The sequence below is a fragment of the Festucalex cinctus genome, chromosome 2 (genome assembly GCF_051991245.1).
Source record: "Festucalex cinctus isolate MCC-2025b chromosome 2, RoL_Fcin_1.0, whole genome shotgun sequence".
NCBI classification, from domain to species: Eukaryota; Metazoa; Chordata; class Actinopteri; order Syngnathiformes; family Syngnathidae; genus Festucalex; species Festucalex cinctus.
Window position 1 is genome coordinate 33,329,654 of NC_135412.1, and position 133,863 is coordinate 33,463,516.

At 39.6% G+C, this 133,863-nt stretch overlaps 7 protein-coding genes across 34 annotated transcripts in view; 1 reads left to right on the plus strand and 6 right to left on the minus strand.

Moving 5' to 3' along the window:
- kif1b (kinesin family member 1B) overlaps positions 1–8,827 on the minus strand; it is a 70,552-nt gene extending 61,725 nt beyond the window's left edge. For 9 of the 21 annotated variants that reach the window (XM_077514720.1, XM_077514718.1, XM_077514732.1 and 6 more), the window contains exons 1-2: positions 8,510–8,818; positions 6,900–7,056 (exon numbers count right to left, since the gene is read on the minus strand). In XM_077514720.1, the coding sequence (XP_077370846.1) occupies positions 6,900–7,005 (106 nt within the window). In that variant the 5' untranslated portion in view covers positions 7,006–7,056; positions 8,510–8,818. Of the gene's footprint in view, positions 1–6,899; positions 7,057–8,509 lie in introns of all 21 variants that reach the window. The other 12 variants (XM_077514713.1, XM_077514719.1, XM_077514715.1 and 9 more) reach the window with 3 other exon arrangements.
- Positions 8,828–12,842: 4,015 nt separating this feature from the next.
- On the minus strand, positions 12,843–32,943 carry ube4b (ubiquitination factor E4B, UFD2 homolog (S. cerevisiae)). Of its 2 annotated transcripts, XM_077514735.1 has the most exons (29): positions 32,510–32,943; positions 31,390–31,609; positions 31,104–31,239; positions 30,942–31,029; positions 30,054–30,198; positions 29,740–29,965; positions 29,038–29,571; positions 27,781–27,885; positions 26,861–27,002; positions 26,590–26,690; positions 25,647–25,761; positions 25,345–25,428; positions 24,978–25,034; positions 24,080–24,196; positions 23,800–23,898; positions 23,612–23,725; positions 22,600–22,798; positions 22,271–22,403; positions 22,089–22,188; positions 21,782–21,909; positions 21,579–21,677; positions 21,103–21,338; positions 20,847–20,973; positions 20,606–20,750; positions 19,046–19,180; positions 18,696–18,887; positions 18,202–18,376; positions 15,874–16,020; positions 12,843–15,314 (listed from the first exon to the last, which is right to left on the minus strand). In XM_077514735.1, exons 1-29 carry the CDS (start codon positions 32,531–32,533, stop codon positions 15,250–15,252), a joined length of 4,188 nt encoding a protein of 1,395 aa, XP_077370861.1. In that variant the 5' UTR covers positions 32,534–32,943; the 3' UTR covers positions 12,843–15,249. The 2 variants fall into 2 exon arrangements, with proteins under 2 accessions (XP_077370861.1, XP_077370860.1); XM_077514734.1 differs by lacking the exons at positions 27,781–27,885; positions 29,038–29,571 and having other exon boundaries at positions 32,510–32,935.
- Positions 32,944–36,364: 3,421 nt separating this feature from the next.
- On the minus strand, positions 36,365–42,470 carry nmnat1 (nicotinamide nucleotide adenylyltransferase 1). Of its 3 annotated transcripts, XM_077514737.1 has the most exons (6): positions 41,635–42,465; positions 40,487–40,639; positions 40,165–40,348; positions 39,404–39,528; positions 38,923–39,193; positions 36,365–36,433 (listed from the first exon to the last, which is right to left on the minus strand). In XM_077514737.1, exons 2-6 carry the CDS (start codon positions 40,599–40,601, stop codon positions 36,379–36,381), a joined length of 750 nt encoding a protein of 249 aa, XP_077370863.1. In that variant the 5' UTR covers positions 40,602–40,639; positions 41,635–42,465; the 3' UTR covers positions 36,365–36,378. The 3 variants fall into 3 exon arrangements, with proteins under 3 accessions (XP_077370863.1, XP_077370862.1, XP_077370864.1); XM_077514736.1 differs by lacking the exon at positions 36,365–36,433 and having other exon boundaries at positions 37,582–39,193; positions 41,635–42,461; XM_077514738.1 differs by lacking the exons at positions 36,365–36,433; positions 38,923–39,193 and adding an exon at positions 39,756–39,901 and having other exon boundaries at positions 41,635–42,470.
- On the plus strand, positions 41,724–44,271 carry lzic (leucine zipper and CTNNBIP1 domain containing). The gene is made up of 7 exons (XM_077514739.1): positions 41,724–41,960; positions 42,148–42,271; positions 42,636–42,771; positions 42,849–42,947; positions 43,067–43,162; positions 43,251–43,326; positions 43,408–44,271. The coding sequence occupies exons 2-7, from the start codon at positions 42,171–42,173 to the stop codon at positions 43,461–43,463; spliced, it is 564 nt and encodes a 187-aa protein (XP_077370865.1). The 5' UTR covers positions 41,724–41,960; positions 42,148–42,170; the 3' UTR covers positions 43,464–44,271.
- Positions 44,272–44,746: 475 nt separating this feature from the next.
- On the minus strand, positions 44,747–75,864 carry clstn1 (calsyntenin 1). 4 transcript variants are annotated; one of them, XM_077514741.1, is made up of 19 exons: positions 75,586–75,864; positions 61,098–61,220; positions 58,767–58,796; positions 57,284–57,479; positions 56,910–57,118; positions 56,332–56,481; positions 55,956–56,141; positions 55,626–55,874; positions 54,764–54,885; positions 54,511–54,673; positions 54,231–54,281; positions 53,340–53,497; positions 53,077–53,225; positions 52,361–52,605; positions 50,702–50,872; positions 50,483–50,628; positions 50,266–50,401; positions 49,519–49,703; positions 44,747–47,728 (listed from the first exon to the last, which is right to left on the minus strand). In XM_077514741.1, exons 1-19 carry the CDS (start codon positions 75,665–75,667, stop codon positions 47,534–47,536), a joined length of 2,946 nt encoding a protein of 981 aa, XP_077370867.1. In that variant the 5' UTR covers positions 75,668–75,864; the 3' UTR covers positions 44,747–47,533. The 4 variants fall into 4 exon arrangements, with proteins under 4 accessions (XP_077370867.1, XP_077370869.1, XP_077370868.1 ...); XM_077514743.1 differs by lacking the exon at positions 54,231–54,281; XM_077514742.1 differs by lacking the exon at positions 58,767–58,796 and having other exon boundaries at positions 75,586–75,863.
- A 16,835-nt stretch (positions 75,865–92,699) lies between these two features.
- ctnnbip1 (catenin, beta interacting protein 1) lies at positions 92,700–111,331 on the minus strand. 2 transcript variants are annotated; one of them, XM_077514751.1, is made up of 4 exons: positions 111,126–111,331; positions 101,078–101,192; positions 100,596–100,686; positions 92,700–94,798 (listed from the first exon to the last, which is right to left on the minus strand). In XM_077514751.1, exons 2-4 carry the CDS (start codon positions 101,171–101,173, stop codon positions 94,740–94,742), a joined length of 246 nt encoding a protein of 81 aa, XP_077370877.1. In that variant the 5' UTR covers positions 101,174–101,192; positions 111,126–111,331; the 3' UTR covers positions 92,700–94,739. The 2 variants fall into 2 exon arrangements, with proteins under 2 accessions (XP_077370877.1, XP_077370878.1); XM_077514752.1 differs by lacking the exon at positions 111,126–111,331 and adding an exon at positions 108,950–109,043.
- A 486-nt stretch (positions 111,332–111,817) lies between these two features.
- pik3cd (phosphatidylinositol-4,5-bisphosphate 3-kinase, catalytic subunit delta) lies at positions 111,818–130,492 on the minus strand. Its single transcript, XM_077514745.1, has 23 exons — positions 130,276–130,492; positions 128,926–129,109; positions 127,557–127,785; positions 126,405–126,628; positions 126,033–126,209; positions 124,079–124,234; positions 122,539–122,628; positions 120,738–120,959; positions 119,690–119,786; positions 117,697–117,827; positions 117,568–117,618; positions 117,271–117,438; positions 116,194–116,315; positions 115,970–116,113; positions 115,784–115,883; positions 115,306–115,466; positions 115,007–115,116; positions 114,848–114,926; positions 114,598–114,765; positions 113,697–113,820; positions 113,082–113,227; positions 112,881–113,013; positions 111,818–112,801 (listed from the first exon to the last, which is right to left on the minus strand). The coding sequence occupies exons 2-23, from the start codon at positions 129,064–129,066 to the stop codon at positions 112,664–112,666; spliced, it is 3,111 nt and encodes a 1,036-aa protein (XP_077370871.1). The 5' UTR covers positions 129,067–129,109; positions 130,276–130,492; the 3' UTR covers positions 111,818–112,663.
- Between the last annotated feature and the right edge of the window lie 3,371 nt (positions 130,493–133,863).

Sequence of the window (133,863 nt, forward strand, 5' to 3'; positions counted from 1 at the left end):
AGCTAACAGTGGTGTGTTCAGCTTAGCATGTAGGCTAACACCCAGTAGCTAATTCGCTACTTGAACTACTCGGGGAGGGAATCACACACATTTTCACTTAAGTAAATAATGTTTGTTAGAAAGGTTCCAAATATTAACAGTTGTCATTATTATATTGTCTAGTTCCATGTTAAGAGTAGAGTAATGTCATTATATTTACCTCTCGTGACGCACACATTGCATTCTGTGGTCACGTCCACTACTTGTTGCATAGCGGTTATTATGCAGTGAGATGCCACAGTGACACTAAATAGCGTTTAGTTACTTTATATTGTGTTTATTTGTCGCACTGGTTTGCCATTGTGTGCCTTAAGCTTCGACGTCGATTTGATTGACAGCTCGTTGTGCACCTCGTTAAAGTCCGCTCCGTAACTAATTAAGTGTCTCAAACACCGTTTAACTACACGAACGTGTTCTCTTCCGTATGTTTGGCATTAGTAGAGAAGTGCACTAAAGTATAGTGTAAGCATTTGCTTGTTTTGTCTCTCTTTTCACGTCATGTCTGCTGTGAGTTGGGACATTATGCTCTCAATGGATGCCACTAATATGTAACATCTACGGCCGTAGTCGGCTGCAATTAATGTTCAGTGATGTAATTTCGTTACGTGCCTCATACTTTGAATAATGAGCTCATGTTTGGTGTGTTGTATAACTTTCTCGTGTGTTAGTAACTATTCATGTGGACAGCTAAGATAGTGCTTGTTAATGTGAATTAGCAATGTTGCAGCCCAGTTATTATTTAGACAAGTACATCTGTGCCATTAAGTGATACAGTACAGTACAGTAGTGAGAGAATAGTGGGCCCATATACACACACGTGTCTATAAGTGTAAAACACATTAAACAGCAGAAAGTGGCAGCGGTCCACCGCAACAATGTCTGTTTAACCAAGTTATTCTTACTATTATTATAACCAAGTTATTTTACTCTACCTTTTTCTGCGTTGATTGGGACATCCTAAGTGGCACTAAACTACATGATGAAGTGTCTTTTGACAGTTCTCTTGTAGAGAGGAGTAGCATGATATTGCTGTTCTCGATTTAAGATCCTCAGCTTATCAAAACTGTCTATATGGTAACAATAACAATAATTATAATAAGGTCTACAAGAACTGTATGGTGTTCAGGGATGAATAGTTTTTCTCATGGAATTTTTTTTTTTTTGCTGTAGTAATAAGTAATGCCACAGCTGATGCACATTTTGAATGACAGGGTTCCTCCTATTACTTCAAAATATAAAAATATAACATTTATAGAATAAAACTACAAGTATCCCAAATGCTATAAAAGGTAATGTCACATTGGCCCCCACATTTAACTCCCCCCGCCACCAACGTCTTATTGCAGATAGAAGGATGTAAAATGAAAAGTGCAGTGTGAGAATCCATTGTAAAGAAGGGTTAGGGTTTGCATTATTCAAAAATTTGGTGCCAACATTTTAACTTTTACTGCAAATGAATATCGGCTTCAAATATCGGTTATCTGCCTCCTTGACTACCGATAATCGGAATCGGTATCGGCCCTGAAAAAAGCATATCGGTCTATCTCTAGTACAAATATGCATTTGCGTCAGTTTTAACTTAGGCAAGCAACGAGACGGCCTGTGAGGCCGCGTCACGCTACCCTACATGTGAATAAAGCTTGTGCACGACTTTCACCGCCTCTGCTAATGTGGCTGCTTCTCTAGCTCCCCTCCCCCCACTCACAAGTCAGCTCCGACTCAGTATCCATTCAGCGACATCACAGGCTCAAAACGACAGTGAGCACAACACCAAAAAGGGGGAGCAAAATGTGGCATGGCTCAACTGTTTCACCCAACATATGGGGAAAACTACTTGAACTACTGAGAAAAAAAAATGAACATTACTCATAATATGGTTCAGTTTCCACTCTTCAACAATGTCAATAGGTTTTATTTTGATTAGCAACTAAACCCTGTATCCCACTGACACGTCAAACTTTTATTTTAATGGTTATTGTCACAAAGAAATTTTGAACAATAACTGCTTAACTAAAAAAATAAATAAATAAATGTAATTTCAGAATGATGCAGGTCTATTTATTGACCATTGACTATGGCTACTTTTATCTAACGGCAGACCAGTACTGGTGGGTGGGGATCCCTGCTCTAAATTGTACATAGGTGTGAATGGTTATTTGTCATTATGTGCACAATCTATTTAGTCATACAAGTATTTTATGTATCTCGCTACTGAATAAAATAAATGACCTATTGAGAAGCAGTCAGCAAAATGCAATTATGCTTGTGCCTCAAGAGTCTTATGACACACATAGCGTGCACTGATAACAGACACAGACATCTGCCTGCAGTACCCCCCCACCCCACCCACTCCCTCATTAGGAGGTCAGTCTGAAATGTCAAGCCGCTCTCCAAGTGGTGCATGTGGGCACATGTGTGTTGGTCCAAGTCAATCCCAGCATGAGGCGATGAGGAATGTGACACCCTGGAGTGTCAGCGCACACCGACAAGGGTCACCGGGATTACGGCGGTAGGGCGTGGCATCCTGAGGCAAGGCTGTGGATTACTGCTTCTAATGGGGTCAATCAGGCCTGTCTGCAGGAGGTTCAGCAGCATCATGATATGCCATAGTTGTGACGGTATCCAAAAGAGGGATCCTGATTCCTGACCAAGCGGCGCCATGTTCAGGTGAAGTAATCACGGTTATATTTGGTTATGTCACCATCCAGTGTAGTGCACTCAGAGAGGACCCTCATCTGGATTGTAGTTTATAGGTGATATTTTAATTGGAGCTTTGACATTCAGTTTGTCAATTACTGTCTGCTCATTTGAAGAGGTGGTATTACATAACATGCATTGCAAAGACAGAAAGTTGGGTGTCTTTTCGTAAAGCATTTGTGGTACCATTACAAGCAAATCACGTGTGACCCCAACAAACACTACAATCAGGCCTTCACTGAGTGTGTGATATGTTGACCATCCATCCATACATGCATGCATGCAATGCTGCAGCCCAGGAACATAACACGAGTTACATAACATAGCGGCTGATGAGAAAACATCAGGCCCTTAATGAAGGTAGGCTGTGGATGCCATTTGAAACACAAGCAAAACGTTTAAGCGTCATCCTATTCTCATGATATTAGTTCTGCTTTGTAAGAGAATGTGTCTCCACTCCAAAGAGGCCTTTACTTGTTTGCAGCCTGCCTGCCTGCCTGCAAAGGCCTTGGACACATTCCCTGAACAGTGAATAATCAATTTGCTAGCATTCGATCCTTGACAACCCTCCATGCATGAGGAGCAAGCGAGTAAGGCAGAGTGAGGGAGGCAGCATATCCTTCCTGCCTGCCTTTGCCTCCAAGATGCAAAGTCTATTTTTCAGTGTTATTGACACAAACAGACCCACAATACGCCCTTAGAGCCAGACAATAATAAGGGGAGTGTCACAATCTCGACTACACATCTGTCTAACACTTACACAATGACCAACAAACTCGATTAAACAGGCCATGTCTGTCCAGCTGTCGAGGCTTGACCAATCAATGTTACTTTCATGTCACGCAGCCTTGGCTCTCGGGAGCTCGATTCAATCATTTTAACCTTTGCATCTGATGGCATTCTGAGTTGGAATGGCTGCAATAACTGGAAGTTTAGTTAGCTGATTAGTTGCGTGAAAGCAACTGAGGGGCAAAATGAAGGGCACTCCTGGTTTGTAACCTACAGAGGCACTGTTCATTCCACAATGCTGATTAAGCAACTTCTCCAGAAACCTTTATCAGGCTCAGTAAACCTTTCAGAGTCATTCTCACGTTCCTTGAAAAATAATGTTTAAAAAGATCCAATTTAATCTATTCATTAGACCATCAAGGAAATTTAGTTGAACACTTAACTACAATTGTGAGGTTGTTCTTTTTAGGCAAAAAATAAAAAATAAAATACCAAAAAAAAATACATATACTTGTGTTAAATATCAAATAAATATATTCCATTAGTATTGGTACAATTGTGCAGCTACTGCACTAAAGTAACATCAGAACTTTAGATATGAATAGTGTGCTTTGTTTTTGAGAAAATAGTACAGTACACAGTGTAATACAGTGTTCCCTCGCTATCACGCGGTTCACTTTTCGCGGTCTCGCAGATTTGTTTTTTTGTGTGTGCAATTTTGCATGCATTTTCACTGTAATGTACCTATTTGATAACATTTTTGAAGGTTTGAACATTGAGAATGTTTAGAGAGAGAAATGTGAGAAGTTGTAAATGTCTCGTTGAGAAAAGTGCATAAACTGTGTGGTGAGGCGTTTTAGAGCCTTAAAACATTTCTAATAAATGTAAAACATAACGTTAAATACTTTGCGGATTTCATTTATTGCAGGTATTTTTTGGAACCTAATCCAGGGGAAAACGAGAGAACACCATTTCCAAAAGTATAAATACTAACGGTTACACATTACAAAATGTGCCACAAATATTGCTACTTTACAAATCTTCCTAATACCAACAAAAATCAGCCTGATCAATACTGGGTAAAATGCTTCCTACTGACAACTTTGTTGAAATTTATGTGGCTTCAGCAAACAGCTGGCGTCGGGCCAACCCCTCATAAATCACAATTTAAATTATGAAGCCTTGCTTACTGTATGGATGTACTAGTTCATCAGATGCCAAACCATTATTTGTCTTGCTGGCAGCGCCAGTGACCTAATTAATAATTATCTTTTTTTTTTTAAATGTGAAGGAGTTCATACAACTGTGTGTACAGGCTAAGTTGGGCTTAATGAGATAATCCAAGTACATCAATTGCACTGTATTCACCCTACAAGTTTTGACAGCATGCATCAAGACGTGTGCGTGTGTGTTTGTGTGTTACTAGCTATGTTCATTCAGCCTTTCAGCATCCTAATAAGTTAGCATTCTCTGCATACCATCTGCAATGAAGTCCCAATGAAGTGAGAGTGTGGCCACCTGCCAGCACCCCTTTCTGCTCTGCAATCTGCCTGTGCGCTAGGACGATGAGCAAAGGACTATGCAAGGACTACGCTAGCCACCAAAACGCTGCACATTGCACTGCAGTTCTGCCACGGACCCTCAACAGGATGTAGGCAGAACAAAATCCAAGGACATAGAGAACAGGCACTCTAGATTTCACACAAAGCTTTCTTTGTCAGGGGGATGAAGCAAGTCAGCCATAACTGTTTTGAGAAACTTGGGTAGATTTATGTAGGCTTAGTCCAATGAGTCTGATATGATTGACAGAACAAATTCACAGTTGGGAGATTAGCTTGGTTTTACTGGGTCAATGAATGTTCATATGAGATAGACTTGAGCTCATACTGTATCTCAGATGGAAGAGGAAGTATGACTTCAGTGCAATCTGGCATCATCGCGATCGTTATGACTCACAGTCACGGAAAAACACACATGTTCAATCACAAGACCATGAAACACATTCTGGTCCTACATTTTTAAGCATTTAGTCTGTCTTTCTAAAGAGGATGCTGCTTTACCAAAAAAAGATTAAGTCTTCCTTCTCTTGTGTTAATTTCTCAGATAAAGCCATGATTAACTTAAGATAACATTTTTACACATGAGTAGGAGGCAGTGGCAGTTTATGTTTACAACTTAAAATAAACATAGCTATTAAAAATATTGTGATAGTTTATTTCTATTTCCATCAGCTAAAATAGGAAAATGCGCTTTTAATCAAACAAATTGGACCTTCCTAGTAGGGGTGCACCGATCGATCGGCTGTCCGATTTATCGGCCCCAATTTTCTTAATTTTGGAAGATCGGTAATCGGCCGATCTCTTAAAAATAAGCCGATCTTTTCCACCAATCTCATCTCCATCCTCAGAGGTCTGAAAAAGTCAGCCACTGTCCTCTTCTGCTGAGATGATTAAAAGGATTTTCATTTTTATTTGAGAGAACCACTTCACGTGCAGTTAAAACGACCCATTTCTTTTATTTCGCCGATATTTTTCAATGTTTTCCTATAAAACAAGATTGGAACACTGAAGGTATATGCTGCTTGTAATGAAAAAAATCGGTATCGGCAATAATCGGGATCGGCAGGTCAGACTTTTTAAAAGATCGGGGATCGTGATCGGCCGGAAAATTGTGATCGGTGCACCCCTATTTCCTGGAATGGATTATATTCAACCTCATAAGTTTCCTCTTAAGTGGAATCCATGAACACTTTGCTTAGCTTCGCTTTGTTGTGAAATTTACAGGCAAATAAAAGTGTTCATCTGGTAAACTTGTTAAGTCCTGGACTTATGCACATTGGCCAATCATTCAGCTCTACCTATAAACACCTATAAAAAAAAAAAAAAAAAGGATATGACACTAATCATAACAATCCATAAAAAACACAAAGCCACTCACGTATCCATTGAACAAACAGAAAGTGTGGATTGAAAGCTGTGATGAATCGGGGGTGTAGTCAGGCTGCAATGTGGCCCCTGGGTGTCCTGCTACAAACCAACTCAGCATTTCTCACACACAACTCCTCAGGCATGCAGGCCGCTTCAGAGGAGGAGGAGGAGGAGGAGGAGGAGGAGGAGGAGGAATGTCACCCTGTAAGCCTTTTTATTCTCTTCAGGCCTGTTTGTCCCCAACTGTTTCACTATTCGCTGCTAAAAGGCCCAAAGGACGGTAACATAGTAGTGCAGAGGTGCGGAAACTATGGCTCGTGGGTTATATGTGGCCGCTGAGAGCATTGGCTCCAGCCCCCCTTGCAATCCTAAACCCACAAATGCTCATAATAAATTAAAGTTAACGTTTTGCACAAAAGAGGATTTGATTGCGTGCATGTGTGCAATGTTTGCATGTAAACTTAAGAGCAGACATACATGCACGTGTGCACATGTTGAGAGACTTACTCGTTGTGTTTCCTTGCATTTGAATGATACATTTCGAATCCTTGCTCGTCTCCCTGGAGTTGAAGGGTCGTACTCGAACAGCGACTTTTACAGACGCCCCGGACATGTTTGCGGTGTGGGACGGTCTCCTAGTAAATTGTGTCGTGTGCCCTCCCTCCTAGAGGATGAAGAAAATGGTCACATTAAATACCTGAAGGCATGACAGGACAAATACAACATTCAACAAAAATGGCTGACCAAAGTTTAAGAAGAATACAAATGTCTGTCTTACATTTACAGTATACACTTGTCATTTTGCAGCAAAATCAGGCCGATACATTTCTCAAGAGGATGCAGAGAAAGACCCTGATCGCTTTTGGCAATAGTGGAAGTGCTGAACAAAAGACAAAGAATTATTTCTGATACAGTGAACCTCCAACTATTCGCTATTATTCGTGATTCAAGCATTCACTCATGTTTTCACGCTCTTTCTATAACACTCAAAGATGCCACAAGGTGGCCTCAAGCACTGGAAAAGAGGAAATTAGTAATTGGTGCAAAGGAAGTATGTTCAAGTGAAACATCTCAACGGAGAGACTAAGCCATTAATTAAGGAAACACACAAGCACACACGTCTCGTTGGCGGCTATGGGTTAAACTATTAATATAGGCTATTCTAAAGATTTTTGCAATGTCATTATTAGCATTTTTTTTTTTTTGCTATATTGTTTGTGTGCGCGCGTCTGCATCTGACTACAGTGAATAGTGAAACAAAAAACAACAAAACAAAACAATCAAAAAAAAAAAAAACTTTACAAGAGTCGTTACCAAAAGCTAATTCCAAATACAGCCAGCATAAGCCATCAGAATTCAACTTTATCAAGTGATGGCGTTACACATCCAACCAAAACAAACCTTTACTTTCCAGAAGCTTGCAAGTCAGCCATACTTGTTGAAGCATACGCCCATGAAATTCAATCCAGCCTCTTTGCTTGGCGCTAACGGCAGGACAGAGGGCCAGGCCTGGCTCTGCATCCAGCACCTTTTAAACGTTATACGGGAAAGGTTTCGGACCTTGTTTCCAATTAAAAACAAGATGCGTGCAAGCAAGCAAGCAAGCTAATCCTCCGTTGCTTGTTCAATGGTGCGACAGGATGCAGCCGGGTGTTTTTTTTTTTTTATAGCAGCACAGCACGAACGCATTGTCCCCGATGAACCCAACACAAGCGAGGGAGTAAAGTAAATGGCAATGAATGTAAATGTCATGACATCCTTATTTATTATCCTAGGTTGCCTTCTTTCTAACTGGTACTTTTAAGCAGCGCATAGTTAACGTCTGAGGATTTAGCATGTGTGCCACTCGCATCCGGTGGTGGAAATATCTAGAAAGTCGACCACTTTCAATGTATTTTTAAGCAAATAAAAGCAGAATGTTTAAGTTTTAATAGGGGGGAGGTGGTCTAACGGTACGGAGACACCACCACTCACCCGCCCGTCTGGGACAAGCTAATGCAAGCTAATGATCACCAGCCAAGCCACCTATAAAATGCCTGGTCAATCCTGAGTAATAACCACCTCGTTTATTGGTGACATTCGGGCTTTAAATGACGCACTTTACTGTATTTACTCACCTTCGAAGACTGTCACTCCAGCAGCGCACACACCATAGGGCAGCGGCGACTACTAACGATTAAGCTAGCGGACGTCAAACGTGTTGTTTTTCTATCAGAATGCGCAAGCGGCGAAACTGTCGCAAAGTCCACTCTCGAGAAAAATACTCATTCTAGAGGTGTCCTCCGCCGGGTGGAGCTCCAATCGTGACTAAGGAGCTCTTGTAGAGCTTTCTTTTCTCGTAAAGATGAAAAGGCGGACGTCTATCTGCAGGCAGGCGGGGAGAATTGATAAAGTGTCTTGATTTACCCAGATTACGTCAACTCCTTCACGAGCGCAATGAATGACAGTTCGTTCGACCAGTGAGAGAATAGATTCGGTTGACTAATGGCGAAACAAGCCAATGGGCAGCTTCAAACACGAAAAGGGCGTGGGTAACTTTTTTTTTTTTTTTGTCATACAGTGACGCTACACTGCAGGATTTCTCTCCCTTCGCTCCCCGCACGGCTGGCTCCGCGAAACCACAAAGATCGCCGTCTAGCGAGCAATTGGGTTCAAGTTTTACAGAATGTGTTTCAGTTTATTTAGTAGGGACCATGCACGAATAACGAGGACGAAAATGTGCTTCACAACACTTTAACTCTGAGAGCTACTTTCCAGTAAAGTCAAAAATCAAGTCCCGCCTTATCATTTTGTGTTCCACAAAAGCGAATTGTTTGTCTCTTTCTTGCTAAAATACAAAAATTGCTAATTGTCACTTTTAACAAGTTAAGATATCCCATCCATCCATCCATCCATCCATTTTCTTGACCGCTTACTCCTCACAAGGGTCGCGGTGGGTGCTGGAGCCTATCTCAGCAGGTTTAGGGCGGCAGTAGGCGGGGGACACCCTGGACCGGTTGCCAGCCAATCGCAGAGTTAAGATATTACAAGCATATATATATTTTTTTTAACAATCCCCCTTTTAATTAAAAAATAATAATACAAATTAACTTTTGACTGGGCTCTGATTTCAAAACTAATAGCCCATTTATCAAATTGTTGTGTACTGTATATGTAATATACATTTATTTGGGTTCACAGTCATAACAGCCTCTCGAAGGAAACCAAACCACAGCAAAAATGAGTTTGGCACCCCTGCTAGGCTCAAACAATCATCATTTTAGTTATGTAACACGTATTTGCAAAGTCATTTGACAGAACAAGAAGCATACATACAAAATAGGACACAATCGCAAGCCGAAATATCAAAGAGGCAATGCAAGAAGCCAACAAGGGCTGATGCTGGATAAACTACATTTAAAAATAATAATAACTAGAGCTGCGAGCAGCTATAAAGGGCCCTCGCAACCCGGGCCACGTTGGGGTACTTGCACGTCGGGGTACTGGCACGTTGGGGTACTGTCAAATAGGACAAGGACCATCTAAAATGTTTTTGACAAGCCTTGTATGTGCAAAGTTTAATCAAAACGCAAAATATGGTGTGCAATTCCCAAAATAAATTCAAAATGGCGGACTTCCTTTTAGGTTCAGCATACGGCTACAGAATACTTTTTGTAGGTCTTAAGCTAATAGGTATGCCTCCCAGTTTTCACAAATCTAGGTCAAGTCATCTTTAGTTGTGTATCGCTTGAATCATACAATTGGAAATGCTCCATAAAAATGCATAGAGGGCGCTATTGAGCACAACGTTGGGTTACTTGCACGTCAGGGTACTGGCACGTTGGGGTACTGTTACATGGAACAAGGACCATTTAAAATGTTAGTTTTTTCCATGCCTTGTCTGTGCAAAGTTTAATGAAAGAGGCCAAAAATGATGTATAATTCCCAAAATAAAATCAAAATAGCGGACTTCCTCTTTGGTTTGGCAAATGGCTACATAATACTTTTTTGTAGGTATTAGGCTGATAGGGGTCTGTCCTAATTTTCACAAATCTAGCAGAATCATACAATCGGAAATACTTCATAAAAATGTCTAGAGGGCGCTATTTATTGCAAATTGCACAATAAATCTCTAAAAATTCATGTTCATGACAAGTCTGATGTGTTTGCAAAGTTTCATAAGTTTTCACACATGTATAGATAAAAAAACAAAGCAGCACTTCACTTGGCAAACTGCATCGCTATAGCAGCAGCGTGCGACAAAATAAAAAACTTTTGATAACTTTGCATCTTAAACATCTTAAGATGAAACACACCAAGTTTGAAGACGGTCGGATGAACTTTGTACGAGGAGTTCGTTAAAATATGACAACTGAAAAAGCCCACAAAAAATGGCAACAAATCCCATCGTAAATCAAAATGGCAGACTTCCTGTTTGGTTTATCACATGGTTCCAAGAGACTTTTTTGTACATCGTGGGCTCTTATGTATGCCTGCAAATTATCATCGCGCTAGGTGAAACGTACAACCGGGAATGCTTCGTTAAAGAGGAGTTTTCTAGCTCAAAATGTGATGCCCGGCCCCTGGGGGACTTCCTGTTGGGTTTAGCACATGGCACCAAGAGACTTTTTTGTACACTGTGGGCTGTTACATATGTCTACAATTTTTTGTAGCTCTAGCTACTTCGTACAACTGGGAATGCTTCATTAAGAGGGATTTTTTTCCTTTGCAAAAAGTGCATGCCACGACAACAGCGTGCGACGAAATAAAGAGCTTTCAATAACTTTTCATCCTCAACATCTTAAGATGAGTCACACCAAGTTTGAAGATGATCGGATAAACTCTGTAGGAGGAGTTCGTTAAAATATGACCCCTATGAAATGGCCCAAAAAATGGCAACACATTCCAAAGTAAATAAAAATGGCGGACATCCTGTTAGGTTTAGCATATGGTTCAAAAAGAGTTTTTTGTACCTCGAGGGCTGTTATATACCTCTACAAATTTTGGTAACTCTAGGTGAAACGTACAGCCGGGTATGCTTTGTTAAAGAGGAGTTTTTTAGCTTAAAATGTGATGCCCGGCCCCTGGGGGACTTCCTGTTGGGTTTAGCACAGGGCACCAAGAGACTTTTTTGTACATCTTGGGCTGTTACATATGTCTACAAATTTTCGTAGCTCTAGCTGCTTCGTACAACTGGCAATGCTTCTTTAAGGATATTTTTTTTCCTTTGCAAACAGTGCATGCCATGACAACAGCGTGCGACGAAATACAAAGCTTTCAATAACTTTTCATCTTCAACATCTTAAGATGAATCACACCAAGTTTGAAGATGATCGGATAAACACTGTAGGAGGAGTTCGTTAAAATAAGGCCCCAATGAAATGGCCAAAAAAATGGCAACACGTTCCAAAATAAATCAAAATGGTGGACTTCCTGTTAGGTTTAGCATATGGTTCAAAAAGAGTTTTTTGTAGGTCATAGCCTGTTACATATGTGTACAAATTTTCGTAGCTCTAGATTAAACGTACAACCGGCAATGCTTCATGAAGTAAGAATTTTTAAACTCTAAATTTGATGCGTCGCCGACGTCATATAGTATATCAAAAACTTTAGATTTTTTACAATGATGTTGTCCCAGGTGTTGAGATGGTCCATCCCAAGTTTGAAGTTAATCGGGTTAACCGTGTAGGAGAAGCGGGCAAAAGTATGACCCCTGTAAATGTGCAAAACTGGGCCAAAATTGGACAGTCAGATGATCATACCTCACTTTCTGTCTATTTTAGGGTACACACATCAAAGAGGTTTTTGTTCATCTGGATGTGCTACGGGTGCCACACAATTTTCGTCGCCATAGGACAATCGTAGCGGGACAGGGATCCGTTTAACCTATGTAGGTGGCGCTATGGAGCCATTTTTCTGTTATCATGTATGGCGACTTTAAAATATCAAATTTTTCGCCAGGCCTGATGTGCGTGTAAAGTTTGGTGAGTTTTCGTTCACGTTTAGCGTCTCAAAAATGCGATTGTTTGCGGAGAAGAATAATAATAAGAATAATAATAATAAGAATAATAATAAGAAGAATTCCTACAAAAACAATAGGGCCTCGCAGCGGCACCGCCGCCGCCGCTGCTCGGGCCCTAATAATAATAATAATAATAATAATAATAATAATACAGACAAGGGAAGGCGACAACATTACACAAAATCAAGACTGTAAGTGAATTTTAAACAAGTGATTAAAAGCTTACGGTCTTGGCTTGTTCCTCTTTTGGGTCCAGCACACTGCCCTTTGGATGTTGACCTGATTAAGCAGCCAGAATCATTTATTTTGAAAATTGGACACGTTTGTATATGCTGTATATAGCAATATTAATAGTTTTATTTGAATCAAGTAAGTCATAATACTACAACACTTATGCCTTTGTTGCTACAGGCCAAGGTGAGGGGTAAAACAATCACACAGTTTTGGAGTACAGTAATGTGCATTATCATTTATTTTCAGTTCAAAATCCTAGCTTCCAAAACAGTTGTGTGTAGTTAAGAGATCATTTACTGTACAGTTAAGGTCAGCAAGGTCACGTTAGGTACAGAGCGAGAAAGATCTCTAGACATGACATCAAGGTGTTCCGATGTTGCTAGAGCTCATGCTACATTCCATCATGTATAGACCAAGCCTGTTTATGAGAGTTATTTGTTCTTGAAGGGTTGAGGGGTTCTGGAATAGCAGCCATGCGCCCAAAAGAAGCCAATTTCTTTCAAAGTCAGCAGGGGAAATGTGACTGTAAAAGAATCTTTAACAAAGTATATTTTGGTACATCAATGCTTGTAACATCTGACTGCACTCAAAAGGACATTTTAGATTGTTTAAGCTACCTCCTTAATTCTGCCTACAAGAAGCACAGGTGGTGCATCTGTGGGACTCCAGCACGTCATACACTCTGAAAAAAGAATTGTTGAACCAAATTAAGATTACAAATTGAATTGTTGACAGTTATATAAAAATAATACCAAAAAAAAATGCATCAATTGGTAACACATAATTCTGTTAATCCAAAGTGAATATATTTTAAGTTTAATTATGAGTTCATTAAATTTTATATAGTGCCTTTGGATTACTTTAATTGCATGTTCTGCATTGCAGAGCATGTTCTGATCAGAATTTCCCCAAACTACAGTGGTACCTGAAATTGAGTTCAATCCATTTTGAGGCCAAGCTCGTAAACATTTACATTGCCTTTTCATTAAACTTAAAATATTAGCTTGAATTAAATTAATCCGTTAATCCAAAGAGAATATATTAAGTTTAATGAACTCATAATTCAACTTAGTATATTTACTTTGGATTAATTAAATTCAATCGCCTGTTACCAATTGAAGTCATTTTTTAAAAGTTGGTCAACAATTCAATTAATCTTAAATTGGTTCAACAATTCTCTTTTTAGAGTATTCCAACTCCAGTTAGTTATTGTCATTCTTTCTTATCCAACTTCCAATTACGCGTCACAGCCTGTCACCCTAAAAGCATCACAAGTCTGTAATCACACCCACATACACGTTGTTACAAAACACAAGAACCGTAAAGGAAATATTCAATTAAGTCACTGTATGCAGCTTTCATGGTAAACCTGTGTGCGATGAAGACTGTTGAGCAGCCTTAGAAACAACCTAATTGTTAAATATATGTATCTACAGTACTCAGCATATATGAGTACATCCCCTTTGAAAAATTGAAAGATTTTATTCAGTATATCAATGAGTAATATGTAATATATATATATATATATATATTATACACACACACATACACCCACACACAGGACTGTCTCAGAAAATTAGAATACTGTGATAAAGTCCTTTATTTTCTGTAATGCAATTAAATAAGCAAAAATGCCATACATTCTGGATTCATTACAAATCAACTGAAATATTGCAAGCCTTTTATTTTAATATTGCTGATTATGGCTTACAGCTTAAGAAAACGCAAACATCCTATCTCAAAATATTTGAATATTTCCTCAGACCAAGTAAAAAAAAAGAAAAGGCCATAATCAGCAAAATTAAAACAATAAAGCCTTACAATATTTGTTGATTTGTAATGAATCCAGAATGTATGGTATTTTTGCTTATTTAATTGCATTACAGAAAATAATGGACTTTATCACAATATTCCAATTTTCTGAGACAGTCCTGTATATAAAGAACAATTTCTAAAATTTTGACAAAATGTTTTCTGTAGAATATGCGCTTAACTCAACATGAACGTAAGGTTGATAATAGAATGCGAAGATTACAATATCGTCAGTTTAATCAAATTAACTACTGCAAAAAAAATTAATGCAAATCACAACAAAAATGACTGAATCTAGTATTTTCTATGACCTCCATAACTGTTATGGATAGCAACATGTCTGCTTGGCCTGGAATTCACAATTAGTCTTTTTCTCAGGGTCTACTTATTTGTGCAAAATGTTAAATAAATGTAATTAAAAACTACTTTTTGTGTGTACTAATTAACAAATCTTGTTTGCAATCAATGGCCCATATTTGTGGGAGTATTTTGTAGTCCAGTATCCCAAAGAAAATCATGAATTCTGAAAGGAAAAAACTAAAAGGTGTTCTGACAAACCTGTTGGGGTGTACTCATTTATGCTGAGCACTGTATTTGGATATACATATTCAGTATACACAATTTCTCAACACAAATAAAAATAAAAGTCATTCTTAACTTTATTATGATGTGTTATTATTGTAATGGCCTCGGTAGGGCAAAAATAAAAATCAATGTTGGTTATTGTTGGTATCAGTGACACTGAATTCAGGTGATTTGGGCCAGATGCCGTCATTGTGGAGAGCAGGGCAAGGCGTTGACATCAAGTCTTTACATAGGTCGTCCTCCCTGTTTCTCTCTCATCCATGCGAGGATCCTCTCCTTCAGTTCTGGAACTATGGAATCAATAAGCACATCATGAGAACTGGAGGAGCATATCCTGATCAGAATTTCACTAAACTTAGAGTGGTACCTTACTTACAGTGGATTTATGAGTTTAAGCCATTCTGAGGGCAAGCTCGTAACCATTTGCATTGAGTTTTACTCAATATCAGATCAATTTTCCCCATAAAAATAAACTGAAGTGCTATTAAAAGGTGGGGAAAAAAAACATTTTTTTTCCCCAACATTTTTAAGACTGTGAAAAAAGAACTGGTTTTATAAGGTATAATTATTATATGTTGGGACAAGTCACATCAACAAGTACAGGGTGGTTCATATGTGGGCTTGTAAGGGGCGTGGCCTAATGGGTGATGTCAGAAAATCGGCCAGTTTTAATTCGAATGTGAGCATATAGGTGGGAGTTTTCACCTACCGTAGCTCCTCTCCCGTATTTTCATTTTTTTATTTGTATAATTAAAACATAAAAAAAATAAAAAAAAATAAAAAAGTCAAGGTACCACTGTATAGTCTGAGTCTTCCACCTTTAAGTGTAATTAAAATAAATGTAGTTACTTGACTCCAACATGCTCTCCGTGAGAGGTTGCCGGTTGAAGGGGTCAGTGGGGGAGTTGAGCAAGTGGCGAAGGATGATGGATCGGTCCATGATGTTCCCCGAAGGCAGCATCACAGGGTCGGTCATCAGCGTGTCCATCAAAGGGTCTGGAAGAACAGTTTGCAACATTTTAATGCAATGAATAAACCGAGGGGGAAAAAAAAAAAAAAAAAAAAAAAAAGCTTTGCACACATCAAACACCAGCAAATAATAGAGGGAACAAATGGTCATTAACAGCAACTAACCTATTTTCCCACACTTGATATGTCACAAGTGGGACTTATAAGTTTTAAATAATAATAATCATAAAAAAATAAAAAATAAAAAGCATGGGAGATTTTGGTCACACAGAAACCTGAGTCGACTGTGCGTCATGTGTGAAACACTCCTGTTGACAGTTGGCAGTCTTGTCGGAAAATCAAAGGAGGTATGTAGGCCACGTTCTTATTCTAGATTATAATAAGGCTGTGGTTATTGGATAGCCTCTGTCCAAATTGTCTATGATTTTTATGGGGTGACAAATCCCCTGCAAATGTCTGCTATTCAACAGTTGGAGTCAAGCACAGTCGAAGCGTATAGCTCATTACAAGGCAATGGGATATCTTATAATGTATGGAGAGCAGCACCTACAAATAGAATACATTTTCTACCAGCAATAAACGGTTTCTAATTCTTTTTTTTTTTTTTTATTGCTTAGGAGGGGTCATTAAAAACAAAAACAAAAACAAAAAACAAAAAAAAAACAAGAGAAATATATTTTATTACATTACAGCAAAACAAACATCCCCATTAAAATGCCCCACAGATGACAGTCGTTTTCTTTGGGCTAATAATGTATGTTATCATTGTGGTACCCCTCTTGGCAAATGAATTTACCCTTTAAAAATTAGCATTTGATTTGAATCAGTCGACATGGTGGAATATTATATTGATTTTGTATGTGTATTCTGGCTTCTTGCCACACTCCAAAGACATGCATGTTTGGTTAATTTAAGACTTCAAACTGTCCATAGGTGTGAATATGATTATATAGTAAATGGTTGTGTGTCGATATGCAATTAGCCATCATGCAGTCCAAGTTCAGCTGGGCTCCAGCTCACCTTGCCCCTACAGAGGACAAGTGCTACAGAAAATTGATGGATAAATGGATATGAACTATACAGTTGAGATTTTTTTTTTACCCCTTTACAATTTTAGTTTTTTAAACATAGCCTATAAATCATATTGCAACTTTTCTTCCCTTCACCATGTGCACGTACGTTATTTAGTTACAATCACTGGCAGTGCCATTGACAGCTAAAGTAGTCAAAGATCAGTGAATGAGTTCATTCATTGATTTACTCATACTAGTTTTGACCTTGTGAGTGCGGATTTATAAATTCACTCTTTTACTGCCACTTTAATATATAAATTATATATATATATAATAAAAAATAAAAAAAATAAAAAAAAACAGTGGCAGCCGATTTTGAGCATTTTAACTAATCTTTCAAGGCAAACAGAATATTGTGTTCTTTTACTACAAATACAACATGGGTACCACATGAAAGATTGCATTCCATTCTTTCATTAGAAAAGAAAAAGTATGGTTCTACCTTATTTCTTTCTTTAGTAAACACCATTTGAAAAGAGGTCATTTGAGTGACAGAGCCAAAATTTAAAAGATAAGGAGAAAACAAGATTTTTGTGAAAAGATACATTTTCTCCACAACAGTGACTTTGACACTAATATTTTTTGTTTAGTGACACTCTATGAATTAGATTTAACGTGACAAAGGCTTTGATTATTCACGTCATTCTTGAAAACGTTATATTTCATCAGATTCCGTCACGTTTGATTGTAATTCCATACACCGGCAGCCCATCGAAAAGAAATACAATGCAGCCATCTGCTGGCCATAATTGTGGGTGTTTTTGATTCCACAACCCATTGACCTGGCAACGCTGCACTTAGACATTGTACTGGCCATTAATTAAAAAAACGAAAAAACAAACAAACAAACAAACAAACAAACAAAAACAAAAAAAAGTAGTTGACGTTATATAACGTTTATGGCGGCATACATCGTGATTTTACTAATCGTTATTAAACGTTTTTGGCGGTTAAAGAGTTAATCCCCCAAAATGTCATGGCATGACGATGATAGAGACAGAGCTCTAATAATGTGACCTACACAACCTAAGAAATAAGAATTACCTAGGTATATAGGGTCTAATAACAAAAGCATGTTACATGAAACCAGACGGTCTCAAAACCAAAAGCACATATGAGCAGCACACGTACAGACCTTTGAACTCATCAGGTGCGTCACTGTAGTCCATTTCCGACTGGCAGTTCTTGGCCACTATTTCTTCCACCTTCTCAGATAGCAGCTTGAATTTTTCAATGGCGATTGAAGACTTGATACCAGCCTTCCTCATCTTTGAGATTACCTCCTCAAAGAGCTCTCGGCTGTACGACCGCTAAACGCACACACACATACAAACACCACAAGTACCAAAATAACAGAATGTTATAAGAGTGTCGCTTGCACTCTCACAATACACTTTTTTTTTTTTCAAAGTCTGTCAACATGACATTATTCCCACAAATTGAACATAAATATACAGCAAACTAAAACCAGCTGCTATTTTTTTCAAAGTCTGTCAAAATGACAAATTACCTGGGACGTAGTTTTGTGGAAAGTGAAAGCTTTCCCTGACTTCTGTTCATTTTTACAGAAAATATAAAGAGTTCATCTAAAAACTGTCACTACAGTTAAATGAAATCAGTGTCTCCAACCTGGTCATCAGCTATCGCTTTAGCAAAGCGGGCACAGTCCAGTTGCAGGTAGATGTCAGTCAGCTGGTCTAAGAGCGTCTTGGGTTCAAAGCCATACTTCTCAGGATTCTCCACCTTTAGGTCCCGGCACTTGGGCCCACAGAGTTGCTGGAGGTTAAAGTTCAGCATGGCAGCTAAACGCGGGCCCAGCTCCTGCAAGAAGATGATGCCGCCCCTGTTAAGAATAGCTTGTCCTATTCTGGATGTCCATTGAAGGAAGATACTCTCTGTGCCTATGTATGACGTGAAATACGGATGACACCTTTCCCGTCCCGACTAACCAGAATAATTGAGGCGCCACAGATACTCACAGGCCTGAGGAAAGGTTTCTGGACCTGCTTGGTGAGGATGTGAAACATTTCGACTGTCTCTGTGGCCAGGGCCAAATAGGAGCGAGATACCCGCTCATCCTGAGTCAGCTGGGACTGGCGGCTCTGCTGCTGGTCCTAAATAAGAATAATATACACACAGATATTGTCGGTGAAGTGAACTGGTCATCAAGGTTACATTTCAGCACCAGTGTGTGGTGGAATTTAGAGTGCTTCATTTTTGTTTTATAATTTTTTAACTAATTTAAGATTAATATTATTCTACATACAATACACACCAAATCATGAGTGAACAAAAGATATACGTGTGAACATTTGAATTTTTGTTTTTATAGGAAAAATATTGCACGCAGGATATCCATCAATAACTACAGATGGGATATGTTGATATGAAACTGAAAGAGGTGAAAGGCCTAAGTACGGATCTTTTAGAAAGGAGTATCGCTCAAAAATTGAAGGTAAAATTATTCCATGCATGTACAAGGGTCTATCTAATCTCAAACAATATTCAACATCTGATTTTAAAATGAAGTGAGAAAATGTATCAGGGGAAGAATGGACAACAACATTGAGGTAACAATAGAAATGCACCAGCTCACAAAGCTGGACAGAGTTTGACTGGAAAATCTTCATAACAAAATTTATCATACCAATTTGGTAATCCCACTATGGTAACAATACTATTATTTGTTGGAGAAACGCCATTAAACATAATGTAAACCACTATCATGTTTTTCGGGGGGAATGCCCCATTATCAAATATTACTCAAAGACAAACAACTGGTCAGCATTCTGGTGGTGACAAGTAAAAAGACCCTCAGCACAAAATGGTTAACAAGAAAGTTCAACACTGAAAGAGTGGCTGAACATTACAAAATTGAGAATGAAATGGCATGTGTCAGTCATAGAAGTGGACAATTTGTTCGGTGTAACTTTGTTACACCCCTATGATTGGAGTTCATTTTGATAATGACTGAATATGGCAATTAAAAAAATATCTTACTTATATGTATATACTGTAGTTCTATAGACACGAGTTAAGTGAGAATAAGTATATACATGTAGGACATTTTGTGCATTGGATGAATTCATATCTGTACGTATGTGTTTGCAACCGGCTTTGAATCATTTGTTTAATTTAAAGGGAACATTTATCTGTATTTGTACACCTGTGAACTGAAAGACTGCAAGTGTTGCATATGTAGAATATGGTCTAAATTATTTGATTGTTGTTTTTTTAACAAAACCAATTAAAAGTTATTTACAGAAAAATTAATATTGCACATTTAAATATAAATCGGCATCTAATCTGAAAAAATCAAATAAACTCATGGCTTGACGTAACTGATAACATTAGTTGTTTTTTGTTTTTTTTTTTTAAATGAAAAAATTAAATCCGATATATTTTCAGTGTGTAACTTCAAGCAGAACAGCTTGGGGAAAAAATACCCAATCATCATATTAAACAGGAAATTTCAAAGCATGCTGGTGAAATAAACCCCAACCTCCTTGGCTGAGGAAAATATGAAGCCAAGTACAAACCCTGGGAAGCTGATCCCACTGATCCTTATTCTTCATCTCCTCTTGAATCTCATGAATACGCTTTAGAGACTCAAGGCTCTCATCTAACAGGAAGGTGGTGTCATTGATCAGCATGTTGATATAGCGAACAAACTGTTTGCCGGAGCTAAAGAAAAATTAGCATGAAAACAATTTATTTGGGTTATATGAAGTCACTTGCTGTTTTACAAAATTACACATTGTTCCTTGCAATTAAACTCACTTGAACTCTTCCATGAATGTGCCATGGTGGGCAATGTTTTGCCACAGACTCTTAAAGATGGTGCTGATATGGTACCTTATTGTGAACTTATCATAGAATTCGCTGGTGGCACCAGTATGCTCAACATCTAGCAACATGACACAATGAAAGAGGAGTTAGCGGCAGGGATATACAAGACAAATATGTAAATAAACTATATGAATACTTATATGTAGTGTTTGGAAAGCAAAGTGTCATTTTTAGGAATCAGACTCACCGGTGTAAAACTTCATAAGGGCGGGGACCAGCTGTTTGATGGACAAGGGGTGGTTCTCCATCATTTCAGAAAAGCGCTGAGTGCGAGGCTGCACAGCAGGGTTTGTGACAAACAGAACTTCTACCAATTTGGCAATAAGGTATGGATTCCTGATATAGTTCTGACTGCAGATGAACACCACCAAAAAGGTGACTATATCTTGAACACAAGGCTCATATAAAACTTGGGGAGAATATCTGAAAGAAAGTGCAATGAAAGGATTATTTTTAATGTGCATGACACTGTATTTAATTGTATGTCCACATCCATCTACATAAGGTATTTCCTAACAGTTCAATGACTATTTCCAAAGGTGGACTAAGTTTAGTTTGTGTAAAAAGAGACTACTAGACATGTGTATGTACCTGCAGTTGCCTAATGGATTTTTATTCATTTATTTACATTTTTATTTGTAAAAGACTGAACTGTGAACTTACTGCACAACAAAAAGCAAAAACTCAGCCACATCTTCAACATAGAACTCCGGAAGCGCAGCAAAGCTTTTGGGAATCTCAGGGTTCAACGGCAGGGTGATGCTGCGAAGAAAGGACAGATATGAACTTATGTAGTCAACCGAATAACTTCAATTTCAGCTTGTGTGACAGCATGACGCCACATCAGTTACAGTCAGGAGACTCACTTTGGGTAAGCAGGGTCAACCATACGGAGAATAAGCTGAATGACAGTGCTGTAGAACTGCAGACATCTGCGGAGCATGTTCTCATCCAGAAGACCCACGTCAGCGCAAGCTTTTGCTCGAACTAATTTCTGAGAAGTCATAAAGATCACTTTAGTGTGATTGTACAAGATAATGCAGTACTGTTTCAGCAATTAAGAACAACTGTTATTATTTACTATTCAGACATTAGATGTTCAGATGTGCTACCTAGTACAGAAATAACACAGTCAAGGAATACAGGAGCGATTGTGCATGTAAAAATATAAACCTTGAGTTGGGTTTTGCAGCGCTTGAGCATTTCTCTGTGGCGACTGGCCAGGGGAGAGTCCTTCCATTGAGCTTCACTGTTTTTGAGCTCCTCTACAGTTCTAATGAATAAAATACTGTGAAAAGAACTCCTAAACACCACGACAACTATAGTTACACCCACATGCATTCGCATTTGTTTACCTGTTGAGCTCACGAATTGCCCGCAATCTGCGGATGTAACGCCTGCAGCCAGGCAGGATAGACAAATGGTGAGTATGCAGGGTCAAGAAGAAACACTCTGTGGGGAACTTTGGCTCAGAGAATTTGGTGTGATCTTCATCCGTATATATAGAAACCATACACACATACAAAAAGTTAAATTAGTCTAGCAGTGGAGTCTTAACTGCAACAACATGCAACTAAGACTTGATAAATGCCTACGCAACAAATGGAGTGCATGTATCATTTACTGGACATACAGTTTACCGGATCTTATTTGAATCTAATCCTTTTGAGCAAAGCCAACTCACGCAGCTCAGACAGCCAGCTCTTGAGCTCCTCCATCGTAGCCTTCAGGCGTGTCTCTTCTGGGCTGACGACAAGGCGACAACGGGGGTGGAAAATGTAGAAGGGATCCACAGTCTCCAACTTGATTTTCATGCTGAGTTGTTGCAGCACTGACAGGAAGTTGAGCATGAAACCGTCTGTCGACACCAGCTTGTCATCGGTCTGGGAAAGGAAGGGGAACAAATTCACATTAAATTGCCTAGTCATCTGTCAGAGGTCTTCATTTAACACTTTTTATTATAAGGGATGTAGTTTGCAGTGGTTTGAAGATGTACATTATCCTGGAGGGACCTAAATACTCAGAGCCATTTGGACCACCTCTCTGCATATAGGTTTTCCTTACCTGTATGTATTTATTAAAAAAATAAAAAACTATAGTGAGTCGCATTTATGAACTCAATGAACTGCTACAGAAAACAGTAATTTGTTCCTGCATGTAAAAAAAACATTTTTGAACTGTGAAAAAAGACATTTGGGTTTAGCTTTCAAATAAAATAGTCAATGCCTATATGAATCTACTTCGTATTTGTGACATCAAAGCAAAAAATAAATAAAATAAATTAAAAAAAATAAAATAATTTTTTTTTTTTAAAAAGTACCGAAAATAAAACATTTTAATTAAATATTTATTATTTATTTAAAGTCACAGGGAGCCTAAGCAGAGGGATGAAAGAGCGTACAGAAGGGTGTAACAACACAATCAGTGTGCTGCAGTGTTGATTTACACCCCAGACAATTACAAAAACTATATATATATATATATATATATATATATATATATATATATATATATAAGAATAAGTTAACCTCAAATTTTTTAATCAATTATGCATTATTATCTTACAAAAGCCAGAAAATAACATACAGACTTTGTATTGAGTGTCATCGATTGTGCAAGTATTTGTAATGACGTTTCTGCTGAGTGTTAACACTAATAGGAAGAATGTGAAGGAGAACCAATACAATGAAACATACCTGCATCTGAGCTTTCTTCACATTGCAGTTGACTAAAGCTGCCATGTAATTTAGGGCCAAATCTCGCGTCTCTCCATTTAGCAAGATGTTGTGAAGAACTTTAAACAGGTCACCCTGAAAATAAATCATTTATAACAGGGACATTAAAACAAGCAATCTCTTGACAGCAATTTCAAGCAGAATCTCACCCTTGCCAACTCCAGATAGTGCTGCAAGGATTGGCTGACAACTCTCGTGTTCTCCATGGTGATAGCTGGACCAGAGAAATACTTGTCTCCTACTTTGGTCTAAAGGAAATGGAAAACATCAAGATATGTTAAATATCTGTAAAATAAAGGTGCATTTTGCATTTTAATTGTAGTGTTAGGGTCATTTACATGAATGTGTGGCAGGCACTAGTACAAGATATGCATCATTAATAACAGTTGGAAATGAAAATGGATATAAAAGGACGAGCATAGTACTTACGTCATCCTCAGAAAAAACAGACAGGCTGAAGAAAGCACCAAGGTAGGAGAGCCTTTGGATCTCTCTGCCACATCCTGGGCTCATAGGTTTGGGACACCACAGAGGAAGTGAAGTTACCTATGGAAAGGCATCCTTTTATTACCGTATTTTTCGCACTATAAGGCGCATCTAAAAGCCTTCAATTTTTTGAAAAGCTGACCATGCGCCTTATAATCCAGTGCACCTTATATATGGATCAATATTGAGCCGCAACAGGTCTCGCTGTCAAGGCGCTATTGGTGACCCTGCACGATCGGTGACGTGCATGCGCAGAAGATCCCGCCATCTTGGATCGCTAGCTAATACTAATACTTTACCTCAGAGAAAATAATAAAACAGCTGTTTATTCATTTTGGGAGTGAATGGAGTTGTCAGAAATCTGGTTTGTAATCTATTAATGAAGTTTGACTGACCTATCTGACTGTTTTGCTGACATTCCCTTTAGCGCAGCACCATCTAATGGATGCATAACGTAACCCCAGGCTCTACTTTAGCGACTTTATATGGAAAAAGTTTTAAAATATGTCATTCATTGAAGGTGCACCTTATAATGCGGTGTGCCTTATATATGGAAAAAGTTTTAAAATATGTCATTCATTGAAGGTGTGCCTTATAGTGCGGAAAATACGGTACACAAAATGAGAAGAAGTGCGAAAAGAAGTCCATAGAAGGATTATGTTGTTATGAGTAATGAATCGGACAAAAATTAAGAACAGCAGGAAAAGCAAAAAGATGTATGAGCTTGATCTTACCACTCATGTCAAGGAAATTGATGGGAATTCATTGACCTTACAAATACATTAATAGAACAGTCTGAGCCAAACGGACATAATGATTGCTCACTGAACTGTGCACTTACCAAACTGCACACAGGGTGAGTCTTTCCAAACTTGATTTCACAAAGCTCAGCTAATGCCTACAAAAACATAAGAAACATAACTAAAATAAACACACACTTTACCTCACTTGTTTTAATTACAAGTTTTTTAACAGTGTTTTTTTCCGTGACATGCAGCAGTACCATGAATTTCAGGTCAAAGAAAGAATAAGCAGTCCAAGGGGAACATTATTATTTTGTATATTTTAACAAGTCCATTGAGCAGGTGGTGTCCATGTCAATCTGCCAGTGACACGTTGCTCAACATCTAGGCTCCTTGGACATGGTAATCATGCCAATTTGGACCTTTACGTATACTATAGCAAGACACAAGGCACCAACTTCTTACCATGAGGGGGAATTTAAAGTTGTCACTGTCAAAGGAACATTCTTTCACCGCGAGAGCCAGCCCATGGAGGATAGGAATGAAGATCTGAGAATGATGGGAGTAAACATGCTGTCATGATTGTTAACTTCCAGAATTTAACCCATAGACAGCAGCAGTAAGTCTGAAATCATGCAATATAGTCACTGAAAATATTAGCCAGAGAACGAGGTATACATGTAATGAGCTCGATCTAAATTTGTGCTTTACTGCTGCAGACTGTTAAATATAATTGCAGATAGCGAATTGCCAAATGTGTGCCGCACCTGTCTGAATACTTCTTCTTCCTGGTGGGTAATGCGCACCAATTCCTGGATAAAACCATATGGGAGGTTCCGGCACAGCATATAAGGAACCAGCAGAGAATGCTGGAGAGGGCTCCTGCACGTAGCAAACACACAAACAGACAAAGCATTGTTACACAAATATATAAATCTATCAGAGAAAATGGAAACAGGAGTTGCTATGGAGACAGTAAAAGTGGGGTGTAAAAAGGGACAAAATGTCCTCTTATTGAGAGAGAGAGAGAGCGAGAGAGAGAGCGAGAGAGAGAGCGAGAGAGAGAGAGAGATAAAAGGAACATTACAGTATTTCTGTTTGTGTACCTCAGCCTCGCCGTCCTAGTTTTGAATCATAGCCCATAAATAAAAAAAATGAATGAACGATTGTGTTTTGCTTGGTCAAAACATCCTTAGAACTTGCTAATAGGGACAAATTTAAAAGAATGACCCAGAAGGCATTTGTTGGGACAATAACACTAAATCGACAGTATTACTTAACTCATTCACTCCCAGTGACAAGTATACTTGTCAATTATAATTTTTCAGAGTGGGGATAAATGGGAAGAATCTGATTATGCTCCACTGTAAATGTCAAACTTGGAAACAACTTTATTGATGCCCAACCACCGATAGATGACATCATTGCCCCATTTTATACGAAATAAACATAGTTTCAGAGACCATGCGAGAAATGGCTGTATTTTGGCAAACCTACATTTTTCTACTGTCAATTATAAAAGAACGGGATGGGGCAAAAAGTATTCTCTTCTATTCTGTCATTTGGTAGATTCGGTTTATATATAATTAGTGAACGTAATATCGCGTGAGTATTGAAAATTTTGAAATGTTCTAAAATGGCTCGTAGTGAAGGGGTTAAAGAAGGTAAATGCTGCAGCACAAAGACATAAAACGATCCAGAAAAACTTACCGAGGCTGGGTCAGGCAGCCTTGCAAGACCAGGGCAATGTGAGAGATACACTGAGAGCGAATGTTGCTAAGCAGCTGGCTGACATTTGGTTGGTTACACATCTGAGGGAACGCAAAGATAGAATCGTTGAAATTGCATGTGTACAAATAGATGCCTCGAGTAGTACATACACAGGCTTTCTTTAATACTTGGGGGGGGTAAGAGGAAGAAAACCAGCAAGGTTTGTAAAAGGCCGTATGTCTAATTTGTGTACTTTAAAAAATATAAATACCTTGGGAGCTTTCCTCTCCTCCATGCCAACACTGTCAAAGCGCTCAATGAGGTAGTTCAGCATCTCTGTCTCCTTGCATGCTTCAATGGTGAAGCGGTCGCCAGCCAAATCACAAGACACTGACCCTCCACATGCGCCGCGACTAAACAAACAAACAAACAAACAGGAGGAATCAAATATATGCAACAATGAATGAAAAAATATCCACGCTGCTTGAGATGTGCCGTTAGCTTCAAACAAGCGCCAGCTCTCTAACACAGGTCCTGAAAGAAACACACTTGAGGCATGAGTGACTGAATCACAGCACATGGCTCTTGAAATGGAAACAGATAAAACAGCTGTTATTGTTCAGTTGGTATGAGGATTGTCATTGCTAATGCAAACGCCATTAGTGGTCAGCTGCAACAGCGCAACCTGTATATGTGAGCTTCTTCAAAGCACAGAAAGTACCCTCAGAAGGAAGAACCAAAGCTTTAGATATTTAAGGAACACAGGCAAATGCACTGTGACACAACAGATTCAAACATGACAAAACACATAAGCTGTTAAATCATGTAATGTTAAGGCCATTTGGTTCAGTTGCCCTAAATAATGAATCCAGCACCAGCAAATGTTGCCATCCAATTTTACTTAGCAGCAGCAACCATAGTCACTTTCCCACAATACTGCATAGGTGTAATTAATCCATAAAGAACATTTTAAAACCTAAATTTATCCAAAAACAAATACTACAACCTAAAAGATAACCTAAAAACACATAAATCACTCTTAAAGGGAGCCGAGCCGAGCCTGCATTTGTTAATCTTCCACCACTCTGCCACAGCGTGTTTGTGCTCCGTTAGTGGCAAGGCCCACTGGTGCATGCAGCAGGCCTTTGCTGAGCAAGCAGGCACACGCACACACACCGTGCAGCAGTGTACCTGGACCCAAACTGAACCCGTTCAAAATCCTCCTCCTCCTCCTCAGACTCCTCATCACTGCTGTCCTGAGATATGTCAGAGAGGGCAAACAGGAGGGACAAGGGGCTAATACGACAAAGAAAAGAACAGGAGTGAGGAGCAAGCCAGGAAAGAATATGATGAAAATTGAACAAATTTGGCATGGTAAAGGAACATAATGCGGGGGAAGCACTACTATTGCAAATTAATTTGTTGCATTCCCATTTGAGGGCTAATTCACTGCCACCCATTTTAGAAATTTCTAAATTTTCAATACCCACGCGATATACTTCAATAATTATATATAAACCGAATCTACCAAATGACAGAATAGACTCCCTACTTTTTGCCTCGTCCCGTTCTTTTATAATTGACAGTAGAAAAATTTAGGCTTGCCAAAATGCAGCCATTTCTCCCATGGACACTGAAACTGTGTTTATTTCGTATAAAATGGGGGAATGATGTCATCTACCGGTGGTTGGGCATCAGTAAAGTGGTTTCCAAGCCTGACATTTACAGTGGAGCATAATCAGATTCTCCTCCCATCTATCCCCGCTCTAAAAAAATACAATTGATAAGTATACTTGTCAAAGGCAGTGAATGAGCTAAGGCATATTTGGTTGCAGTGTAGACAAATTGTTGGAACATTCATTCTCAAGCAGCTAGTTCAGAACTGGAAAAAACAAGCTACTTTTTACATGCTTCAAAAATCTAAACCATTGTTGCCCCTAGAAAGAGCTAGCAAACCTCGAGTTATTTGCGGAGCAATTAGTTTCTCTTAACCAATATAAAAGCAAAGTCATCATTTGTCGTCAAAGCACAGTGTTGTAAATATAAAAAAATAGTTACAAGTGGTTTAAAATCCTCTGGCTAGCAGTATACATTGGGGGTGTATATGTGACTATATTTCCTCGATCGGCTTTTATCATTTTTATTTTATTTTAATATCATTTCAATTTTTCAAACAATCTCTCTCATAGGAAAGATGACTTGATTTTCAACAGCAAACTTTTGTTGGTTACATTCAAAGGGTTTTCCTCACTTGCTTCAAGACGCAACAAATAAGTAATTCAACTACAAAAGCAACAAAAGTGTAAATCAATCGAATTTAAAAAAAAAAAATGTCCATCCCTACTTTAGCTATTATCAAATTTCATATGAGGGAGTTCACAGATTAACTAACTATCAAATTAAATGTATTAAAACTTCATTTGTACAGTATTTGGATCCATTTCCAGCCTGATGCTTGGTGAGTCAGAATAGGTTAATATTTTAGTTGGCTGGCTTGCGTGTGCAGCACACACAGACATGCAAATGGAATACCTAGAAGGTGGGATCCTTGACGCAAAGGCAGCATGTCGGGCATTTGTTCTGGGAGAAGGCGGAACCATAGGGAGCGAACTTAAGGAGAGGGACAGGTTGCTAGGTGTTGGCAGAGGAATTGGGGTGTTGGGGGGCACAGTGGGGCCTGCTGGGCTAGGAGAATATGCAAAAAAGCTAAAAGCTCTTTGTCCTGGGCTGGATGGGGACGGTGCTCCCCAGGGAGATGAGACAGAGTAAGGGCGATAACGCTGGGAGATTGGCATGGGGGCAGATGGACGGTTGAGGGATTGTCTGAGGGGAGCAGCGAGAGAAGGTGGGCTGGGAGGAACAACAAACTGTGGCATGGATGGTGTAGAAGGTAAAGAGGAAGTGGTGGGGGAGGTGACATTTGGTGAGGTCCTCTTGGCAGCGTCCACAGTCATTGGGTAAGGGTTACTACACCCATAAAGGCTGTGAACAATATTGATCACATGATGATTGCCATGACAATGTTTATATAATAATAAAACTGGAATACTTAACCAATTCCAAGTCATTCACAAAATAATTAGGAGAAAAGCAGCTCTGATAAGATCGGTGGCTTTGAACACTGCAGGAAAAATAAGCATCATCACTTGCCTTGACAGAGAGCTGGCTCCAAAGGACCCTGCACCGGGGCCCATGGGGCTACCACCTTGGCTGGAGGGTTGTACCAATGTCAGGTGGCGGTCCGGAGATTTGGCTGTGGCAATTGGCTGCGAGGTGGCAGTCAAGCTGGCGAAGGGGTTGTAGACAGGCGACTGAGTGGAGATCATGAGGACCTCCATCAGGATCTGGCCAATCAGGTCTTTAAAATCAGAGTACACTGTAGGAGACAGAATGAGAAAATAAGAATTCAGAGCCCCACTTAAAACAGCGTTTTTTGGGGGAGAAAAAGACAACATCAAACATACCATCTTTCGGGTTCCGCTGGAATTCAGCAGCCAATGAAGGGAGGAAGATGACATCTCGATGCTGCTCCTTCCATGAAACGCGCAAGATCTTACAAATGAGCTGTAGGGCTTGGTCTTCTGTGACATCTGAGTTTGCAGAGGTTTCCTATGGGTGCACAGGTTCAATCAGGCAGACATTTTAAGATGACTTTTTTAACATGTACTGTAACACTGGACATTATAACCTCCCCCAGGGACAAAAGTTGGAGAAAGGATGTTATGTACAATACAAGTACACTCTTTTCAAAAATCAATACTTTCTATGGCATACTATACTACTCCCACAAATGTGAGCCATTGGTCAATTCATCAACATGCACACAAACAGGTCAGTTATCTAACAAATTCTTTCATCCATCCCTCCATTTTCTATACCGCTTACCCTCATTGCTGAGCTGGAGCCTATCCCAGCTGACCTTGAATGAGATACGAGGTACACCGTGATCTGATTGCCAGCCAAGCACAGGGCACATATGGACAACCAACCATTAACACTCACATTCAGACTCACAGAAAATTTCACAAATAAGAAACATGATTTTGGAATGTGGGAGCAAGCCAGAGTACTGGAGAAAACCCATGCAAGTACAGGTAAAATATGCATAGCTGTAAACTAAACTCAGCAAGGCCTGAGTCCGGATTCAAACCACCAACTTCAGAATTGTTCAGCAGATGTGCTGAGTGCAAATTCATTTAATGGTGCAAAAATGAGCTCACACTTCACACCCAAGATTAAAGTATATATTAAAAACGTAAGAATGTTTGATTTATGCTAACCACAGTATTTGGCTGTGTTGATATGCGAGCACTGATGTAAAGTCAAATTCCTTGTCAGAAAAAGTTAATTACTTTTTCGGACAAGTTCCTCTTCTCCCTGCGGTCGCTGTCTTCAACCTCCATGTTCTCTATCCCGGAGTCCACATCCACTTGGGACATGCTGAAACAATACACAAGCATATTTTCTTTGAGTTGTTTGTAACAGGTAAATATATAAAGCACAGGTAATGTTACCTCTTTTCACATGAGGCCGTGTCAATGTCCATGCTCTGTGAACGGGACAAACTCTGGGACTGAGTCTCAAGGCTGTTGGAGGGGGAGCTGGAAAGGGAGCTCACACCTTCACTACTTTGACTGCCATAAGCCACACCTTTCAAAAGGCAAAACAGGCGTGAGCACACTAAAGACACAAGGAGGAAATATTCCCGACAAGATGCGACAAACCATTAAAACCCAGAATCCTCTATATAAGAAGAGAAAAAAAAAAAACCTCATGTATTCTCAGTCAAGTTCTTCTTACCAGTGGTGCCAATGGGGGATGTGGCAGGGGTACCGCTGTGAGCATTGAGCCCTAATGATTGAGAGGCAGCTGGTGGCAGGGGCTGAGAAATTACACCTGAGGGTCCAGGGAGGGGTCCCGGTGGAGTTTCTCTCTGTGGGGATGTCAAGGGGGTGCTGAGAGGGGTGTTAGGCTGTGAGGTCTGTCCCCCTGCCAGCCGTGCCAATCTCCTTCTGCGAATCTTGAATTAACAGTAAAAACAATAAAAAGATGTTAAATCTAAATACACACATTGTCATTAGTGCTGTTCACAGTTGCAGTAATGCCTATTTAAAATCATGCTTGAAAAGCTTACAGTATTGCTGAAATACATTATCACAACACAATGACAATTGTGTAATCAATGTATTCATTATACATCTCTACAATTAGCCTCATAAATAGTAAATGGCTTCGCATGTCATGATGAACAATCACTTTGAATTGTGAGAACACTGGAATCCATTTAACATTAAAAATTAGTCGCATGACAATGAACATAATACCATAGCATATTGTTTAACCAGATGTGTTGGTCTCACAGGTAAAGATCACAGTCTCAGGTGTTTATTCTGTTAGCAAAATCAGCTCAGCGATGTCATCTATCCATCCATGTATCCAAAAATCGACCGCGAAAGCAAATATAAAATGCTAACAGCATTAGCATGCATGACAAACAGAACACTATTGCCACTGAACAACGCAATTGTGTTCATTTTTACATCAGTCACGTTAATCGGTGACCGGGTTTTGTCTGCAATGAGTTATCTACTTCGCGACCGTACGCTGCTCACGCAAACTAATACACACAGCGATGACAAGACGCTGTTTGGCGACTAAAGTTTCGCCTTTTCTTTTACACGCGACGTGTTGGCCCGCTGGCTGACAGCCTCTCGTTTGTTACTGTTGAGCTTGATGTGTGGTTTTGTCGCCGGTGTCTTTATCCAATTGTTCTGTGATAGCCTCTTAGCTATGAGTAGCACGAAGCTAGCTGCTAACCCCATTTGAGGAAATTAAGCCATGTGTAAAGCTATTATCCGGAAACGATGAGCGGATGCAAGTTGAATCATACAAGAGGCAGTCATTGATAGGTTTTCCTTACCTCATCTGCGCTCAATTCCTCCATCGCAGCTGAAAGTTTAACCAGCTATCTCAATTTCTACTATTGCACTATGTGCCAGCCAGAGCCTGCTAGCTAGCCTCAATCTGAACTAGATATGCATAGTCCAACTCGTTCAACTAATTGTGTCAGTCTTGATTGTCTCGAAGATAAAAACGAGGACTACTGCACGAGGACTGGCGACATAGAGCGAGTCCAAAAAGTCTCTCGGTGGCCTGGCTTTTCTGACAAGTCAAGAGTGAAACAAAAAGAAAAGTAGCTAGTTATTACACGTCAAAATACAACGGCGGCCATTTTGGTTCTACTCGCTGTCACGTGACTCTCGCGTCATAGTGGGCGGAGCAACACGGGAAAGGCACAGGTGAGTCATTTGTAGACGAGGTAAGAAAGAAAAGTTCCAAAAGTGTCATATATCCATCAATTTTCTCGACCGCTTATTCCTCACAATGGTCGCTGCAGCCTATCTCAGCTGGCTTTGGGCAGTAGGCGGGGTACACCCTGGACTGGTTGCCAGCCAATCGCAGGGCACACAGAGACGGACAACCATCCACACTCACAAGCACACCTCGTGACAATTCGGAGCGCTTAACCTGCCATGCATGTCTTTGGAATGTGGGAGGAGACCAGAGTACCCGGAGAAGACCCACGCAGACACGGGGAGAACATGCAAACTCCACCCAGGAAGGCTGGCATCTGGACTCGAACCCGAGTCCTCAGAACTGGGAGGCGGACTGAGGAATGAGCGGTTTGGAAAATAGATGGATGGATTTCTTCTAAATTATAATGTAATGAATGAAACACCTATTTAAGAAAAAGTCAAAGTTGTAGATAAAATAGATCATTTTACTTTTAAAAAAAAAAATATTTAATATGACTGTGATTGGCTGACGACCAGTCCTGTGTGAAATTATTATTATTATTTACAATAAATCAATTATCACAATAATTATACATATTGATACATACAAATACATACAAATAAATACATTTGTACAAAAAATGGAAACAATGCAATTTACAGTTTAATTACAATACTTGCACTCTTGAGTAAGTAAATATTTGTTCGGTGGGCCAGATTAAAACATTGCGTGGTCTGTTTGTGGTCTGACGGCCATACTTTACCCAATCTTGGATTTAAGAATAAATTCATTTACCAGCAGAGATTTCAGGTGACACAAATGCTAATGCATCATATTTATGGGAAATAAATAAACAGAAGCTGTTGTTCCTTTATCCACAGCCTTGGCGCTGTGGTAAACAGTCATCCATTTTAACTACTAACTACTGTACATACAGTAGACTCACGTTGATGTGCTGCTCTCTAGTGGCGTAAAGTATTCACTCACAGTCACTGCTCATAGGAGAACTCATTTCTTTCTTATAATGTCCATTTTGTGACAACTGTCCTCTTCAGTCATTGACCTTCTTGAAAACCTGCTTGCAAATTTCCCCTTCACAATACAGATCCTGAATATATGAAAAGAAGATGAGCGTTAGTGTTAGTAATACATTGTTTTCTATGGGCTTGTAAAAAAAAAAAAAAATATATATATATATATATATATATATATATTATCTGTACCTAATAATTAGGATTGGTTGCCAGCCAATCATGGGGCACATATAAACACTCAATCCTGCTACCCTATTTAATCCACAAATATATATATTTTTAGAGGGCGGGGGCAATATGACGAGAAAAAAAAGTGGCAAATTTGCCACTTTATAAACTGGCAACTATGATATTGTTAATCTCTGCTATTAGCAATTAGTATCTCCTTGTTTGAAAACCCGACCGAAAAGTACATTTTAAGGAGTTCTTCCACCGTAGACATTTAGCAAACTGTGACTTGTGTAGCGTGTGACACATGCGTTTCCTTTCTGCCGGCACAACACTTGACACAAACATCCGCGCGCCGAAAAAAAAAAGTGGCAAATTTGCCACTTTTTTTCTCGTCATATTGCCCCCGCCCTCTAAAAAAATATAGATTTCTACGTGGCTCTAATACGCCATCGTATATTTTAGATCAACAAAAGGACCAATTAATTGAGTAGCAGAATTAATCCATTCATTTTATATTCTGCTTCTCATCATTCGAGTAATGGTTGCGCTGGAGTCGAACCCAGCTGACATTGGGTGAGATGCAGGGTACACCCTGGATTGGTTGCCAGCCAATCATAGGGCACATATAAACAGATAATCCTGCTCCCCCCTATTTAATTCACCCCCATGCAAGTCTTTCAACCCTAACATGCATTTTTTTGGAATGTGAGAGGGTGAGATTTGAACCACGATCCTCAGAAATGTTAAGCAGATGTGCTAATCATGTTTTCCGCTGTGCTGCCCCACCAATGACATAATGTACCAAAAGTATTACTGCATTAATACACCTGCACCTAACAATTATTTTAATACCTATATTAATATTTACGAAAACAGATTGGCATAAAGGGGTGATGATTGGTGCAATAAAGAAATCATTAGGCTACACAATCCAGGTCAAAGTGTCAAAATTACTTTCATTGTTGTTGACATTCCAAATTTCTTTCCATTTTTCTCAGCAACTAATGCGTACGTTCATCTACTTGAAAGATGTGTACTGTAGGTGAGGTCAAGAAGAAAGAATACTGTAGTGTATAATATAATATGTATTGCAATAGTTGTTGTTTTGTGTGATGCCAATGTCGTTCGTACCAAGTGAAGTTTGTCCTCTTCAATCCAGTGACACCACCCCCTGTTATTCTTCTCACCAGTCTGTTCGCACACCATCTTGTTCCCCTCCCACCTCACCAGCGACTGTGTAGTACATGATAAAACGACAGCTCGTCAAAATTCAACGCGCGGCTCTCAATCGTTCGTTCAGCTGCTTGTATTCACCTTCATGTGCCTGTTGTCTAACCCCACCGTGAACTCCTCAAACTCTTGACCCACTCGGAATGACAGGGTGTAGTTCCTGAAGGTGCTGCACGTTTTGATGACGTAGTGGTCACCCTGCTGTTCTATCTGCTTCCTTATCTTCAGCCTCAGCGCAATCTTCCTAATGCAAGGGCTGATATCTGGGGAAAGTGAGCACGTGAACAGATAAGGTGGACTTAAGTACTGGGACACACCTCTTCTAGGGCTTATTCAAGCAGGTCTTTGTGTTTGTGCCATTTCGTTCTACATTGCATGAATAACTTTCAAGAGGAGCTTTCACATTGATTATAGTGGATATAAAAAGTCCACACACCCCTCTCCAAATGGCTGTTTTTTTGTAATAAAAAAAAAAAAAAAAGAGACTTTTTTTCTACCATAAATGTGATCTATAACCTGTCCAACGCAATTGGAAAAAAAAAAAGTATTAACCAGTTATTTACCAATTCATATTAAATGGAGTGAGCACACATGCGCCACCACCTCTGATTAACCCTGAACATATTTCTGATGTTTAAGTACGTATACATTTTTTTTTTCTAGCAGAAATATGAAGGTTTTGTACAACTGCAAACACTGGTATTTGGAACTTTTCATAAAGAACTCCCTCGAGTCATTGTGTTATTCAGTTTGGTGTCAGCAGCCATTAGAAGGAACCTAATAAATTGTCCTTAAAGGCATACAGTACTTAGATGAGTCTGTGGAGAAAACTACAAAAGAGACACAAACACACTAACATTTTGCTAAGTTTTCTTAGAGTAATTATCGTTTCACTTTCTGTATGTGCATTACTATTACATAAGTATTGTACAGGGCAGACTAAACAAAATTAAAAACAGCTGAGGCAACAAACACACCAGTTCCAGACAAAAATAATGAGCCCAGAGAAGAACTTGAAAGTATCTTACCCAATGCAATCATGTAGCCCTCAAAGTTCTCATTGCTGATGATGTCCCATGTGCCACAGAAGCTTGCAGGCATTCTTGGTGAGCCTTCGAAATAATGACCACAAACAGGAGCGGGTTTAAGGCTACTTAAGCAAAGACTTCACCCAAAAAGCAGAAAAAAATGTGTTTAGTAGCTGGCGCTATTAGAGTAGGTGTGCCCTTGCGTCAGATCACTGTAGAAGGGAGACGGTCTCATGGGTGGCAAGTTAGACTGGTCCAATTATGTACTTCCATTAGCCAAATGGTTTTGTGGCATTTTTTTTACAAGCACTCACAGCATGTCATATGCTCACAAGTTACATCTTTTTATATAATAATGACGGATTATATATATTTTTTAAACTAGACATAAGCCCTCATTACTTGTTATCTGTCAGAAGCTATGCAGTTGTTTTAGCTGGCTGCAGGCCCAAAATGCTGTAACGCGTACTTGTTTCCTTGTCTATGGCACAGGTGAAAGAGACACACCTGCCTATCGAGGACAAAAAAACAAACAAACATTGACTGTCAGTGGCATTAACTGGAGCATTCAGCTTTAGAGTATGAATAAACACCCCTGTGTTTTTTTCTTCTCTCAAGCTATGCAGGATGAAGGGTTTGCACACAGTCAGTGTCAGTGACAGATGTCATAGGCTCGAATAATCAGCTACTTAAGATGACAGCTCATTATAGCCTCCATAGAATTGTTACTGTATTACAACAATGGCACACAATTGGGTTGAGTTCTTTTGCTTTTATTTTTATTTTTGGAGTGCAAGTGTAATGAGTAACCCCCCCCCACACACACACACACAAAACAAACATCACAGCTGACTCCGGACAAAGATGCAGAATACACTCTGGACTGGTCACCAGCCAATCACAGCTGGTCACACGTACACAAATGACCATTCACGCTAACACTCACGCTTATGAACAATTTAGTCTTCAGTGCACCCAATAAGCATATTTTTGGAAGGTGAAAAGAAGCCGTGTACTGGGAGAAAACCCACATAAGCATGCGGAGAACAAACAGTACATAGGCTACTCCACCCTTTATGGAGCCGAGATTCAAATCCTGAAACTCAGAAATGTCAAGCAGAAGTTCTAACGATGTCACCCTGTTGGCCCCCAACCAAACAACAATTTCATTAATTTAAAATAGAAATGCGGAAACATGAAGTTTTGATGTGCTTGCAATAACAATAACACACTTCTGAGTTGATAAACAAAGGCAGCATTTTTATTCATTTTAGTCCAGTCCATCTACATACATGAATGGTTAAACTTTTCTTTATGAATTATTAATTATTGTTTGCGCAATGACTACAAGTTTTATGATTGATGACAGTTTGGACTCTAGAACAAATTACACCAAGTAAAATTGACCTCAATGTGGAATTTTGCTTAGATGACCCAATCAAAGGCACTAATCTATACTGGCTGTGTTCAAATTCGCAGGCTGCAGCCTCCAAAGGCCGAATTTGACGGCCAAATGACGTTGCTTCTAAAGCGCCTCAAATTCATGCAGTCTTCAAATCTGGCCTCTGTTTCCATGGAGATGTGCCCTGAGTGAAGGCTGCTTCTTCCCCAAAGTTCTAAATCCTTCCAACTACGTATACAGTGTTCACTTGTTTTCTGCTGGGGTTAGGTTCCAAAAAATACCCGCAATAAAAGAAATCTGGGAAGTAGCTTTATATTTTACATTTATTGTAAATATTTTAAGGCTCTAAAACCCATCACCACACAGTTTATACACTTTTCTCATCGAGGCATTTGCATTTCCTCACATTTCTCTTGTTTAAACAGTCTCGATGTTCAAACCTTCATAAATTTTATAAAATAGATACATTACTTAAACAAAATAAAATAAAAAAAAATGCATGCAAAATTGCACTAAGAAAATCCGCGATCCAGTGAGGCCGCGTAAAGTGAACCGCGTTATAGCGAGGGAAGACTGTATTTAATTTGTGTTATTCTAAGCTTCATTTAAAAAATAAAGTTGTTAAAAAAAAAAATTGTTTATCTTCTGTTTTTCCTCTATGTTCCGTTACAGTGTACTAAATAAAATAAAAATAAATTAAAATGCAAACACAGACAAGTTTGTGCTTGTATAACGTATTGTGGAAGTGATGTCAAGAGACAAGCAGTATTTGGCTAACTACTGCCGCCTAGCATGCTTGTAAATGATCTTAAAAACTCACTTATGCAATTTAGTGTGGACATAACGGCTGAGCTCAAATGAACTGGAGGCCTGTCCAAATTCGCCACAGTTTATGCGGTTCACGGAGGCTACATGAGGAGGAGCCTTCGACGGACCCAGCCTACAAACTTGAACACACCTTACTTACTCTACTGTTGAGTAGGCACGAGTCATCATTTCATTTCAATAAATAGTGTCAGTTCAAAGTAAAAGCACTAGTTTTTAACTGGAGGGGTCAGCTGTATATCTCTGCAGGGGTGCAAGAACCAGACCAGCGTTGTTCTGCTCGCTCTCGGCGCTGTAGAGGTGGTTGTCATGTATGTAGCGAAGCACGTCGTCCGGCAGCAGGTACCTGACGCTCTGACCGCGACGCAAGGCCCGGCGCACGTACGTTGCCGAGATGTCGTTGGCCACCCACTCGGGGACCACATGGATGTTCTTGCGCTGCTTCCACAGCATGTCCGATCGCTGGATGAACTTGTGGGGGTCGCTGCCACAACGCGTGATGCACACCAAGCCGAAGCGGCCCACTATCTCGGCTATGTCCTCTTCCTTCCATAAGTTGGGGATCCCGAAGGACTCCAGGACATCGGCGCCGCAGAGCAGCATCAGTTGAGTTGCTTCTGTAATTTGAGTAGACAGTTTAACTCCTTTCCATTACTTTGGTAGAGGTTAATCTTGCTCTCGTCAGTCCATAAAACCTTCTTCCTAAACTTTTGTGGCTTGTCTCTGTATTTCTTTGCAAAATCCAATCTGGATGATGAAATATATTGACTCCAATATCACTAGTATCAAATGGAACCAGCAACACTAGCACAGTCTATATAACTTACCTCTTTTTTTGTGATATGATGCACTCTCAACACAATTCTCTTCAATGCGTCTCTTTTTCACATACTTGACAGTGTCCACATCATCACCATCTTGTTTGGTAGTTGTTAGTTCTGAGTAGTGATGCCTGATGAAATGCAAAGCAAAAATAATTAATTCTTTGAAAAATTGACTTATGATTCATTTGTATAAAAATAGTTGGGTAAGTATTCGTGTTTGGTGATATGTCAGCTCCATGCACCTTATACACAGATCCACATACTAATTGACAATTCTAATTTGGCAGCTTGATGAGGAAGTACTGCCTTACTAGGGAAAATACAAAGGAAATATGGAATTATTAATTATTCGGACCTTGCTTTTTTCTTTACACTCTGGAATTTGTTACTCCATCCTCAGTCATCGTGGTAACAAAAGCCATATGCAGCATTGATGCAGCCATACAGGTGGGCGGGGTGAGCAGTGACTCATTTGCATGAGGAAAAACACTGCCAAAAAAACTGAGCAATTTCAACCAGAGTATTACTATTAGATGTTAAGCGTACTGGAATTGTTTATCGTTTACGTACAGTATTTTGACCAAAGAATGTCAGAGAACTGGAAAAAGTTTCAATATATGAATAGACCTTTAATCAAGTTCAAAGAATCAATCACTTTTTAACGATTAAATATTATGCCCATTCTAAATGCCGATAACATGTTCTATCAGATAAACTTTGGACAGTGAGGGTTGTCTTCAAGTCAAAGTTGTTAAATCACTAACCGAATCACTTTGGCTGTCTCCACCCACTCAGTCTGCGAGCTCTCCCACGTATCCACTGTGATCCACTCGGAGTTCTCTGTTGCCAGTCTGGCCATTTTCACACGATGGGAAGCCTCAATCAGACCCTTCTTCTTGTACCCATCCCCAACCGCAGACACAATGCCTTTCACCACTTTGTAGCGACCTTTCAAAATGTAATTTGAGTACTTTCTGTCAGAATCATCGACCCTCCCACCAAGAAATTAAAAATAATAATAATAATAATAATAATAATAATAATAATAATAAACACGAAGTTTGAAAAGACCAGAAGTTACTCAACCTGTGTCCTCCAGATAGTCCCGAGCCAGTTCAAACATTCTCAGGTGCATGTTGGTGATGGGGTTAAAGGATCCACACGCCAGAAGGACCACTCTTGTTCTCCTCTCGTGCTCCATGCTTCATTCTGAAGCAGGGTTCGCCTTCACGCTCCACTCTGAAGGGAAAATACAAGCTTATAAGTGCAGTCGAAGTGAAAAAGTCAGGGATCTTTGTATTCATCTGGGTATTGGTGCAGCATGCAGATGTCAAAATATATTTTACATTAACAATTTAAACTCCACAATGCACTTTTACCTTTTTAAAATCCATTATAAAAGTAACAATTAAGTTGAAAAAAAACAAACAAAAAAAACAGTGAAATTACAAATTCTCACAATATGCCTATTTCTGGAAAGATGAGATGAGCCTCATTACTGTACATTTTTGTAAAATAAATAAATACATAAATAAAAATATAATAATTTATATTGCAATAACATTACAACCAAAAATGTTGTCTTTTTAACCCCCCAGGAAACCGCTGGCCCGGTCCTAAAAATCCTAAAAATATTAAAGACTAAAAGTCCTAAAAATATGACTAAATAAGGCTGTTTTTATTTTATTTTTTTAAATGTATGATTTACCTTTTGATTTTGATGTTGTCTCCTAATATTGCAGTAATCAAATATGTGTTATGCTGCAACAAAATTTGTTTTGTTTCTGGAAAATTTCCATAGGTGTGAATGTGTATAGCTCAGAAAGTTTTCCAACCTGGCGTCACTCGACAATGGCAACCCCATCGAGACCGTGAATAGCAAAGGCAAAATTTAAATTTACACGATTATAAACATATAACTCTATTGCTTCATTTGTTATAACATTAATTATTCGAAATAAATAATTTCTCGGAACACAACATGATTTGGACTGCCTGCATTACAACAAACTTTCCCACTTTCCTTGAATGCAGCAACGTACCCGTGATTGTAAACACTGTTAACGTTAGCATGTTAGCTTCCTTCCTACCACCTAAAAAACAACTATAGACCTGCATCACTTGGTAGGTGGCATATAAAAATAAATAAACCTAGCGCAAATATGAAGAAATCGTAGATATGACTCCTAAAAGAAGAATGTTGGAGAAAAATTGTAAATAGGAACTGTTTTTACCAGAGAAATTCAGTGAAGTCAAGCGACGGCGTTCGATCGGCCGACCAACTTCCGGGGATGACGTATATGGACAATTTTGCCATTGTGAATGCTGATTGGCTGAGCCGACCAGGAAGAAGTCGCGAACCGCTCCCGCATTTTTGAGCTACGTTCACAATGTCAACCAAACACAAAGGAATCACACAAGAACAAACACTTCGGGGAATAGTTTGAACTGCGTCGAGAAGTCCATGTCGGGTTTCGGTCGGAAAGCCTTATGAACTGCGAATGAATATTTATTTCCGTTAATTGCGCTACGGATCCAACTGTTTACACATCTGGTCCTGGTGAGCTGTTATCTCATTTTTAGCAAGCTATCTAATTGTTCAGCTACGTAAATTCAGAACACCACTCAGTTAAATCCTTGAATTCGATTTGTCGCGCTCTTTAACATGTACTCCACGGTAACGAGTAGTCCCTGTTGTACGTTAATTTGACGCGTAATAAACAAATTCTTATCACGTGTTACAATAGATTCGGGGAGGAACTGGTAGAGAATGGCTTCCCGTGGCAAATCAGAAACTGGCAAACTGAGAAAGAATATGGAGGAGCAACTTGACAGACTGATGCAGCAGCTGCAGGATCTGGAAGAATGCAGGTGGTGTATGGAGACAGAGTACACTAAACGTTTGATTTACTGGCATAGTATATTAGAGCAGGTGCAAGTTAGTTCGTCTGCCTGTTAGCTAATAGGTTATGGGTTCGAATGTCTGATCCGGCCTTCCTGTGTAGAATTTGCATGTACTCCAGCTTCATTCCACATGCCCAAAACATGCATGTTAGGTTCATTGAAGACTACTGTCCGTGAGTGTGAACGGTTGTTTGTCTATGTGTGCCCGGTGCCTAGCAACCATCCCAAGGTGTACCCCGCTTAAAAGTTTGGATGAATACAAGCGTTGTATGAATGTATGCTATAAGAAAAAGACAAAGAGTCATGTTTTGTGAAAATGTCTTTATTGCAGGGAAGAGCTCGATGAAGAAGAATATGAGGAGACAAAGAAGGAGACATTGGAGCAGCTGAGTGAGTTCAACGACTCCCTGAAGAAGATCATGACAGGAGACATGACTCTTGTGGATGAACTCAGCGGCATGCAGTTGGTATGCGCAGCGAACACACTCAACAACTTTTGTCTTGTCTTGTGACTTAAAGCTATTTTTATTTACTTTTTATTCAGGCCATCCAGGCTGCCATCAGTCAAGCGTTCAAAACTCCAGAGGTGATCCGACTTTTCGCTAAGAAGCAGCCAGGACAGCTCAGAACCAGACTGGCAGAGGTTTGAATGTCATTTTTTTAATTTATTTTTTATTATTTATGTATGTATTTATTTATTTTTATTCTGTTGCCTTGCGCAGTTTCCATCTGACCTAGTTTGAGTGATATTATTGTCCACAGATGGACCGTGACGTCATGGTGGGGAAGCTGTCTCGGGATGAGTACACGCAGCAGAAGATGGAGGTGCTCACAGCACTGAGGAAGCTGGGAGAGAAGGTGACTGAAATGAGCATTAGTGTCGGCTTTGCCTCATCACGATAACTACTGCTGACCTTCAGTGTAAAATATCTTCCTTTGTTGATAGCTCACAACAGAGGACGAATCTTTCCTGGCTGAAAATGCCACAGCTAATTTGAGACACTTTGAAAAAGTCACAACAGGTGAGTAAATGACATTTCTAATAGCTAAAACTGAAATGAAACTACACTTGTTTATTTTTTTTCGCCATTCTTCTTTTCTAGGGTCTGAAGATAAAATATTGGCTTTAGCGAGTTCTGGTGTAAAAACCAAAGCGTAGCCTCCATCATTTTCAAAAAATAGATTTTAACATGTGTTTTGAGAGAAAAAAACAAAACAAAGTGACGGTTGCACTTGTAAATAATGAATGCACTTGTGGTTGTTTCCTAGATGCTTTTAAACAGTATTCTTTTATAGCCCTTAGTGTATTAAATGTGTATGCTTTTCTAGGTACTACAATTTGAGTTTGAGTGTTAAAAAAAGTTGCACTAAAAATGTGTAAAAACAATTTTGTTTTGTTATCATCTTAGACAAAAACATGAATGTACAAGATGTTTACTGTCAATGTGTGTGTGTTGCGTGATGTTTATCAAGTGGCCTTCTTATTGGAAGTATCATGTGACGTGTACGGTCCATGCGAGTATTTGGACCGCGGAAAGAGCATTTACCATCTAAAAAAATAGCAATCTTACAAAAAACAAAACAATAACAAATGAATGCCTTTTTACATACTTTGGTCAGATCAGACTTTTCTATTATTCCGTCTTCGGTCTTAATAATTAGTTATCATAAAAATATGACTTTCTCATAAAGCACGACATTTATATTACTACTTAAGCTTATGACTGTTTCAAATTCCATCTTCTTGTATTGTGACTATTGTAAAATTGTGACTTTATTGTGGTTGTATAACTATTTCAAAAATATTTTTATAGAAGCCCTGATACTCTGTATTGTACAAGACGTTTAATGTGTTGTTTGCATACAGTATGAAGAATCTTTAGGTGTAAATGGACATCACCTTGGATTCTGACTGAGCATATTTCTCTGTTTTATCCCAAATTATTAAATTTCATTTTATCTGCTTATTGTGCCTCCATTTTTTTGCAGCTATATAATTATATAATAGCTGTTATATTTATATAACATGATAAAAACATAAATCATTTAAATAAAAATCGGTCATACCAGAGATGGTCATTATTAAAGGTCCCAAGCTGTAAAAAAAGTCTATTTAAATTAGACAATTTTAGAAAATCCATTCTGAATTTTTTTTAAATTGTCTAATTTGTGCAGATTTATGATCATGAAAAAGTTTCTTATACATATATCTGTATATCTTTACTTGAAGCAGTGCAGAAAAAAAATGCTCTGAAATGAAAGGAATAGACTGCTGGGAATAATAATAATGATAATAATAATACAATTCCAGAGAACAAATATTAGAATTTAGGTTGTAGTTCAGAGAAGGCCTTGCTACCTGTTAGCTCACCACCGCTATTTATTTTACTAAAAAGAAATCAGGCAGCTGACAAAGGAAAAAAAAAAAATCAAACTGCGAAATTCCATATCATTCTCCTTTATTTTGTCCACGAGCAAGCATCAACTTGACTACAGTTTGCCTGTCTATTGGTAGTAGAAAAGTGAGAGCAGCTCCAACAAGCACAAAGGAACCTTCCACCACCAACTCGCAAAACATTTCCACATTTTGAGCAACTGTCAAAGAAAACAAAAACAAACAAAAAATGGTATCGTGGATGTGTGAAAGAGAAGAAAAAGTGGATCACGTCTCCTGCACTCCAGTCTCACGCGTCTCAGTCTTCATCCAACGTTAAAACCCTCTTGGCGTTATTATGTTTCTTTGTAATCAACTGAGACATTCAATTTTGCGGCGTGTGATGGGTTGCTCATTGGGGCTCATCGCATATCTGATTTGTTTCTGTGCACACGCACACACAAACGTGATTTTTCCTTAACAAAAAAAAAAACAAAAAATAAAAAAATAAAGGCGACAAACACACACGCGCGCACATATTGGACACTGACGTATGCTGCCAAAGCTTTGTCATTACATCCTGTACATCTGGTTAAAGGTGGATTTAATACAATATAGATACACAATGGCTCTACATTAAGCTACACATCAACATGGACACATCGACGGTGTGTAAAATCAAAACTAGCCGCGCTCTGCATATTTAGACGGACTCTATAACTTTAGTAAGAAACCGAGCAGTTTACAGTTACAAATTAACAACAACAACTGAAAACGCCATTAACACAAGCGGGGCTTTGTTACATCTGCTCATTGCACTGTGACCAGCAAATGGCACTCCCATCATCAGGCCTGCAGGGGGTGCCACGGAGGGGACTTCGCACAAAAATAATTCAAAGCGTATTTGCATGCAAAATGACATTCTTCTAATCATTATTAGCCTCTTTATCTCGAAAGATATTGCATCAGAGCCATAACAGACGATCGGGCATTTAACCCGCTTTGCCTTTTACACAAAATCCAATGAAGCAGAATAGTGCCGCAAAGGTGACATTCAGCAATCAGACACAAACTTTGAAGGTGTAAAATTGTCAGGTCGAATTCATGCCTCCCATTCCAGAGATACCGACCCTCCTGATTTCCCAAAGGCGGGAATCACCACAGCTCTCAACATTTAATTTTTCCCAAAATAATTCATGTAAAAAAAAAATATATATATATATATATTTTTTTTTTTTTACATCATTCTCATAAAATTGGTACTTTTTCCCCCGGTAACAGCTGTGAATTACCGGTAACGCCACATAAAAATAAGTAACGAAACAGGATTGAGGATTGTGACTTGTTCTGAAAATGATTTCCTAGTATGTAATGTATCATCTATCTCTGCCATCGACAATAGTGACAGTCCGAACAAAGGCTAGCTCTTCCAATAGGTGGTAAAAGGTCCAATTACCTTATAACCTGTTGCCATTCATACAACAGAATAGCTTTGTGCTCAGCTAAACTGGCACACATTTCCCATTGCGATAATTTGTGAGTACACTGAGACAAGGGCATTTATTTCAGTATTTAGTGGCATTTTGATTGATCAATCGTGCTGCAAAATTTTTCAATTTAAAAAGTTTCAAAACACAGTATTACACGTCTGTAATGTCCGGGGATCGACCTCTGAGTGCCACCTGGGCCTTCCGGGAAATGGGGAGGGTTGGCATCATTCATCTGTCTGCCAGTGCCGTTTATACAGAAGCGAATGGCAGTTTGAACAAGCAGTGTACAGTAAAAGGGCCCAAATCTGCTCCTTTGCTCATGTGAGTGAAAGGTACATTTGGAGAACAGCATATACATTTACTAAATGTAAACAAGCTATGCAGTCTTATTGTCCAATATTCAGTCCAACAACACCCAACTGTTACTACTTGGAGATAAATGCTTTAATGTCAGTTCACAAAACAGCTGTGCACCGTGGATAATTTGCTTTACAGGTGACAAGACGCTTTACTTGGAGCTGGCCAGCTCCTTTGTGAGTTATGCTGAGGATGGTTGCCTTTCCGAGCTGCTCACGGTCCGCCCGTCTTAGCAACCGCCATCCATCTGCACGCTTTACAACAGTGAGGTCAAGCAGGAATGAAAGGGATGCGTGTGCAAGCAAAACGAAGCGAGTGTCCTCTGTGCACAGAGGAGAACACAAACGGCTAAAAAAAGAAAACTTCTTTAGAACACGGGTCATGAAAGCTGACACTTTTGTACACATTTTTAGCGACATGCTACAACCTGCGTGACACAAATAGTAAGCATTTGTAGATATTGGACCCTGTGGCGGAGGCCTTCACAAGCACATTGACTAATTACATGGTTTCTTAATATTTACATCTTTAAAAAGCAATGGATCTCTCTACACGTATGACTTTTTCATGCACTAAAAACGTTAAAAAGCAAAGTAAAGAAAAACAAGCGAACGCTGGTCTAGTTGCTAAAAGCGTTAATTCAAGTCACTGGCCTACAAGAGGGGGTTTTCAGCTGCAGAAACAAATCTAGAAAAAATGATTCCGAAGCCTTGTGTGGGAGGGAAAAAAAAAAAAAGTGCACGGTTGGCTTCCTCACACACTGGAAAAGAAATTTTGGCCAAGATTTCCTGTGAATGCAAATAGAATAAATTAAGTAAAAGAAGCCGCTGATGACTACACAACACCGAGTACGGCCACTAAAATGACAAAAGGGAAACCTTGACCAGTTTTTTTTTTTTTTTTAAACTTCATCATGGATCCTTGCATTCATCTTGTGAGAATGAACATCTGAGTGAGTGCAAATTAGTGATGTGTATGTGTGTTGTGTGCATTTGTGCGTGTGTTGTTCTAGTAAGTGAGGGTGGAGTCATCCCATTCCAGCTGCTGCTGTCTGCTGGCCCCCTGCTGGTCCTCCTGTTCGCCACCCTCGTCATCCTCGCTGCTCTCCGACTCGGCGCTCGTGATGTCGTCTTCCTCCTCTCCGTCCTCGCTCTCCTCCTCTTCTTCCTCCTCCTCCTCACTGCTGTGCTGGTCTTCGTACGTCTGCATACATCAACAGGCATCTGTGAAACCTTCGGAGGCTGCGCTTGTGCTTTACATCCAAGTAATTTAAAGGAGCTTACGTTCAAAAATTCACCTATAAGTAGACTAAGCCAATTCTTGTATTTTTGCAGGGTGATGGCAAAATTAAATATGACAGATTCTGGTGGGCAGACCTCCACCAAATTCAAAAATCAACATTGGATCTGCACCAAATTGTATATACAGTAATATCTACCTCTTTCTGAAATACCTTAAACTGCCACAAGATGGCACAAAAATCCTGTCTAAGCATGTCTTGCTCAATTTGGGTGGCAAGAAACGACTTTGAAATGACGGGATAATGGGATGATGGAGGAGGAGCGTCAGTAAATCAAGCCAAAACCTTGTCTAATACACAAGCACTCAGTTGAACAGATGTATTATTGTTGCATCATTTGCGGATATTAAAGATATAAATGCAAGCAAACGTTAGCTTAGCTTGCTCCAAAAGAAAGAAAAAAGTGAACCTTTAATACTAATTACATTGAAATTTTGGAAAAACATATTCGCTGTAGACCTTTGCAAGCTATTAGGTTTTGATTAGGTTTTCATTGAACTTTAAATAAAGTAAAAATTTTACTTAACAATAACATGTTCTTTGTAGTCTCCACAAGTCTAAACACGTTTTTTTTTCTGATTATCATTGTGTTTATGAAATATGAATTAACTCATTCACTGCCAAACATTTTAGAAAATTTTAAAATTTTCAATACTCACGTGATATTACATTAAATAATTATATATAAACCGAATCTACCAAATGACAGAATAGACTCCCTACTTTTTGTCCCATCCCGTTCTTTTATAATTGACAGTAGAAAAATGTAGGTTTGCCAAAATACAGCCATTTCTCCCATGGACTCTGAAACTGTGTTTATTTCGTAAAAAATGGGACAATGATGTCATCTACCGGTGGTTGGGCATCAGTAAAGTTGTTTCCAAGTTTGATATTTACAGTGGAGCATGCTCAGATTCGCCCCCATTTAGCACCGCTCTAAAAAATACAATTGACAAGTATACTTGTCAAAGGCAGTGAATGAGGCATCAAAATCCACCCATTTTTATCCATCTCAGGTGGTGGCCATTTTGCCACTTGCTGTCGACTGAAAATGACATCACAGTTGCTCAGGTATCAACCAATCACAATTTAGTGTGAACATCACATGGCCGTGACTGGTCATTAATCTCATTCATGAGCAACTGTGATGACCATTTTCAGTCAACAAGTGACGAAATGGCCGCTGTGTGAAATGGCTAAAAATGATTGTCATAGATTCTTAATTTATATTCATATATGACGATGGGAGTTCCCTTCACCTCATGTATGTCTAAATTAAAATAAAAACCTGTAATTTTCAATTTATTTTAACAAACATGCTTAATGGCATTTCAACAAAGTACAAAACCGTTTTTTTTTGTTTTTTTTTTGTTTTTGTTTGATATGAATATTTTTCCCTTTTACTGCAAATGAATATCAGCTCCAAATATTGGTTGTCGGGCTCCTTGACTACTAATTATCAGTAAACATATCATTAAATAGGTCAGGAAAGCATGTGAGCTCTCTGACTGGCTGTGTGTGCGAGTCTTTTATGCAAATCAGCAAGGTATCGTTCCATAAATAACCCCGCTCCCCTTCCCTAGCAGCCTGTCAATCATGGCAGCTCAGTGAAAAAGTAGGCCGCCTGCAACACCATCAAGCAGAGAGCATTAGCAGGTAGACAGCTGTCTTCCTACCGACATTTTTTTCTTACCTCCATGGGGTTGACGGTGATGGTGAGGGCCGAGTCGTCCCAGTCCATCTCGTTCTCCTTGCCGTTCTCCTGGTCCCTCATGGTGCGCTGGTGTGCGGCCCGGATCCGGAACACGCCCAGAATGATCATGAAAACCAGGAAACTGACGCAGACGACGATGACGATGGTGGCCGCACTGGGAACCACTGCAGACACAAACACGTATGCAATGATGCCTGTTTTATGCCAACTCCAGGTAAGACAAAGCCCTGGTTAGCCCCATATTAGCATTATCGAGGCCGTCTCGTGCATTGGCAGGCTTAGCTAGCCCGACAGCCTGGAAGATTATTGGAAGCGGGAAATAAATGGCGGTGCACAGATGTTGCAGGCTGCACTCAAGTGTAATCCCTAAACATATGCCATTAAAAATAAAAAATAAAAAGGGGAGGTGGGGACAAACAAACACTGACTCCTATATGTCCTACTTGTAGCTAACAGACTGTAATCCAGCTCCAAGATGGAACACCAGAAACCACGTGTGTCTCACTAAACACTAAAAATGAGATTTTTAGACTGCATCCTTTCCTTTCTTATACTCTGAACCCAACTGAATTCCAGATGGGTCGCCCATTTCAATAAAATGGCTGCTTTATTTTTCCTCTCGGGAAAAAGAGAGGTGCCACTAGGGGTCAGTGAATATCTTTGCTACTATGTCGGTAAGAAGACTTAATGAGGTTTTAACGAGTGAAGCTGGGCATGTTGCGATACCTGACGCCTGGTGAGCGTTGACAAGGTTGTGACCAGACAAGTCCACAGAGGCCTGATGCACAGGGTTGATGAAGTTGGGCTGCACCATAGCACTGTTGAAATGCTCCATGGCGCTGGCTGTGTGGATTACATTCACCTGGAGAGGATATGCACAACCAACACATGTAAACTCTTTGAAGGCATCATAGTTAGTAGATAAAACAAAGTTCAGTCCTACCTCGACCTTGAAGTCATTGCTGATGTAGCGCCCGTTGAGCTCTGAGCACACCAGTTTGAATTTCCTGTCAAAGAGCGCCTCCGTGTGCCAGTTCTTGTAACGGATGAGATGCAGGACTTGCTCGTAGTTGGCCATGGTGTTGACGCCTGGAGCACAGTGAGTTACATGTCTTAAAAATGCAAACGGCAGCTGGCTGAAGAAAAGGGCTACTGTCCATACCTGTGATGACGAGGCCAAGGTGGGAGGCGCTCATCTCAAGGCCGCGTTGCTGCAGCTGCTCCATGTCCACCTCCAGGCCCTCGTGCTCTGAGTCCAGTTCATCTCCCACCACGGTCACTTCGCACGTGTCCAGGTTGTGCATGATCTCCTCGGACACAACTGTCTCTTGGACTAAATGGACAACGTTGAGGATTTTTAGTTTAGTTAAAGACATAAAAGTCAAATAGTTCCCTTCAGAGTGCTTCATTTCAAACAGCAGAAATGATAGCACTGTTTAAACTAAATGTGATTCGACTTTTTGTAGCAGACATCATGGCGCGTGTTGCACGGTGCTCAGGAGTACCCTTTGTAACAAGTAGATTAAAGTTTGCATCAAGGCATCTTTCTGGAGCATTTTTTGATTTTGCACAACTTTTCCTCCAAGTAATACTAGGTCATCAAAGTTAGGAAAGGAATGTGAAGTTCCTTAAAAAAAAAAAAAAAAAAAAAAAACTGAATCCAGAGAGGCTTGAGGGAGTGGTGAGTGAATAATTTGATATATGACCCAAATTGAGAAAATGTAGCCATTTTCAAACAAAACTAACTCCTTTTTCTGAATATCAAACACTGCAAGCATTAAAAACAATTAACCATATATGCAGTTCCCAAGAGCTTTCTGCTAGTACTAGCCAAAAGTTCAGAAACACCTTCTCTGCACACGAGAAAGTGTCCACACATATATTACTGAATATGGTGTGTAATGTGTATAATATTCCAGTAGATTGGACAGATTTGTCACTGCTGAGGCTAGAACCAGTAGCTCATACTAGTTATGGAAACATGTCAGCTGCCTTTTATACAGAAAAGCATCATCTCATGTTTTAGAACAGTTGCAGCTTATGAGTTGTTCAATGCACAGCTTTAGTACAGTCATCAGTGTGTGTTTATTTTTTGAAAACTCCAGGTATCTGTGTCACAGTAGTACAAGTGTGTACATTTTAAATGTAAAATGATATGTTAATGTAAATCCATCCATCCATTTTCTTGACCGCTTATTCCTCACAAGGGTCGCGGGGGCTGCTGGCGCCTATCTCAGCTGGCTCTGGGCAGTAGGCAGGGGACACCCTGGACTGGTTGCCAGCCAATCGCAGATGTTAATGTTAATGTAAATAAAACACATTATTATTTAATTCCTGAACTGTTGCAGCATATAACCATATTTATAGTTTCAAATATTTCAAATGTGTATGGGTGATACAATTAAATGAAGTCATGGATACGTGTTCTATGCTTAATTAGTAGCACATGAAACTTTTTCCAGTTTCTGTTTCAACCACTGTGTAAATGTATTGTCTCCTGATCTCAGCTTATGTACAGTACAAAGCTAACAGATGGTGAGCCTCCATTGGCCCCTCCAATCAAGGAGTAAACAACTTAGCTGTCACTCACTCTGTCCAATCCCTTTGGCTACATGGCATAATCCTCCCACCACGCCGTGATTGAACCCATCTATTAGCAGTGTATTTACCCGTTATCACTGTTTTGTATCGCTTTCAGGGATCACATGAGTCCCTCAATGAGTGTGATGCAATTTTGGAGAGAAATAAAAACCCAATGCCAAAAAGGAGAGTACGGGAATATAAAAAGCTAATGATGAATTCCAGTGTGCATTTCTCCCACCTGTGGGGTCATCGTCCGCTCCCTCTGTGGCTTCGGGCTCCGTGTCAGCCTCCACCTCACGGGTGATGGTGCTCACGATGCGCAGCTCGGGGAAAAGCGCCACACCTTCTTGGCTCTCAAATTCGGCAGCACTGCGGGCAAAGTGGTCGATGCCGCTCAGGCTGATCTTGGGCTCCTCGGGCTGCAGCACCATCACGTAACCTTCGGCATCCGGCATGGTCACGCAGGAATCCTCGTTGAAGCATCTACATAGATACAGTAAGTGCTTTTTAGTGTCCCTGTGAGTGAATTTCAGTTAGAGGCAAGACAAAATCAGTGCTACCTGGAATGTCTTCACAACAAGGGAATAGCCTATACTTTATGTTTTGGTTTGTACATTTCTATAGTGAGTGCAAATTGTTTTTGATCTGCCAAAAAACTAACAATAAATAATAGAAATTTGGCATACATCATTTAGAATGATGGTAAATACAAAAAGTGACAGAATTTCTCATGTAGTGTGTCCATACATGAAAGCCTGTTTAATGCAGCACTAAATCAGCAGTGCCGTTGTTCTCTAACCGCACAACAATTTGTCAATTCTCTTTGTTGTGGTTAGACTTGTCCTCAGTTTCACCTCAACAATCCTCCCTCTAACTTAAAACCAGAAAATCATTTCTGTAACAATGACAGAGAGGAATCTAGCAATGGCCGCAGTGTTTGTAGCTGCTGCTCACTTGACAGTGGTGGAGATGCGAAGGTGTCTGATGCCGGGTGTCGGGAACTGGCGGGAGTTCAAGTAGGAGATGTGCTGCATGACCTTGTCAAAAGCATCGATATCGTCTCCCTCAACAGTCAGAGAGGACTGGTTGGGGTTAAACTCCACCTGGAAGAGTAAACAAGATGACATTTGAGCTACTACAGACATGTCAAGACAAATGCACAAGATTAGTTGCGATGAGCCAAGTTAGGATTGTGTGGTTTGCTCTGCCCTGCTCACCTTGACCGTGGAAGCTACCTCCTCAGGCAGCTGCACATCCAGGCCCTCCTTGCATGTGTACAAGCAGTCAATCACCTTCTTGTTCTCCAACTTGCCTGAGCGAATCATCAGCCCTGCAAGGTTTCCATGGAAAAACTGGGCCATGCGTGCGTTTCCACCTGTGCACGTCACCACAGTGATAAAGAGGATAAAACAAAGAGACACAGACAGTGAGGACTTAAGAGTCAGTTTTTCGGCCAGAATATTGGTACATGCCGTGTCAAGGTACAAATGCAGTCTGAAGTTCATGCAAGTTAGTGCGCGTGCCCACATGAGGCTTGTTCAGACACCAAAATAATGGGTGATCTTAACCATACACACATGCAATGTCCTGTTAACTGTACTGCTGGTTTACTGCATAACATAACAAACTTAAAGATGAAATTATCAAAACATTAAACAATGCATCCTGAGGGACTGGGATTTACCAGACAGGTGTGTGTATCCATCCTCATGAGATGAAGTAGTCAAGTGTATCAATCTAGTGCCTCTGTGTAAGTATGAATCACTGTTACCTGACTTGGATTGACATCCATTTCCGCTGTCAAGGTCATGCTATGAAAGACGAGGCTGCACTGAGCTGTGCGTTTTGTGCTTATCCCATGTTGACTTCAGTTAATCTTGTGCATAAGGTTTAGTTAATGAGGATGATGTAAAAATGATACTCAGACAGCAATAAGTCATGGCCCTGTCCACATGGCAACATGCTTGAAAACAAAATGTGAAAATAAATGTCTCAGCGACTAGAATGTTTAGAAAGCATTCTGGTCGAAGCGGCATGAGGATGCAGTAAACGTGGTGGGACATGGTGGACACATGGAAGTATCTGAGAAGGGAAAGATTTTGGGCAACCTGAGGAAGACTCAGAGACTGTCTCAGTGTCATTGTCATGTCCCGAGTTTTCTGTAGAGGACAGGAAAAAGAGACGGGAGAGACATGGAGGAAGGTTGAGGATCTGCTAGAGGGATTCGCTCTACACTGGAGGTTACGCTGCATCATGAGTAAGTAATAATTTGCAAACATTGCATTATTCAATATGAATAACAGATTCCACAGATTAATTTCAATATTTGTATTGCAATCAAGTTGATGTTCGTTCGTGTTATTGCATGACAATGTTTACACTTCCTACCTTGCCAGCAAGCACCAATGGTGAGCTGAGTCTCAATCCTGGAGGCATGCAGTGGGTAGTCCTCTGTGACCAGGAAGGGTTCAAAGGTCGCCCCATCCACAAACAGTGACACCGTGGGGAACTCCACATTCATCACATAGTGATGCCACTCTTTGTCACACACCTGCAGAGAACACAATGCGTATAAAACCGTTAATATCATGTTGGGGGAAGAAAACAAGCAGCTTAAGTTAATCTAGCAGCAGTAGCCCACCTGGTCGAGTTTCCAATGGAACTCAGCTGGTTTGTAGTTCTCCGCCTCTGATGGATCTTGACGGAGGAGAAGGATCAGCCTGCAGTTGTGCACGTAGAGCGAATAGTGGTGCCTGTTCATGTCTGCAGGGGGGTATGAGCAGACATTACAATAAGAATTTAGAACATATATGGAAGAAATCTCAACACTTGTTAATTTTTATGGCAACATTTGACAGAAACTGATACAGACTGCAGCAAAATAAGCTATGTTCATTTAAAGGCACACAATGGTCGTTAATAAAACTGTATGTTCACATCAACAAATATCCAATTTAACAAAAATGACATCTACTTTGGTTGCACCTCATTAAAATTATGACCCCATATGATGGTGGAAAGGTCATAATGGTGGCATGATCACAGGCAGTACAGATGCTTTCTGTTCAGTGCACAACTGTACTGATGTAATCCGTGTTATATAAGCTGGGGGACGGAGGTTGATGAACCATCAACACATTTCTCTGAGACTTTACAGTCAATAAGATCCAGCGTGAGCTTCAAATTAACAACCAGAGAATAAAATGGAAAAGTAAGCAAGAATTGGCAGGGGTGAGAAAGAAAAGATAAAAGGCAGCCATCTGAGTGCAAAAAAAACATGGATTAGAGAGCCTGGAAGGACGGCATTTTCTGAGACCATAATGGAAGAAATGGTGAAAACACATACGGCCTCTCCTCAAATGGTGTCTAGGCTAGTTTATTTACTCAACTCAACTACAAAGACGACCTTGTGCCTATTGGGGATGATGTTTCATTTGTACAAACATTTACATGTATAATATGAAGCTGCTTCCAAATGCCATCAAACCTTTATGCACACTTACCTGTCTTGTCAGAGTTGCAGAGGATGGTCTCCTTCTCGTGGGCCCCGGGGCCATGTCTCATCCACACAGATATGGTGAAGGGCTCCTTCAGGCTGGTGCTCACCAAGCCGTCAGGGACCTTGATGGCCTGGGTGCCATTGAACTCAAACACCTGGTCACTGTCATGCCCATTATCGGTGGGAAGTCCTACTGTCCAGTTGGCGGAGCTGCTGGGTGCTGGCAGCAGCTCCGTTGCACCGGAGCTGGCCCCTAATTTGTATTTTTTTTTCCCAATTAGTCACCAGAATTATTTACAGTGGACTCCCACTACTTATAAATGAAGTTCCTTACCGCACAGCTTGTGCAGGGACTTCTCAGAGTAGGTGTCGCGGTCACAGCCCTTTCCAATATGGTTGGTTTCCAGTTCAATTGTGGCTCTGATGGACGTAATTGGCTCGTCACAGGTCTCCAGGTGCATGCTGGGGAAAAGAGCCAGGCTGCCTGTGCCAGGCTCATATTCAATCCTCTTATTGAAGCCTGCGGGCAAGAAAGCGGGGGAGTATGACAAAGATGTCCTTCAACGCAGCGATGATAAGGCGTGGAAGTCGATACTAGCTTGTCAATACAAATTATGTAAATGAAACAATTCCTATCAAGGCCAACAAAGATTAAGCCTTCTGACAATAGCTGTCGACAAACGGCAACAAGTAGATGAGCGTGTTGTTACCTTGCCAGCTGGGTTTGCAAGTTGGCTTGACGTTGATTTTGACGAGCACATCCTCAGAGGCGCGGTTCTTTCCACAGTCATAAGCAGTCACAGTCAGCTTGTACATGTGCTCTCTGCCGTAGTTGAGTTTCTCCGTGTTCTTGATGAAGCCTGATTGAAACAAGAAACATTGCTTGGGTGTCAGTTACTGTTTGTTTAATGCCAAAGCTGCGGTGAGATAAAATTACTGAAAATACTGAGTCATTTCTGTAACCTGTATGCTGATAAGCAGTAGTTAGTTACAGCACCATAAATAGCAAATACACATGGAAGGATAATGTAACATTTCACTTCATCCATGAGCTGTATTAGTTCATAGACACCTAAAACTTGAATAAAAATAAAATAAAAACTAAATGATATTCATTGGCAAAACTATGGTCCAGCTTGGATGACATTTCCTTGCCTTTGTCTCACACAGAAACAAATGACCCGTCCAGCGGGCCCAATTGATTGCAAAAATCAATGTGCCGAGCGCAGTGCAAATTATGGCTCTTAGCCTCGCAGGGGTTGTGAAGTTAAGTGACCGGAGTCCTTACCATCTTTGTCAATGGTGAAGGGCACGTCTGGGGTAACAATTTCATAGTTGCAGATTTGACTGAACTGGAAAGAGCAGTCTGCGTCCACCGCCTGCACCTTCAAGATGCTGTCGTATTTCTTTCCCTCGATGACGGTGGCTTTGTAGGATTTCTCTTTGAACACGGGCGAGTACTCGTTGAGGTCATTCACCTGTATGTGAACAGTGGCCCTGACAAAGACAAACTCCAGTTAATAGCTTCAGATGCAAAACTTTGCAAGATCCAGATGACTAAATGGGAGGTAATGCAAAGAGGCATATGAAAGGAAAGTGGAAGTGTTCAGTCTTCATGATGGTGGACCAACTCAAGACTAAATGCAAACTACTCAAACTGACTTGTGTGATTTCTTCATGTTGGCACCGTCAGGTCCTTCTCCACAATCGTAAGCTTGGATGGTGAAGGTGTGTTCCTTCTGCAGTTCGCAGTCTAACTTGTCCTTTGCACGGATGATTCCCTCGCCACTGGACTTGTCCAGGACCACAGCTTCAAAGGGGACATTCTGCCCGTGGATCCTGAAGCCGCAAATCTCACCTGACCAAAAAAAAACAAACAAACAAAAAAAAGCAAAGGAGATTGCTTTAAAAAGTTGTGAAATGTCTTCTGTTGAAAGAAAATAATTATTCACAGCAAAATTAAGAAATTAAGGCAAAAAAAATAAATAAATGATCAGCCACAAGTTTTAGGAGCCGGGGAGTTGAAGTTTTGGGTGGGTGGTGTCTGTGGAGGAAGCCCAAAAGCACTTTTATAGTTGGGTGAGCATTTTTGAGTGGGGAGGGGGTGAGGGACATTCAATAATATACAGAAGAAGGTATGTCTTTTCCAAGCCATTTAAAAACTGTCAGCATTCAATCATGCAGGCAGAAACCAAAAAGATGTGGACAAGCATTTCACAGAAGTCTACTCATAGATGATAAACCCAACCCCAAAATAAGAACATTAGAGAGCAGTGTAAGTGGTGACCAATTTGTCTCTGTAATGAATAAAGGTTACAAGGTATTTGTGAGGAAAATGTGCAGAACACAAGTCAAAGAAAAAGAAAAGGGGGGCCTTCACAGTATTAAAATTCAGCCATAACTCCATGGAGGAATAAGTGTCACCACACTGCTCTGTCTTTTTAAACATTAAATCAAAGTCTTCTTTGCAAAACTACTGTGTGCAATTGTGTGTGCAATTCACAATTAAATGCACAGTGACGATATCTAAATGTAAAATACGTGTACTGGATAAGAACTGGGGTTAGAAATATCAACTTGCTTGACATCCATATCAAATGACAACTGCAGCCATGCTAATGGGATATATTAGTGGTGGAGAATAAAAAAAATCCACTGGGGCGAAGATGCAATAATAGCAAAGAGTTTGCATTGGTTAACAATCTCAGCAGCTTTCATTTGAAGAGTTTGGAATTAGATAGTTCACATGGAGGCGCTACAAAAACACTTTGTGCCTCATAATGTTCATAATCATAGATTAAAAAAAATTGAAAAAAATCAATTGAGTGAAGAACTGCTCTTTTGAAGCAGCCTAATGTTTCCTGGTGATAGCTGAAAAACTGTTAGGGTCTGCAAACTGCGATGGATGCCTCATGCACAGATATTTCTAATTTAGTAAGCCCCACATCACACTGTTCATCCAGCTAGCAAAACTCATAATTATTCTAGAGTGAAGGGAGGATTAAAAACAAAAACAAAAAGTTAAAACCAAATGGGTAGATACGGAGCATGGCGGGCATTTCTGTGTGAATGTGCAGATGCCATTTTGTGTTAGTGGGTTAATAGTAACGATAAGCACAAAGCAGAAGAAAGAGCCTAAGATCACCTTCTTCAGTCAGGGTCACCTCAAAACTCTCTACAGGGAGGGGAGAGAAGATAAACCGGGGTCAGTTAAAGAAGAGTTACAAGCTCAGAGAAAACAGAAGACAGGAGGGAACTTACTGCACGCTGATTAATTTCATGTTTAAAAGATCAGATATTTTTAGATAAGGAAATAATCAAATCAATTTAAAATAGTCAGGTGACAGAGTGACAGAACATCTTGACAAACAGTGTTTCCTCAAATACAGTCTCACGAATTGGCAGCGATTACTTTTGCTATGACATCTGGCAGCATTCCCATGTGTAAACGTGAGAAAAGTCAGAGGAATTGAACAGAAAGATTTTCATGTGGGTTATTACTAATACAGTAATTTAATGAAAGAATGTATCATAGTACAATACTGCAGCAACAACAGAAAGATAAGAGACACCCAAAGTGTCAATCTTGACTATAAAAATGCTATAAAGCACAATTAATGGTTTTAAGCTACATTAGGGCCTCCACTGGCCTTGTCATTTCTGTTTTGCTTGACTATAACAATCCGGAGTGGGCGTCACATTAGCTGCTGACCAGGAGCAGTCATGCGGTCTGAGTTGTGGGCCTCAGTGTTCACCGCAGCTCTAATGAGCAGCACACAAAGACTTCATGAATTCCTCAGCATCACAGCCTGGATCAGCCGTCACAAAAGACTGCTACCTCTCTCGTAATGCATAATGTAATGCTGCACAGAATACCTGCTAAATGTGCTGCAGGAACTGTTTTCTAATTTAATTTCAAATGTCATCCTACAAAACAAAAAATAATCAGACAAAAAAAAAACAAAAACAAAAAAACATTTCCTCTTGCTGTTGTAAGATAGTCACCCTTGAACACAAAACTGATTTTCCAGCCTGCACAAAAGCCGGGGTTTAAACTATTCGTGCTCCATTAGCCTCAAATGAAGTCATTATACAGATATGGATAGACACACTGAAAGGGAGACTTGTTTTAGGGCTAGCGCTGAGTAATAAGTGAGATGAGATCTCCCATGGGGCTTTCTTTAAACTTTCTGATTTGAGAGCCAGTGATTGGGCTTTACTGGCCTTTACAGTGAACTGTATTTTTTGGCACAGATGGAGCAACTAGAAGGCGGCTGGCACGACAGAGCCAGTCATCCCTGCTGCCACGTGAAGCCAGGCTTGCCAGCTTTGTCCACAGCGAGGTACTTCACATGGACATGCACATCAGATAGGGAGGCTCAACTGGCAAGAGTGTAGGCATCAAATTCTATTCAGTTCATTGATGTCAAAGATGTGCTATTGATAATAAGTATAGTAGATGAAGTATAAACAACAAACACACACACAAATCAACACACAAATAACATGTTTTGGGGATGCAAAACACCCCTCCAAGTCCAATATAAAACATTTCAGATATTCTCCATGTTTTATATTTTGGGTAACTTTGAAACAGTGTGTAATTTTGTTAAACTACCAAGTTTCAACAACAGACGCAAAGCATGATTCTGCCACTCATACATGAGATGTGTCAGAAACATTCCAGGACCTGTTGTCACAAAAGATACATTTCAAACCCAAACTATAAACGTCAGTGTGGACCAGAAGATCAACCAACACGTCTACAAAGAGGCGAGATATGCGGCAGGGCTGCTGTTTCACCATGACAACGCGCCTGCTCACAATGCACCGAGCATCCAACATTTACTCTGTGAAGGTTCTGATATAATTGCTCTGAATTTTACCATCTCCTGGGATTGTAACAAGGGTGTTTGGACTTCATATTCACAGCAACTGTCAAATGGTTGCAAACATTTGTAATTACATTTGCTCCTGGAAATATCTGCATTTGGAATCATTACAATTAGAAGTCACATCAGGAAGCTCTGACGGGCACGTGGTTGGAAGTACCTCACTTGCTAAATCACACAAGGTAATCTGAGATAAAAATGGGTCGGATCAAGTGGTGCGAGTGCACTGAGTGGGAAGGGAATCGCAGACAAAAGAGCCCAACACTGTCTTGTGATGTGAAACGGTGGGAAATCACTCTCAGGGCTGTGGTGCTTTGAACCCCCAGCCAGAGTCAACTCCAATGTGATTAACTCTCCCCATATACCCTTTCATTAAACATGAAAGGGTATTTTGATCTGAATATCAAATAGGTTCAGATTTGGCGGAAATGGTCGCCAGCCATATAACTGCCATCAGGGTTACACGCTTTCAAACCAGATGGAAATACCATGACTAATTTTGCTATTTATTCAACATAACCATTCCTTACAAATTGGAAATCCAGTTTTAAAAATAGTATCAGCATTAAGCCCTTCTTCCTCACCTGCGTAACGTAGAGGTGCATCCTTGTCCAGTGCAATTAAAGGGGGGTCCAGCAGCACTTTGTCATCGTTTTCTGTCACAATACCGTGGTAAGTCGTCTCGATCCATGGCTTGTGCTTATTGACTGTGACAAACAGAAAAAGCACAACATTAGGGTCAAGTAAAACTCATATAAACATCTTCAGTGCTAAGGTGAAAAAAAACTCCATTTAAATTTCTACTATGCACTAGTAACAGGTTTGGCGTGAGTAACTCCCACTGGGCCAGGCTGCAATATAAGCGATGATATAAAGGATTTTGTCCTCATTATTTTTGGTACCTCTATGAAATGCAAAACAAGTCATCCTTTCCCTATGACCCATCACATTCCAGTTTAGACTGGAATGATAGCTGCTCTCTGTGAAGTTCTGGTGTAAAACAGTGGTTGGACCATTAATAGTGTGCGGCATGTAAAAGGCTGTTGTAGCTGGCAGATGCAGAAAAAGCTGCAGTGAGTGGCACATTTGGGTTGGCGAAAAGAACACTGATGGAGGACAGCTCTCTCACATCCAATGTGGAGAGGCACGAGGTGATGCTGCCGCTATACCACTGATCTAGCAATATGATGCTAACCGTGCCTGACAGCGCATAAGGACAGATTCTGAGTGAGAGGGAAGACATTTTTTTTGTACACAAGGATGTCGAAGGATTTATCAACTGTCTTTGGTTGAGGAGGTAGTACGCTATTTTGGTGCGTAAATACTACAACCATTACATAATCTCTTTGTGGAATGCAAAACCCATTTATAAAACTTACAAGCTCTTGTCTTGTGTTAAATAACTGTTTATTTTTTATTTATTTTTTATTTTCGTTTATTTTCCTGATTTAAGAGGTATGGTTAACAGTCAATATACTGTAAGCCACCTGATTTCAAGTCGGTAGATCCAACAACAATGACAACGACGCATAACGGCCGTGGTCCTCATGTACTGTGGAAAACTGTTCTGGTTATGTAATTATCCAATGAGTTAAATGTTATCAATATACATTACATAAAAGAGAAAATTGGCAATGTTCAAATTTTAACTATGTGTTCGACATCAGGGAAACATTTCTCTCCTAAAGCAAAAGATGCTCTGTTAGTTATAATATTGCATAAGAAAGCATAACAAATGGTCATTTATTACAGATACAGAACAACAAAAAATTCCCGTAAATACAATTAAACATTCAAATTATCCAGACAAACAAACAAACAAGACAAACAAGGTATACTACTACACTGGTATATCACATTAAATGTCAATTGAATGGCGAATCTGATTTCCAGGAAATGATAATTGGTTGCAAGTACACCATACTGCATTTGTTATTACATAATTTCTGGTCATTTCCCAATCATTGAAAACTAATTTGGTGCTACTAGCAGAATGACGCAGACACCTCAACTAATTGGAATCACCCACTGAAAATGCCAAGACAATATTAATATGCTGTGTTAACCTAAGATGAAAAAAACAAAAACAAAAACGTGAGGGTTGAAAGAAAAAAACAACAACAACAACAACAACAACAACAAAAGAATTATCACACACTCTGAACTTGTGAGTGTTTAACAGAGTAAACATTATCTTGCATGTGCAGCACTGGGCAGGAGCACGTTGCTGTGTTAACCAGTGATTTGAGCTTGATTGAAGGCCAAAACAATTGATTAATCTGGAGCATAATGTGTCTTGAAGGGAAGTGGATGTCTTTAGACAGATTGTGGGGACAGACTACAATATTAATCTTCTTTAGCCTTATAGAGTCTCAGTTACAATTAGCAAGGTCACATTTGGACCTCACATTGTCTGCTATTTGTCAACAGTATTGAGAATTTAACTAGATCTAGCACTGAATTTTACAAGACACAGTAGTCCTAATGCAAAAATGTTATCCTGTTTATGCCAGTTTATCCAGTTATGGCTTTCTTGTTTTTGTTTTGAATTTAAGATACATCATGTCAGACAAGAAATCCTTAATTATCTTAAAAAGTACAACAATGTACTTGAGAGCCACCTGAATAGCTGCTTTTGCAACAAAGTGCTGAGCAGGACAGTACTTATAAGGTCATGCAACAGTCAATCAAACGTGCTCTGGAGTAAAGGCAAGCCATTTTACAGATCACATTAATTCCTCAAGGACAAGAATGAGACGAAGCACAACTCAAGGCTAGATGACTGAAGGAAATCTGGAATGAAACATCTTCACACAGCAGAAAATGAAACAAGCAACAAAATCAACTTCAACTCCTACACAGTAATGCACGATCGGAGGTTGAAGGCAGTCTCCAAATGCCCACTTTACAGCAGCCACCTTCATATCATCCACAAGATGAGATGTCTTGCTGTTCCTTATACACAGGGTGCACATACACAATACATTGTGGTGTGATTTTCAAATGAGCACCAGAGGTTGATGTTCGGTGCTCATTTTTTCACGACCACCTCAAGAATGACCTTCAAGACTTATGGCACATCTGACAGGGCGGCGTGATTTGTTGATTAATCAATGGAATAACCGACAGGCGACTCCATTTTTAAAAAAAAGTCCTTAGTGACAGCACTAAAATGTAGACTTCATACAAAGGAAGATTTACTGCAATCTGTCTGAAATGAGTAAATTGTAAATGGTTACTCTTTAGAGGGGAGGCTTTGGGAATTAAGGTGAATCTGATTAGTACAGGGGCTTTGAGATGTACAGAATCCTGCTTATGTATTATGTTGCTAATAATCTGAGAAGACAATAATTTTACTAATTTTACTTGATTTGGAAACCAATTCCTATGCCTGCAATATACTTTGATTAAACATGCGACAGATGAGACTTCAGGTTTTCATGATTATCATGTAAGTAACACGAAATGTCTACTGAATCCTGGAGGAGTAGATAAAAAAAAACAAAAACAAAAAACATTTATTTATGTCAATACATGTTGACATTACGCATCATCAAATGGAAACAGTGAGTTTTAAAAGACAAAGACAACAAACGGTGAAGAGAGATGTAGAAATGGTGAGACAATGGAAACATTTAGAAACCAGCAATACATAAGCAGCTATGCAATCCTGTTACATAGCAAATACAGGCATTTAATCCGATAATGAGATGTGTCCATTTCTTCACTGACAAGGCCAAGCAACTTGCAAGTCAATCTAATCAAGGCATTGAAGGTGGCCGCTGTCATATTTGAGCATATAATAACTCCTAGATAGCAAACACTCCCCGCCTGGTGAATAATGGCTTTTGGACCATAACATCCGGTGCAATATGTGAGATCAAGTCCATTTTGTAGAAGGGCGGACAAATGACCATGCAAACTTTGCTGTGTCACTGCGGTGTCACTGCAGGGCTGCTGTCCTCCACAGGCACACTCTCTCTCTCTCTCTCTCATCATACACACTCAACAGTGACAAAGCACAACTGGAGAAAAATTATGCGACACACATACAGTAGGCTATGTCAAAAGTTAACCTCCAACATCCATAAAGTTGTCAAGAATAAACAGCGCAAAACATTATTTTTGTGGTGAAGCTTCAAGGCAGCTTGTCAACGGTCAGGCAGCAGCAGAAAGGAGAAGTGAATATTTTTCTCAGTATTATTCATTCATTCTCCAAACCACGTATCCTCACTAGTAGGGGTATGAATTGCCTAGTACCTGACGATTCGATCCGTATCACGATTCATAGGTCACGATTCGATTTGCTACCGATTAATCCCAATATGAATTTACAAGTCGATTGTTACGATTTTTTTTTTAATTTAAATTTAGAAAATACCATTCAGTAAACTTACACATGTACACTGTAAGATTTGTATGAAAATGTATTATTTATTGATCTGGAACTTCAGTTTTTATAACTGTGAGCCACTGTATTTAACAAACAGGTTGTAACATTTTTCATGTTAGAACAGCATTGAAATAAAATATTAAGGCTTAATGTTCCATTAATATAACATTCTTCCATGCTTAAGGTGTGAAAGTTAGACCTTTTGTTGAATATTTTTCCATCAAAAATGTGTGTTAAAAAAATCGATTCGGCGGCCTATTGAATCAATTCAAGAATTGCGTGCTGTAGTATCGCGATATATTGCCGAATTGATTTTTTTTTTTTTAACACCCCTACTCACTAGGGTGTTAAGTTATTTCTGCAGAACTTCAAAATAACTATTTGTAGTGAAGTGATACTTATATTAAACTGCCGATGTGGGTAATATCACTATGCAATGCCTTTGGTGTGTTCAACCAAATCCCTCAATTATGAAAATGTAGCAGAAAAATGAAACTCTGAGGCCAAACATCTTGAACATTTCCCTGAAACTGTTGGCCACCCTTACATTACGGGATAGCAGCCCCTTTAAGAAATCCTCAGATGTCTTCAGTGGCATTACTATACTACTACTAGCAGCACCATATTAACTTACGTAAACACTGTGCCATGTGACTTCATTTTTGTGTGTGTGAGACACTGTAAGTCAATTGTTAAAGGGTGAGCAGTTTTGGTTTTATATATTGTTGTCACACAGTAGTTAGTTAACCTGTTAAATATGAGAATAGTTACATTGCCTGCACAGTTACTGCAGTTTAGGGTTTTCTTAAGGCATCAGTTCCACCTGCAAGACTCCACTGTATTTCCCAAAGAGCTAATTTTCACTGCAACATCTGTTCTAATCAACCATAAAGATAATTTGTGTGATAGCCTGTCTAACATAAAAAGACAAATAGGACAAAGCATTAAGCAACAACAACAACAAAGCCCAATCTTTACAAGCAACAAATCATTAGGGGTGTGCCAAAAAATCGATTCATAAAAGAATCGAGATTCTCATGTATTAATCGAATCGAATCGATATTAATTCATTCACTCCCAGCCATTTTCACAGAAGCAATCCCGTTCGCTCCTGGCTGTTTTACTGAATTTTGACAGATTTTGCAAGGCCCACAGAATATTGTGTTCAATTGCTATAAAAGCATGGAACCTATAAAAAGAAAGATTAAAGTCCCTTCTTTCATCAGGAAAAAAAAAGTATGTTTCTATCTGTTTCCGTTTTGCAACAATTAGCATTAGAAGAGAGCTAAGTTTAATCAGTTTTCACAAATCTATTTCAAATTCTAAGTAATTTAAGTTTTTTTCTACATGGCTCTGGTTGATCTCCTTTGCTCTGCTGCCACCTGCTGGCCGTTTGTGTAATAACTACCATTTCCACAACCGTTCTTTGCAGTTGAGAGGCTGCATCAAAGCCTTCTGTATGCTCTAGCATAAAAAACAAACAAACCAAAAAAAAAAAAACGTATTTACACGTTATTGGGAGCAAATGAGTTAATATCCAAAAATCGATTTTATTTAAATTAGAAATGAAGAAAAAGGGGAAAAGGCAGTTGTAGCCCACATGCTGTTTTTGTGGAAAAAGGCACTTACAATAGAAAATTAATAAATGTTTAAACAAAAACAAAAAAAAAGACACTTTAATGTCTCTATTTGTCATTTTGTCTTGCAATGCAGACTGGAGTAGATCCTGACAATGTTGTGCATATCTGTAAATTGTAGCAGAAATCATTTATCAATCAAATAATTTTAAATAGAAAATCGTTTGAATCGAGAATCGAAAATCGATTCTGAATCGAATCATAGACCCAAAAATCGTAATCGAATCGAATCGTGAGACAGTCAAAGAGTCCCAGCCCTAGTATTAACACTGTTAATCAAGTAACATCCATCCATCCATTTTCTTGACCGCTTATTCCTCACAAGGGTCGCGGGGGCTGCTGGCGCCTATCTCAGCTGGCTCTGGGCAGTAGGCGGGGGACACCCTGGACTGGTTGCCAACCAATCGCAGTAATCAAGTAACAGAGATTGCAAATGCTGACAAATCAAGCAACTGTATATTGTCTTGTAGCAGTTCTGGGAAGCTAAATGAGAAAAATAGGTTATTTGATTCTATATTATTCTGGTAATTCTATAAAATGTCATGTCAAAAGAGTTTCAAAACAGATGGTAGCCATTACCCAGTGTCTTGTGCCTGCATTGCCCCGACTAACTTTACTTGGCCTCCCAGCTCTGTTTTTACAAGCTGTGATTTTTTTTTAAGGGTTTCCCATTGAAAGATGAAGGAAAAAGATGATTTTTTTTTTTTTTTAAAGATGAACGAAAAAGAGGGTACATACCGTCCACTTGTTATACATAGTGCCCATGCCCTATTTTAAAAGCACGTATGTCTATGTCTAATCTGCTGTATTTGTTTTAAAAGGCAGAAACTTTTTTTTTTTTTACATTTTCAGTTATTTATTGTTGTTAAAAATATTCATTTTCAAAGAATAATGATGTGATTTTTTTTAAATGTATAAGAATAACCATAACCATATGGGGGGCGGCTTGTTTGGGGGGGGGGGGGGGGGGGGTGGAGGTATGGGTGGGTTGGGGGTTGGGTGTTGGGGGTCGGGGTGTGTTCTGGTGTTTGGGGGCCTGGGTCGTGGCGGGTGGCGGGTTTGGGTGGGGTGCGGGGGGGTCGTGCGGGGATGGGGGCTGGGCCTCGTTCTGCGGCCTTGGGCTCGGGGATGTGGGCCGGGGCTGGGGCGGGGGTGTTCCGGGCGTCTGGGTCGGCTCGCCGACCGGTGTCCGCTCGGGTGGCTTGGGGGTGGCCTTGGTGCTGCCGCGGCCTGGGGATTTCGGGGGGGGGCGGTGCTCGCTTTGCTGGACCGCGGTTGACGGCTTCTTTCTTTGGTGGTGGTCCTTATGCATGCCAGATCCGTCGCACCAGCATCTACTGAAACTCAACAGAAGTAGCCTCTCCCTCCCACAGCCCCTTGAATCAGTGGGTGCTGGGTCTGTGGATCTCACTTTGCTTTATCTATCCTTCCCTCCTTCCTCTCTTTAGTTTTTCCTCTGGTCACTTGAGATCTCAATTTATTGGAAGTTTGAGGTTTCTGGGGTTGGCATAAGACTCTGGTTTTGTAACCACGCAGGAGGGGTTTTGTTGGTGCTGGATTTCACTTTGATGGATTGGATGTACTGGCTTCTATGGATCTCACTCTGCCTTATCGATCCTTCCCTCCTTCCTCTCTTTAGTTTTTCCTCTGGTCTCTTGAGATCTCGCTAAATTTGCTGGAATTTAGAGGCTTCCGGGGTTGGCGTAAGACTTTGATTTTGTAATCATGGGGAAGGCAGGAAGTGTTTGGTCGGTGCTGGATTTCACTTTGATTCATCTTTCTTTTCTCCTTATTTTTTTCTGACCTTTTCTCTGGTCTCCTGACCATTTAAACTTCACGACTCTGGCAAGATTCTGAAGTACCTGGTTAAGGCGAAGGGTAATGGGAAATTTATAAGGCTTTAGGTGAATTAATGAGTATAAATTTATACGTATTTGCACGCACACACACGCACGCACGCACGCACGCAAACAAACGCACACGCACAAAAAATAAAAAATAAAAAAATAAATAAATAAAAAAGAGCAATGATGATAAGACGTTGAATCGGTAAGACTACCGAATGAACAATTCTGAGCTCTACGGAGAAAAAAAAAAAAAAAAAAAAAATCGTTTGAATCGAGAATCGATTCTGACTCGACTCGTAGACCCAAAAATCGTAATCGAATTGAACCGTGAGACAGTCAAAGATTCCCAGCCCTACAAATCATATCATTTGACACTCCCCAACACACAACAGGAATCTTAGAATGCCTCTTAAGTGTTGTTCCGATACCGATACTGGTATCGGTAGAGGTGCCGATACTGCATTAAAACAGTGGTATCGGTATCGGTGACTACTCACAAGTAACATGCCGATACCATTAATTGCAACGCTAATATAGGATTTTGGATGCAGCATCTTGTGTCTTGGCTGGTGCACGACATTCACTGGTATGTGACATGTTCACTGCATGCTGATCTAAGATATCCCATTGGCCCTTGAATGCTCTGAACCAATGGCAGGACATGTTGAGGAAAAAGAACCTTAAGTATGGTATCGGTATCATCCGATACTGCAAAGCTGGGTATCGGTATCGGGAGTCAAAAAAAAAAAAAACGGTATCGGAACAACACTACTCTTAAGGGTTGTTTAAGTCTTTTTAAAGGAGGACTAACTGAAAAAGTTTGACCCAGTAATCATGATGAAAGACTTGCTGAAAGACCATTAAAGCCACAATAGGTTGTGGCAAGCCTGATGCTCAAAAGACTCCAGTCTCTTTCAAACACTTAACGAGCACCGCACGTGTCCTGCTACTTGTATTACACTCACTACTGCCACAGACCAAACCAAATATACCGCTGCCAGACAGTTCTCATGCTCCTGGTAACCCAGAGGTAGCCTGAGACATACTCGAGCATCTGTCCGTGTTGCAGCATCATGACAGCAGCAGATGATCAGGCAGTCATTATCAGACAATGCCTGGCACCCTCTGAGAGGAAGTTGTGTAATGTGCAGGCATGAGTCATGTATGTGTAGCATGGCAGTGAAAAGCTATGCTTCATTCATGGAGCTCAACCACCTCTACCACTGCTGTAAAGACCCTGTGCTATTGAGCACAGTTGTTCAAAACATTATTACTTACATGGCAGGCATGCTACAAGAACAGGGATGGGCAACTGACAGCCTGTGCCCACACTTAGCGAGGATTGAATAATTTTTAAAAAAACAAAAAAATGTTCGCAGTTGCTGAGCTGTTGAAAGATGTAATACCAGTTAGTTTTAACCACAAGGCAGAAATCGCTCATCAGTGCCTCCAACTCAGAGGCGTATCGGAGAAGAAGAGTGTGCCATGGATACCACAACACTGGTCTTAAACTTAAACAAACAGTAATGTTATGACATTTTGTTTGAAGTGCGTGAAGACTAGGGATGCACAATAATATCGGTGGCCGATAATTATCGGCAATTATCGACCAATTTGGCGACAGATGAACCAGATAATAGAGTAATCTGCTGATAATGATCGGCAATTTGACTTCATACAGATAAAACATATAATAAAGAAATCCAGCAATAATTATAGACATGCCAAGTTGATCCATCTGTTGTGGTTGTGGCTCCTATCAATAAAATTCAGCTTCATGGTGCTTTACATACATTGAAGCATTGTGCAAAGTTTATACAATGTTTAAATGTATTTGTTAGACTTATAGTAGAACTTGAAAGCATATTTGTATTCAAGTTAATTTTGCAAACAATTATCGGCTTACTTATCGGTTATCGACATCGGCACCTCTAAATTATTGGTTTATCGGTATCGGTTGTAAATAGCATTATCGTGCATCCCTAGTGAAGACAAGAGTTAATAAGTTTGTCTATTTTTTTTAAGTGTAGCATCGATTAATAGCAGTAGACAGTTTTCAAGACTTCAAGGCAACCACAAGTGGGCCTCCTGTGGCAGCTGCAGGTTGTGCTGAGGTCATCCAAATGAACAAAAGCAGTAGGTGAAGATGTGATGCATATGTAACTTTGCATGACTAAATGGAGTCAACTCAAGTGACTCTCTTAAATCTACAGCGTAAGAAGGAATAATTAAAGAACAATCTGCTCACGGTCTGAACACACTTCTCTATTTGTCCATCTAGCCTTACAGCCTCCTGAGCTTGTTGATACGAGCCGCCTCCAAAACAGAGCGGGAACTGTTCAAGGCGGATTTAAACAGCCTGGAACCTCAAGACCTCAGGGACCTCCAATCTCTACATAGGGGCACCTCTCAGTTCGCCTGCCAGGCAACAGCATTTGTTTGTCCTCCATGCAATTACAAGCGCCCGACATAGGGTACACCCACTGCGGCCGTAGAGTTCCTCTGAGGAGGGGGGAAGGCTTTGGAGGGCGTCTGGGAGATGCAGAACCTTGAATGCAACTCAATTGCGTCTCTGTGCAAATGGCACAAAAGGGCCACTGAGAGTGAGAGTAAAGAAGTGAGACGTCTCCAGCAGACGGCTGTAACCGACCTGCCCGAGCAGGTAACATGGTCTCTTGCCGGTTACTCCATAATAGCTCAATGTGAACATGCCACAATATGAAAGCATTTTGCTTTTCACTGAACATCATAATTCTAAGATACTGTCAGAGACAAGTTACGATATTCCAATTCAATACTCATCTGTGTCATGATTCATGAACATTTCATACATTTACAAAAAAGCAAAATATGTAAGTTAGCCTCTGTCCTGCATTCTCACATCCAAATATTACCACATTTAATTCAATAAAGGGTCTCACGTGAATGTAAATGCTTCCGCAGGGACCAGCACAACTACCGAGTCATCTGGTGTAGACTTAAATGTTCACAATTCAATAACCCATTCTTGACAGTTCACTAACTCCATTGAGCCTGAGAATGCACCAATGAGAGCCAAGTCACCACTCCTCTTATGACCAATCTCTTCAGGAACTCTTGGGCAATTTGCCAAAAACGAAGGGTTTCAAAAGTTTGACTCTTTCTGGAGATTATCTCATGTATACATTCTTGAAGGACTTGAGTCGTGGTCCTTTGAACAGAGGGTACATTGTGATTAGGAGTGCAACGGTTTCATATTTTGGTTTACGATTATAATCTGAGAAAAAAAAACAGTTTTATGGTTATTCTTATACATTTAAAAAAAATCACATCATTATTCTTTGAAAATGAATATTTTTAACAACAATAAATAACTGAAAATGTAAAAAAAAAAAAGTTTCTGCCTTTTAAAACAAATACAGCAGATTAGACATAGACATACGTGCTTTTAAAATAGGGCATGGGCACTATGTATAACAAGTGGACGGTATGTACCCTCTTTTTCGTTCATCTTTAAAAAAAAAAATCATCTTTTTCCTTCATCTTTCAATGGGAAACCCTTAAAAAAAAATCACAGCTTGTAAAAACAGAGCTGGGAGGCCAAGTAAAGTTAGTCGGGGCAATGCAGGCACAAGACACTGGGTAATGGCTACCATCTGTTTTGAAACTCTTTTGACATGACATTTTATAGAATTACCAGAATAATATAGAATCAAATAACCTATTTTTCTCATTTAGCTTCCCAGAACTGCTACAAGACAATATACAGTTGCTTGATTTGTCAGCATTTGCAATCTCTGTTACTTGATTAACAGTGTTACTGTTAATACTAGGGCTGGGACTCTTTGACTGTCTCACGATTCGATTCGATTACGATTTTTGGGTCTATGATTCGATTCAGAATCGATTTTCGATTCTCGATTCAAACGATTTTCAATTCAAAATTATTTGATTGACAAATGATTTCTGCTTCAATTTACAGATTTGCACAACATTGTCATGATCTACTCCAGTCTGCTTTGCAAGACAAATTGACAAATAGAGATATTAAAGTGTCCTTTTTTTTTTTTGTTTGTTTAAACATTTATTAATTTTGTATTGTAAGTGCCATTTTCCACAAAAACAGCATGTGGGCAACAAATGCCTTTTCCCCTTCTTCTTCATTTCAAATTTAAATAAAATAGATTTTTGGATATTAATATCGATTCGATTCGATTAATAAATGAGAATCTCGATTCTTTTATGAATCGATTTTTTTGGCACACCCCTAGTTAATACTCTAATATGGAATGAATCATAGATGCTCAAACTGATCCCATTAATCTAAGGTGATCTGCTTAACATGGCTAACATTTTCATTTTTTTACTTGCTACTATGCCAAAGATGGCAACACTTCAACATCAAACACGAGAATCTATAGTTCGCCTATCAATCACATTACAATGTACAGAGTTACTTGTCTACTCACACATATACGGGTTATTCCAAATCTGTCCAAAACCAGAATTTTGACACTTAACCCAAATATTGACTGCATGTAAACATAGTCAGTGTTAAATTAGATGCGATGATATGCTGTGAACAAAGGCAAAATAGCCAGATGACCATACAATTAATGTGGTGACCTCGCACATCGCTGTAAAAGTGACTGATGGGCACTCTTCAATGGATCAATGGAGTACTCTTCCAGTTAAAGTGGCAGTGGAGAGTGCTTTACGTGCTGTGTGGTAGCTGCTTCATGTCAACCATGAAAAGACTAGTAAAGGGTGGAATCTTTTCCACACAACATTATTTGAATACATAGAATAGATCTAGACACCACAGTAGGTAAACTCTGAAGTTAACCTCCTAATTTAAAATGTTTAAAGTATGGGATGGTGCCTCAAAATTAAAACATTTTGAGCTAGGACAGTTTTTAGCACATGATCAACTTTTAATACGCACACAGGTTTTGGGGGGAAAGTTGTTGTTGTTTTTTTGTTTTTTTTAATGTATCATAATACATGTGTAGACAATTGTGAATGGCTTCATACATGTCAATAATCAATTATATAACGTAAGGCTGGAGAAAGGAAAAAAAGTGAAATTGGGACGTGTGGAAGTGCAGCCAGACAGGCAGTAGTGCGAGCAAGTTATGTGAAATGTGATGAATTTCTTTGATGCTGAATCGTTCTATGGAGAACCACAAGCACAAATTTTTCATACACTACAGAAACATAAGTAAAATATTTTTTTGCAAGATCATATACATGAGGAAATACATTGTGATATTGTGCAGTAATTTAATTAATTACTTTGTAAATTCCTACCACTACTCTTGATAAAACTTGTGGTTTCTCACAGGAATCGACAAGATGAATCGACAAAAAATGCCATATCATCTACGACAAAAAGTTCAGGCAGGTAAATAAGCACCACATCATTACTCTCCAAGACCTGAATATGACAGAGGTCAACCTGAGTGTGCTTCTGGGGTGGTAACATAGTAACTGGAGCAAGAGATTCAGATGCAACAGCATGCTGATAAAACACAAAGCTGGGCTGATACAACATAAGCCTTCACCCAGATGGTGACTTCACACTTCACTTTGGCTGCTAAATGCTGGGAAACCAGCAGATGCAGCTCACAAAAACTGCCCTGGATTGGAGGTAAACAGCCACTGATGAAATGCTTTTAAAATTAAAACTGATAATCGATCTTTCTGGTTGTTTGTCTTGTTGACATTATTGTGGCATTCTGGACCCTGCAAGCATACCGTTCACGTTTCTGTAGATGACATTGTTACAATTCTCATTGTAAATTTTTGCATGCTTATCCGGCATGTGTGAAAAACAAGTTATATGACTGCAACTTTGCCGCAACGTTGTCTTTGAGACTTTTCATCAAATCTACATATTATCATATTATCTGCATGCGTACACCACACTGCCACCTTGGAGGCTAAGGCATGCACAACAGAAGCAGCACATACTTCCAAATTCCATCTCTGAATACTACCGAAAGAACTGAGCATCCCATTCTGTGCCACAGTGTTTATATAGGGGGAAGGGGGTTGGGGGGGTCAACCTGTAATAATCTACATTAATGGAAACAGAGGCAACACAACTCAACATCACCCAACGCCCAGCACCACAAAACTGCAACCACTCATCTCTATATCCACACTTGACTTTTTTAGCTTCCTTGCTCTGTTTGATTATGTACGTTTGTCTTTTCATTCTGTCTGCTGACTTTTAAACTGTAAAGCGTCTTTATAAATAAAATGTATATTATTATTATTATTATTATTATTACTACAAAACAGCATGAACAATTCGGTCTTCTCTTGCTGTCTGACATTCTCTTCTGCGCCTCAAGATCACAACCTCCATAACAGGCTGATGTGCAGACAAGTCCAAAACTCGCAGGGTGGGTTGACGGTTTCACACAAACAGGGTGATCGTGTTTGAGCCGTGGGACAGCGGGTGGGAGGCGCACCGCCTCCAGCATAACATCCAGACCTGGAAGCCCCTTCCACCATCAATGATTACGGAATTCTCACGCCACTATACGACCGCAACCAATTGTTTTTGTCCTTAATAATCCCACTCGTGGTCATAATCCACAGGATGGATCTGCAATGCGTAGCCAGCACGAGGCCTGCTAATAACAAACCTAAATATGTTTATTGTATTCAGTTCACTTCAAACCTCAAAACGAGCAACTAAATCCACGTTAGTCCTTGTCGTGTAAAATCGGCAAACAAATATGAGGTTTTAAAGGGGGAAGCAAGCTCATTATTTATTTAAAGCAGCTAAAAGACGGCGCGGTGCAGTCGAACGCTAAAAATAGACGAATAGCACAAGACAGAAAAGGGTCGTTGACTCGTTTCGTTGCCTTAATTAATATTAAAAATAACAAAAGCGTTTGAAAGCGCAATGAGGGACAGAAGTAGTGTCTTTAGTGGGGAAGACGGGCCGTGAATGAGTGCGTTGGATCCAGCATCGCTTTTTTTGCACTTGCTGCGACTCGGGCAGCTGACCAGCCCTGAACAGGTTCCTCCTCTGCACGCATCCCTCCTTGCTGTAACCTTCACCCGCTTAGCAACGAGCCTGGCGACTCCCGAGAGCCGTCGGTTATTACCACCGTCTTGAACCAAAAAATAATAATAATAAAAAAACTGTCCGACATGCCTACAAAGAGCGAACATTGCATAGAAATCCCATCTTAGTTACCTTTAGCCGCATCCAGCGCGCACACCAGCGCCAGGACCAGTACCACGGCGGATGCAAAGAGTTTATTCCTTCGGAAGCGCATCCCGACTTGGAGTTCAGCCGTGACAAACTTGAACACACGCCCTTCTTCTTCTTCTTGTCGTTGTACTTCTCTCGTCAGTCAGGCGGAGGTCTTATCTAACGAGAAAAAAGAAAAAAAGCAGCAGATGAATCCGCGGTGTTGACGGTAGCCCTAAAATGGCCGTCTGCAATCCCTTCAATCGCCGCTTCTCTCGCAGGTTTGCATTTTGGTGCGTTCAAAGACGGTTGGAATCTATTGGGATGTTAGCTTTTGACTATTTTGGTAGGGAAAAAAATAACTTGGAACAACTCTCCTTGCATGTATACAGCAATAACGTACTTGCCAATACATATCACATTACCCCCGCCCCGCCCTTGGAAATCCGTACCTTTTAGTTTGTGTACTGAATTAAAACAGCAGCAATAATAATCATCCAGAATCAGAAAAAGTACTCAAGTCAAAAGAAGTACAAATAGGCTACTTACCTCATACACCAAATTAATTCTTATTGCTGGCGCATAATCACAACATACCAGGTGGACATTCACTGATAACTATTGAACAAATAATAAATTCAAATAACATGATACTGTATTTTGCAAAAATAATATAAGCTGAGCCGCGTTTCTGTCTGTTACTGTACTTAATGTATGTTGAAGCTATTTTTTGCACCACAACTTGTGAATTAGTGTAATGAATAGTGCATTTCTAGTCCATTTTTGAGGGGGCCAAAGTACCCCTAAAATTTGTGAGATTAAAAAAAGGGTTAAATCTATGTCCTTGTTATACCGCCGAGAAAAGTGTAAACCCATACAGTACTAGGTCCATCCATCCATCCATCTTCTTGACCGCTTATTCCTCACAAGGGTCGCGGGTGCTGGAGCCTATCCAAGCTGGCTCTGGGCAGTAGGCGGGGTACACCCTGAACTGGTTGCCAGCCAATCGCAGGGCACGGTACTAGGTTGACGTGCAATATTTTAACAACAATAATACAGCAATATTGCCTTACAAATGATTTGCTTTTTCCAGTCCCTCCCATATGGTGTAACTAGCTAATTTAAACCAGTGTATTACAAATATATATACATTTTTCAATTCACAGTTATATACAAAAGATAGCGTTTTGATAGCTTGGAACGAAAACAAAAAAACTTAACTGTGCAGAAAATGGTTTCATTCTGAATCCAGGCGGTGAGTATCCATTGATCTCTTACGTTATTTTATTCTAGGAATCAAAAACAATGAATTTATAAATAGACTTTATGAATTGAAAACCGACAGTTTATTAGATATATTAGCGGTGGTGAAGCCACACACTTCTCAAGTTTCCAGCAAACTTTGCAGTATCCCTTGTAAATATTTTTTTGTTCTTTATTTGGTTTCTTTTGAGTGTATGTGATGTTTTTGAGGATGACACAGAAGCTCACAAGTGAAATGGCAGGATGATCATCAAAAGCTTGAATGTTGGAAGTGAGGCAGTCAGTGTATGTGAACATTTCCATTGAACCATTCTATATGCAGATGCCAAGGCATTTATCGATCCTAAAGTTGTCCCAGGTTCTTAAAACTTGTTTATGTTGCGCTTAACGAACCAAATTCAAACTCTACCTCCTTCTGTGGCTTAAGCTTCAACTTGCAAGCAGGCAGTGAAATATCTGAGGTAAAACGGAGTGCCTGAAGGCAACACGAGTCAGTAGCTGTCCACTGACGTGACTACTGTTATTGTGAGAGCGCATGCGGCTGGTTTAGCTGAGACGCTAAACTGACCAACGAGGGCGGAGATCAACAAATACCTTCTGGTGTCAACCAGGGGCCGGGAGACTAATTAGACACGCGACCGGTGATTATGCTAATGTGAAGAGCGAGACCGCCTTAACTGAATACAGCTTATAGGAAAAGGCAAAAATAAATAAATAAATAAAATGTTTAAAAAAACAAAACGAAAAAAAAATACAGGATGCTGATGCTGAATCGCTCATTAACCTATCTTTGAAGGAAACTGCATCTTTTGAAAACAGAAAGTATTCTGTATAAGTATGTTTATATTTATGTGATGAAATCAGTCTGGCATCATGGTGGTAAAAAAATGGTTCAAAGGTCTTCCTCACAGTTCTGAGGTTTCAATGTTTGAATGATGAATCAAAAAAAATGTCCACAGCTTTAAATGTAAGTGTGAATTCTTGTTTGCTGTGACTATCTGACACTCTGGCCAGGGTGTACCCTGCCTTTTGCCCAAATTGCACCGCCAATATACAGTTCCGCTCAACTGCCACCTTTATAGGGGCAAGTGGTATAGAAAATGGATGGATGAAACGATGTCCCCTATACAGTACAAGTAAAGACACTACAAATAAATATAATGTGAGAATATCGAATTATATACAGCAATGGGAGCTGCTCTCTAATCAACACCATCAGATGCTGTGGCACCCCCCAAGGTGAAAAAGATGCAAAACAATCAGACCGGTTTCATTTATTATTAATCATGCTCTTGCATATTACATATGAACCTGATATGACTTCTATTGAAAGGTTGCATCCTTTACATACCAAGGAGGTTCACAATTAAAGTATAACATATCAATGTGTACATAATAATACACTGCAGAAATAGTCCCTAAATAAAGGTCAGTCATTTGACCTCAATTTGAATGGTTACAATCACAGAGAAATAATCGAGAATGGATGCATTTGTGTGCTGCCACAATTAAGTGAGGAGTGCATAGCAACAGTCTGTGGCCATCAGGGTAGAGCTGAGAAGACAATTGTGTGTTTGTTTCCACTTTGGCAAGACATGAAGTGGCCGGGACAAAGTGAAACCGTACCCCCTCCCCCCCCTTCACAGATGCAGAGTAGGGGAGGGAATGGACAGAGTTCCCATTATCATTCCTATGCGGGTACAATGGATCTTGGCAACAGGAGGGCTCCAAGGTGTGAGTCATCACAGAAGGATCATAAAGGTGTTACTTCCTTCAAGATACCTCACACCAGTATGTGAAGGTTTCGGAATGTTTTCATTATTCTTGTTGAGTCCCCAAAAAGCCTGCCATGCAATCCTAAAATGATAAGACCCACAAATGCTCATAAGTCATAATATAGATAAATAAACATTGACTTACATGTCAATGACTACAATGATTACATTGACTATCTATCTATCTATCTATCTATCTATCTATCTATCTATCTATCTATCTATCTATCTATCTATCTATCTATCTATCTATCTATCTATCTATCTATCTATCTATCTATCTATCTATCTATCTATCTATCTATCTATCTATCTATCTATCTATCTATCTATCTATCTATCTATCTATCTATCTATCTATCTATATGGTCCTCAAAAAATGCCGATGGCCCTTGATAAGAAAAAAAGTTTCCCATACCTGGTATAGATGCAAGAAGTTGAAGACAACTCTGTTTTTAAATTCTTACAAAAAAAAGAAGAAGGAAAAAAAAGAAAAGGGAATTCAGTTTTTATGCCTTTTAATAAAATGAAAATTATTGTCACATAGAGTAGACATTAAAAAAAAAAAAAAAAGGTTGGTAAGGTACCATAAGGTGTAGGCCAGAATGTTTGCGCTCACTTATATACGAATGTGTCGAGCGTGGATGAGATCCTAGGGGACAGGCCTGTGCCCTCGACCAACATCGACAAAACATTATTTTCAAGGATCAGAATTTATCTTGACAAATCACTATTACTATTATTGTCATCGATCAAGGTCTAAGGGAAGGTGTTGAAGGCAGTGCAGACAGGCCTTGAAGTTGTATCAGCCAAACTTCAAACCCTCTTTGACTTTGAGCATGATTCAGAATCCATGGATTAGTGCTAGCCTAATGATTTCCAACAAATACAACACATACTGTATCTATAGTAATGCCACATGCACAAATCAAGTATTAAAAGACAGTATTAATATGTGAATATCCTTGGCATTCATGTTTAAGTGTGGACACGCATTCCGTGATGTCTGGAAAGAATTAAAATGGATCTCTTTTGGAAGTCTTAATTTTATTTTGTTTTTTTGTTTTTTTCATGATGACTAGATAGCAAGACCGATAGCTTGAACATATTTCCACAAGCGTTGTAGAGTCACCTTAGCAGGAGCTGATATCAGCACTGTGTTGCCTAACTGGCAGTAGACAGAGCGTACAAATGACTTTGCAATCATGCAAATCAAACTGCCTGTGACCATGAAACAGCACTTCTTTGTGTAATTCTCTCTTTCCTGTCTTGTGTCTAGACTGCATGTGTCATTAACAAGTTATTTGTTATAATTATTTGTTCCACTTGTTCCGTTTCTATTAGCGGAGTAACTGTCATTATTCAGGTGGTTTTGGATGAATGAAAGTCAGATTCAGTGATTTGCTGATAATTGTTTCCTTTTTCAGTATTTAATTAAATCCCATAGAGAAAGACCTACTGCGACTGGCTGGCAACCAGTCCAGGGTGTCCCCCGCCTACTGCCCAGGGCCAGCTGAGATAGGTTCCAGCACCCCCCGCGACCCTCGTGAGGAATAAGCGGTCAAGAAAATGGATGGGTGGTTAGAAAGACCTTTTTTTTTGGGCTCTCGGTGCTTGACTTTCATCACTCCAGGCACACTCTTCAACATCCGGGCAAAGATGGCAACACACTCCCTAAAAAAGATAGAACAAAGCACTTTTAAATGCATGTTTTATAATGGGGGAGGCAGGAGGGGGACCCCACAACAAATAATTACTCTTAAAAAAAGAGTTATCACAGAAAGTTATTTCATTATTTCAACCGAACCCTTCATATTGTCTTTTTTTTTAGCTACACATTACTCTTGATAGAGGAAATGCTCGCATTTATATGGAAGCATGGAACTGCCAATTTGGGGTAAACATTTTTGACTGGCAAATACGCATTCAAACGTATTTGGGTATGTGTATGTACAAGTCAATGCCCCGCGGCATTTTATGGAAAAAATAAATAAAAAATGCTGGATGGAAATCATTCACTGCAGACATGATAATGATAATACAAAATCATAAAACCTAGTTTAATCAACGTTTACTGATTTAATTGTCAAACATATTGGTCGAATGTTAATTCAAATGGTAAAACAAACAAACAAACAAAAAAGTTTAAAAACATTTATATGTCTTGAACAGAGGTGGGTAATCCAGGTCCAGAAAGTAAAAACCCTGCCACAGTTTGGCTTTAGTCACAGGTGGTTCTACTTGACCGATTGGTAAGTAAATTGTTTACCTGCTGGTTGATTAGATGCACCTGTGGCTAAAGCCAAACTGTGGCAGGGTTTTTACTTTCTGGACCTGGATTACCCACCTCTGGTCTTGAACATACTTTCAAACACATTTATAACTACTTGCAAATACGTTTGTACATATTTGCCCATCAAAAATGTTTACTCCACTTTGGCACTTTCACGTTTCTGCATTTAACCTTTAATTCTGTTATGTGCAAATGAAATCACACTTGAGATATAGTATGTTAAGTATTGCTCATGAATCTTCTTTGAAATAAAATGGCTCTTCAGAGCAAGCAGATGTTACAGGAAGTTTTTCAGAAAAAAAGCTCAAGGCCAGAGTGTGTCAGTGCCCGTGGCAACAAATCACACAGCAAGTGAAAAGTCTTGCACCTTTAAGCTGTCTTTGCGGTCTAAATCAAACACCACATGGGGGAACTTTTTAAACTCTTCTGTGATTGATTTGCCTCCACTTGAGTCGCTCTCATCTATCTCACATCCTTGGCGTTCACTGCTCGTCATGTATTAACCTCTAGGCATCTTACGTGCACCACTGTCTTTAAACTTTTCTTTTGACTGAACTCTCCTGTGTTTGGGGTCATTTTTCCCCCTATAGTTGCTCACAAAATAGTACACTCAACGGCCATAATATTAAGTACAGCTGAAGGATTTGATGATTATTTCAATACCAGAGCTGAATAATTAAAAAAAAAAAAAAAGAACAACATTAGTAGGTATTGATATAGGCCTGCGTTTAATATTTCATGTGTCATATTGCGCTTGTAGCTAAAAAGTGTAATCAAAGTATTAAAAAAATAAATAAAATAAAAATCAATATGTAGTGTATGACAGGGACCTTACAGTTTTTTTTTCAATTGCTAAAATACAATTTTGCAAACTCGGCTCGTTTTATCAAAATGATAACACAATTGACAAAACAACACACCCAAATTGCAAAACCCCTCTCATATCCTCCAAAATGAAGCACTGCAACCAAAACTACATATAGCTTTGCCAAAATCAAACTTTTCTACCAAGTAGACACACATTTATTCATGTCACCAGATTTATGTCTCATCAACTACCCACTGTTGGGCATAATGCACAACACTGTCACCTTTAGTATGCTATGCCATAATACTAAAATAGTTCTAATTGTAGAACATTCTTCAGATTGTTCACAAGCACAGACATATTTGAATATACACATATGCTGTTCAAACTTTTTAACAATTTAAATTTATTTTTTTTATTTTTCACAAGGCACTGCAACATATGCACGGCAGATATGTTTACATTGAAGTGAACAAATATATATTCGCAAAACAGTAAACAGAAAGAAAATTGCAGGAAAATATATATCTACGGTATATCTCTTGAACGCACCAATCATGAACATCTTTCATGTTTGAGGTGGAGGTTGTCAGAGAAACAGTTTTATCAGAACAGGACATATTTTTAACAAAATTGGGAGCTTTTCGTTGCCTGGGATAATGACACATTAGCTTCCTCTTTCTTCTTCTTTTGGTATTTTGCCATCCATCCATCCATCCATCCATCCATCCATCCATCCATCCATCCATCCATCCATCCATCCATCCATCCATCCATCCATCCAAAACCAAAAATTAGGCAGCCTCTCGCATCGCATTGTCAGCCCATGGTTGATGACATGATCAACTCAGGTTGCTTTGATTTCATTTGAAAGTTACTGTCTTGGCCATAAAATCCTCCACCAGCTATACCCCCCCCATTCCCCCCCCCCAAATCAATTCTCAGCCTCTCTTCCTCTCTCTCTGTCACGTCTTCCATTGTTGTAAAATACAAAATAAAATAAAAACATAAAAAATAAAAAATAAAAATGTTAATCTATGGTCTTTTTATAGTGCATTGCTTATACTTCCTGGTTGAGGTGCTAACAATATACCATTGCAGTATTTGGCCAGGTGGCACATACCTGTATATTGGCCAATTACCTGATGTGTTGTCATTTTGAATGGCAGTGTTTTGATACTCAAACATGTGACCTTAAGTCAGATTGTTGTGTCTTATGCAGGTGAATCGTGTTCAGTGCATTTAAAAAAGTGCCATTTTGAATTGGAAAATGTGTGTAAAGCAGAAAATGTGTTAAGAGGTTTGGAAACTTGAGAAGGGGTCTTACGCTCTGTGCGCCAGTTTAAATGATTGTGCTATGCAAGTCATTTTTGTGTTTTAGCAATTGGAAAAAAACTGTAAAAAGTGCCATTTTGGATTGGAAATATGTGTAAAGCAGAAAATGTGTTTAGAGGTTTTGGAGACTTGAGAAGAGGTCTTACTCTCTGTGTGCCAGTTTAAATAATTGTGCTATGCAAGTTATTTTTGTGCTTTAGCAATTGGAAAAAACTGTAATATGCCTTAACAAATATTGCAACCAGGAGTGTGGTTAGCCTATTAGCTTAGCTGGCTAAGCTTGCTGCTAACTAGGCCCTTATGTTAGTAGAATTAACATTATCGTTGCTAACAACAGCATTAAATACCATCATTTTAAGTGCAGTGTTTGAAAAGTGAGAGACACAATTGAATAATTTACCGATATACATTTTTCCTTTTTATTACTGTGTTGGACGTCACATCTGCTCGATGCTGCACTGTGAATCAGAGTGTGGCTTAACAAAAGGGAGCAAAACGTTCCATGGAAAATCATAGAATTTTAGTTTCTTAATGTTCCCAAGCTTTCACCTAAATTAAATCCAACACTGAGAGCAGTCAACTGTGTCAGCTGTCTCTCAGGCCCTATTGTTAGTGACACAAGGCCAAGCTATGAGTGGGAATCTGACAGATGGATGTTTCATCAGCTCGCAAACGACTTGGGCCCACCGCACAGTGCTCAAGGAGTCTTCACACTGAGCTCCAAGGCCGCACCTTCAGCACAACCGCATCCATATTCATGATGTTGAAGCTTAATCGCCAGCTGTTTGCATTCATCGCAAAGAGTCAACAGTCTGATGAAAACGTCACAATATGTCAGATATGTGTGGCACATTCCTCCAGATGGGCATCAAGTTGCTCTGAGTAGTGCGGGCGCCGTGAATAAAACCTGACCTCCTCTCTGACACAATACAAGAGTTCACAGCGAGGGTCAAGCTGGTGTCAAACTCTCACCTCTTGGGCTCAACCTCAAAGAGCTTTGGGAAGGAAGGAGTGGCATGTCACAGTGATTCCAATAATTCATCTGTGATAGGCATGGGCCTTTTGGCTCTCTGGAGACTCTTGTCAAAAGTGAAATTTAAGGCCTTAAGAAAGCCGACTGATGAATATACAACATGGTGGATATTTGCTACTTTGTAAGTCACCAGTGATTCCTTCCCCCTCATTTTCTGTCAATAAACGTAGCGCCTCCATTCAACCACACACCGGAAGACGATAACTCAGACATACTGTAGACCTAAGGCTCATTGCAGCCTCCGTTGAGCCACGTCTGTGATTAAGATCTGCATCTCTGTATTTGTGTGTGGGAAAATCTGTTGTCCAGACAGAGGAAGTGAGTAGTCTGCCCCCCACACCCCGCTTTTTACCCTTGAAGGAGGCTCATATGGTGAGTGGGTGATATCAGAGTAGGAGGTTAAAAGTGGCAGTATCAATATCTGTTTCCCTCTGAGAAATCTGCCCAGTTAAAGCAATGTGCAGCACAAGAAAATAAAATCCATTCAGGACGTCTATTTTAAATAACGTAGTCAGTACCAATTGGGTTGACATTACTACATCACTATTTAACGCTGGAAGTCAACTAATTGCTAAACACGCATTTTTGGGGATCTTGTTCTCCTATTGAGTAACCCGTCTGTTGCCTTTGGCAGACTATAATGTCCTGTGAAGCAGTGAAATATGTGGCCAACAAGTCAACACAGACGTCATATGTCTGTGCTGGTCTGAGAGTACGAAATAAGGTGATGGTGGACAGTAGGTGTTAGCCAAAATAGCTTTGGCTATGCTGATAGCTAGTCTTAAAGATTCTGGTAGCAAGGAACAAGGGCAGTCATGCGAAGAAGACAAGCACTGCATGTTAACATAAACTTTATTCATCATAGTTGTTTGAGGAAACACACAATAGCATCGTGACAGTGGGGGGAAAAAAAACATTACAGCAAGACTATAAATGTTAAATTTCTGGAGCCTGCCTACATTAACAAACTCCCACTAATTACAACAACTACAGGTCGCATAATGGTGAGTTGAATTTTAAATAATTAGATTTTATCTGGATGTCAGTCTGATGAAATACTGTATGTCTTAAGTGAAAACGGTCCAAGGTTGGATTGGGCGATAATAGATTTGAATTTCAACACATTATATTTGACTGGGGAAAAAATCATAGCCATTCAACAAATCGCCCAGCAGCATCTGGAGTGTGGAAGAGATACTAGTAGACATTGCAAATCAAGTATCTCTATGACATCAAATATTGTTGCATCCACAACTGCCACATCAGACTACAAACTGTCCAGGCTGTTGTAGGGAGTGCATACATGCACTCATAGAACGACATACTGTAAACACTCTTGAAAACTGGAAAATAGTTCAAGCTGAGATCTCATTTTCCCTCTGATTTTGAGTATGACTGAATCCAGTGACTTATCGACTCACTTATCCATCGATCTCTGATCTTTCGTCATTTTATTCTAAAAAATTACGATATACAAAGTGTAAAAAGGCCACATTAATTTAATATAGACAGACAGACAGACAGACAGACAGACAGACAGACAGACAGACAGACAGACAGACAGACAGAATGCACACACAACCGCCATTCACCACATCACAGTGTCTAGAATTTTGTCGGGAGCACATACAGGCATAGTTGTTTATTGTTTTAAGTATACACTTCAGTTGATAGAAAAACATGAGGAGGGAGGCAGGGAGGCCCTCGGTTGGTTCTATTGAGGCTGAGGGACCCATTACTAGTAGTGCTGTTTCTATCCTGCTATTAACAGGCTGAGGCCAGGTCATTGCCGCAGAGACAGACCATTTGAAACAAATCATGATCTCCCCACTGACCATATCGGAACGGCTCGGAAATAATTTTAACCTCTGACAAAAAAACAACAACAACATGGAACTCGATCTGTGCCATGACTGACTCGGTTATTTTCGGTGGGCTTTTAAAATGCCACATGAGCAAGTGTTTTAACTGGAAATAATCCTGCATTTGTGCTAAATCATCATTTTCTTAGTCTCAGTCAGTCTTGGGATCCAAGTATGTCACATTTGAAGCAGTGATGGCTGTTGATCCAAAGTAGAACACGTGAGATATACAGGATGCTACCCTGTTCACAGTGAGAAATTTTGGGATTCTCAAGGTCGAATGGTTCGGCACTATTTGGGTAAGTTTGGGAGTGATATGGCACAAACACATAAAAAATGGAAGAATATTGTAAAACACTGACAAAGATGTGAACTGTATGAGGTACGATTTCATATAATTATGTAATATAACCATTTCAAACATTTTAAATGCGACCTTGAAGTATGAAAAAGCAGGAGGCCAAGAGTTGCAAGTTATAAAGGATTATGAAACATTATTATGGTACTCCTCTCCTCTTCCCTCTGTGTCTCTCCATGACCTTTGAATTATTGATTTTGCAGCTCTCTGTCAGCTTCTTCTTTCAACTCATCTTTCCATTTCCTCCTCTCACAGGGAAACACTGTATTTTTAACATTCAACTTCTTGCTGATTTTCATCCATTTCAACACCTAGCATGCATTTCACAGACGCAATGCTTGTTTCCATATAAAGATGTTGTTGCAGTGTCAGTTGGAGGTTGGATGGGGAAGGTAATTGATACAGTGGTGGTCTCTAGCACACCTCTTTACAGAGGAGAAACCCCCCTTTCCTCCTGTTGGCTAATATCATGTTTCATTTAAAACAACATTCTTTGTACAGTGATGAATGAAAGGACTCTTGTAGGCATGAATGAAAAACATCACTTGATCTTGACAAAGATAAGGTATCATGAGCAGGAAGTGTCTTGATCGGAAAGGATTGTTTGTTTTTTAAATTACTCAGGTGCACTTGGGGTTTACTTTGCATAGGGTAGCCGCCTTGCCCTGTGGGACAGTACTGTAAATAGGCCGCAACAGCTCACAAGACGCCTGGGAAACACAAACACGCACACTCTCCAAGTGATACAAAGACAAAAATAAACATGAATTCACATGATTGTACATGCTGTAAATCCAGTTGAGGCCCAAACCATTAATGCACCGGAAAATCTGGAGTCAATTTAAGTTTAAAATAGTCAAATATGGGCTATGTATAGACTATGGGGATTTATAATTTATTATTATTATTATTATTATTATTATTATTATTATTATTATTATTATTATTATTATTATTATTATTATTGTTATTATTATTATTATTATTATTATTATTATTATTTTAATCAGATGATATTTTTCAAAAGGGTATGGAAATATTTCCTGGAATGTCTCACTCCAGCTGACTTTGGCAGGAGAGGCAGGATACAGTTTTGGGCAGGTCGTCAGCCAATCACAGGGCACATAGAGACAAACGACCTTCCACGATTATATTAACACTGTCACCAAGTAGGAACTGAAACCAAGCTATCTGCCTGGAAGTCAGACCAGCATATCACTATACTTTATGCCCTCATGCGACCCCTTCGCCACATTTTTGTGGCCCCTGAACTTTTATTCCTTGTGCTTGTGTCTGCCTATGGATACCAACACTTGTCTCCAATGCTAACGGCACAAAAAAGCCTGTCCGGAAAGTACATCATTGTTAGGGGAAAATATGTTCATCTTTGATAAGCTTTTCAGATAATGGATGGGTGGCAATCTACTATCGGAAGTTGTGAGCTCTGCTTTCCTTCTGTGTTCTTGGTATACTGTATAATCATTCGTAAAGGTATACATTTGATTATTGTTATTATTTGTCCTATTTTGGGGTTCACTTACAAAGCTGCATTTAGCTATTCTTTCACTCTTCGAAAACCACTTATGTTGACTAGTCATGATTATCTATTACTAGCTATTTGACTAGTTAGCTGCTAACGGTAACCTTAATAGTAAGCTATTTGATTAGCCTATAGCAGTAAATGTTAACATTAGCTTAAGGTTAACAATGACGATTACATTAGCCTTAGGCTAGGGACCACACAGGTTATGTGTTCTATATAATATTAAAGCTTCAGACATGAATAGAAGACTAGATCCGACAGCATGCCGCAGTAGCTTGGCTATACAACATGCCTACATGGCGTCCATGTTGGTGAGGGAAACGTTCCCAAGGCAATGAATGTACAGTTGTGCTTGAATGTTTACATACCCCCAAGGGTCTGTAGACTTATGAGTACAACTATAACTGTACGGAAGCTTAAATTTGCTTCATGAAATAAAAATGTTATGAATCGTTAGCAAAACTCGCACGCATATCTCTACGCAACTGAAAATATCAAAACAATTATTTTCAAAGGTTGAAGTTGACATGAGGGTAAAGAAACAGAAAGCACTCAATCCCCCCCTATAGGACTGCTGGCAGGAGAATGTGACGGTTCAAAATAAGAATCGATGTCCAGCCACCCCTCAAATGGTCTCCCTGGCGGTGTGTCACTCTCAGGGTAAATTTGTCGCAGGTATTCTAAGAATCTGTCTCAGGAAAAGATAACCCGGCCATGGACAGCTGCACGCTCTGTAATTTTTAGCGGTGGGCCAGAGCAGAGCCGTATTTACAGAGTTTGGCCAACTGAAAACACAGATGCCATGTTGCTACCCTCGGCCACAGGACGGGGCGTGCGCTCAAGCGTGTAACTCATAAGCATGCCTGTCGTTTTGCACGCAAAAAAATAGATTATTATTATTAATTTTTTTTACAAACTAGGCGTATAGTTTCTTGTTCCCCTTGTTCTATTTTTTAGCCTTTGAGGTATTTAACAAACCGATAATATAAGGAACACTGCATGTATGATACTGTACATACATGGATTTTGATTTTTGATTTGATTTGAACGTTATGAATGCTAGAAATGTATCAGTGTGTTCATACATAACATAATATGATCAAATAAGAGACCTGATTACATGTATTTGTTTTATCTCCTGTCTTTGGCTTCTTAAAATCCCTAATTGTCATGTCTGGGATCACGCCAGGGTTAAGTTTGAGTTCATGACCTGTTAAGTTGGGTTCACGACCGTGAGGTAAAGCATCTGTTTTGTACTGATACAACAAGTGTCTGTTTTGAACTGATGTAACCATCATATAACCATCTTCTAGTTTCAACTAGTTTTAGGCTATGTGATGTCAATCTTTAATCATTTAGGTGATGTCTAGAACTTTGTGATGTCGTTCATTAGTCCTTTACTTGCTACAACCAATCAGATCGATTCACTGTCTCTCGGTGCAGTCTGAGAATTGTGTGTGTTTTGCCGCATTATTGCTTTCTGTCCCTCTGTGCAACTCTCTTTGTTTCTCGTCTAGTCAAGTTTGTTCTATGCCTCTCGATGTGAATAAATAGTTAAAACCTTATTTGTGTCTGAGCTTTGGGATTCAACCTTCAGCACATGACACTAATAATTTTATTTTAAATCCATTCACTTTGCACAGGCTTATAATTGAAATCAATTATATTTTTATTTTCAATTATAACTCTTGATAAAAGCTCGAAGGCTGCATCGTGCAGTGCACCTAATTCAAATTGTGTTAAGGCACGATTGGAACATGAAAGTGCAACACCCATCGCAAAACATAACGAAATTGTAGTAGCAGGGTAGCAACCTGGCGTCCACATGTCATGTGACTAGCAGTTGACCAAACAGCATAGTAGCTCTGAAATCGAGTTGGCCAAACTCAATCTGCGGCTCCGGACCGAAGGATATGGGGCGCGTTGCTCTGCGTGAGCTGAGACGCGAACAAAATCAAACCAAATTCAATGCGATGCTGTGTTTTCGAGAGCCGTGGGAGGTGCAGGGCCTGCTCTCACGGCACAGACTCAACCTGGCGTCGCCTCAGCATTCACTCGGGATATTTTATCCTCTGTTGCTATGGCAACCACACTTGCAGGTACGTGAAAGCGCACACGGAGGTGAGAGCGGTCCCGGTACCACAAGCGGCATGAATGAAGCACTAAATGAGAATTTCAGAGGTTTAATGTCAACAATAAGATGACATTTTGTGAGTTTGTTGTTGTGAGAGCGCGTTTAGTGGCGTCATTACAGAGCATCATCATTGTCGGACTCCTGCAACACCTCCAACACAAGAAAAAAATGTGTTGTGATTTGCCTGTGGAAATGTTTTAGCTTGAAGCAAGACCACTGTGACCTGTTACACATCCCCAATGACCAAACAGAGTTTAGGCAAGGACAAAAAAGAAAGAAAAAAAAACAAGTGCACTAAAATAACACTGACCATCAGGCGTATGACGGCACATTAGAGGAAATTATGTAAGTGAATGAAAAGTCAATGCAACGTGCTGACCTTCGTGATAGTACGAATGGTTGCGTAATTTGACTTTGCCAACCTGGCAATACTATTTAATCATGCAATTAATATTTCTAAAAGACCCCTGGCAATTCTCTCTCTTTCGCTCTCTCTCTCTCTCGCCTTTATTTCCCCTTTATGTTATTGTGCGGTTGTTGTGTATGACATATAATTTTATTGTGCTGCTTATGTTTGCCATGTGTTGGCTATTGATTTCAATTTGCTAAATAAAGGATTGTTAAAAAAAAAAAAAAAAAAAAAACTAATGCAAGCTTTATGTTTGTTGTCTATTAAATACTGAGTTTTAAGTAAAAGAATACAAAGTCATGTTTTAGTAAAATTCATTTCTTAAATTATGTGCAATTTGTTGGCTAACATTAAAAAAATACATCCAAACATACAATACATATGTTTTTAACACCACTAAGGATTTTCACTTATTTCACACGTTTAGCTATTGAAGCAACAATACATTTACACTTATATTATTCTTACGTAGATTTGTTTATTTTTTTACCAGTTTTTTTTGTGGGAAAAATATCTTTACTATAGTTAAAAAGTAAAAAAGTTAGGTTTGCAGTTCAGAAATTTTTAAATATATATATATATATATATATATATATATATATATATATATATATATATATATATATATATATATATATATATATATATATATATATATATATATATATATATATATTTTTTTTTTTTTTATCATGTCAGGCTCACTGAAGACCAACTACTCATAAGTTTGAATGATTATTTGTGTGATACTGTTTAAATGTCTTATTACTGCCAGTTGTTCCACTTCTACTGGACTAATCTCAGTAACAAATACTAGCTAACTCAATGCTCTTTTGATACTATGAGCTGTATGATGTGCTTTAAATGATGACATTGACATTTACTGTTTGGCAGAAATTGCACTGGCGGCAGTATTAAAACGGACAATGATTAAAATGTTTCATTGACCGTAAATTTGAGAGTGTCTGTCGTTAATGGGTCCCCTGATACAAAGTTTCAGTGGTCCAAATTCCAATGATGACATCTCCGTGTGTGTGTGTGTGAGAGCAGATACACGGGAGTGGGAATCCTGGAGGAGGGCATGATGTGTCTACTTTACTATACAATATTGCATTGCACTGATACAAAGAGAAAGAGCAGATGGCCGGTAAAAGGTTTGAGAAACTATGCCTCAAAAGTGCTTATGGATGACCCATGCACATTTTTTGGTCGATGTGAAAAAATTAACACAATTGTATCAGCTTTAGATGAACAACTTTATGAATTTGAAACATCAGAAGTGCAGCCTAAGACACACCTGTGCAATATATGCATATATTCATCAACACCTTTTTCAACAAAACCATCACCAGCCTGGCCAAATGTTTCGTTCAAGTGAATTGGAATTAAATGGGTGTCGTTTAACGATATCACAAAAACACTTTTGGCATGTTGCTCGTGAAGAGAAGCTTGAGCCGTGGTGAGAATCCGAGAGGCCATCTCATCTCTTAGTCATGAGCTGAAGGGTGGGCCGTAATGTGCGTGTAAGCGTGTCTGCATGCACACAGCTTTGTGTTGGCCCTTGACGCTGCATGACTGCCCGCGTGCCTCTCCCTCCTCCACACTGGATTCCTCCTGGCTTTGCCTCACCCAGTGGGAGGCACTCACTCAATAGCAGCACACAATAACAAAACATATGTACAGTGGTGATAGAAAGTCTACACACCCCTGTTCAAATGCTATATACGTTGTTGTGATATATAAAAAAAAAAAAAAAAAAAAAAAAAAAAAAAAAAAAAAAAAAAAAGAGAGAGACAAAGAGAAATATTGTCCATGCATGTCAAGATATGTGTATTATATAGCCAGCATTTATCAGAAATTCCTGTAGTACCTTCCACTTTTCTTCTGGTCTTTCACCATTGTGCCTCATTTTTTTCACTTGATTGCATACTGTAGTGCAGGCCATTTCATGGCTTGGAAATTTCTTCGTACCCTTTTGAACGATGAGATCCTTCTGATGCTGTGGATGCTCCCTGCATTTATGCACCGTCGCTTGTCCTTATAAGATGTGACTCCAAAAAGGTCAGATTGTTGTAAAGGTTATTTATAGGTGTCAAAAGTTTTTTAAATGATTTACATTGGTCTTATTTTATTTTTTTATATCAAGTCACGAGAGTACGAGTGGCAACTGATGAATTTACATGAAAAATAAATACCATGCAGTAATACAGTATTTAAGTAATGATATACAGCAACTGTAGAAATGAACATCAAGATTAGTCAATTTTTTTTCTCAGTGGTGTTCGAAGAAGTGAGTGAGAGCAGTTACTGTTTGAAATGCCTTTAATGTTTCAGTTGGTATAGGTTTGGAAGCTTTAGGTCAAGACATTGTCAGCAGCCAAAACAAAACAAATCAATGTTGATTGAATTTAAAATAATATACAAAGTCCCACTTTCTAAAAAAACAAAAACAAAATTATCACAGTAAAAATACAACAGCAGCCTTGCTCTCTGTCACACACTGACACGCTCGGACACACGCAGACGGTCACGCAGCAACAAAGTTGCAGAACATTGATAAGCAAAATGTACAATAAGACAGCTTCAGAAGAAAAACAAAAGATGCATAGACAAAAAATAGAAACGTAAACAAAGATACTTCTTTGTCATCCCATCTGTTGGCTGTCTGTATTGATCGCTGAGGACAATGAGGACAAAAAAGGGAATAAAAAGCGCACAAAACGGCTAATGTGAGACGAGGTGAAGCTCCTCGGCAGACATGCTTGACTTTCAAATGTTACAATGACATCATTAAGTTATACAAAGTGTACTCAAAACATTAAATACTGAGCATGTGACTAGAAAAGCACCCTGCTTGGTAAAGATCAATAGGTTGAGTCGATTAAAATACTTTTACCCCCAAGTCTGAACAGAATCTGTGAGTATCAAAATGTATTTCTTTATTTAATTTTTTTCCAATATCCCATTTTGATAGTGCAAGAGAGACAGTACGATTACAAACAGCACACACACTACTGCTGTTTTGGTTCCTTGTAGTTAAAAAAATGACCACTGCAATGATGCGTTTGAGGAGAAGGAATTGGTTCAGTAAACAATAAATTACATCTCTCTTTTTTTTTTTTTTTTTAAACAAATGTCTTAATGTGCTAATTAAAAAAAAAAAAAAACCCAAACAAAACAGAGCACACAATTAGTTTCCCCACATAACTGTACAATAATCATTTTTTTCCATGTCACAATAACCCCAAAATAACTACTGGTAGCATGTTTTCGGGAGAATGCACACCTGTGTCTTCTAGTGTCATTCCTCTTTTTTCTTCTTCACACTTGTTCAAAAATAAAGCAGCACAAGCACTAAGTGGGCCTTCGTTTCAATTGAGAAAAAAATTAAAATCCCCCTTCACGCAATGTTTTACACATACATCACACTGATCCTGTCACCCCCCCATAATTGGCAGCTGGTGATGGATAGTGGGCCTGCTGTTGACACGCGCACACACACATCAGCTAGCTGCTCGTGAGACAAAGGTCATGCTTGTACATGGCTATTTTTAAAAACACTGTTTGAAATATGTGTCTTGACCATGTTTCCAAGTGTGTTGCGTAGGAGAACATGTCATTTTAAAACGCATGACCATTTAAGAATATTCATTCATGTTTCTCGTGCCAATTTGAAACCATGCACGTCGAGGAATAGAAGGTTGCGGTTGGCCAAAATGTTTACGCGTACGGGATTTGTTTCCCCACTCAAAACTCTTTAGTGTGGGCAGGGCACAGCTCTTTTTGACCTTGGCGGTAGGAATTAACATGGCCTTCAACAAAACCTGATTCACCTTCGTAGTGTTGATGAGCTTTGTGCTAAAATTGATCTCAGAAACAACAAATCTATACCTGGGTGAAGAAAAACAACAACGAATAGTCGGCGTTTGCCGCTGAGCGACGAGACGATCGGTACAGACGAGTGAACGCTCCAGTGACTTGATGTCGCGACTTTCTTAAAGGAGCAGCTGGTGTTTCTAAAAGGAGGCCCCACAGATCAATCACGACAAGTCGCCACACGGCGCTGCTTCTCACTAGATCCAACACGTGACTGACAAAAATAAACAAAACCACATTCGATGTTCATCCACACAATTTGAAGGTTTCATCCGTCATCCCCTTTGACGGATGACCAAGGATTCGACCCATGGAAACCCGCTTTGAGTGGAACCTCCTTGAAATTGGAAGGGAAACAAACTGAACAGGTCTGCCTGTCCCTTCCAGGTCGATCCTCTACTCGTGAGCTCATCTGTGTTGCGTACATATGGAGACTGGGCCGGGGTCGGGTCGGGGGAGGGCTCATGGTCACTGTCGTCGATCCTCCGTCTCTGACCGCGAGAACGCCATCACTACGTCCTCCGCACCTGTCAGACAGCAAATGTTTTCGAAGATGAGTTTGGAATCTGTCGCCGTAATCCTGCGAGACGTCAGTTCACCTCCAGCCGACCTGGGCTGTCTATTCTATTGCTGCTCAGACCCGAGTTATCCTCAAGATAGCACCGGGTTCATTGGGAGCATCAAAGCGGCAGACGTTTTGCTGTACCCTTCCCCAGATAATTCCTCCGACTTCACGCTTGGTTTGTGCTCTGACATGCACTGTCAACTGTGGGACCTGATACAGACAGGTGTGGGCCTTTCCGAATCATGTCCAATTATCATATTAAGCTGTAGAAACAGCAAGGATGATCAGCGGAAACAGGATCCAGGTACGTTTGATACATGCCTTAAACACCTCCACGAGGTTTGGGGCTTGATCAAACATCTCGTGTGTAATGAAATTCCTGTCCCGAAAAACATTCAAACACATAACCCCAATAACTAAGCTCCTGATGATCTGATATCTTGTGAACTTCCTCCCTCCTTGGAGTCCAACAATTCCCATGCAGATGTGAGTTTTATTTTTCCATTAGTGTTTTCCTTTTAAACGCAACTACCCAGTACCAACCAACCACTTATAAGAAGAAACTGGGATGAGTCAAGTCCCAAGTTCTGGACGCCTACACATAAGGAGGCTGTGTGCTGTTAAACAAACAAAGGATCAGTCATTCATCATGTTGTCATAGCTGCACACACCTGCGGAAAAACCTTGGAACAACATTGCCAACTAAAAGTAATTAACCCCCCCACGTTCTTTATAAATGGTCTTGACGTTATTTTTCAAATATATTAAACATCCGCGTTGAGAGGAGCCAGCTGAGGTGGCTCGGGCATCTGGTTCGGATGCCTCCTGGACGCCTCCCTGGGGAGGTGTTCCGGGCATGTCCCACCGGCGGGAGGCCCCGGGGACGACCCAGGACACGCTGGAAGGACTATGCCTCTTGGCTGGCCTGGGAACGTCTTGGGATCCCGCCGGCGGAGCTGGTTGAAGTGGCTGGGGAGAGGGAGGTCTGGGTTTCCCTCCTAAAGCTGCTGCCCCCGCGACCCGACCTCAGATAAGCGGTAGTAAATGGATGGATGAAACATTTGTAGGGAATCATAATATTAGGCACTCTATTACAAGCTGAATTGAATTACAGCTCATGTAGAACATTTTACAAATGATCATATCTGTTTAATTAATTAAACTTCACTTTACAAGCTGTCCATAGAAACTGGATATAAATTGAAAAAGATCCACTTCTTTTTAATGGAAGTAAATGAACATACAACAACATATATGCACAAAGATTTACTGAGTTTTGAACAAATTCCAAATGAGAAGAAAGAAAAAATTTCTTGTTCAGCTCCTGTTCTGTTGCCTGTGTTGATGAACTGAATGTTGACATAAATACCGTCAACACCTTTCCAGACAGCCACGAAGGAAACAGCAGCTAGTGATTTTCTTAGGGGAAAAAAAAAGCTGCTATCTCCACAGCCCTCAAGTGCCTGTTAGATTTAATTACTGTGCAGCTATCAAAGTAGGCCAGAGACCTTGAGCTTTCTCTCTTATTTGGCACAAAGGGTGCACCCTCCTCAACAGACTGAGACAATTATCATGTTTCAACACTGCATCTAGCTTGCTAAGATGTTTTTTTTTGGAAGGGGGTGGGATCTTTTAATGTGAACTTTGAAACTTGTCTCGTGGGAGCTCACTGGCCTACCAAACAAGGTTATGGTAATGAAGCCGCCAAATAGGCATGAGGAAACAGAACTCGAAGTGTTGATATTTGCTGTTAAAGAAGGCAGGTGCGCTTGGGGAGAATGAACAATTACGCAACACCTCACAATGGCAATCCGTCTGAATGGTGTAGCAACCTCTATAATAAAACATTTAACACTGCTTAGTTTGAGCCGAATGTCTAAAGGGACAATAGTAACGGGGAGACGACTGTCAGGCTGCATCTGTTTCATTTTATGAGTCATGTTCGGACCTCGCTCGAGCCACAAACAAACATACACACACACCCTTCAATACACAACAATGAAGCGCTACACAAAGAAGCGGTGGCTTACGCACTGGAAAGGCCGGGCCTCTTAAAGCCGTTGCCAGGCGACAGATAATGGCCAGAATGCTGCAGGCAAAACGCTTTTAGCTCATTTCGGCACAGCTCGATGTCCAGCAATAGTCGGGAGCTGTTCCCGCCACGGCTCTTCTAGCATGATATAGTTCTGGCTTGTAGATTACATCCACAAACACAACAAGAACAACAACTACGGTAGGCATGTTGGCACTTTGCTGAGCTAGTTTTCAAATCAATCACACAAATCACCAGTAAGTGCAAGATTTTAGAACATTTGTGCTACAAAAACAAAATATATAATTTTTTTTTACACTTTAATTTATTAGGGAATAAAAGTGAGTTAGTCTTTACATGAGGATGCATTAGAAAATTGATGAGTTTCATTCTCTGAAAAAGCAGCACAACATAATGTGTATAATAATGTGGAAGCTGCAGCCATTGAATGTTTATAGTTAGTAGTTGGCCAAGTAGAGTTCTAGGTCACAATCTGTGCCCCCCACCCCCAACCCACCGTATGAGTGGTCAAGCTTAACATGTTGACAACAACAAGCAGACAAGCTGCACATTTAGATGATGAATCACAGCTCACTTGATTGATCAGTGTAATGTTTAAGGATGGCTTGGGTTTACCCAAAGTGATATTTGAAAGCTTAGATTCACATCAAAACTATTTTGCCCTCTAAATGGGAAGATGATTTGGATGACGTCTTTGGGCCACACTAATTAGGGCGCCTGAGATCGTGATTAAGCACATCTATGTTAGATAGAGCTCCTGCATATCGACACTGAAACATCTTTGAGATGGCGATGAAAGCATGTCGTTGCTGTCCTGTGATAAACACTTATGTCCATGTTTGTCTTTTTTAAATTTAATGATATTATTATTTTTTTTTTTACATTTTTAAGTTTATGTAATGAAACTGAATGCAGACATCCCAAAATCGTAAATTATTTTTTTTTCTTTTACATTTTTACGTTTATGCGATCAAAGAAAAAAAAAAAAAAGATAAGTGTTTTTCACAGGACAGCGACAATGTTGAAGGCTAAAATGAAGCCAATATACTGTATTTGCAGGGATTCATATTTAATAAGAAATTCAGCTAAAAGGTCTACATTTTTTGACATTTCAAGGCAAAAATAAGACATTCTACTAGCTTCAAGGTCATTAAGTGAGAGCATACTCGTGCATGAGGAGATGCAACTGACAGGAGAATTAAAATATCACACTCAGGCTGTGTTATTAGCACGCCAGCTCTCCTCTTATTCCAATCTACCGCTGCAGCGTGTCGCAACAACACCGAAAGCCCACAGGGAAGCTAATATTTCCTGGGACAAGTGAGGTTGCTATGGCAACTCCTTTACTATTCTCCGCCTTTTTTTGAGGTGTCCTTCTGGAAGGAAGAACTTTCCTTTGTTAAATAAGAGACGCTAACGAGCCCATTGGTCTGGCTTACTGTTATGCTTACTAAAATGTTCTGTTTTACAAATACTGTATTTGAATTAAAACAATAATGGAGTAAGATCTAAGTTACCCTTATTTTAATTTAGATAGTAATACAACTGTATACTGTGTATTGTTTTTTTTCGAATTTCCAGGATCTGGAAGGAATCTGCTCAAGTCCCAATTTTTCTAATATCAACAGCAGATGAAAAAAGTAAGTACCCATTTTCAAAGCTGATGACAGAAAAGCTGTCCTCTGCCTGATTAAAATTGCAAAATATTCTTTCTGTGTATGCGTATATGGTAATGAGCCAATTAAAAGTAGGACCAATGCAAATGGAGCGACCGCGAGACTTCCATAGATATCTGTATAACACCCGCATTGATTCTTCAAGTTTCTTAGGAGGGGGAAACCACAGCTTGTATTAGAGCAGGAAGACAATACTGGACAGATTACATTAGTGCAACACTTTTTTTCCCCCTCCCAAATGATAATATGCTTAGCCGACTCATACTGTAATGTGTGCAGCACGACTTAACATCTCGTAATGTTTGCTGTGCCCCTGCCACCATCCAAGCATGCTGCCACCTAATCGGTGATGCCGTGTGTGACACACGACTCTACCGCCCCATGATGAGAACCCAAAGATGTTGCAATCAAAGGGAACCATGTGACCTCTGCGGTTTTCTGATGGCTTTAATCCATTTGCATTAACTGTGTAATGTTGAAGGGATGAAATTTAGCTTTTTAGACAAGGAAGCCAATAATGGACACTTGACATGCTGAGGGGGAGGAGTCATCCACCCAAGATTATTTCAAAATGCCAACCACAGAAGTAAATATAGACCGTTTACTTTTTAATCACAGCTGTTTTCATGCCAATATGACATGTACTATGACTCGTGTTATGTAATGTAACAACAAAACAAAATGAGGGCCCATTAGAGAAAAATCACACCAGCACGCGGAAGGAGGAAGCGTAAAAATGGCTGCTATCATGTTACGCATTCTGCCGCAGTTTTTGTTAGATTGAGAAAATGTCTATTTTTGTTATTCTGAGGTAAGATCACACCACCAAGGCATGCCTTCCAGTACTCTAGAAACAACTATATAATTACAATGAAAGGCAATCAACTTTCATTTCCTTTCATTATCCCCCTCAAAAATGTATTCTGAATTCTTACCATTTCAAAGTTACCATTTCAATTTATCAGAGCGCAATAACAATTTTAGATGAGTCATTTTTGGATTTAAGTAAATGGCTGATTAAAAACAATCGTGTATGCGTTGCATGAATACTACTGGGACATGTAAATGAGATCAAATCGTTTTTCATATCACTGAACCTTTTCAAAACATCTTTATGGTTGTAAAGGGTGTCCTTGAACACTGGACTGAACATTTCCAAGAGATTAACTATGGTTAGTTCCACGAGGCTTAATCACAGCACTTTGCAAAAGATGAACACCACTAATTATTTATTAGCGCACAGGGGGAGGGGGCCGGCAGTCTGCCAACAGACACTAAATGTGTCTCATTCTGTGATGTATAATGCATACTCGGCACACCTTTAGCCAGCTGTGCTGGTTAATAAGCACTAAGGGTCTTCCTACTTGCACTGATATATCACTGGTATTCCAAAAGGACAAAAATAGCAAGCATACAAATTGATTAAAAATAAAAAAAAAAAAAAAAATCTACTTACATTTTGTGTGTGCTTTCGAATATGTGTAACACATGTAATATGATACAGAATACCATTAAATAATGCAGGCTATTGAAGGTCTGTGCAAAGTCATGCAGTCTCTCCATGTAACGTCATGACAGCGCCATCTTGTGGAAGTCTAATGAGGAAAGAGTGGTTGAAGGACAAATGTGGTCAAGGGCGCCATCTGATGGCAAACATCCATCATGGCAACTATATCTGGAATGATTCACAGCATCCTCCCAATGTTTTATCATACTGACGGAGGTCAGACTTGTGCCGTTTCCAGCTCTGCCCGGACATGTGTGAAAAGCAGTCGTTAAGAAAACATGCACATGCAGCGCACAGGATAATTCATTCTCTTGCAGTCAGTTCACTTGTGTGAGTAATGCTACAGTGCTATGGAACACTGAGTGGGCTTCTGTGAGGTCTGCTGGAGTACACACACCAGAAAAATGTGTGGAGGGATTACTTCCACTGTCACAAAGGTGCTCCTGTAACGTGTGAATACACTCAACGGGATGCTCTACTGTATATGCATGCGTGCGTGTGTGGGTGGGTGCATCAGCCTTACCCTGATCAATGCTGTGCTGTGGCAGCTGGCTCATCTGAGTGTGGACCACACCTGCATAATTCCGGAGAAAAGCCTCTTCACTTGGCGTAAGCTGTAAGTAAGGTATCAAAAATATATCTTTATATGTTTTTATCAAGACAGTATATTTATTATTAAAGTTGTACTTGGTATTACACATTTCCCACATCATGTAGCTGAATAGGGTGACCAAAATATTAGAAACCACACTCAGAATGAGGCAGTACTGTTCCAAACCACTGCAAACTCCAAATCATTATATCACACTACTTCTGTGACACTTTTCTGTTCGCAAATGCAGAATGCAGCTCATTAGATGGTGTACATAACATACAGGTCATTAAGCTCATGTTGTGGCTAGTGTGTTGATATGATAACAACTGAGGTAAATTTAAAGCAATTGCAGATGCAAGCTGATATGGACATCAAATCAGCTGGACAGGATCATTGGGTGTTCTACGTACATTTGATCCCATTTTTTTAAGCATTAGCAGGACGCGCACTTTCTGCTGGATGTACATGTCTTCAGGAGACTTTCCCGGGGCCTCCTCGCGGTTCATCCCCCCTGCTCCTGTGGCTCTGTGCACACACAAACAAGTAAGAAAACACAGCCACATTACACACACAAAAAGACAGCTCCACATTTAAAGACTGAAATGCACACGGGAACACACCATCATCTTTTGAAAACAACCTCACTCGTTTGAGTATAAATGCTTTTTTTTTTCTCTCTCTGCCATGTTTTATGGTTGACCTTCATTCTACTGTATTTGTTAACATTATTTTTGTTGCCTTGTGTCTGTCTAGGGACTAGGGGTGATTGATTGATTAATTGAATAACTAAAAAAACCCCAGCTTAATTAAAAAAATTGAATTGCTTTATAGTGATATTTTTTCCCACAAGCACTAATGTTCATGTTATAAGTAATATTACATATTAAAAGAGAATGAAAGTTTTGGATTATTTCCCTCCCACTTACAAAAGAAGACAACGTACAAAAAGTGTAATGCAGAGCAAAATTAACTCCACCCCTTTTGACAGTGGGCACAGTGGGAGGAAGCCAGTGCAAATTCCAAGTATTTCTATGCCAATTACTTCATAACAGACATTGCATCGACTCCTTCAACTTATCAAGTTTGCATTCAATCTGACAGGAGTGCATCGCTGCATGACAGTCGAGACTAGGGCTGCACGATATTGGAAAATCATGCGATAATAGTTGCCGAATATAGCGATATCGATATTATTGCGATATCTAACATGTACCTAAAGAAATGACATTTTATTATCTAATGAAAGAATTACATTTTTTTCATGCAAACTCAAACTAAAGCAAACTAATTACTGGCTGGGAATCTTTGACTGTCTCACGATTCAATTCGATTACGATTTTTGGGTCTACGATTCGATTCAGAATCGATTTTTGATTCTCGATTCAAACGATTTTCGATTCAAAATTATTTGATTGACAAATGATTTCTGCTTCAATTTACAGATCTGCACAACATTGTCATTATCTACTCCAGTATGCTTTGTAAGACAAAATGACAAATAGAGACATTAAAGTGTCTTTTTTGTTTTTTTGTTTAAACATTTATTAATTTTGTATTGTAAGTGCCTTTTTCCACAAAAACAGCATGTGGGCTGCAACTGCATTTTCCCCTTCTTCTTCATTTCAAATTTAAATAAAATAGATTTTTGGATATTAATATCGATTCAATTCGATTAATAAATGAGAATCTCGATTCTTTTATGAATCGATTTTTTGGCACAACCCTAGTAATTACCTCTCGATAATGTTCAACTATTGGATGGCAGTGCACATTTTAGTTAGCAGCTGACTGGTCAAAATCAAATAAAAGCATACAATTCCATATGAAACTTATTGCATGTCTTTGGAATATGCATATTGCATGGACCAATATCACGACATCAATATATATATATTTTTTAATATCTTGTGCAGCCCTAGTCGAGACAATTTTTTGACCGTCATCGCCTCATCTAAGAAATTCTCTTTAGAGACTGGCTAGCTATGCAAACAGAGATGGCAAAAATAATAATAAATGCAGGTGCAGTGTTGCAGTAAGTCTCATATTAAAAATGATGCTCTCAAACCAGAACCCCTCCCCACCTCAGGCAGGAATACATAGTTAGAAGCTGGTCAGCAATCTTAGCTACACAGTTGGCAAGGCCTCATTAATATTTAATGCACGTTTTCTCACAGATCTCATCCCTGCCTGTTCTTTCCATCTCTTCTTCTCAGTCTAACTAATGACCTATTTTCACTGTCTGTCTGCAGAGATGCAAAATATAGGCAAAAGGGGAGGAAGTGTGGAGGAGGATTGTCAGAAGATGATAAAAGAAGCTGGCAAAGCACACAACACATTAAGGTCAGCTGGTGTCGCATAAGATCCCACCTATCATGCACCAAGAACGTGGTACAGCTTGATATCCAACCAGCCTTTACTAATTGAATAAGTGAAAGCAATGCTTTACACAAAAGAGTCATGAATCTAAATGAAACGTCGAAGAACAAGCCTTGGAGAGGAGAATATCAGTATGCAAGAAAGGATTTGTTCCTTCCATAAGAATTTCTCTTAGAGAGCCACAGTGACTCAGATTGGTCTGGTAATTAAGTTCAGCCGCTTATTGGGCCACTAATACACGTTGACAGGCCCTCTGATGCAAGGCTATAGTTAATTGAGGATCTGTCTCAAATAGGGATGCGGGTACATGGATAGAGCTGCTGTTTTGGTTGCCAATGCGAGTGTGTGCACACTGCACAGTGAGTGCCCTTCTGGTGCATTAAATAAATAAATGAAAGAATAAATAAATAAATAAACAAATGTTCAAGGATAATGTTTTAAAATTGACAAAGAAAAGACATCTTGTCTCATAGGATTTGTCATGTCTCTCGTCCCATCCTTAATAACAAGCCATGCTGTTAAATGGAGCAATAATATATATATATATATATATATATATATATATATATATATATATATATTTATTAGGGGGGTGCAAAAAAAAGAAAAAAAAAAGAAAAAAAGATTCATAAAAGAATCGAGATTCTCATTTATTAATTGAATCGATATTAATATCCAAAAATCGATTTTATTTAAATTAGAAATGAAGAAGAAGGGAGTACATCATGACAATGTTGTGCATATCTGTAAATTGAAGCAGAAATCATTTGTCAATCAAATAATTTTGAATCGAAAATCGTTTGAATCGAATTGTAGACCCAAAAATCGTAATCGAATCGTGAGACGGTCAAAGATTCACAGCCCTAATATATATATATATATATATATATATATATATATATATATATATATATATATATATATATATATATAACAAAAAAACCATCCAATTTGTAAATAATATAATATTCCCTGGTGTGTCAATAACAATATTCAAAATTGTGCTCAAAGACAGTCATAAAGACATCTACTTGGCATATGTCTTTAAAAAGGATAAACTGATGATGGCTGATGAATGACATTAAAACCTATTAAGAAATCAAGTGTATGATGTTTAGTTGAATGACTGTCACATGCTCTCTGTGTTAGACATTTGATAACATTTCAAGGACAACAACAAAGATGCTGTCAAGCTTCTTTGTGGAGGGTTGATGTCAGATGGGCTGTATATACACTAATCCCTCGAGGGATGCTCAACTGGGATCAGACACAGGCAGCCAATATTCCGGATGGAATCAAAGGCGTTTGTTCTTTAATGCTGAGCTTGGCCTCGCTCGTGCTGACGTGCGGAGGGGGCGGGGTAGGCATACCTGGCCCATATAAGCTCACCAACTGCCCAATAGCCGTGTGTGTCTGCCTGTACTACATTATGCCGGCAGCTGAACGTTGGCATTTTATTGTATTAATTGGTGAGAAAGGATCAGCGGACTACCCACCTGCAAGGAACATTTCCACATGCTGATGGGGGCTTGGAATTTGAACGCACCGATCACAAACAACTAGTCAGCATAATGACCCCATGAGTTACAGATTTGTAATTATTTCTTACTACTTGATGGTTGGTGACATACATTTGATCACGCATTGCAGAGCAGCCTGGTCATCACTCAGCTAAAAAAAAGTGCTTTCAGTCAGGAACACATTATTCGGATTAAATTACTTTTGTTGGATGTATTAAACACAGAATGCAATGCATGCTTCTGTAAGAAATTCACGTCTCATAAAAACCTCATAATCCAGTAATTAGGGACACCCTCGGAATTCCATTAGTTATGCCTCTTTGGTGGTTGCACACAAATTTTCAGGTGACACGTGGTGGGTGTGTCAGAAGTCTAGACGGGGGAATCGGCGTACCTTGAAAGTACACAAGTCAGGCTCGTAAAAAAACAAAAAAACAAAACTTTACCGGGAACAGGAGAATATATGGCCCTTAATGAATAAATAATGGTAGCTAGGGGAATATGTAGTCAAATATTAGTCACAGATGCAGTCAATATTTCTTGCCTGATAGTAATAATACAGTAATTTATAAATGGGTGCATTCTCCTTCAATCCATTTTCTAAAGCTGTTGAATGCAGTCTTTTACGCAAGTCCCACTTCCCTGCTTGCACCAAGGCAGCAAAAACAACAACAACAAAAAAACAAAAAACTTTGGCATTCAGTCAGCTGGAGATAGAGGACAATTGTAGTGTTTGTGGGGACTTCCTGAATCGTAAAACATTGGTTATAATATCATGATTTGTTTTGACATTTTGCCCGACAAATGATTTTAATGGAGCACAAAGTTACCATCACTCACATCATGACTGCTGTATTTACGAGGACTCTGTCATGTAATGTATTTGCTGTATGTCACAGGCATCGTTACGGTAGTGCAACAAATAATAGACATCACAAAGTTAAATTAGCAACGCTTTTAGTGACACACTGGTCTCGTCATTCTTGACATAGCATTTGGCATCTGAGAGAGAAAGGTGAGAAAGTCAGAAAATATTATGAACAATTAACACTGACTGTGCTGAGTCTGCTTTCCGGGATTACATGCAATGTGATAGGCCCTCATATTTGCAGAGGATCAAGAAGGGCAGAGAGTGTTTGTGAGTCATGGGCCTGTCCACTTGTGTCACCTGCTATTTGGCTGAATTTACAGCTCACATGATGCACAACATTGGACTGTTTTCACAAATCAAACTCCTCCAGGAAGCAGATGAACAGGAAATGAGCCAAAAAAGAATCTCCTCCCAAATGTTCAGTAACAGTAAGAGGAGTTGAGACATAAAGACAGTAAATGTCTACAGTCTGAATTCTGATCTGGACAAAACCAGAGCAAGGCAAATAACTGAGTGAGGCGCTCTATTAAGCTTAGCGAATGTACAGGGAAACACAAGTAGGCTCCAAGCATGGTGCAGCGGGTGCCAACTGAACTGACACCAACCTGGCCCGGTTCTGGAGAGAAGCTCTGTGACCACAGGGATAAAACATACTGAAACATCCAAGTAAACTTGGACAGTATTATGTCCCAACAAACTCGACACTCATTTGCGGACACTCACATCGTTCACCAGGCAAGGCCCCACCTTTTAAAGCCATACACACTCAAAATCACACATAGGTGAACGTGAGGATGGTGAACCCCAGTACTGCAAAATCTATTTTTATCCAACTGAGGGGATAATTAGCAGTAGAATACTCAAATAAAAAAAATATTCAACAGCTGCAGCCCTGTTACAACTACACCAATACAGTCTTTGACAGATGTCCCCATTCGGGTACAATAAATGGGAAAGTAATGCCCATCACAGGTGCAGAAGAACCCCTGGCTGCTGTCTTGTGTATTGGAGTTTCAACAGTCCATGAATCCATTGTCTGTTTCGCTCCACCTAAATGTAATGGTGCTTATTAAACTCATTCATGTAGCTTTTTTCCTCCCCAGTGAGGTAATAAGTGCTAACTGACTCAATTGAGTCAGATGACAAAGCGCTGAAGGCCAAAGGAAAACACTCGTTTAGACTAACTGAATGTCAACGGGCTGCCCTTGATTAAAGCCACTTCCTCACATGGACTGTGCATACAACAATGGCTACAGTATTGTCAAACAATGGTGATGAACTGAATTGTGTGAACGTGATTGATAAGTAGGTCATGTCTTGTTGTCACCACTTGAGGCAGAAACTCGTACAATCCAGCTCAAGTGAACAGATCTGCTTCAAAATTGGCTTTCTAAGGTTTGACTGCCTGTTATTACGGCTAATATGCAACAATAAGAATACCAAAATACCAGAGGTTAAAAGTAATATTATGGGTGGAGGTCTATTATGATGACGAGAAACTCTAAGAACAGACTGAGACAAAATGAGCAGAAATGAGAGGTTGCGTAGCTCCCTGGAATATAAAAACGGACACACACAACTCTGTGGAGCGCTCATGTTGTGGAATTGCTGAAAAAGAGGGGGTCTTTACATAAGCTTATCTTTAAAACCACACAGGGAAATCATTTACAACACGTAGTAGGTCTCCACACGTTAAATACATCTGGGAGACGGTTTGATGTGATGTTTTGTTTCGCAATAGAGTACATACAAATGGGCTCTGCAGTTAACTAATGTTGATAATTGCAGGTGAGGTGCTATGCTTTTATTTATTCAAGGGGCACCCAGTGACTAGTTGAAACCAAAAACATTTGTTAGGGTAGGGAACGATTATTGATTAAAAATATGAATCCCTTGCACAGTTTTACAAATAAAACCAATGAATGTTATCTGATTGAGCCCATGGTGGAGTGTGTCCTGCCATACAGCATCATCAGTCATAATTAAATCCTTTTGAGGTTCTTCTAAAGTCCTTGCACAGGGATGCTCAAAGGAACTGCAACAGAAACTGCAGCCTTTAAGTTGCTCCCTGGGGGGGGTTCAGGCTGCAAGATTTCAAACGTGTGCGCGTCAAGGCACAGCATCAAATTCTGACTTGAGAATCATTAAATGATGTCTGTGCGCATGGAAATATTGTGCAGTGAGCCATGAGCAACGTGCAAAGGTATGTCAGCCATACAATGGAGCCTCTGAAGTTGAACACGATCTGCAGTTTGGAAATAAATACTGACTGACCATGAAATTTTTCAGTTTTGGAAATAGGAATACTACATGGAAACATACATGCAGTGTTCTGGTTTATCTTTCAAAATTAGAAACATCTGTAATGCGCGTAATGAAGATACTAGGGCTGGGTGATATGGCCAAAAAATAAAATCTCGATTTTTTTCTGTCATTCTGGACGATTACAATTTTACTTGATTTTAATCAAAAGTATAAAAAAAAAAAAAAAAAAAAAAAAAAAAAAAAAAAAACAACAAAAAAACCCCCCAAAACATTTAAACAAGGTTTGATTTATTCAAAAATTAATCTCGTGCAAAATGTTCAGACAATAACGTACACGAATTTTTAATCAGTTTTAAGGAAAATTTAACATAGCTTGTTCAAAAAAAGCTACTCATATCTTTTGCATAACTTAAATGCCACATAACTTGTGCAAAAAAAAAAAAAAAAAAACTACTCACAGCCTTTTGCTTATACAAAAAAATAAAAAATACTTATGGCTTTTGCATAACCTAAATGCCACAAAGCTTGTGCAAAAAAAGCTACTCATAGCCTTTTGTTCAACTTAAATGCCACATATATAGCTTAAGCAAAAAAACAAAAACTACTCATAGCTTTTGCTCAACTTAAATGTCACATAGATATCTTGTGCAAAAAAACCCTACTCATAGCTTTTGCACAACTTAATTGCCACAAGTAAGTAGTCCTAACAATTGTAAACAGGTATTGTAAACCACACATCCAGTATTCTGCAAATATACAACTCAACTCACAATAACATTTGTATATAACAGAACTTCAAGATCAACAGCGTAAAAATAATCAGCATCACCTTTTATTGTAATAAACTCAAATTCCTTACAAGCAAAACTAGCCTGTCAACTGACTCTGGCAAAAGACAAGCTCTGGTGCATGTCACAATGTTTCCCCCGGTACTAAATACAGCTCAAGTTTGTTGTTTCATAGTGTACGTGTACTTATCTTTGCTAGCGTTAGCCACGCCGCACTCTCGAAGACGTGAGCATTCCTCCCATTCTTTCGGATGCATTTGGCGCAAGTGTTGGAAGAGGTTAGTTGTGCTGCCTGCTATTCTTCGTTTTAATAGCTGTTCGGCAAACCTTGCATACGCTTGTAGTTTGCTCTATGTCGCTCTTGTAAAAGCCGAACCAATTCCATACAATAGACGTAACATGAGTCCCTTTTCTTGGTTAGTCTTCTGGAGCAGACATAATGTGCGCGAGTAGGCAGCGTACCGTTTGGCCAAAGTAGCTGATGTGGGGCTCCCGGTGATTTGGAAGTGTCACTTTCCTTCGCTGCCGGTTGGCGTGGGTTGGCTTCGCTGCCTGGGAGACCGTGTAAAGGCCTCAGTATACTTCTGCGTCAGGCTCACGCGGAGACGTTACGGCGGAGCTTCGCTCCTGCGTTTGCTTCCAAACTTGTGCGCGATACACATCACATTAATGAATTAATTTGTTCATTAATTTCTGTGCGTGTTTGTGTGAATGAAAAGAAAAGGGAAAAAAACAGGCGGTGATGTGGACTGCCTGTACGGCTGTTGCGGGGGTCCTGTGCGCCAACCGATGATGTCACATACCGCAGCTTCGCTGTAGTATGGTGACGTCATCAGCAAGCGCGCCAGCCACCAAACGAAGGACCCCAAAACAACGAGCGTAAACAGAAGCTCAAGGTTAGATGATGTGTATTTATTTATAAGCACCTCGATTTCACGATTTAGCTCATTTTCACATTGTGGTACTTTCAATGGACGAATTAATTGAATTAATTTGATTTATCGCCCAGCCCTAGAATATACTATAAGTCTGAAATGATATTTCAGTGTTTTGGGGTTATTGGACACTCGTCTCATTATTATTAGCTGTTGATTTTCACCAAGGAAATTTATGTTCAGTGGACCATGTGGTCCACTTCAGCCATCTGTCTGTTTGGACAGTTGAGTTGAGCCACGAAGATATATGCAGCTTTTGAGCCAACGTAACAGACCACAGAAGGCTACTATACGGCCCGGTAATGCTGACAGGGTGTCAAAAGCCTGCGCCAAGCCAAGCAGGAGCTCACAGGCAACTGATGAGCAACTTTGGGCTCGTGTGGTTTGAAAAAAACAAAAACAAAACAAAACAAAAAAACATCACCTGCCAAAATAACAGAATTTGGCCTCCACACGAGCCATTCAGTAAGGGTGTTGCGCAAACCAGGGTGAGGTTGACATATTGCGGCACAAGAGAAAAGCTGCTTGCTGCCAAGAGAGGTCGCAGCACCTGACCCCATCGGGACGCCATTCTCCCCAATGCTCCTGAAAGGGTGGTAGTTACAATACATAAATGGCTGCCTGTCAGCAACCTCCTATGCAGAAAGTGAACACTGTGAGGCAGGGTGGTACAATGCATCCATGATCCAAAAATAGAAAAGCCTAGGAGGAGTTGAACCATTAGCAGATTCACACAGGAAACCCAATTGAGGTGCACTCATGGTTGGGAAAACATGAATATGAAAGAGGAATTAAAATAAGCACAGTGACACTCCTTATTGGTTTTAAATTTGCATGCATTATTTGATAGTAAATTCCCAACCACTTTGAGGTGGCACATTATTGTGTTAGGAAAATTTCTAAGGTGAATCCTTATTTAGTAAACCGATACACGGTTGTTCCTCTATCCATGACAACCACGTATAGTGACAGACCAAAAAATTACTGTAAATGCTCTTTCACTAGATCACAAAGCGCACCATTATCCGTTCCATACATTATGCATTCTAAACTTTATGACAATTTCAATGACGGTGAGCTCAGCTGGTTTAATAATGTAAAAGAAAGTATGTGCCTTGGTTCAGCAGTTTATATAGTGATGAATACGAATGGATGAATTTTACTGAATTAAACTTCATTGTTTATGTTAGATGTATTATTTTAGACTGACAGCTATACATTGCCACGCGTTTTAGTCGTAAAAGGACCTGGAAAATGTGTTTTTTGTTTCTTGAAGAAGAAGAAAAAAAACCCATAATTGCTATGATGGGTTAAAGCGTTCATGTTGCGGGACGTTCAAACTGTAGCAGTGCAGACGCTAGCAAGCAAGCGAACATTTTGGTCACGATTTTTAAACGTTTTTCTTTTTCAACGTGACACGACACTGGCAACGTGTGGAATAACCGACTCGCGTTTATACACAAATTAATGTTTTTATATATTGAGCCGGCGCTTAACGCGCACTGGCCAGCATAAAGTAGCCGATGCTAACCAGTCAAGCTAATTCGCTAGCATTCCCGAGACAAAAGCCTTGAATGAAGTTCCTTTGGGTGCGAACGCCAACCAGGTGCTGCTGCTCTGTGAGAGGGCTGGGAAGCCACGGTCCTTGAAAATAACCCGAACCCGCCCGCAGCGATGTTAGGAAGAAGCAAAGATGAGCTTACCCCTCCTGGTCCAGCTTTTCTTTCTTGTGCGCTCTGTTTGAATGGAGTGTGTTGCCCTGTTCCGGGGTCACATCCCTCCTGTCGGCGCACAGCGGCTGAACGCAGCGGTCCTGCTGCTTTGCTTTGTGTAACGCTGCTCTCAGCCACACGGGGCGCTGTGTAGCCAGCCCTGCCCAGTGCCACTACCCACACCGTGCGAGCTCTTGGCTCGGTCTGACACTCAGCTATAAATATCCCTTGAACACACAGCTCAAAATACATAAATGACTCACTGACATCCATGGCAGACGATTTGCCAAAGAGAAAGTATATTATCGTTATTTAACACGTTTCTGCATTGCCAACTTATCTCCCCCTCCCCCCTCAAACTTCTACATACATTTAGATGCTCTAATTTATGCATCATAGGAAAATAATATGGATGGCAGTGGATGGATTCTCCATGTTCTCCCTGTGTGAGTGTGGGTTTTCTCAATCGACAATTTAGAATCTTCAATAAACCTAACCAATGTTTAGAATATCAGAGGAACCCGGAGTAGGCTGCCTGGGGTGGGGTGTGTGTGTGTGGGGGTGTGTGTGGGTGTGTGGGGGTGTGTGTGTGTGTGGGGGGGGGGGGATATATGCAAGCAAAGGGAGACCTTCAAACAGGGGGGTCCAGGAAAGGGTACAAAGCACAGAAAAGGCAATGTAAATAATAATTAAATGAAACAATGTAGTGCAAAAAGAACAAGCATAATTCTCCAGAATGTTCCATAAATATACAGTAGTCAAACAGTAAAATGTTCAACAGCGTAGACAAGCTCAAGAATGGCATCTGACATATCAGTCATAAATATACAGTCAAAATAAGACTTCATTATCATAAAAATGCACAATCAGACGTAGAGTACTGCATCCCATTAAAAATGTACACACGTTTCACCCTGTCATATTTGATGAAATGACTTGTGAGACTGTTTGCTGCTGTACACTCAAGCATGTGTCATCAGTCACAACCAGTAATTGAACATCTGACCTTAGCACCGAAGAATAAGAAATACATTCAATAATCATTATAATAAACTTTTAAACTTTTTTTTTAAGCTGAATTTTACATGGTGCAACACAATCTGATTCCCAAACTAAAGGCCTCAGTCTCGGATGAATCAATTAAATACCATTATCAAATCTTCCCAACTTCTGGCACTACAAAGGCAACATACTGCATATGAACTTAAATAGCTGTAAAACACCTTTAAAAATATGTTTGTACAAGTGATTAACATAAATAACATACAAAGAATTCATTTATGACCTATTACTGTCCAAAACAGACGGTGTATGTTGGATAGTGCAATGTTGTGGTTAACTTATGTTTCTTACTAACACTCATCTATGGCTCCACGGTTAATCCAGTGTCTTTGGTTGCCTGTTACTTCTTATCTTCTTCAATCACTTGCAAACAATCGTCGAATGCCATTTGTAAAATTAGACGTCCGATCGTGTTCTCTTGCCTTTTCTGACCGTTATATTGTCCTTTTAGTTCTGCTTGCTTTCCCTTATGGTCTGTTATCTTTGGCCAGAGAGTGCATCATCCAGTTGACTTTAGTCTTCCAGCTTTCTCGCAGAGCCTCATTGAACTTCACTTTGAAATTCTTCAGTGCCTCTTCCTCCGATTTGCCCAAAGCTAGAGAGTCCTGTTGGGAAAACGACAAAGCATGCTGTAATAATAAGATTCCCTCCCCCCATTGATCGGTAAGCATGCTTTGTGCATACCTTTAGGTACTGAATATCTTTAAAGGACGAGAGTTCGGGCAGTCCAGCTGCCTTCATCATCGCAAAGAGGTTGACAAACAGCGTCCCGTTTCGACACAGGATCTTATACGCCCGCTCGCAGTATTCCCTGAATCTGAAAACAAGGAGGCAAGGTTCAGTCACAGAAACCCTTGTGCATATGCACTCATTAAAAAAATATACCTCTCAAACTTCTCACTGTTGTTTGTCCGTCCTTGTTGGATCACATGGACAAAGTCGTACGTCAAAATAAATGGCACACGTTCCCTGTTGATGCCCAGTTTGCGCTTGAAGTTGCCCAGGAAATGTCCAAAGTCTATGTGAAACAGCTAAAGAACAGCAGACCAGTCACATACCGCAGAGACGCTCAGGAGTTTAAACAATGACATCTTACTGACTAATCTGAGGAGAATCGACATAAGTAAAGTTTGTCTGCAAGCAGAATTATGTAAAATCTACTAAAAACCTCTATTTCCATGAAGGTTTGTGGAGGGTAGCCCCGAACCAATGAAGGATCCATTCAAAAAAGGCCTGGCACTAAATTGGCACCAACGTGGTGCCTATGGGCACACATGAGTAGCTCGCGGGCCCGTTCTAAAAATAGCCTGCCAGTGATTGGACAAAATGTAAACACTGGAAAAAGACTTCTGTTTCCCATTTACTGTGAGAAATCATTAATGTGATCAGTCTTGTCACATAAATGAATATAATAAATTATTAATACTGTATTATAAGATAATAACATTATCAATGGTAATATAAGCATATTTGCAATTTCAGAGACACCGTCAATCTCACCTGTCCAGTTTCTCTGATCATTATATTGTCATTGTGACGGTCTCCGATGCCCAAGATGTAAGTAGCTACACAGTAGCCAGCACAAGACAGCGTAAACTCCTCGATTGCTTGTTCCAGTTTGTCTCTGGAAAAACAGGAAGTATGAACAGGTTTCTCGCACAATGACACAATGTTTCTTCAACACGCTATGGATTGCTATGGATAGCTTTTTGAACAGACAAGGCCTCAATTTTTTTTTTTCCCTTTTAGCTTCAGCTGGTCAACTAGAAGCTATGACATAATAAAATTGCCAAGTCAACTTTATCTAAACTAGTTAACACTAGGGTTGTGCATGAAGCGGTAGTGGCTCGAATCGAGTTGCAAATTGGCCAATGAAAACGAACTCCGAACCAGAATATTTGGATTTGAATCAGAACGAGTCGTAGTTTATTGTACGTGCATTATCACAAAGGAACGTTTGACCAGCATTCACGTCTCAGTGTGATTGACTGACATATGTACGTGGGAAGTGCACATGCATGAAAGTGCCACATTTAGCATGACGCCTGGAAGTGTTTATGTATCAAATTGCTCAACACAACATATTAGTTTGCATTTAATAGGCTTTTCAATGTTGGAAACATGAAATTCAAGGTACTGTATACGTTTCACAGGCAACAGAACCAATGCTGCATAAATGATAATACTATTTTCTAGGGACCCTGCATGTTTATTTGATTCAAAATGTATATTTTGTTGATCAAGGAAATAACTATTTACAAATAGTGTTTTTTTATTCTAATCATTATGACATAATTTACAACACTAGACAAAGTTTATATACATTACCACAAACTTGTAATTGATTCCCAATTCCCAACAGTCCTTAACTAAAAAAAAAAAACTTTTTCTGGATACTCACTCTGGATTCTTGGATTTGAGCCAGTTGAGCAAGGCATCCTTGTTGAAGGCAGCAGTTGCAGCACTGTTGCTGTTGTTTCGTTGGATATTGGCGATGGTGTCCGAGTTCTTCACCACCTCAATAAAGCCCATCTTGTTCCCAGTGGATAAGCAGCCATATGGGATCATTCTGTTCTCAAAAGACAAACTCAGATGAGAACCGTGTAAGTGCAGTCCTTCCAGGGTATAAATAAGAGCTCTTGGTTCCTTACCTGAGATCCAGTCCTTCTTTCTTCCACAAATTCTCCATGAGGCGGATCATCTGGAGGGTCAGCATGTCTTGTCGAAGATCTGTACAATGAAGGAGTGTCATATTTTTACTTCTTCATTCTTCTCAATGTCTATGTTTTTCTTTTTGGTGTGCAACTCACCATCCCCATTCTTGAAGATGATGCCCACCATGTCTCCTTGAGTCCAGGGACTCTTATACATCAGCCAAAGTGGCTTCATCTTCGAGTCCATGAATCTGCATTTATCGGCACTACAACACAAAACGCTTACTATGAGCACACAACTTTTTGAATCCCGAGGCAGAGATTAACTTGTTTATTAAGTGGAGAATCCATAACAAAACAGATTTTGATTCCTCTAAATGAGAGACAAGAACAAGCACTGCAAACTAACTTTAACTAAAACATTGTTTGATTATATGTGTGTCCGTGTGTCTAACCAGATTTCAGCGAGGATGACGCTGGGGTTGAGTGGTGACAGCAGGTTGGACAAAGTATCCGACTCCTGTCTGATGAACAGCTTCAAGTCCTCAGCAGTCAACTTCTGGGGACCCGATCTGACGAAGTCACTGAGGACCTTCATTTTGCCTTGAGCCTCGTTCTGTCATTGTGTGGGCAAAAAAAGACATATTTGAATGCTTACCCATTGAATGCATATATTTGTTTGTATATCTTTTCAAATTCTTTATGTTATCACCAGTGTTGAGTAGGTTTTTTCTGAAATGTAATGCACATTTGGCAGGTATATAATTTTACTTGGATGACCTGTAGATCTCATCACATCAGGATGTGCTAACGTAGCATTTAATTACACACTGGGGATGAAACCATGATGGTTCTATATTGTAGTCACCCAACACATTAATTTTGCATGGGGTTTGAGTGCTCTCATTGCTTTTGCAGATTCAAGTGAAGTACCTGTTTGGTTAAGAGTTTGATGTGGTGGATGTTGCCCCTGCAATAGGCCTCAAGAATCAGGCCAAACCTTAAACTGACAGATGGCACGTGGATCTCTGACCTAAAATCAAGACACACACAAAAAAAAATCTTCATTCTTCAAGACGAGACGCACATGTTTCCGTTTGCTGCTGCGCAGTGCCTCACCTGAGATGCCAAAAGAGAAAGTGCCCTATCCTCCTGTTGAATAAGGCTCTCTCGAGCAGGAACGTCGTGAGGTCACAGTCTAGATAAGACTCGTACTTAAGGACCTGGACCAGCTGGATTAAATACTGCAGTAGCTCGTCATCGCTGTGGGAAGAGAATGTGTTTCTCAAATGATAGAGTTCTTCATGGAAAACAAGCAACAACGTGAACGGAAATGTGACTACCTGAGCTTCCTGAGGCACCTGATGGTGAAAGAACGGACTGCGGGGTCTGGGAAACTGTAATCTAAGAGCTCCAAGGCAGGAATGGCAGGAAGTTCTGGCCAGTTCCTCAGAAGACTCACCATCTAAAGAGTCACATTGCATGTCGATTATTACCTCCACCAAGTATCAATCTGTATCTTCACACAGATAACGTTAAATAATGCAGAAAAGTTTGGATAAAGTGTTTTAGTTATGTTTGTAGTTTGTGTGGGTGTGCAACTACACTGCATCATAGCCTACTGTCCTACTACTCTAAATAATTAAAGACAGAGACAAAATATTAGGAACAGTTCACAGTATGATGCAATATTAGGGTTGTGCATCACTGCAATAGGACCGATTCAATACATATCTCGATACATGGAGTGTGATACAATTCCAGGACGTTTTGATTTTAATGTGGAATAATTTTTTCATTTTGATTCATTGGGATTAAGATTTGATTCAATACGGTGCGTCCCAATTGGAGAGGGTATGATGCATTCAGCTTCCTGTTGTCATTTTACCAACATTATGAATGAATTTGCCAGCACTGTATGTGTGGCAATTACTTCCAAGATATATTTTGCCAATGAAAAATGATTTGATATGTATCTCAATATATTTTAAAGCAGAACGATTCGGTTCGATTCAATGTACTCGCATCTTTAGAATTAAAGTTGATTTCCAATTGGTTTTATTACATGGCTATGCAATACAGTTCTACAATCAGTATTATGAATATATTGTTAAATTATTACCCCTCTGATTATCATCATCAACATTATCATTACAGTACTTTTGAAAAGTCAGAATTCAGCTCTTGCATTGGATATCATTAGAAGTGGTTGGTCAGTATATTTATTTGCTGTATGTATATGGCTTAAAAAAACTTTCATTAAATCTAATTTTAAAAAAGTGCTTGAACTTCAAAACATCAAAACTAAATCTATCACATTTAAAATGTTATTTTTAAAATTTAATCAGATCTGCTTGTACTTTATTGCACTACTGTATTGAATTTTTTTTAAGCTATCCAAAAACATTAGTCTCAGGTACCTGGACGACATCCTCTCTCTTATTCCACTTGGTGATGAGGAGCAGCTTGGAAAGACTTTCAGGATAATGCTCTCTGACTACCGTGCGCAGCTTCCACAACAGCTCCTTCTCATCCTCAAAGAATTCAGTGTAGTTTTTGTTGTCCATTATTTCTTTCAGCTTCATGTTCTGCAGAGTCAAAACAATACAACAACAAAATAAACAAACAAACAAACAAAAAAAACAAAAAAACAAGTAATAAGTATTTTCATATAATGCAGATGTGAGCGATAAACTATCAAATATGATGATGTTAACCTCCTCTTTTGTTGCGACAGCTGCATCACCATTTGTCTCCATAGCGCTTATCTGGAAGGACAGTTTAATTGACTGAATGATCTCTGAATATACTTGAAGCAAAATGTCAATTGTTTTTGTAACGAGCACCTTGTCTAGAGGAGGATAGTACAGAGGGTGGGGCCTGATGTTCGGGAAGCGAATGAGAAGCCCAGCTGCACTGTCAACATTGGGATTCTTCTCAACTGTTCCCATCGGGTTCAACAGACCACTTTTGTCATCTGTGGGAAAAATGTCACGTGTGATACTTTTGATTGTGTGGTGTATGACTGCATTTTCAACCTCGTGTTCTAGCTAGTGCAATGGGCATTAAGGCAAACAAGCCAAGAAGACAACATGAGTCTTAGCAAAAACTGAAGGTTCCTTTAGGGCTTGATCATAGCAAATGTATTTCCTCTTTTAAATTTATTTTTTGTTGTTCAACAAGCCTGACTGCTTCACAGTTCAGATTCTGTTTTTGGATCTTGAGCCTGGCATTTTGTTGTGGAATTTGCATGTTGAATTTGCTTATTTTCCCCCAAATTTGTGTGGGCTTTACCCTGGCTTCATCACATGTTCGAAAGGTGTGAATGTGAGAGTGAATAGTCTTTTTTTTCCCCAACAACTTGTAGTTACCAACAGATACAGCAGATGTTGAACATCCAACTACCTAAAATTTATTTACAGTACTGTGGTGCTCTTACGCTGGCTGCAGACACACACAACACACATTAATACCAGCAATACCTCAAACTATAAAATACCACCAGGTGCCAGTATTCTGTACTTCATGTCTGTCAGGTGTCTTCCAAGTATTTTTTTTTTACTCAGGATGGGAGAGTATTTGGGATGTAACGATATCCAAATATCATGATATGATATCATGATATGAAGGTAACGATACGATAATTATCACGATATTGTGGGGAGGTTGGCGATACAAAAAAAGGTCACAACATTGTAAAAAAAATAAAAAAATAAAAAAAATAAAAAATTAAAAAAAAGAGCTCATACTAAAAAAAAAACACACAATATTGTGCTTTTGTACATTACAACAATGCATATAAATAAATAAAATACAATCGCTAATAACACTTAATATTGAGGCACTTACTTGCTAATGCAAACACACATTGAGTTCCTCCACATATTGACTTGGTTCACAAGCACATTATGTTCCCCTTCATCTGACAATTAGTGTAGATTTTAAACATAGAAGGGCCAAAACATGCCTTGTGAAAATTAATAAACTGCACTAAAAAAAATTAGCCACCAGAGGGTGCTAGAACTACACAAGTGGAAATCAACCTGACTTTTTTTTTTTTTTTTTAACAGATCAGCTGCTTTTAATATTGTGACATGACGACGACGATTGTGGCCGTTTTAATATCACAATATCACGATATTGCTGTTATCGTTACATCCCTAGAGAGTACCATTACCAGGTATCAGCATTGGGCCGATACCCTTATTTCAAGGTATCGATACTTGCGAGGCACTCTTGTGCCCATTTTATGTTAGGCAACTAAAGGCATACATGTCTGACAGATGCCCATTAAGATGTACAACCACATATCTTGCTTGGGACTTTTTCTAGCCACTGGATTATTTATTTTTATATTATATATTGATATGAGCAGAGTACTCGTACTGGTATCAGTCTGAAAAAGTGTTACCCAGCACCCCCAATTTTTACTTTATGCTAGTTTTATTTAAGTGGTTAACTTCACTCTCACTCGTTCACTTTATGAAATTTATATTGTATAATCATTGGCTGCACAGACTGAGCCTGACAAAAAAATACTGTAGGTATTATTATTATTATTATTTCCATTTGTCTATCATTTTCCCATCGTGCATGTCCTCATTAGTGCTCCAGGTGAGGTGGAGCCAATCCCAGTTGACTGACAGGTGGAAGGCTGCCTTCACCCTGAACTAGTTGTCAGCAGGACACAAAGATAAACAACTTTTCACACTCACATTCACACATATGGACAATTCAAGAGCCTTTGTTGTTGGTGAAATGTGGGATGAAGCAGGAGAACACGGAGAAAACTATTTGTAATTTTGATGTCCCAATATTGTGCTTAATTGCTGAAAGTACCAGGAACAGATGGCCATGTGGACAAAAGAACCTCATCAGTCTTCAGCTGGTTCTTGTAGTCAAACACCATGGTGTTCCCCCAGGCTATTGGACAATCCTAGAAATACATAGATAACAAAATATATACTGTATTTCGTCTGAAATTCATCACTGTGGTGTAGCATAAGCCATGTCCAAAATTAGCGTTACTTCCGTTGCCTTTCTAGCACACGTCTGCGGCACTTCTCTTCCAAGCAACAGAAGAGAGAAGTGTCACAGAAAGCAGAAGTGAGGCTACCTGAGTCCATTTCTGTACCATGTTTGTGAGGCTCAATGCAATGACCACAGTTGCTGCAATGAGAAAAATCTGTAGTGGAGCCGTCAATTGTCACACTGTACTGAACATGTGGTGGGCTTACGTTGTCAATGAACGTGGAAGTGTCATTGTCGTATATAATTCCAATGAGCCTTGTGAAAAACATACCTTGATCATAATTGTAGTTACAGGACCGTATAGTATAAATATGTTGTGTTACAGATACTGATGCATATTTGCCATTGTTTTATACATGTAAAAAATGATTCATATCTCTGACAAGTGACAACACATTGTTTCACACTTTAGTTTTATTACTGTGTGACTCAGGTCCATAAAGCAAACAGCTTGGAATATCTCACGAGAACAGGAAGCAATAATATTTTCACGACTGGTTACTTTTACTGAACAAAATGTGTCACGGTTTGGTCAACAAGAGTGGTCGCATTAATTGGAGGTATGTCTCGGTTTGGCTTTTGGTTTGACGACTCTTTACAGACTAGTTACTAGAAAAGGGAAGCCAATTCAATTTTAAATGGTACAGTAGGCGGGGGTGTCGCAGAAGCTGAATTGTGTAAAGATGAATTTAGTATTCCTTGAAAACATTTGACAACTTCCTGAGAGTGGTGCACAGATAAAAGAGCTGAAGCGGATGGAGTGTGAACCACAGCCTGGCCATTGAACACCCGCATGCACACGCCCACAGGATAAACATTGACTATGCACATCACAAACATACTCATCACAACTCACCACTTTCTTATTCTTCTTTTTGGTGCCTCTGGGCTTTTTGGCCTTGTCGAAGACGGCATAGAGGGCAAAGCACAGACGGCTCATGCGAGGCAGGTCTGCCACGTTGATATCAAATTCCATCTTTTGGTCCCATAATGGCTCAGAGCACACTGTCACCTCAGAGCTGGTCACCACCTTACAGAGCAGCTCGCTACCATGGAAGAGGCCAGCCTGCACCACAAGCTGGTGGGGGCATAAAATAAAACACAGTGGGAGGCATACAGAACAGAAGTAATGCAATAATTGCATTTTATTGCAATTCAGCCCATTACTACAGTGCCGGTGCTGGTTCGATTTTCTATTGTAATGACTGACTAGACATGGTCTTTCCCCCGGTCATGCCCATTTATTGGTCATATAAAAAGCATCAGTGCTGACATTTTTAAAACCATCAGTGACTTCAATCACTCATCAGTTCATCTTGTTTTATTTCTCCTTAAATCCTACCTCCGTTGTTCAAGATACAACATTGGAGGAGAGACATGTCAGTCATTACAACAGCACTACTGATGTGACATTTTGTTTCTCAGTGTCAGTTAAATGTAATTCAAATTTAGCCTCCCCCCGCCCCCTTTTTTTTCTGAATTCAAAAGAAGTAGACAATTTAGCTAAAATATAAGGCAGCTTCCCTGTGGTCATATAAAAATAGTCGTTATTTAATTGTGTAAACAAACAAACAAAAAAAATATAGTATGAAAGTAAATGTAATGTTGGCCTATTCATTTATTTTTCATTTGTAATGCATTGTTTTCTTATTGTTATCTTGTTAAATGTCATCAAAGTTATTACATGAGTGTTTCACAAGTGTTTAAGTGAAAGTAACACAGAAGTAGTGCAACACATTACAATTCAGAGTTGGTAAGATAGTAATACTTAATACTTTAAAAAGACAGCAACTACCAGTAGTAATATGTGACATGACATTTTGGAAGCAACTTGCCCACCACAGTTAGGGGATGAGGACATGAAATGCAGCGTGGAAGCTCGTGTGACAGTGGAAGATTTTCATGCTCGACGAGATGATTAAGCGTTTCCTGTGTCACTCAGGCGATGAGTCAAAGGGTGTACACTTTGTATTTCCCTTCAATACATGGCCACTGGAGTCAAAATCCAATATTGTGCGACCATTCATGTCCTGCCCTTTGCCAAATCAAGATAGTCCATGTCTGTACTGACTAAATATATGAGCGTGTATTCTCCCCCAGGGGCGTGTTTTCAAGCATCTGCCTGCCAACAACTGACATGACTGATCATTTTATGACAGGACACATTTACCGTGAGTCATAAGGCAGCAGCTGGAAGTGCACTTACACAAGACAAACCAACCTAAACGGTAACATAGTTAGTGTACAATTTGATGACACACAGTCACCCATTAACAGGATTCCCTATGTGTATTGTGGTTGGAAATAAAAAAAAAAAGAAAGTAGATATGGATAATTGTTGAATTATAAACGTTGTCATTTTTCAACGTACAAGATCCGCTCCCTAAATGTGTCAACAATAGAGACGAAAGAGAGAGAGGGAGGGCTTTCTCAGAATCTACACCCTAGAATGAGGCATCGACAAAACAGATATAGGCCCTCCCCACTTCCTGTTTTGAAACTTTAACCAACCGCTATGATGAATTATGGGAAACGTGTGGTCTGAACCGATGAATCCCCCCAACCCCCATCCATGCCATTTATATGTTAAACTGTCTTTTAGTATAAGAGAAACTGAGATATTGTATTTAAAAAACCCATTTAGGATGCACACCTACCTTCATTCCTTCATCTGCATTGACGAGACTGCCTTGCAGCAGGTGGATGTAGAAAGGTTCATGGATGGACCACAGGGACGATGTGTTCTGCTGCATTAGCAAGTCAGAGGAGAAAGGAAATTTATTCCCTCACACATTGTGTACAATTATATTGCATAGAAAGCATGCATGTCACATTGCTACACTTTCCTATTGAGAAGTATTTCAAAAGATTGAAGTAACAAAGGGTATGTTTCGTAGAAACTACAAGAAACAGAATAACATTATATGGTGCATTTATTTTGCTTCACTGTGCACCTTGGTCTCTCTGCATTAGCTGTGAGTGAGTCAACTGAAGTGAAATTAATGTTATCAAGATAAGCTATATTATAACAAGGATTCTTTAGAATCCTTATAATCTGTCTCATCTGTTGTGGACTAATTTCCTTCCTGCGCGTCTTTCAGGCTTCCTGCACCTGGCTGTCAGCCCCTAGTTTGCCATTCAAAAATAAAAAATGGGTGTGACTGGCACATGCAAATTTATTTCATTGGCTGATGAGGCAGTTATGATTAAGCCCTATGAATTCTGCCCAATTGTGTTCATATTATACTTAGACCAGTGGTTAAACTATCTATCTATCTATTTAATTATTTTTATAATTGTACGACAGTTAGTTACCGGTACATTTATTCTGGTGACTTTCCATTTAATTTATTTACAAAAGAAAATTTAGCTTTCAAATTGCATGTCACTTTCACAGTAGCTGGATATAGTTACATTTTTATAACGCAAAGTTCAATAATTAACCACAAATATGTTGTTGAAAGAGAAATTGGAATTTAAAAAACGAGAAATGATGCACAAGTGGTACACAGAATGGATGGATGGATGGATGGATGGATGGATGGAACTGGTTCACTCTATAGATGAGGCAAAAAAAAGTTCAATTGTGTACAGCTTGTAAAACCATATATTTCTATAATTACAAAAATAATTACCGTAATCTTCATTTTTAAAATTGATAATTATTTAATAACAATGAATGGTAAATGCACTGAAGATATAAAATAGCTTATATTGTTAATTTTTGTTTAGTTAATTTAAAAAATATGAACCAAATATGAAACTGATTATTTTAATAAAATAATCAAAATATTTTTTTATTATTTATAAGTAATAAACTGATCATCCAATACAATTAATTAATTAATGCTAAGTGCAGCAAACACAGAATGTTATTTTGCTGATTTTTAAAAAACTTTATTTACAATAATGAATGAACCAGTTAATAAATGAGATAAACTGAAATTAATGCAACAAATACGAGAGGATAATGTAAATGCTAGAACAAGTGGCACACTTTGTCCAATCCCTGCTCTCCAGTGTTTGCATCTACATTCAAAGCAAGCAAGACATCAAATGTCAATTATTTACATTGTGACGCTCAGCACGTGTCAAGTGTGCCAAAGTCCGCGATGTCCCAGTGGAACAACTGTGACGACGACCGGAAGAGTTTGAGAAGTGTTTGTGAAAGACACCACATATCCGCTGACCTCTTACCTTCTTGACAGGCAGAGGAGGAGGTCTGGACAAGGAGCGACTCTTGCACACCTGACTACACATCCGCCCGTGCTCCTCTTGATACTTGCTGATGGTGGAATGGTGCACCATGGTGAGATGAGGATTTTGCCCATTTCTCAAACAGGAGAAAATGTACTGGGATAAAACAAAAGGAAATAAAGGTGACTTTGCATGGAGGGACTGAAGGCAGAGGCGTATATGTACAATAATAAGCTTGTCGTAACATTCTCCTATCTGCACTAACTCTAAGGTCAAAGATTTTATTCTTCAATTAACAACCACTCATGGCTCATGTGTTTTCTGAAGCTAAAATGTGAGTGGTTGTTACCTGAGCCCTGAGCTACTGTGATGTGATTTTCAGTTGACAGCAAGTGGCAAAATGGTCGCCCCCTGGGATGGATAAAAATGGCTGGAATTTGCTACTTAACTCATCCTCCACAAATGCAATATTAGTCAAAATGCCATGTTTAGAATCGTAGAGACACATAGAACATACAGTATTATAGTAAAGAAAAATTTGGGGTTGACTTCCCCTTTAAGACAAAAAAAAATGTGTTGGGAATACTTATTGTTGGACACAGACGTGACCAGTACTACAAATCCAAACAGTATTGGACAAGACAGACAACAGACAGAAGATGACATGTTTTAATGCAAAACTTCACCCTAAGTGCTCCTTAGAGCGCAGGTGAACTAATGTTTGGGAGGCTGTTTGTTTGCCGTTTAAGTTAATGCAGTCCAAATCTAGTTAGGGCTTGAATGGATGCAGTTGTTTCCTGCAGTGCTGCTAGCTGGACTGATATGAGTCAGGCCTGCAGGTAGCATCACCGGACTGGGCTGCCAACCGAACCTTGAATGGCTCATGGTCAACATTATCTACGCTTTCTACTATTTGTCATCAGTGGGACAAGATGAGACAAAATTAGATCTTGGTTTCATTTGTGTCAATATTTCATATTTCGAAGTGTAGCCCGCAGCACGTTAAAATTAGCTTTATGCTAAAATAGTTCACAGCTAGCCAAATATAATCCACTAACAACCAATATTTTGAAGTACAATAAATAAATAAATAAATAAATAAATAAATAAATAAACAAAAGCACGTATGAGTTATAAAATAGAATTCATTAACTTATCATAGTGTCCAAAAAACGTGTTCTTCTGATTATTTTATAAAATACAAGCCAATTTGTGTTAGACGGTCTGATTTTAGACAAGCTAAATTAGCTGACTTGAGATGCTAGATAGGACGAACAATAGGGTACTTGTGTTCTGCTTATTCTATCGTATTTATTTTGTATAATTTATTAAATTAAATAACTGAACTTACCAAACATGCTAACAGTTTGTCAGTATTAACAACAGCAATTTAAACCTACTTTACTGGTGTTAGCGTAAAGGCTCACCATGAGTATTGGGGAAAAATGTTAACATGACAACAGAACAAAATGGTAATTCAAGTTATGAAAAGAAATTGCAAAATTTGCTCAATTTTATAACTGGTTACATCATGTGGAACATGATGATTTGTTTGGGTTGTATTAAAACCTATTCTTAACTTATGTCTTTTTTGCTAGCAAACCAAGCAAAAAGTATTATTTAGTATTCATATTTTATTTTGTTGAGATTTGGTAGTCATTTGCATTAATAAATGTTACTTCCTGTAAGAAGTAAATGATGTAGTTTACCAAAACTATTGTCAAAAACGTTCTTCAAATATTGTGATATCATACTGTTATTACAGACCAGTACAGTGTGAGGTTGCCATGGAAACCAGAGATGCTAGTCTTAATTAAGCACAAGCCAGAGTGTCATTTGTATATTATTTTAAGGCCAATTTACTACATCAGTATATACTACATACTTTACTTCAACAGAATTTAGAAGGGGTTTCGAAAGAAAGACAGCCATGAATAAATTATGATGAACTTACCTTAAACTGGCACAGTGGGTTTCTGCCATAGATGAACTCCCACCTGCCGTTGACCTGTAAGGTGTAATCCTCGGGCTGTTGCCGTAGCGAGCGGAAGACGGTGGCCTTCTTCTTCAGGGCGCTCCTCATCAGAGCCAGTGGCAGGTCCTGTGGCTCCTGCTGCACCATGAAGCTTTCCTAGCACACATTCACGTTTGCGTCTTAGTCCTCAATGAGATTTCAGAGTTGAAAAGTGGACTTTGCGATGTGGGAGGGGGAATGCATTGATTCTCACATTTACTCAAAAACTTCATTTCCTTATAAACATTCTCAGGCAGCTGTAGTTTCTGCCCCATCATGTCTTAACTATAGACTACACTCATATGAACTCACATCACAAGCCTCAAACTTGATGTTGATGAAGATCTTGGTGTTTTGTGACTTGCCACACATCGGCAGAAGGCAGCAAGGCTCCAGGTCACACGGGAACATGTACGCCATCCACTGTTGCCATGGCGATGCCTGCCGCTGCTGAGACTTCTCCTCGCAGAACGCTCGTGTCTTGGTCCGAAACTCGCTCACCTCGTGGTTCTTCTGCGCCTCAAACTCATGCAGACCTGAAAACAACAACGCAAACGCTTTGTTTGACTTTCATGTCAAGTCTGCGAAGAAAAACACTTCCCAGTCAGTCTGATATTTGAGGTTTGTTTCATTTGCTACAGTTTTACAATTTAAAAAAGAAAGCAACAACACACACATAAAAATCAAACTATTAGACAGTCTGCATTTTTTTTTTTCATTTGTCAGGGAGTGGTCTGCTGGGGCAGCAGCATCTCAGCTGCTGACATGGGCAAACTGGACTGCCTGATAAGGACTGCCAGTTCTCACTGTGACTCCCACCCAATACGAGAGACCATCAAAGCACTCAGCATTTCCTTTTTTTTGACAGACTCTTCAACCCCAATATATATATATGATGCATATATTTTTCTTTATGCTACTGTTGTTGCTGCTGTTTACATTCACATCTGTACATTTTATATACGGTTGTATTTATTATTCATGTACTCATGTCCCTTTTGCTGCTGCTTTTCATTCTCATTGTTGGCTTTTGTAAATATGCTCCTGACGTAAGTGTCACATAGACAAGTACTGTATTAGAGGTTTAGACGCAACACTCTTCAAATGACTGTCACAGTCTTTTTGCTGGTGCAAAAAAACAGATTGTAGATATATTCTATTCTATTCTATTCTATTCTATCATTGTCATTCCACTCACGACTATACAAAATGTGTGTATTGTAGTAACTGCTTGTTCGATATGTGCCTTTAAGAGACAGCCTGGTAGGGTGGCATGTGACGTCAGCAAGTGGGTCTACGTGTGACTGTGTGGGCATAAGCTGTGGCCGAGAGCAGCTCCTGCGTGAGTGTGCGCAAATGTTTTCCTGTTCACTCAATAAAAAACAAAATAATGGAGGGAATGCAGATGCTTTGATGACAAATGACCAGATAGCGAGATGAGCATCAGAAGTGAATTTTGCTGACCTTTGCCAATCAAAAAGCTGATTTGGCTGTTGGTGAGTTTCTCAACGCGGTCACCCTCTCTGGCCACCAGTCTCAAAACACCCATGAAGGGCTGCACGTCACTTATACGCCTCGACTCCTCCTCCAGCTCTTCCCTCTCGCCCGTCTGCTTGATGCAAGTGAAGACGTACGCGTCCGGATGACCCAGTGCCGTGAACAATGCCTCCCCTCGGGCATTTTCCCAAACCATCTCGGGAAAAAAGATGAAACAAATGCCTTATTAACACAGACAGAAATTGCAATATCATTTGTGTAGGTTTTTTTTCCCCAGGTACACCGGCTTCCAACCACATTCAAGAAACATGCATGTTAGGTTAAATCGTTGCTAGGTGTGAATTTGAGTGTTAATGCTTGTTTGTCTAATCCAGAGTATATACACCTCTCGTCCAAAAGTCAACTGGGATTGGTTACAATTCACCAGTTAAACATATAGTAGGTATAAAAAGTCTACACACCCCTGTTCGAGTGCCATGCTTTTTGTGATAAAACATTAAAAAAAAAAAAAGACACCAAAATAAATCACTTCAAAACTGTTTCCACTCTTAATGTAACCTGTATGATTCCACTGTTTTTTGTTGTTGTTGTTGTTCTTTTCCAAATTTGTTTGAGAGCTTTTGGTATGGCCCAATGAAACCATGATTAGGGTTATAATTCATATTAATGGTGGAAAAAAGTTTTGCTTTTTGAGATTAAAAAAAAAAACTTTACCATTTTAAAAGGGGTGTTTATACTTTCAATATCCAGTGTATTTGTATAAATAAAGACCTCCCATCAGATAAACATCTTATCCCATTGGTTTGCGTAGGGGGGTACAAGCAAATGTTGGGATATTCTGGCAACTATTACTTTTCTGGCCTTAATTTCATCCACTATGTCAAAGCCAATACTTTTTTGGACTGAGATCTAGCTTAAAATAGTAAATAAAATACTGAGGCAGTTGCACGCTGTTAAAACATGCAGAAGAAAATAAAGACTAATGTTTACTTCTAGGCATAAGAAAATAAACTTTATACGCAACTTTTTGACCGTGAAACTACTGGAGCACTTTATATATAAAAAAATAACCTTTCTTAATTATCTTAAAAGCTTCCAAGAGTATCATTATGAAACACAGCTAAATCAAACTGTCGGAGGTGGCAGAGCGGTTGGCATGGAAACAGCACATTCACATTCATAAGGAGATTGGCAGCAAAGCGGCCAAGGAGAAATGTGGCTTCTATAATATCCAAACTTGATGTTTACACTGAAAATGATTCAGCGAGTTTGATTTTTCATAGATATTTAGAACATAAATCATACTTATACTTTATACTGCTGGTAGCGCTCATACCATCTTGATGCTTTTGATGGTGTCCTTGCGAGACACTGGGAATGAGAGGTAGATGCCAGTGGGCAACAGGAAGTCCATCCTGATGCCTTGCTCGCCCTCCCGCTCCCACTCCTCCTGTATCCCATACTTCCCCGGGGGCATGGTGATGACGACGGCCTCTCATTTACTGCCAGCCCCTCCGTCACTGCTCACAACAACACAAAGGTACATGTTTACAGTATGGCCACCATTGACACATAGTGTCATAACGGGCAGATTTTTTCTAATATCATGTAGCTAAAATAAGGTCATGAAAAGAAAATGAAATAGCTTCACAGTGAAATGGCACACTAAATTGCAACAGCAATATTAATTATTGCACAGTGACCCATGATACAATACTATCACAATATTTGTCCAACAATATCTATAGTATAACGACAACTGGTATGACCAGCTGATAGTGTTAAAAAAAAATGTAACAGGAGATATTATCCATCCTTATTTCCATTTTCCACATCATGGATCTATATATCTAGAGTGCTCAGCATAAATGAGTACACAACAGAATTGTAAGAACACCTTTAGTTTCCTCGCAGAATAAAGATTTTCGATGGGCAACTATACTGCAAAATACTCCCACAAATGTGGGCCATTGATTGCAAAAAAGATTTGTGAATTAGTACCCACAACAAAAGTATATATTTTTTTAAATTAAGTGTATTAAAGAACATTTTGCACAAATAAGTAGACCCCGAGAAAAAGACAACTTGTTAATTCCAGGCCTCGCAGACATGTCGCGATCCATCTCAGTCATGGAGGTTCATAGAAAATACTAGACGTCATCTTTTTTTGTTGTGGACTGCATTAACTTTTTGCATTAGTTAATTTGATTAAACTGAAGATGTTGTAATCTATGCATTCTATTACAACCATACTTTCATGTTGGGAGTTAAGTGCATATTCTACAGAAAAACATTTTGTCAAGATTTTGGAAGTTATTCTTATGTTCATTGAGATATTGAATAAAATCTTTAATTCTTCGAAGGGGGTGTACTCATATATGGTGAGCACTGTATGTATGTACAAATAAATAAAATGTGTTTTTGGAAATGTAATGGTGCGCTTCCAACAAATCAATTCCAATGCCAGTACAGGCATAAAGTAATTCTACACTATTGATTTTGGTAAGGGGACACTTATGTCAGCCGCATAAAGCACCATGATTGCACACGGTACAGTATGTTGACAACAGAAGCAAATGACGAGAAAGTAAAGTTATTTTGGGAGGAAAACATCTTAAAAGGTGTCTGGTATGAAGTATGACAATACTATACGCAGATTGGTGTGGAACGAGTGCAAAACACTTGCCTGTGAGAGCCTTACTCGCCGGTCATCTACCTCTTCGTGGGACTGTCACAGAGAAGATGGAGGTTGCTATACTGCCATCGAGGACGAGAATCACGCACAGTGAGACGTCATATCCATTGTGTGGGGTTCACGCCAGGTGCACGAGAGTGTGAGGGCGCCCGCGTGGAAAGCGTCCACACAAGGATGTGGCGCACACGCGGACTGACTGTCTGCGCATTATCTCGCAGGTGCCCGCGGCCAAGGGACCGTCTGAAAAAAGTTGAGCTTCACCACGCGAGAACAAACGTAAAACACAAAACAGACACGAACGTTTAACCTCACACACATTTCTATGAAACTATCTTCAGAACGATCCTGTGTATCAAGAAATAAAATAAATATAGAATATTAGTTTCCAATTCTTATTAATTGTAATCTGATGCTCAAAGTACATTGACCATGAACTTATAATTAAAATGTAAACTTAAAAAAAAGAAAAAAGAAAAAAGGGGCATTACTTTTCAGTATAAATCTATCATGTTGAAAAAAAGTGTCTGTCATGCTTGAAATTATTGTATGTAAAGAATATTATCATTCAAACATTAATTGTACATGAATAAAAATGAACATAAAACACAAGAGAATTCAACATAACATTTCAAAACCCACGAAAGACTAACATAGTTCATGTTTTTTTTCTCAATTAAAATCTTACAATGTGAGTTTAAAGACACTCAAAATTAACACAATCTCTGCACTGTAAGAAAATGAATGGATTTGAATGCAAAAGTTTTTAGTTACATACATATAGCGCAGCCTCCTGAATTTCACCAATGGGATTATCTATCTATCTATCTAGCCATCCATCCATCATTCCAACAAAAGGGCCGGAATTATTCTTTTGTGGCAATTGTTACAATGCAGGCATGCTTCTTTGTGCTAGTGTCACCACTGAGCAAGCATCTAAACCTGTGCTTTCATTCATACAGCTACTATGCATATAGCTACATTTAGCACACAGTACAAGTAATTGTTATGCTTAATGTGCTCTTCATTTGGAAAACTGTTTTCAGCATTTAATTTTATAATTTGCGTCTCAAAATCTGTAGCAACCTTAATATTTTTTTTAATGTACACATCGTAGTAACACATAAGGCATGTTTGTCCTGTCTCATTATCAGCCAGTACGGTTATTTTGTCCATGTGCACTCTTGTTGCAAATGCATTCCTTAACACCATCAATAAAATGCAATGCAAAAGACACGACAAGTGTTAGTGAGGGTGCTACTCGACCATCTGGCACAAAACAAAAACAAAACAGGAAGTGACTGTGCAGAAGAGAAACTTTTGGTCAGGGCTGCAGTAAAAGTATGAATGTTTTCCCAGCCTGTGAGCAACAAAGAGAAAAACAACATCAATTTAGCATGACCAAAAGTGACACTTCAGTATACCATAGTAACTTCAGCAGACTGGATAGTTAATGCAAGATAATTAACATACAGTACTGTAATTCTAATCATATCGCATGGGTAACCCTAGATGCATACATTGAAATACCAATCACGACAGTATATGATTATTTATGACTTAGTCAATACCGTATAAGGTTTTGGAAAAGAGGTAGACGTCCTTGCATATCATGCCGAATTGTACTACCAGTGCCCATAAAATTGCCAATCCACACCAGCGACCCGAATGAGGTTAAGCACTAACTGGTATAGAAAATGAATTGATTCATTTAAATTTAAGTCCACAGTAGTACCAGTATTCACCAGAAGATGACACAGTAAATCAAAAAGTGTGGATACAAGATCATTTACACAATAGCATACATTTGCATTGCACACACAAAAGAAAAATATTCATATAACAATACACAAATCATTCCAGGTGTCTCAATATAAATGAATGAAAACCATTTGATCCTAGCTGATTGGTTGTGATCTTATAATTGACTAGCTGTAGTGTACACCTGTGTGGAAATAAGAGATGAAAACGTATGAACATTTCATGTCGGGCCAAAATGATCACAGTTATAAGCATTTTCATGATATTGCTAAAATAAGTAAAATCCCACTCAAAAATACAGTATTGGAACAATTTCTTCTCTGTATTTCTTGGAAAATTCTTAACTTTTTCGTTTACATATAATTAAGTAACAAATCAATGTCAATTATAACAATGCTTTTGTGTGTATGGGCGATAAAGACTCAATAAAGGCTACTCAAACAACATAACAACAGTTAACAATACCAAGAGAGCCTTTTATAAGGTAGGGAACAGTGGATTAAAATGTTGTGAACGTATCCTCTGAGACCATTGAATGTAAATCTGTATCTTGCAGTACAACAGCACATCAAGTATTGTCGGCATTGTTGTTACAAAGACAAACTCCCAGTAAAGGACAACACTTACATTTTGAAGTCAGGCTGAACATACACTTCAAAACCGCTAACGTAAGAAGAGTGAAAACAGTTAAAACCTTGTCGCTTGATTTGTAAACTGTTTCCAAAAGTCAAATTGCATTGTTTATCGGTCAATCTTTTTTTTTTTTTTTTTTTTTTTTTTTTTTTTTTTCCCTCTCTGCGCTGCTGCCCGGTGCCGGTTTCCGGGGGGGGTGGGGGGTTCTCGCGGGGGGCCGGGTTCGCGGGGGGGGGTGGCGGCCGTCGGGGGGGGGCGGCTTGTTTGGGGGGGGGGGGGGTGGAGGTATGGGTGGGTGGGGGGTTGGGTGCTGGGGGTCGGGGTGTGTTCGGGGGTTTGGGGGTCGGGGGTGGTGGGGCCTGGGTCGTGGTGGATGGCGGGTTTGGGTGGGGTGCGGGGGGGTCGTGGGGGGATGGGGGCTGGGGACCGGTGGGGCGCTGTGGGGGCCCGCTGGGCCTCGTTCTGCGGCCTTGGGCTCGGGGGTGTGGGCCGGGGCTGGGGCGGGGGTGTTCCGGGTGTCTGGGTCGGCTCGCCGACCGGTGTCCGCTCGGGTGGCTTGGGGGTGGCCTTGGTGCTGCCGCGGCCTGGGGATTCCGGGGGGGGGGGGGGGGGGGTGCTCGCTTTGCTGGACCGCGGTTGACGGCTTCTTTCTTTGGTGGTGGTCCTTATGCATGCCAGATCCATCGCACCAGCATCTACTGAAACTCAAACAGAAGTTGCCTCTCCCTCCCACAGCCCCTTGAATCAGTGGGTGCTGGTGTCTGTGGATCTCACTTTGCTTTATCTATCCTTCCCTCCTTCCTCTCTTTAGTTTTTCCTCTGGTCACTTGAGATCTCAATTTATTGGAAGTTTGAGGTTTCTGGGGTTGGCATAAGACTCCGGTTTTGTAACCACGCAGGAGGGGTCTTGTTGGTGCTGGACTTCACTTTGATGGATTGGATGTACTGGCTTCTATTGATCTCACTCTGCCTTATCGATCCTTCCCTCCTTCCTCTCTTTAGTTTTTCCTCTGGGCTCTTGAGATCTCGCTAAATTTGCTGGAATTTAGAGGCTTCCGGGGTTGGCGTAAGACTTTGATTTTGTAATCATGGGGAAGGCAGGAAGTGTTTGGTCGGTGCTGGATGTCACTTTGATTTACCTTTCTTTTCTCTTTATTTCTTTTTTTTTCTGACCTTTTCTCTGGTCTC

Bases quoted from the DNA above. Each gene is read 5' to 3' on its own strand.
- clstn1 (XM_077514741.1), bottom strand. From the start codon at position 75,667: ATGCGCTTCCGAAGGAATAAACTCTTTGCATCCGCCGTGGTACTGGTC. The intron at 56,482-56,909 runs GTAAGGACTCCG...TGTTTCAATCAG, and splicing joins CTTCACCATTGACAAAGATG to GCTTCATCAAGAACACGGAG. The intron at 52,606-53,076 runs GTGAGCAGCAGC...GTATCTATGTAG, and splicing joins CGCATCTCCACCACTGTCAA to ATGCTTCAACGAGGATTCCT.
- ctnnbip1 (XM_077514751.1), bottom strand. From the start codon at position 101,173: ATGAACCGCGAGGAGGCCCCGGGAAAGTCTCCTGAAGACATGTACATC. The intron at 100,687-101,077 runs GTACGTAGAACA...CCTTACTTACAG, and splicing joins TTAAAAAAATGGGATCAAAT to CTTACGCCAAGTGAAGAGGC. The intron at 94,799-100,595 runs GTAAGGCTGATG...GCTGTCTGACAG, and splicing joins ACAGCACAGCATTGATCAGG to GTGCGGAGGACGTAGTGATG.
- ube4b (XM_077514735.1), bottom strand. From the start codon at position 32,533: ATGGAGGAATTGAGCGCAGATGAG. The intron at 18,888-19,045 runs GTGAGTATCTGT...ATCTTCTTGCAG, and splicing joins AGAAACCTTTCCTCAGGCCT to GAGCTGGGCCCGCGTTTAGC. The intron at 16,021-18,201 runs GTCTGTACGTGT...CTGTTCTTCCAG, and splicing joins CGCACCTGATGAGTTCAAAG to ACCCTTTGATGGACACGCTG.
- pik3cd (XM_077514745.1), bottom strand. From the start codon at position 129,066: ATGCCCCCGGGGAAGTATGGGATACAGGAGGAGTGGGAGCGGGAGGGC. The intron at 124,235-126,032 runs GTAAGTTCATCA...GTTTTATCCCAG, and splicing joins ACCCACTGTGCCAGTTTAAG to TACATTTTCTCCTGTTTGAG. The intron at 115,884-115,969 runs GTGAGGCACTGC...TCTTGATTTTAG, and splicing joins TTTCTCTTTTGGCATCTCAG to GTCAGAGATCCACGTGCCAT.
- nmnat1 (XM_077514736.1), bottom strand. From the start codon at position 40,601: ATGGAGCACGAGAGGAGAACAAGAGTGGTCCTTCTGGCGTGTGGATCC. The intron at 40,349-40,486 runs GTTGAGTAACTT...ACATTTTGAAAG, and splicing joins GGACTATCTGGAGGACACAG to GTCGCTACAAAGTGGTGAAA. The intron at 39,529-40,164 runs GTTAGTGATTTA...GCATTTCATCAG, and splicing joins GAGACAGCCAAAGTGATTCG to GCATCACTACTCAGAACTAA.
- lzic (XM_077514739.1), top strand. From the start codon at position 42,171: ATGGCTTCCCGTGGCAAATCAGAAACTGGCAAACTGAGAAAGAATATG. The intron at 42,948-43,066 runs GTTTGAATGTCA...TATTGTCCACAG, and splicing joins TCAGAACCAGACTGGCAGAG to ATGGACCGTGACGTCATGGT. The intron at 43,163-43,250 runs GTGACTGAAATG...CTTTGTTGATAG, and splicing joins TGAGGAAGCTGGGAGAGAAG to CTCACAACAGAGGACGAATC.